We start from the raw sequence: 115,215 nt of genomic DNA, 5'->3' as shown, positions 1-115,215 counted from the left end.
GATGTAACTCCTTTGTGGAGCAGAAGCTTTGCCTGCAAATTTCCATAAAAATGCCTCGGTTGAAGACTGCAAACAGCTTACAGCATAGCTGCGAGTTGTTGAGTTACTGTATGTAAAACTGAATGAAGCCAAGAAGAGAAATTGAGCCCATACAGCAAGAAACGCAACAGTTTGTTGCGAAAGCTTGAATTTTGTGTGTATGTTTGTGCTTGTTTGTGTGTCTATCGACCTGCCAGCGCTTTTGTTCGGTAAGTCACCTCATCTTTGTTTTTATATATAATTTTTCCCACGTGGAATGTTTCCTTCCATTATATTGACACCTATGACAATTTTATACATATGTCCACTAAGACTTTGCTCGTCAATCAGTACTGTTAAGAAATACTGACTAGCTTTATTTTCAAGAATCTCAAGTTTAAGTTATACGTATTGTTATCCTCCAATAAGAATCATTGGCCGATTCTTCATCTTTGACAGGTTCATCATGCCTGCAATGCAAAACATTATCTTTTGTATTAACATATGAAATCCAACTTTTTAAATTTAATAAATGCTTATACAAACATAAATGATTAATGGAAAATCTCATATAAGATGTGAAACAAATACTAACAAAGAGATAGAGGGGCTGGCCAGTACTTACCTCAGCTCAGTACAGCCGATAGATACACATAAAACAGAACTGAAAATTTAAATTTCCTAGCTTTCGGAACTTTGTTCCTTCATCAGGGAGGAGAGAGGGGAAAAAAGGGAAGAAGGGAAAGTGGATTCAGTTACTCACAACCCAGGTAATGAAGCAACAGGGAAAGGGCGAAAGAACAGACTCGCGAAATTACAGACCAATTTCCGTAACATCAGTTTGCTGCAGAATTCATGAACATATTCTGGGTTTGAATCTAATCAGTTTCATAGAGACCAATAAGTTTATGTCCACAAATCAGTACAAAGCATCACTCATGGGCAACTCAGCATGTCCTTTTGTCATACGACGTCTGTTCAAAAAATTCCAGAACTTAGTCCACAAAATTTTCTATGCTTATCTTTTAGTTACTATGGATTGTCTCCTTCGAAATACTCTCCTCCACAATTGATACACTGCTCCCAATATCATTTCCACTTCCAGGAGCAGTCTTGACACACCTCTTGCTGGGTTGCATAAACTGCCATCTGCGAATTTTCTTTTATCTCATCTACCATTGCAAAACTTCATCCTTTTCAACTTTGGAAATAAAAAGAAGTCTGCAGGGGTCATACTATTCTCGCAAGGAACATCTCATTCTCATTTGTGAGATCCAAAAAGTTTTTTTGGTCTTGACTCATGAGCCGTGGAATGAACTTGGCGGCAACACAATGCATTCCAAGATGCTGTGTCATTTCATAAAATGATCCAATTGAAATGTTACATTCTTCTACAATCTCTCGGACAGTGAATCTTCGACTGGCACACACAATTTCGTTGACGTTCCTGACACAAGCGTCATCAGGGGACATCTAAGAGCGTCCTGAACAAGGATCATTTTTGACTTTTGTAAAGCCATTTTTAAAACGTGTGAATAATACGTAACACCAAGTATGGCTTAAGCACTCATCGCTATAGGCTCCCTGCATCATTTCGTGTGTCTCTGTAAAGGTTTTCTTGAGTTTCACGCAAAATTTAATGCAGATGCATTGCTCCTCTAACTTTGCCATCACAAAATTCACAAACCCAGATTCCATATTTCTTGATTTCCGAGAAGCATTTGACATAGTGCCTCACTGCAGACTCTTAAGAAAGGTACAAGCACATGGAATAGGTTCCAAGACATGTGAGTGGCTCAAAGACTTCTGAAGTAATAGAACCCACTACATTATCCTGACGGTGAGTGTCCATCAGTGACTAGGGTATCATTAGGATCGTTCCAGGGATGTGTGATAGGAGCGCTATTACTCATATTTTCTATGTGCATAACTGATCTGATGGACAAAGTGGACAGTAATCTGTGGTTGTTTGCTGATGATGTTGTGGTGTATGGAAGGTGTCATTGTTGAGTGATTTAGAAGGATAAAAGATGACTTGGACAAAGTTCCCAGTTGGTGTGATAAATGACAGCTAACCCTAAATGTAGAAAAATATAAGTTATTGCAGATGAGTTGGAAAAACAAATCCATAATGCCAGAATCCAGCATTAGTAGTGTCATGAATGAAGAAGTCATATTGTTTCAATATCTGGACATAACATTGCAATGTGATATGAAATGGAACAAACTTGTGAGGGTCATGGTAGGGAAGGCGAATAATCATCTTTCGTTTGTTGGGTGGATTTTACTGCAGTGTGGCTCAGCTGTGATGGACATCACATATAGGATGCTAGTGTGATCTCTTCTTGAGTACAGTTTGAGTGTCTGGGATCCACAAGGGGTCGAATTAAAGCAGACATTGAGGTAATTCAGAGGCAGGATACTAGATTTGTTAACAGTAGCTTGAAACAACAACATACAAGTATTATGGAGATGTTTCTGGAACTCAAATGGGAATCCCTGGAGGGATTTTGAGGAACACTGTGCTGACTGCAGAACAATTCTGCTTGTACCAACATACATTATGCATAAGGACCACGAAGATAAGAGACAACAAATTAGGACTCGTAGAGAGGCATATAGACATTCACTTTTTCCTCACTTGATTGGCAGATGGAACGGGAAAGGAACTGACTACAGTCGAATTAAAATTACTTGATAGTTGGCACTTCAAACGCCAATAAGAGTAGTCAGCGTCACACTTGAACTGTCTGCTGTTGCCAAACTGCACCAAAATTGGCCAGTCACTTCCAATTCCTGGTTCAGCATTCTTTCTTGATGTATTTGTATCCCGAATGATGAGCCCGACACTTTTATTATGTATTTCATGACACGCGATAACAACACCAAAAACAACACACATTAACAATGCTAATGAAAGACACACATTTCATTCATAGCACTAACCAAACACTACCGAATAACTCAGCACAAGGTGTAATTCAGTATCATACATATAGTTATCATATTCACAGAGATCATCTTACATCAGATAAGCTTTTCACTACACTGCGTGAAACTGAAATTTTTAAGGTTGCAATTCATAGTTGCAACTGGGTCACTACATTCACATATATAAATACTTCATGCAGTGCTGTGGCATAGCACAATGGTTGGCAGATTAATCTAATGTGTAGCATGTCATAGGTTTGAATCTCATCAATGTAGCAAAATTTTTATTTCTAAATCTAACCAAAAGAGTGTGATTATTATTTTCATTCAATTAATTGGTTTAAATGTATTTTTTTTTATTTTTAATACTTTGCTGCATCATTTTTCATCATTGTTTTGACTGTTCTATTTGGTCTTATTTTTCTTCCTGTCATTATTTCTTCATTTGGAATCTGCCTCAGTCATCTATAATCCACGAACAAGTGCCCACACGGGCTGTTCACTGGTTTCTAACATAGCCCTGAAATTGAGTTTTTGTTGTCTTGAGTTTACCCTTAAGGGTTAGCTTTAATCGCCATGAACAAAGCGATCACGATATTAGTACTGCTGCAGACTGTTGACCACAATTTTCTCGGCTGGGTTAGGACACAAGTTTACAGTCAGGGATACAAAACGGGTCGTCTGCCCCAGTTCAGTCACTGGTCACTTTAAATCAATAGTCAACAGAGTATCCAACATTTCTGACATACCTTGCACCAGCCACTAGAAAAATTGCTCTGTGTTAAACATTTAACATAATTTGTGAAGTGAGCCGTTTGTTTGTTGTCACCTGTAACCAAACGGTAGCTGGTAGCCAATGTGGCAACATTGTTGCAGCAAGTGATTGATGTCAACTATCAAGTAATTTTATTCAGACTATTGTAGTGAGACAGGGTACCTTCTGCCATGCACCATATGGTGGCTAGTGGAGTATGTATGTAGATGTGGAATCAGTCTCTCCTTCTCATCTCATCTGGAAAGTCTCCCCTGATCTGCAGTTCTGGGTAACTTTCTCAAAATCTACCCTTTTTCCTAGACCTATCCTTCACCCCTCTTCCTTCCACTTCAACCCTTCTGCCTCAAGAATGAGCTACTGGCTCTGAAAGCTCGCCTAATTATAATCTTCTTTTATGTGTGTGTTCTGCCGCCACTTAGCGAGTATATTGTTTATCTATCCAATTCAATTATCATGTAATCAAAAGCTGCACTTAACACACCAAGTCTCTTTTACCAATCATTTTTAATATGTCCTACAGAATGTACTGTCTATCCTGTCCTTTTTTGAGATTACTGTTTTGTTGTACTTTTCTACAGGCATCATCTTACTTATTAAGAGTCAGTTCCTTCATGTTGTTGTTGTTGTGGTCTTCAGTCCTGAGACTGGTTTGATGCAGCTCTCCATGCTACTCTATCCTGTGCAAGCTTCTTCATCTCCCAGTACCTACTGCAACCTACATCCTTCTGAATCTGCTTAGTGTATTCATCTCTTGGTCTCCCTCTACGATTTTTACCCTCCACACTGCTCTCCAATGCTAAATTGGTGATCCCTTGATGCCTCAAAACATGTCCTACCAACCGATCTCTTCTTCTAGTCAAGTTGTAGAGCTGCATGTACTCGGGAAAAATTACGGCTGTAGTTTCCCCTTGCTTTCAGCCGTTCGCAGAACCAGCACAGCAAGGCCATTTTGGTTAATGTTACAAGGCCAGATCAGTCAATCATCCAGACTGTTGCCCCTGCAACTACTGAAAAGGCTGCTGCCCCTCTTCAGGAAAAACTTGTTTGTCTGGCCTCTCAACAGATACCCCTCCGTTGTGGTTGCACCTACGGTACGGCCATCTGTATCGCTGAGGCACGCAAGCCTCCCCACCAACGGCAAGGTCCATGGTTCATGGGGGGAGTTCCTTCATAGTCAACAGTTAAGGAATGGGTGGCTGAATTCATATGTGGCATATGTCTCTGTAAGATGACTCATCAACAACTTCCTAGAATTACAATCACATATGAAAATGCTGAGAAAGAACACAGTGTGATATTGCAAGATCAGTAATTAAAAAGATGTGCAAAACAGTTGATGCCGTGGCCATACCAGAAAGTGAGTGGCATGTCTGTTGAAGCCTGACTACAACCTAATGTGAAAAACAATTTGGGACAATCTGACACACAACTGATTCTATGCACCAATCTGTTCCCGTGGATGAGAGATGACTGAAATGAAACAGCAGTTGCACAAAAATAGCCAAGGTGACTTCATCGGAGAGAAAGAGTGGTCATTGTTTTCTAGGATGCAAAAGGGATTTGTATTTTAGATTAGCTTGCAAGACTGAAACAATACCTCACAAATACTATGCAAGTATTCTGACTCAACTGGATGAAAAAATATGGAGCCAAGACCCAGGGGGGGAAAAAAAAGTTTATCGTCAGTGAAATGCATATGGTCACAAAGGCACTTTCACAATAGGAAAACTGGGAGTTTCAAGTGTGAAGTCTTCAAATATCTATTCCATTCTCCAATTTTTTCACATTCTGACTTTAGCTTCTTCTTCTTTTCTTTTTGTATGAATGATTCACTTAAGACTACATGCGTCACACCTCAAAACCGTTTTGTGAGTCAACAACTGGATATGTTTTCACTGCTTTGTCTCTTGTAACTCCGTTGGACATGGAGGTAGCAAATGAGGATGTAGGATGTCCATGACATACTGCTGTGCTGTCAGAGTGACCTGAAGTCATATCCGATGCTGCCCCACACGCCCTCTCCCTATGTCGTTGTCATACTCACTGACAACTGTCATCGTGGGTCTTGCAGAATGTGACTCACTGCTGATCACATGACAGGTGCAGGTGTGAAAGGGTTACAATGTGCTTGGCGTACATTACAGCAATTCTCCCATGGGCTTGTCAGACACGGTCAACCGGAAGCTTGCTGACAAGCACGCTGCCCTTACGTTCCCAAGCAGTCCAACATGGGGCCACTACCACATCTGAATATCTCACAAATCTGCATATTGCATAATTCAATCAGCCTGGCAAATGGAGACACACAATTAGGCCCCTTCAAATTTTGTTACGTGCTGATAATGCTGACTCACAGAAGTACAGGGCATCTGTGCCCTTCACAGGGATCACTCAACATCTTACACTCTTCACATCTCTTATAGCTCCTACCATTCATGGTAACAATCCGAGACACAAACAAAGCTAATGCAATCTGGTGGCCTTTGTATCCATTTCAGAGAGTTGCAACTCTCATAATTTACCACTGGTATGCACACTCGTGAAACTATGTTGCTTCAGGGAGCTTCCCTTTTTTTTTCTTCAAGCAGTTTAGTTCTTTGAATCCATTTTTCTTGTAGCTCAGAATAATTATTTTATTGTGTAGCAAACTTACAGACTAGCATTCTGGTCTGAGCTGTCAGAGTTGGCGGTCATGTGTGTGTGAGGTGTGCTTGCTTGTGTGAATGAATGGTGTGTATTTCTATTTCTTTTTCTGATGAAGGTTGTGGCCAAAAGCTTATGTGTAAGTGTCTTAACTGTGCCTGTCTGCATTTTAACGTGCCATCTTTATGGTAATTAGCTTCTTCTTCTTTTCCTACACTGCTGATATTCCAACCTAGAGTTTCCATTGTTTGAACTTACGGTCTACTGTTTTATGTTGCAGTGCACTTCTACAAGTGTAATACACAAATGTTGCCTTAGGAAAGAGTCACAATAACATCCATGTCTACCGTTTGCTATTTTTTACGAAATAGCATGTCACACTCGAAATTTAACTTAGCCAATGAAATAAGTTTGAAGAATTATTGTGTGTAAAAGACAAGAGGGCCCACTGTGTGGGAAATGTGTGAAGTTCTGTGCAGAGACGGAGTTATCCACAGACGCGGTAAGTCTGGGGAGCTATACGGGTGTTAAAACATCGCCACCTGCTGGGATGAGGGGCCACTTACTCTGTGGTGGCGCTGTGCCAGCAACGAGCTCAACCCATTGATTAGCACCACAGATGACAATGAGCAACCAGCTGCTTCTCTGTGCAGAGATATAAAATTTATCGATTTTGGACGTCGGGTGACAATCTGTCACATGGAGAACAATGTTTACTCTGGCAATTTTAACACTAATCTAGTGTTCTGCAACATATTAATGTGAAATGTTGTCTATGATGTTGAAGAGTGTAAGTTAAACTGATATCTGAGAATTTGTTGTTTTTGTGGCACTATCTGGAAAATGGCCTCTCTTGCAGCTCCAAGCATAAATGTCAAGTGAAGAAGAATAATTAGCACAGCACACTGGAACCGAGTAGGGATCCGGTTTACTGCTCAGCCACTAAATTAGCATATTGTGTGTACACCAGAAGAGACGCTGTACACACTTGCATATACTACACACACAAGTACAAGCATCGATCAAGCTACTGTGAAACTGCACTCTGTGTGACTCATCACTACATCAGAATACTGTAAATGTGGTGATTCCAATTTCTTAAGGTCTCTTCCTGTTTGTTTTCATCAGTTGGATCTTATTTTTCAAGTATGTGGGAATCCAATGAGCTGCCTGTTTGGATACATTCTTTCTGTATGTCCCACAAGTTGCATTCTTTGGAGACACATTGTAACAAGAGTTTTTAGGATTTTGCCTGGAGATTTCACACTGGGTTCTGTGTGATGTATTCCATCTTTTATTCTTGGACCTAAGATTTTTACTACAATTTTACATTCTTGCTGTTTTCATGTCTTGTGTTGGACAAAGAGTCTCTCTCATGCATAAAGAAATTCTAATTTGATCACTGTTGTACAATGTTAGATTGTAGAGTTCCAGGAAAAATACTTTTAGTTAACTGAGAGACAGTTTGTATTTTCTGAAGTCTGGATTCTATGGCTTTCTTTTCATTATGATGTTCAGTGGTCTTTTTCACCTAACTATTTAAACTCTTTAACACCGAATACTATGTCATTGCCTATATAAGTTCACCCAGTGCCATTTTGGTATCATCCAAGAATTTTTTCTCCAGGTGAAATTAGTAGTACAATTTTCCTAGCTTGCTCCCTTAATATTTCAAATTGCTTTAGCACATCAGTGATGTTTTTGTCAATTAGTATTATGTCATCGGTGTAGGTTACACAATATAATTCTATCTTTAAGTCAGTGTAATAGTGCACCTGCTCTTCTCCATTATCTTACAATTTTCTTAGGGGCATAGTTGAGTAGCAATGTGATATGCCATCCCATTTTCATATTCTTATGTCTGTCTTAAATTACACTGCTTGAAAAAAAGTGAGACACTCAGAAGGTGGGGAGAAAACAAATTGAAACATAGCGAATTTAGAGCGTATGTAATGTTATTTCAGTCATAACAAAACAGAGTCAAATTTACACAGAACTTATCAGTTTGAGCCCACTTATCAATACAGCAATGCACCCTGTCTGGTCTGGACAGTGCGGGAGGATGTCGTAAAGCTGCTGCATACCCTCCTCAGAAAGGTGATCCACAACTGTTGTAACTGGACATTTCAATCGTGGATACAGGCAGTGGGATGGAGTTGACGTCCATGTTGGTCCCATAATGTTCTATCGGGGACAGATATGGGGATTTTGCTGGCCACAGGAGTATATCAACATCACGCAGACAATTTAAAGAAACACATACTACATGTGGACAAGCACTGGCCTGTTGAAAAATAGCACCACAATACTATTACACACTGCTGTACCATCAGAGTTCCCTCGGCCATTACAAGCCGTGACCTGAAGTCATACCCAATGGCTCCCCACACCATGGGACTGCTTTGTGACCCCCCCCCCCCCCCCCCCCCCCCCCCCAAATGTGGAAGAATGGGACCTCTCCCCATCTCCCCTGGTCACTGTCAAACTTCTCCACGATAGTCATTTGGAGCAGTGCAGGACTGGGACTCATTAGTGAACATAATGTGACGCCATTCATTAGCAGTCCGTACTTCTCGATCGTGGCACCACTTCACATGCAGTCATTTGCTTGGGTGTTAATGGCAGCCTATGCGCAGGACGGCAATTCCATAGTCTGGCTGCTCCTAGCTGTATGACACAGCATGTTGCAAGGAGTCTATTACAGTGAACTCCTGTTTATCCGAAATGATCGGGACGGTGGCCGGTTCCAATAACGAAAATTTCAGATAAATCAAAGTCCCCCTTTTTTCACATGTGAACACTCCAAATTGCATCAATATTGCGAAATACAATCGTAAAACGTGCGTAGGGTATGTAAAACGTTACTGATATGGTTGCAAATAACCCTGCACTTTTTTACTGAAAAAATTGTGTTGACATGTTAAAAAGGCACCAAACTATGATTGAAAACTCAAAGTTTTTAAATGCTGTATAACAAAGCCCATTTATTTTGCATTCTTACAGAAAAAATCTCCCTTATTTGGCAGTAGGAAAAACAGGAGTTTTAATTTTATTACCTACTCTTTTGAATAAAAAATAAACTACTGAACAAAATTATGATTCAAATCTAGAGATTACTCAAAGGAACGAAAAGTCTGTCTAGAAGAACTTTCAAGAAAAGTAAAAAAAAAAACTTTTTAAGTTATGGACATAGAAGTTCTAGGATGCTTCATTAGAGTTTATTTTTTGGTAACGAAGTCACAAATGTCATTTTTTTTGTTTTTTTGCTTGAGAAACTATTTCTGCAACAATACATCTCCAACGTTGAAATCAAACTATTTCAGGATAAATCGTCTCCTCCTATTGGCTGATGTACTCCAGGGCAGTTTGGATCACTTCGTAACAGAATGTGTGAGGAATATTTTTCTCTGATTCATCATCAGAAACATAGTCTTCTGACACTTTATGATCGGTCACAATTTGGACGATTTCATCCTCAGGCACATGAAAAAATGCCATTTTCCATCCACTCTTCAATGTCTTCGAAGTGTGTGTCTTTACAACCAGCTTCTCCAGTAAATTCACCAAAATTATGTCAGCTTGAGTTTCAGTGTTGCCTCCTCCTTCCCACCACTTAGGTTGCCTTACGATCTAAGAGTTTTTTCCAAGACCTAACAAGAGGAAGTGGAGGAATTAGACTCCAAGCTTCAGCAATCAATGAATGACACTTAAAACATCGATTTTTTAAGAACTTCCACAAAATCATCTGCAGCATCAATCACACCTATTAAGTATTCGAGCATCTTGCGTCTGTAATGTTTTTCCATCGCCTCAAGAATACCTTGGTCCATCGGTTGACATAGAGATGTGACATTTTGTGGGAGAAATACAACTTTGATATCCCCATCTTGCAGATCACCTGGGTGATAAGGAGCATTGTCCACAAGAAGTCCACATTGTCAAGGAAGTCCATTTCCTGCCATGTAATTTACTACAGCTGGAACAAACTCTGCCTGTAACCACTCTCTCATGATGGCACTGTTCATACATGCCTTAAGACTGATTCGTGTACCTCAGTGGCAAAGATGGTTGGTTGGTGTCTAAATGCTCTTGGTGTTTTGGATATGCCAATTAAAGTAAGACACAGTTTACGATTGCCAGTGGCATTACTGCAAGCGAGGACAGTAAATCTTTCTTTGATATTTTTGTATCCGGAAGCCATTTCTTCTTCTTTAGAGGCAAGGGTTTTCGTTGGCAGCATTTTGTAATTCAACCCAGTTTCATCACATTTGTAAAGTTGATTGCCAGTATAACATCCTTTGTCAATGATTGTGTGCAGTTTCTTCTTAAAATCAGCATAGCAGCTTCATCCCCAGATAATGATTTGGCACTGATGGCAATTTCATGAATGCCATGCTGCTTCTTGAAATGATCCTGCCGGCCATTATTTCCGAGGAATTCTTGCTTCTTTCCTTCAATCAGCTCATCAGCTCATTTTGACAAAGTAGAGGACCTCAAACTGACACACCTTTGGCTCTTATTTATTCGTGCCACAAAAATAATGCCTCTTCTAACTGAGGATGTGCACCTTTTCTCACTGTTTTTCAAGATTTCACTGCACTGCCCAATGCTTGGATGGAACAAAATTTTTCAATTCCTGATCGATTTGTCTCCCGATCAGTAATTGTACTCCTACTCTGCAGCAACTTTTGTGGGTGGCTCACCAGCATCAATTCTCTGCAAAGTGTGAAGCTCTTTTTCCAACAAGATCACATTCGTTTTATGTTTCGTGCCCGTAGTCACGTTCAGTGTTCTTTTTACAGACACTCGACTGAGTCCTTTATGGTTTTTGGCCCCTTTTATCTCTGGACACTTTAAGGCACATAGTGGGAGCACAAAACCTCAAATCAGAAACACACAGATGCACAACTTGACAACACTCGAGATGCACTAGACAAACTTTTGACTTTTGAAACCAGGCTGTGGCAGCCATCAAATGAAAGCATTCGATACATCTATGCCATTTCCTCTGTTCTACCCAAGCCCACGTGGCAACACAACAGGGTGATGTACGTTCACTGTTAAACACTCAGCTTTGATGTACCGACAACAAGTGGAAAGTGTTAGGCGGCGCGCTCTAATTGTCAGTTTCGACAGGGCTATGTTGCGCTGCATAGAACAATACTGTATGTACTGTACTTACAAGGAGTTCCAATAGATGGCAGTGGCATGAAACCATGCAATACGAATAAGAAACACACTAGAGCTTCAACCAACACACGCACGAATTGACAATACTTGGACTTTTGACACGCACCAGTGCACTGATTAGCAGTAGATTGCCAAAAAAACACCAGCAGATGCTTGGCTCCAGGTGCACGCAAATTGAAACTTGTCAAGTGTCAATCTAGCTAGCCAAAAGTGTAGCTGCACGAGAGTTTACTGTACTTGTTCTCAGATGGCAGTCACAGACGTGAACAGGTTACAATGTACTCAGTACACTACACAGTGAAGCTCCCTTGTAGTGGTCTGATGTAGTCAACTGGAACATTGATTATGAGTATGCCCTTACTTTCCAACATCAGGCCACTGTCATATCCAAATACTCAAAAAATACAAATGTTGCAAGGTTTAACCAGGCGACCAAATGGACATCCACAATGAGGTTTCTTTCAAACTCTCATCAGATAATGCTGTCTACACCAATATGCAGCACCTTCATATCCTCCAGAGTGATATTCAACATCTGACGCTATTCACATCCCTTATATACCACACGATGCTTGCTAAACAGCAATAAAAACAAAGAACACTAATGAATAATGAAGGAAAAGACAGCCTGTTACTTACCATAAAGAAGATACCTTAGGCTGCAGATGGGCAGAATTAAAAGACATTTACATAAAGCTTTCAGCCACAGCCTTCATCAGTAAGTAGTAATCTGTCTTTTCCAACATTGTTGATATTCCTACTGGAGTTTCCATTGTTTCAAGGACACTGATGCTTTTCTGTGAGTGTTTCCTTTATGATGTTTTCTGCATTTTAGCTTTTTTTAAAAAAAAGAAAAAAAAAAGAAAGAAAGAAAGAAAGAAAGAAGGAAAGAAAAAGATTTGTTGCTGGAAAACTTCTGAAGTCCAATAAAGGAGTTACAACAGCCATATATGGTTATCTGGTGGACCTTGCAGAACCAAATTCTAGGGCTGAAATGTACTGTTGACCAATGGGCATTAATCAGAATGAATACTAAATAAAAAATTAAATCCAATTTTACACAAAAAACACAGGTTCTATCACTGTTGTTTTTCGTTCTATTTTGCTCTTATGTTTGCTATGACTTGTTAAGCAGAAATTTTCTTTCTATCTATAGAGTTACATTTGCTGTAATGTATCTTACCTGCATGTTGTTTCTTCTTTCTACTCACTCTTGCCCCAATCATGGCAAGCAAGTCATCCTCACTGCATTTGCTTCGTATTGCATCTCTGAAACAACAGTTAAAACACCCATTAAACAGTACCAGGCAATTACCACACAGTGAAATGTTGGTACACTAAAAAGGAAGAAAAACTTTGCAGAAATCTTCAACAGTAATCCTGTAGTTTGCAGTAGGCAACAGCAGGATAACAAACCCACTGGACAAGAATGGGAAAGTCATGATAGAAGTTACTTTTATTTTTATAAATAAACAGGTATCTTACACAAATGCTCAAGAGTATACATAGGATCTCGGGCTGAAGAGGTGGAGCAGAAACTGACATTAGTTTTGTTGAAGAGGGAGTAGTGGAACATAGCACAATTTCTTGCAAAATGAAGCCAAATTTATTGATAAACTGTTAATTAATTGCCAAGCTCACTAATGTGACCATTTTACAACAGGTACTTACTGCTTGGAGTATATGTGAATTTTCAGGCTTGCCTGATAGATCTGTTGCAAAAACACTTTGGGTTCCCCACCAGATAACATTATGCAAGTCCCTCCCTCAATATTTCAGTGACACAACATTTTGGCATCTTCAGGTGGTGGTGATTTCCACTATCACTGCTGCAAGATGCAACTGGCAATTTCCACGTGACAGCTTTGAAATTTATCATGTGGATGACTATGACCATCATATTTAGAATTCAGAGGATTTCATAGAATACCTGAAGATGCTTAAACTAGAACTTTCAGATCTTTTAGTTAGCTCAAATGTTATATCATTACTTACAAAAGTGCCCCTGCAGCCCTCATTAGAGGTTATTAGCAGCAAGTTTGAGAAAGAAATTGTGGTGCTGTTTAAACATGTGCATACCTCATCCTATTTCTTATGTAACACCAACTACTTTGATCAAGTGGACAGTGCTCCCATGGGAGATCCTCTATTTCCCTTAGTAAATATCCAACATTCCTCCTTCTGGCAGAATGATGAAGAGACATTTGTGGTGTGGCCCACATAATACAGACACTACCTATGTTCCTGCAGCATTTGCACTCGCTCCATCTGAATATTCAGTTCACTGTGGAAGTACAATAAGATAGCAGCTTACCATTCCTGGATGTCACGGTTAGAAGAAAAGCTGACAGAACACTGGGGCATAGTCTCTACTGCAAACTGATACATGCAGAGTTATATTTGCTGTCCAAAAGTTGCCATCACCCTGCACAATGTGGTAGTGTCTTACACTCCCTGGCACATAGACCACACGTGATCTCAGATACCGACAGTCTGCCTGGTGAACTGTAACACCTAAGAACAGTGTTCCAGCAGAATGTTTATTCTTGTAAACAGATTTGCAATGTGTTCTGAGCAAAGCAAGTTCAGTGTAGGGATGTAAATGAAGATACTTAGACAAGCACTGCAAATGGCTTTCTTGCCATATTTCAGTGGCATGTTTTCAAAAATAGAAAGAATCACTAAGAGAAACAGAATCAAGTGTGTTTTTCGTCTACCAGCAAAACTAAGGAATTGTTTGGGTTCAGTTAAAGACAATCTTGACCTTAGAAAACACAGATCATATATAAGATCTGATGCCATTATGGGAAATCTTATATAGGGCAGACACCTCACATTGTGCAAGAACACTGTGTTCAACAGCGCTGACAAAAATATCACCCAGTAAATAAGTGGTAGCAGAGCACTGCCTGAATACAGGGCACCACACGTTTCCCAAGAGGACTGAAATTTTATCCTCAGCATCATCACTCTAGGATTGTGTTTTTAAGAATGAGGCATGTATCCATACGGTGGACAATCTTACCAACAGGAATATGGAATTTTGACTAAGCACTGCCCAGAATCCAGCACTGACTGCTATGAAATTAACATAGTAGAAACCAGATCCTCCGATGTATGACCTGATGCAGCACCTTGCAGAGAGTTAATTCAGCTTTTAACCGCACGAGTGTCCAGAAGTGCAGTCATTGCCCACAACACATAAGCAGAAGGCTACTATGAATGGCATTTCCATCCAACTGGGAGTGCCTGTCCACACATTCGTACTCCTGCTTCTAGCCCGACAAATTTCAATTCTGCTGTGCGAATATCACCAGTCACATCTTGCAGCAGTGATGACAGGACCCACCACTACCTGAAGATGACGAACAGTTGTGTTGGTGACATATTGTGAGGCTTGCACAAAGTTATTCAGTGGCAAATCTGAGAAGATTTGTATACATTATTTTTCTGTGATCTGTGACGCAGGTAATGTGCAGCAAAATGTGATAACTTTCTGCATTTGCCTTTTTGTACATTTCAAAATACCCCAAAAATTGGTGAGAAACACTGAACATATGACGTAACCAGATGACATACCCCACAGCATGTACAGCAGTTGGGGCTGAGTGTAAAGGAATGATTGAGCAGTGCAATACTTTCATTTGAGCAAACAGAGCAAATTTCGAAAACATTTTGTAAATATGATCTGTTGTAAATGTAGATGTTACAAAATTATTGTCCCTGCTGTAATCAAGCAAAAGCAGTTCTGATTTTGTGTTTTTTGTTTCTGTCCCTTCTCTTTTTGTTTACAGACATTAGTTAGTAAAGAAAACATAGGTCATTTAATGGCGATGATGCTATTCTGAAGTTTATACTCATCTACTTGTTATGCAATATGGTAGGTTTTCATTGTACTGTACTTTGCAAGAAATCAAGGAAACTGCAAGGCCGGTAAATAAAATAATAAACTTCAATATAAATACATAATTGTTTAACACAATGAAAGAATACTGCCTGCCAGATGCAAGACTCAAATCCTGAATGCCATCACTAAAGTCGCACATGTGTGTCCGTAGCCACAATGATATGAATACTTGACTTGGGTTGGGATGATCAAGTGTGACAGGCCGAGAGGCTCAACCACTGCAAGCATGGCAAGGTACATCATCTGGTGACATTTGTCATTCGCTTTTGACACATTTCCCAACATTTGTATCGTATCCAACATTTGTGATCCCATGTGTCTTGTATTAAATTACTTGTCTCAGGGTCATATACAGTGCTTTGGAGGTTTTTAAATGTTAATACGCATCACCCTGTCTGTGTGTGTGTGTGTGTGTTTATATATACGAAACAAATACTAACAAAGAGATAGAGGGCCTGGCCAGTACTTACCTCAGCTCAGTACAGCCGATAGATACACAAAACAGAACAGAAAATTGACGTATCCTAGCTTTCGGAACTTCGTTTCTTCATCAGGGAGGAGAGAGGGGAAAAAAGGGGAAGAAGGGAAAGTGGATTCAGTTATTCACAATCCAGGTTATGAAGCAACAGGTGAAAGGTAAACAGGGAGGGTAGCAAAGATGGAGGCATGGATGTCAGAGGGAAGCCAAAGATATTCTACTGTAATTACTGTGCCAGCTTCAAACCAAGGAGGATGAATACAGAAGTAAAGAGGTACATAGTATAAAGATAAACGCAACTATGTTGGATGAAAAGATGCATGAATGGCTAAAGAGGAAAGGGAAAGAGGAGAAGACTAAAGAGTAAATGGGAGTGAGGTTGGTTAACATAGGTTCAGTCCAGGGGGATGGCTGGATGAAAGGATGTGTTGGAGTGCAAGTTCCCATCTCCGCAGTTCCGAGGTACTGGTGTTGGGTGGGAGAAGCCAAATGGCACATATGGTGTAGCAGGTTCCTAGGTCCCTCGAATTATGCTGGAGGGCATGCTCCGCTACTGGGTATTGGACATCTCCTAGGCGGACAGTTCGTCTGTGCCCATTCATGCGCTCAGCCAGTTTAGTTGTCGTCATACCAATGTAAAAGGCTGTGCAGTGCAGGCATGTCAGCTGATAAATGACGTGTTGTCTCACATGTGGGCCTGCCTTGAGTTGTGTATGTTTTACCAGTAGCGGGGCTGGAGTAGTTGGTTGTGGGGGGATGCATGGGGCAGGTTTTGCATCGGGGTCGGTTACAGGGGTAGGAACCGCTGGGTAGAGAAGGTGGTCTGGGAATATTGTAGGGTTTGACAAGGAAGTTACAGAGGATAGGGGGTCGGCAAAAGGCAACTCTGGGTGGTGTGGGGAGAATATTGTCAAGGGATGATCTCATTTCAGGGCTTGACTTGAAAATTCATATCTGTGGCGGAGTAATTAGTTGATGTATTTGGGCCAGGATAATATTGGGTGACAAGGGGGATGCTTCTGTGTGGTCTGGAGGTAGTAACATTGTTGTTGGGTGGGGAGGAATGTATTGCTTGGGAGATCTGTTTGTGGACAAGGTCTGCAGGATAGTTGTGGGAGAGGAAAGCACTGATATATAATGTAATACAGGGAAACATTCCAAATGGGAAAAACATATCTAAAAACAAAGATGATGTAACATACCAAACGAAAGCATTGGTATGTTGATAGACACACAAACAAACACACACACAAAATTCAAGCTTTCGCAACCCACAGTTGCTTCATCAGGAAAGAGGGAAGGAGAGGGAAAGATGAAAGGATGTTGGTTCTAAGAGAGAGGTTAAGGAGTCATTCCAATCCTGGGGGTGGAAAGACTTACATTAGGGGGGGGGGGGGGAAGGGGGGGGGGGGGAAGGACAGGTATACACTCGCACACACACACACACACACATATATCCATCCGCACATATACAGACACAAGCAGGGTGTGTATGTGTGTGTGTGTGTGTGTGTGTGTGTGTGTGTGTGTGTGTGTGTGTGTGTGGCATACTGATCTGAACTATGCAGCCTTCAAATGGAAGTTTTTTGATCACTCCTTATTTTGCACCCTGCCACCTTGTCAATTTGTAACTGCGACGAGCAGTGTGCAGATTGCATCTTTGTATCCCACAAAGAGGTGACAGATCCCAGTGGCATGAATGGTTACTGTTTATTGACTGTCACTGAGTTGGTGAGTCATTTGCTACATTGTGGCCCACCTGTTCACTGCTAAAGCCATGCTAGTCAGTGGTAACCCCTGTCAATGATATCCTGTTGCCCATAGCAGTTCACTCTGCTGACTGTGGTAGTATTTTCCTTGAATAAATCTGCTTACAGTACACCTTTGACAGTGTGGTACAAGAAAGCCCAATGACTACACACCCTTATAGAATAAGTGTCTCGAGCCATGGGTACCCAGGATATGGCAGTGATAAAATCACCCTGTGATCAACTGTCACACTGCAGCTGTAAGCTGCACCTCCTTTTTCAGAATACTCAGGTTTATTAACTTGAAGTAAATCAGATCTTTTGAAGGAAGATTTAACAAAAAGGGCACATCCAGGAAAGGATGAAACCAAGTCTAATTAACTGGCACACAAAATTAATAATTAGTGGTGACAAAGATCCTCTGCAATAAAAAATAATGTCCACTGACTTCATGTATTAGTCTTCAAGTGACAGAATATATGTAACTGTGACCTTCTTATTTACACTGATTAAACAATGGAAATTCCAGGTAGGAATATCAACAGTGCAGGGAAAGATAGATCACTATTTACCGTAAAGAAAACAAAGTTGCACACAGGCACAACACACAAGCAAGCACACCGCGTATGCACGCACGCATGCACACACACACAGAGAAAAAAAAACTGCCAAGTCCAGCAGCTAGAGGCAAGCTGCTGGAGTTGGCAGTCATATGTGTGTGACATGTGCTTGCCTGTGTGTATGAATGTGTGTGTTTCTCTGTATCTCTTTTGCTGATAAAGGCTGTGGCCGAAACCTTTGTGTAAGTGCCTTTTTAATTGTGCCTGTCTACAATGTAACATGTCTCCTCTACAGTAAGCAGCACTCTACCTTTTCCTATATTTTTCATTTACACAGATGTAATTAACAAATCAGAGTCTATTTATTCCAGAGAAGTGACAGTTTGTTCATGACAGTTCAGCACAAATCTGATTTTTTATATACAGCAAGGCTACCTATAAATTATTCTGTGTGCCAGTGTTCATGCTGACTATAGGGATTCACACTGATCATGTGTAATTTGACATCTGGTCCTGTAAACTTACTTCTGCTCAACGTGAAAAATTCTCCACTCCACATTCTGTAATTAACCTTAACATATCAAATAATGCACCCTTCGATATAACTGCTTATTGTCCACTTCCCATCACTCTATTCCCAATGTCAACCCAGCTGACCTCTACTTCTAATCCAAAAACCATGGTTGACTCAATGTTTGCTATTGCAAGCTATTGCAACACAAAAGTGTCAGAGGCACCAGTAATGATATATAATTAAAAATACTAGAAAGTAAGGCTCACCGGTTAGTTCATGCTAAGACAAACACTACAAGTGTCTAAGACACTGCGGTCTCACACAAGTACGAGGTCTGAATACATTCCAGTTACGATACACTAAACTATTTCATTCACGGTGGCAATATACATACTCTCTCCCCAATAAACAGAATAGTTATAACTCAATTGTTCACAAGTGTATATTATGATTCTTGCCACAGCTATGCAGTCAGTATGCCACAGGCATGCCATAGAAAGGGATCAGGTTCAATTCCTTGTAGAGCCGGGAAATTCTGCTCGGTGGACAGACTGGAATAGGGTACACACTGATTGTAGTTCCAGCTGAGGAGCTACTCAAGTGAGAAGTAGTGTCTTCAACTTCTGGAAGTTGATAACAGCCTGGAGAGTTGTATACTGACCCCTTAACTCTCCATAGATATATAGTAGAGAACATCTCTCGAAGAGCATTGCGTGGTCTTCTGGGCCCAATGCAGAGTTCCTTTATCAATGTATATTGTATATCACCACTTGTACACACTCATCAGCACAGTACCATATTGTCTCTTCACGTGGCAAATTTTTATTCCCTTGTTTCCAGATCAACATTTTTCCTCTTCTTCTTCTTCTTCTTTTTTTTTCTTACTATCATTTCTTGTACCACACATATTCCACACGGTTTATGCTCACTCCTTCAATGATACTGCCCATCCTTCTCTAGTGTGCGAGTTGTCCCTGCTTTCCTGCGTGTTTGTTGGTTTAAACACCCTTGTTTCAAAAGAGAGTGACAGCTTAGATACAGTCTTGTCAACATTTTGTATTTTTATTTAGCAATTATTGTTTGAGCCTTATAGGCGAATGTCACAAGATATTGTCAACCACTGCATTCACTAGATTGGAATGGGGTTCATGGTAACTTATCAATTCATTTTTTAAGTTGCTGTTATCTTTTTCATCCTATCTTGGACTAGCTTTTCCATACTCCCACTCTATTTTACGTAGTCAAACAGTTATCTGCCCTTGCAAACTTGCTCCTTTACTACCAAGTTAACTAATACTGGGCAGCCTAACAGAAGTTCCAATATCCAGTCTTTCACCACAATTCACCAACACACACTTTTCACTCACTGATTTTCTTTTTTCAATGTCATAAATATTTTGCTTTCACAGACTGCTGTGCTTTGAACATAAAATTGTAGGAACATCTGCCTCACATGTCAGTTTTTTTTTATTTATTAAAGAATATGTTCCTTGCTTATTCCTATCTGCTTCTGATACATTTCCATTCTCACTTTTATTTTGTTTTGATCCATTTCTTTTTTCTTTGATAGACAAGTCAAACAACAATGGCAATATGTTGCAGCCCCCTGTGTTTCACCCTACTTACTACGAACTTACTTTTCTTAGCTTTCAATTTTATTAGTCATTTGGTTTTTAAGATACTTAATTGTTTGACCCTGTATTTTTATATCTTATTTTACCTTGGGTTGATAAAGGATTTCTGTTATGCTCACAAAGAGAGAGCTGATTCTTCTCACCCCCACCCCTCGTACCTTGTCCTGAAACAAACTTATCGCCAAAGTATCTTGCAGTTTTTTTCCTATTATTAATCTCTTAGTCTAGTCATCAATTTAAAAGTGTCACTTGTTGGTCCCATTGTCTAATAATTTGTACATTTATACACAGGAAGTTCCAATTTTTATTTGGAACATATAGACTCTGATAATCATGAATCACAGTTCAAATGGCTCTGGGCACTATGGGACTTAACATCTGAGCCAAGGCAGGATTCAAACCTGCGACCGTAGTAGTCGCGCGGTTCTGGACTGAAGCGCCTAGAACCACTTGGCAACGGTGGCTGGCGAATCATAGTTACCATCACATGGACAGAAATACTGTGTTAACTTTATTACAACCTAGGGACATAGCTAAAAATGTCTTTACATAATTTCCAGTCCTGATTACTTTCCTTTAATTTAATCTCACAAATAGGTTAGTGTAACATGATGTTGACAGAGGCAAATTATATATACTCACAAATTATTTAGCTAGAGGTATCTGGTTTGTATGTCTGGGAGGGAGGAGGGTGCAAGCTGAAAACTTCAAGAAAAGATTACTCATTTCATACCTGCTGGATTTAACTGCAGTTTATCTCTTCCATATACCAACCACATACCTAATGTGCATGGCAAACAGTTTAAAAGTATTATTCTATACTCAGCATTTGGAACTATCAGTTTCTTCATGAGAGAGGAAAGAGGGATAAGTTTCTGAAGGTCTGAAAGGTCACTCGGACTCCACGATTAATGTGAGGACAAGAGGAACGAATGTGTCTATAAGAAGTTTTGGAATTTCACCTCCTGAAGGTAAAATACTGATCAGTCTGTCAGTCTTCTAGTAATTTTATGGTTTCCTCACACGAATTTTCACTTGGACACGATTATTCTATGTTTCATCACTCACCTGAGAGATATCTCTGAATTCCCAAAGAGACACACCTCCAAATTGCCATCAGCTGTTATCCGTAAACGGTTGCACGTGCCACAGAAGTGTTCACTCATTGAGGTAATAAATCCCACACATCCCTTAAAGCCCGGGACATGGTATGACGGCAAAAAGAAATTGTAAGAAAATAGCTACTGCTGTTGTGAAAATACTATAAATGTGTCGCTCACCAAGTGGAGGAAGGAGAAAACGTGCATTAAGGGGAGTTTGAACACCCTATCCTGACAATGTTAAATTTAGTGACTTAACTTCCCCGTATTTCAGGAACAACTGTAGCCATTGACAAGAAACTTTTACAGCACATTAAACTATATGTTCTGAGTCTTACAATAATTGCATTTCAGCCACTGCTTTTGGAAATACAATTTTTTAATTACACAGTTAAAATTTTGTGTACTTTTTTGTATGTTATTCTAAATAATTTTATTTATACATAACATTATGTTTTTCTTTTAGTTAAGAAGACTCAGGATACGTATGTTATTACTCCCTGAAAATTTGAATTCGCTACTCGAAGTAGTTTCTGAGATTTAGGGAAAAATGCAAGAGAAAATGTAAATTTTCAGGAAGAGTTTTTAAAGTTTTAATAGACTGTAACTCAATATATGCTTAACATTTTATTTTTAGTCACTCAGAAGCACCCTGCACCATACTGTATATCATCCTCTTGATCTTTTTTAAGTTTTTTCTTGTTTTCTTCTTTCTGGACTCCGTAGTGGCCAACTGTGCTGCATACTTTGCTTTACCAGTACAAACCTACATCCATACTCCTCAAGCCACCTGACGGTGTAGGGTACCTTGAGTACCTCTATTGGTTCTCCCTTCTATTCCAGTCTCGTATTGTTCGTGGAAAGAAGGATTGTCGGTATGCCTCTGTGCGGGCTCTAATCTCTCTCATTTTATCCTCATGGTCTCTTCGTGAGATATACGTAGGAGGGAGCAATATACTGCTTGACTCCTCGGTGAAGGTATGTTTTCAAAACTTCAACAAAAACCCGTACCGAGCTACTGAGCATCTCTCCTGCAGAGTCTTCCACTGGAGTTTACCTAACATCTCCGTAACACTTTCACGATTACTAAATGATCCTATAACGAAGCATGCTGCTCTCTGTTGAATCTTCTCTATCTCTTCTATCAACCCTATCTGGTATGGATCCCACACTGCTGACCAGTATTCAAACAGTGGGCGAACAAGTGTACTGTAACCTAATTCCTTTGTTTTCGGATTGCATTTCCTTAGAATTCTTCCACTGAATCTCAGTCTGGCATCTGATTTACCGACGATCAACTTTATATGATCATTCCATTTTAAATCACTCCTAATGCATACTCCCAGATAATTTATGGAATTAACTGCTTCCAATTGCTGACCTGCTATATTGTAGCTAAACAATATGGGATCTTTCTTTCTATGTATTCGCAGCACATTACACTTGTCTACATTGAGATTCAATTGCCATTCCCTGCACCATTCATCAATTCGCTGCAGATCATACTGCATTTCAGTACAATTTTTCACTGTTGCAACATCTCAATATACCACAGCATCATCCGCAAAAAGCCTCAGTGAACTTCCGATGTCATTCACAAGGTCATTTATGTATATTGTGAATAGCAACGGTCCTACGACAATCCCCCGCAGCACACCTGAAATCACTCTTACTTCGGAAGACTTCTCTCCCTTGAGAATGACATGATGCGTTCTGTTATCTAGCAACTCTTCAATCCAATCACATAATTGGTCTGATAGTCCATATGCTCTTACTTTGTTCATTAAACAATTGCGGGGAACTGTATCGAACGCCTTGCGGAAGTCAAGAAACACAGCATCTACCTGGGAACCCGTGTCTATGGCCCTCTGAGTCCCGTGGACGAATAGCACGAGCTGGGTTTCACCCGATCGTCTTTTTCGAAACCCATGCTGATTCCTACAGAGTAGATTTCTAGTTTACAGAAAAGTCATAATACTCGAACATAATACATGTTCTAAAATTCTACAACTGATCGACGTTAGAGATATAGGTCTATAGTTCTGCACATCTGTTCGACGTCCCTTCTTGAAAACGGGGATGACCTGTGCCCTTTTCCAATTCTTTGGAACGCTACACTCTTGTAGAGACCTACGGTACAGCTGCAAGAAGGGGGGCAAGTTCCTTCGCATACTCTGTGTAAAATTGAACTGGTATCCCATCAGGTCCAGCGGCCTTTCCTCTTTTGAGTGATTTTAATTGTTTCTCTATCCCTCTGTCATCTATTTCAATATCTACCATTTTGTCATCTGTGCGACAATCTAGAGAAGGAACTACAGTGCAGTCTTCGTCTGTGAAACAGCTTTGGAAAAAGACATTTAGTATTTCGGCCTTTAGTCCATCATCCTCTGTTTCAGTACCTTTTTGGTCACAGAGTGTCTGGACATTTTGTTTTGATCCACCTACCGCTTTGACATAAGAGCAAAATTTCTTAGGATTTTCTGCCAAGTCAGTACATAGAACTTTACTTTCGAATTCATTTAACACCTCTCGCATGGCCCTCCTCACATTACATTTCGCTTCGCGTAATTTTTGTTTGTCTGCAAGGTGTTGGCTATGTTTATGTTTGCTGTGAAGTTCCCTTTGCTTCCGCAGCAGTTTTCTAACTCGGTTGTTGTACCACGCTGGCTCTTTTCCATCTCTTACGATCTTGCTTGGCACATACTCATCTAACGCATATTGTACGATGATTTTGAACTTTGTCCACTGATCCTCAACACCATCTGTACTTAAAACAAAACTTTTGTGTTGAGCCGTCAGGTACTCTGAAATCTGATTTTTGTCACTTTTGCTAACCAGAAAAATCTTCGTACCTTTTTTAATATTTCTATTTACGGCTGAAATCATCGATGCAGTAACTGCTTTATGATCGCTGATTCCCTGTTCTGCATTAACTGTTTCAAATAGTTCAGGTCTGTTTGTCACTAGAAGGTCTAATATGTTATCACCACGAGTCGGTTCTCTGTTTAACTGCTCAAGGTAGTTTTCAGATAAAGCTCTTAAAAAATTCCACTGGATTCTTTACCCCTGCCACCCGTTATGAAAGTTTGAGTCTCCCAGTCTATATCCGGCAAATTAAAATCTCCACCCAGAACTATAACATAATGGGCAAATCTACTCGAAATATTTTCCAAATTATCCTTCAGGTGCTCAGCCACATCAGCTGCTGAGCCAGGGGGCCTATAGAGACATCCAATTACCATGTCTGAGCCTGCTTTAACCGTGACCTTCACCCAAATTATTTCACATTTCGAATCTCCATCAATTTCCTTCGATACTATTGCACTTCTTATCGCTTAAACATGCCTCCCCCTTCACTGTCCAGCCTGTCTCTGAGGTATACATTCCAATCTGAGTTTAGAATTTCATTACTGTTTACATTTGGTTTCAGCCAACTTTCTGTCCCTAGTACTATGTGGGCATTGTGACCGTTTATTAATCAGAGCAGTTCTGGGACCTTTCTATAGACGCTCCTGCAGTTTACTATTAGCACATTAATATTGTTATTCCCTGTTGCATTTTGTCTACTCCTACCTTTCCGCATCTCAGGAGGTGTCTTTTCGGGCCTAGGGAGGGAATTCTCTAACCTAAAAAACCCACATGTGCACTCCACACATACTCCGCTACACTTGTAGCTGCTTCCTGCATGTAGTGCACACGTGACCTATTCAGGGGGACCCTACATTTCTCCACCCGATAGCGGAGGTCGAGAAATTTGCACCCCAGATCTCCGCAGAGTGGTCTGAGCCCTTGGTTTAAGCCTTCTACTCGGCTCCAAACCAGAGGACCACTATCGTTTCTGAGAACGATACTGCAAATAGTTAGCTCAGATACTTAAATTAGCGTAGCTCGCTGCACAGCAGATGTGACGCAGACGGCAGTTACGATGACACTGACACTATAAGATTATTGAACGACTCGTTGGGATTTTGAGTCTGACAATGCAGACACTTCTTCAATAATTCAGGATTGCCAGGTCTCTGTAAACAGGTTTTATGATATCCACAACTGCTGCTGGGATAGAATGTTTATGGCTGTATGACCTGTTTGAGTACTGGGCATTGCGGTAATTGCACCATGAACCAGATCCAGGAGGGCAAAGATGGTGTACTGGTTTATCATCAGCTGACAGTCTCTGGAAGAAGGTAGCCCATACTGTCTGCTTCATTTTCAACAAATCCTCAGTATTATTTCTAATGGCAATCTCATAATACTGTTGTGGTTAATCAATCATGTTGTCTGTCAGCCTGCTTCTTATGATCTTACCACCTGAAAGTTTCTTGTCTCTCAAACTTTGTTTCAACTTCCTCAATCTGGTACCCATCCTCTTCTGGACATGACCAACACATTCCATTTCTGTGATAAGCTTCTCACCATAAGGCTGAGTGGCTACTACACTGTTATATGTATTTGAGTCTGTCTAACCTAAGAACTTAGTGTAACACACTCCCCTTTAGTTTACAGATCGATTATAAATTTCAACAGCTGCACAGGCCTCCATACGACTAGTTGTCCTTCATAATTTCTGTCACAGATATGCCCTTCTTCATTCCCTGGTTTATACTTATAACAATATTTGGTTAAAATTTGGAAATCTATTAGCTTTCCAGTATCCACACTGGTCACTGTAGCAACAGAATTCTTAGAACTGCAGCTGCACTTCTACCAAGTGCCCCAAAAGCTACTGATATGTCAATCATACCATCGTTTATTTCAGCAGCTTCATTTGCAGCACCCTTAATTGACTCACATGCAGCTGATTTCACAGCAGCTCCAATAAATCCTGCATACTTGTCCATTTTACAAAGTGGGCGTGGCATATACATCACGACACACATTGTTTCTGCTGCAGTGTGTCCTTTGCCAATAGCTCTCAATCCATAAGACCACCTAATATTTATTTTAAAATAATTATCTTTACACTTATCAGAACTCCAAAATGAATGAGTATATTTACAACTGGCATAATTAATGATAAGTTTCCTGGCTAGTCCATTTGATACCTCAATGTCTTCATGTAAACTAACTGGCCCTCCACATACATACAGCACACACATTCACATAACATCCCTATTAGGATGTGTAAATGTATCAGAATATAACCTAACCTACCGTTTACATGAGGTTTGTTTTGAGATAACTGTGTTATCACTATGTTTTATTTTAATCTTCGAAGCACTAATGGGTGTTTCTCTAGATACTCATGAGTTTGCCAGTATTTCATTGTCTGTAACTTCACACACCGCATGCTGAATACAATGTTTCTCTTTATTCAAAATTTTATTACCATGAAAACTACATTTCTTAAAAACACTTCATTTTGGAGTCATACTTTTTGAGAGATTTACCAGTCTATTCGTCACTTTTCCTCGGAAAAACGTTAGCACTTCGATATACAAAGCATGTTTATACTATGAAAAGATCCGATACTATTTTTGACACTGCTACCAATACAAACACATAATTTAACCTTTATAACACAGCAATCCACAGCTTTCTACAGGGTGGTCCATTGATAGTGACCGGGCCAAATATCTCACGAAATAAGCATCAAATGAAAAAACTACAAAGAACAAAATTCGTCTAGCTTGAAGGGAGAAACCAGATGGCGCTATGGTTGGCCTGCTAGATGGCGCTGCCATAGGTCAAACTCATATCAACTGCATTTTTTAAAAATAGGAACCCCCATTTTTTATTACATATTCATGTAGTACGTAAAGAAATATGAATGTTTTAGCTGGACCACTTTTTTCGCTTTGTGATAGATGGGGCTGTAATAGTCAAAAATGGTTCAAATGGCTCTGAGCACTATGGGACTTAACTTCTGAGGTCATCAGTCCCCTAGAACTTAGAAATACTTAAACCTAACTAACCTAAGGACATCACACACATCCATGCCCAAGGCAGGATTCGAACCTGCGACCGTAGCGGACGCGCGTTTCCAGACTGTAGTGCCTAGCACCGCTCGGCCACTCTGGCCAGCTGCTGTAATAGTCACAAACATATAAGTATGTGGTATCACATAACATTCCGCCAGTGCGGACGGTATTTGCTTCGTGATACATTACCCGTGTTAAAATGGACCGTTTACCAATTGCGGAAAAGGTCGATATCGTGTTGATGTATGGTTATTGTGATCAAATTCCCAAGGGGTGTGTGCTGTGTATGCTGCTCGGTATCCTGGACGACATCATCGAAGTGTCCGGACCATTCGCCGGATAGTTACATTATTTAAGGAAACAGGAAGTGTCCAGCCACATGTGAAATACCAACCACGACCTGCAACAAAAGATGATGATGCCCTAGTAGGTGTTTTATCTGCTGGGGCAGCTAATCCACACATCAGTAGCAGACAAATTGCGCGAGAATTGGGAATCTCAAAAACGTCGGTGTTGAGAATGCTACATCAACATCGATTGCACCCGTACCATATTTCTATGTACCAGGAATTGCATGGCGATGACATTGAACGTCATGTACAGTTCTGCCACAGGGCACAAGAGAAATTACAGAACGTTGAAAGATTTTTTGCATGCGTTCAATTTAGGGATGAAGCATCATTCACCAACAGCGGTAACCTAAACTGCCATAATATGCACTATTGGCCAACGGAATATCTACGATGGCAGTGACAAGTGGAACAGCAGCGACCTTGGCAGGTTAATGTATGGTGTGGCATTAGGGGAGGAAGGATAATTGGCCCCCATTTTATCGATGGCAATCTAAATGGTGCAATGTATGCTGATTGCCTGCGTAATGTTCTACCAATGTTACTACAAGATGTTTCACTGCATGACAGAATGGCGATGTACTTCCAACATGATGGATGTCCGGCACATAGATTGCGTGCGGTTGAAGCAGTATTGAATAGCATATTTCATGACAGGTGGATTGGTCGTCAAAGCACCATACCATGGCCCAAACGTTCACCGGATCTGACGTCCCCAGATTTCTTTCTGTGGGGAAAGTTGGAGGATATTTGCTATTGTGATCCACCAACAATGCCTGACAACATGCGTCAGTGCATTGTCAATGCATGTGCGAACATTACGGAAGGCGAACTACTCACTGTTGAGAGGAATTTCATTACACTTATTGCCAAAGGCATTGAGGTTGACAGACATCATTTTAAGCATTGATTGCATTAATGTGGTATTCACAGGTAATCACACCGTAACAGCATGCTTTCTTAGAAATGATAAGTTCACAAAGGTACATGTATCACATTGGAACAACCGAAATAAAATGTTCAAATGTACCTACGTTCTGTATTTTAATTTAAAAAACCTACCTGTTACCAACTGTTCGTCTAAAATTATGAGCCATATGTTTGTGACTATTACAGCGCCATCTATCACAAAGCGAAAAAAGTGGTCCAACTAAAACATTCCTATTTCTTTACATATTACACGAATATGTAATAAAAAATGGGGTTCCTATTTTAAAAAACACAGTTGATATCAGTTTGAGCTATGGCAGTGCCTTATAGCAGGCCAACCATTGCGCCAGCTGGTTTCTCCCTTCCAGCTAGACAAATTTCGTTCTTTGTAGTTTTTTCGTTTGACACTTATTTCGAGAGATATTTGGCCCGGTCATGATCAATGGACTACCCTGTATATAAAAAATTACCGATTTTATTAGGTCTTGAAATAATGCATGTAAAAATTTTAACATTTTCAACTGGTGTAGATTATATTTTAGAAAATAAAATAAAATGCTTCCCACGCAAGTTTATAAGTAATATACATATCATTTTATTTGGAAAATTGCAAATTTTATTATCAGATAAAAACCCGAAAAAGTGAAAAAGAATGTTTTCCCCTTCTAACTCCCCTTAAAGTTACGGAAATGAGCAAGCTTTCGGAGCCAGTGGCTTCTTCTTCTGGCAGAAACAATGAAGGGGAAGGAAAAGGGAAGAAAGAAAAGGCTTGTCAAGGTTTAGGAAATGGGGAGAGTTGCAGAAAAGCTACAGAGAAAGCCAGGCCAGGACAGACTTACTGAATGGGATGAGAAATATATAACTAAACCAGTCCATCTCTCATACCACCAGCAGATGTGAAGTATTCTTGTGATTGGTAGTAAGTCATAAACATTAAATTATTTTCAATGTATGTTCATATGTAATACTGCACGTACCTTTGAGGTATCATTGGGCCCATTGGGAAGAGGATCGAAATTAGGCCACTGCTTTCTAATTATTTGGAGCATTTCACTAAATGAGACCATCTTCCCATCATTCCATTTGTTGCCGCTGAAAGGCATGTACTCGATAAATCTTACGTCAACATTACTCTCTTTTGTTAACTACACAAAACTGCACACTTCATCTTCATTAAAACCTCGCATTACAACACAATTTATCTGTGGAAGAAAGACACCATTAAAAACTTGGTATCAGATAAAGCATGGTTTAAACAGAGTTTGAAAGACCCTATAGATGAATATCTTAACAGTGGCTGTTAGGCCAGCTTAAATAAGAATGTCTGTTAGATTTCAGTTCTGAGAGCACTTTGTCATAACAGTCAAAATTATGTACTTTTTGTTTGATAAATTTATTAATAGTGCATAACAATGTTTGAGTCTGACAGCGTATCAATTCTGAAAATATTAGCTGTTCCAGTTTGTATTGTATTCACCTAGTTTGACAATCTCCTGACAAACGATCAGGGTATTCAAATGTTTTATATTTTTTATGTTATACTTTCTGGCATGTTACTCACCCATGAGAATCATCTCATGTTTTGGGTCTTGGAACAAAAGCTGAATCTAATCTAATCTAACCTACAAAATAATGGTTCTACAAGTCTGTTGTTATATTTGTATACCTCACTGATTCTGTTAAATTAATCTTTTTCTCTTTTTTTAGAGAATGTCTGAATTTATCTTAGCATGCCAAGCTGTTAACCTTCTTAACAATTTACAAAAATTAAACTGCATACATCTCCAATCTTTTTCCCCACTCCAACGCACACATCTTTTGCTGAAGGTATTATTTTAACTATTACATTAAATTAAGAAGCTTTCTTGAAACTGTGCTGCCATTTGTGAAACAAAGTTAAAAGTGTTCTCAAGATAAAAGGTCTTCACAAAAGGAGCATTTAGTATCTGTGCAGGTGGTAACGCTGACAGCCTTCATATAAACAAGCCCAAATGGTAGAACATCCTGCTTTACACATACATGCAATGGCAGAAAAAAGGAAAAGAGCACACCTTTCATTCAAGCATTGAATATATAAACTGATGAGACAAAACACTATGACCTCCTGTTTGATAATGTGTTTGTCCACTGTTGGAAGCCGGCCGCGGTGGTCTCGCGGTTCTAGGGGCGCAGTCAGGAACCATGCGACTGCTACGGTCGCAGGTTCGAATCCTGCCTCGGGCATGGATGTGTGTGATGTCCTTAGGTTAGTTTGGTTTAAGTAGTTCTAAGTTCTAGGGGACTGATGACCACAGCAGTTGAGTCCCATAGTGCTCAGAGCCATTTGAACCATTTTTGACTATTACAGCCCCATCTATCACAAAGCGAAAAAAGTGGTCCAGCTAAAACATTCATATTTCTTTATGTACTACATGAATATGTAATAAAAAAATGGGGATTCCTATTTTTAAAAAATGCAGTTGATATGAGTTTGACCTATGGCAGTGCCATCTAGCAGGCCAACCATAGCGCCATCTGGTTTCTCCCTTCAAGCTAGACGAATTTCGTTCTTTGTAGTTTTTTCATTTGATGCCACTAAATGCTTCCCTCCAAACCCCTCCCATCTCTCTCCATCTCTCACATTGCCTCAACCCACCCCATCCTACCCCACTCTAAAGCCCCACCTCACTCCAGAACACTCACCGTGGGCCAGTAAAGAGCTGGCAGTTGAGCGACCACAACATAAGGAGACATGCGCGTGTGTTTTGTGTGTGTGTGTGTGTGTGTGTGTGTGTGTGTGTCTGTGTGTGTGTGTGTGTGTGCGCGCGCGCATGTTTTCCCTACAGCTAGAAAAAGAAAGTGCATTCTGGAAGCTCACCAAGCAACGTACCTTTGTTTGGAAGGTAGAAGGCGAGGTACTGGTGGAAGTAAAGCTGTGAGGACGGGTCGTGAGTCATGCATGGATAGCTCAGATGGTAGAGCACTTGCCCACGAATGGCAAAGGCCCCAAGTTCGACTCTTGGTCCGGCACACGGTGTTTATCTGCCAGGAAGTTTCATTTCAGTGCACACTCCACTGCACAGTGAAAATCTCATTCTACATACCTTTTGTTCGTGTGCCTATCGATGAGACAGTGCTTCTGCCTTTTGGTGAGCCATCTCCTTTATTCCTAAATAATTCGTAATTTTCAACAGAAACCTTCCATACGTTATTATTGCATCCTACATTACAGTATGCAATTTCCACAATATGTGGTCATCTGTGAATATAATGGGGGTAACAACTGTAGGAGACCAAAAACTGACTGCAGTAAGCAAGTTCAAGTTACTGTACGCTGCAGTAGTTATGCAGAGGTGAAGACGGTCACACAGGATAGGCTAGCATGGGCAACTCCATGAAACCAATCTCCAGATGGAAGATCACAACAATAAAAACATTTGATTCAGCATACACCAGACTCCAAACAGCGTACACAACCTGTATGCTCAGAAACACAGAAAATCATATTGGTTCCATCAGCAGTAAACTTCAGCCCGTAATTGTTATGGAACACTACGGCGATCTTGTTCATTAATATAACCCAAAACTGGGGAGTAATAAGAGAGTATTGTTGTAACTTCTTATCAACCTGGTTACCAAAATACATATTAAGAAGACTGGTAAAGTGTTATTTTAAAGGGGTCACTCCAAAGCACCACGAAAGTATTTGAGCAATGTATAACATTAGAGAATCAGTGCGCAATATTGAAAGCCTATCTACATTATCTATATCTGCATGACTAGTCTGTAATTCACAATTAAATGCTGGCAGAGGGTTCAGAGAACCACCCTCAACCTATTTATCTACCATTCCACTCCACTACAGCATTTGAGGAAAACCAAACACTTCAATATTTCCGTACAAGTTCTGATTTCTCTTATTTTATTACAAGATCATTTCTCTCTATATAAGAGGGCTCTAACAAAATATTTTCACATTCAGAGGAGAAAGTTGACGATTGAAATTTTAAGAACCTGCTCCAGCAAAATGCTTTTGCTTTAATGACTGCCACCCCAATTCACATGCGATATCTGTGGCATGCACTTTCCTGTTTCCCAATAAAACAAAATGAGCTGCCCTTCTTTGAACTTTTGAATAATGTCCTCTGTCAGTCCTATCTGGTAAGGATCCCACACCATGCAGAATACTCCAAAAGAGGACAGACAAGTATAGTTGTAGATAGTCTCTTTAGTAATCCTAATCTTCTAAATGTTTTACTATTAAATCACAGTCTTTTGTTTGCTTTCCCACCGCATTATCTATATGAGCATTCCAATTTAAGTTATTTGTAAATGTAATTCCTAAGTATTCAGTAGACTTCAAAGCCTTTAGATCTGCGTGAATTATCATGTAACCAAAATTTAGTAGATGCCTTTTACTACTCATGCAGATGACATAACAATTTTTATTATTTAAAGTCAGTTACCACTTTTTGCATCATATGGATAGGTAGCCTAAATCATTTTGCAGTTCATTTTGATCATCTGATCACTTTACAAGACAGTAAATGATTTGCAAGACTGTAAATGATAGCATCATCTAAGAGGACTGCTCCGATTCTCTCTTAAATTGTTAATGTAGATCAGCAACAGCAGGTGGTCTATAACACTTCCTTGAGGAATGTCAGATATCACTTCTGTTTTACTTGACGATTTTCCATCAATTACTATGAACTGTGACCTTTCTGACAGGAAACCACACATCCAGTTGCACAACTGAGACAATACGCCATATGATTAGAAAATGCTTGTGAGGAACTGTTTCAAAAAGTCTTCTGGAAATCTACAAATATGGAATCAATTTGAGATCCCCAGTCGACAGCACTTATTACTTTGTGTGACTAAAGAGCTAGCTGTGTTTTAAAAGGTCGATATTTCTTAATCTATCTTGGCTATTTATCAATGAATCATTATCTTTGAGATAATTCATAATATTCAAACACAATATATGCTCCAAAATCCTAATGCAAATCAACATTAGTGATATGAGTCTGTTATTTAGTAGATTACTCCTCTTTTCTTTCTTGAGCATTGGTGTGACTTGAGCAACTTTTCAGTCTCTAGGTATGGATGGATCTTTATCAAATGAGTGGCTATATATGATTTCTAATGGAGCTATTGTATCAGCATTCTCTGAAAGAAACATAACTGCTTTATGACACTGAGGAGAGCTACTACTAAGTTACTCACAGTTGCAGTTGTTCTTGATTTGAATACTGCAATATTTACTTTGTTGTCTTTGGTGAAGAAATTTCAGAAATCCGTGTTTAGTAACCCTGCTTTAGTAGCACTGTCATCAGTAACATTACCACAGCTATTGCGCAGTGAAGGTATTGGTTGCGTCTTGCCATTGGTGTACTACACATGCAACCAGAGCCTCTTTGGATTTTCTTCCAGATTTCAAAACGAAGTTTCACTATGGGAACTATTAAACACATCTTGCACTGAAACCCACCCTAAGTTTCGAGCTTCAGTAAAACATCGCTAATCTTGGAGATTTTGCATTCTTTTAAATTTTGACATGCGTTTTTTCATTGCTTCTGCAGCTGAGTTTTGACGTATTTTGTGCACCACCCTTTTAATTTATTTGGTATCCTTCCAATTTATTTGGTATATATCTCTTAATTGATGTCGATACTATTTCTCTGAATTTAAACCATGTCTGGTCTACTCTTACATAGTCAGACTTGAAGGAGTAGAGACTTAGTAGAGACCGTCTCCTTGGAAGGCATCAAGTTAATTTTTATCTGCTTTCTCATTAAATGCCCTATTGTGTAGGGCTGAAAATTAATAGAGATAAGGCAAACAGAATGTGCAAAGTAAGTGGAAATTACTCATCTCTTCCCTGATTACAGTGCAATAGAAGATACTACAAGATGTTGACAGATTTCCATATCTCGGTAGCTTTATATGTAATAATGAGGTCACAGATGCAGAAATCACCAGCAGAACTGGAAAATCAGTCCATATGGCAATTAGGTCTGTAATATGTCAACAAAGCTTTGACTGTACTCCTTTATCGTTTATATGTGTGAGACTTGGGAAATGTCAGTAAAATCAGCACACAGTCTCCATATTTTTCACCAACAATGCTAGAGATGAATTCTGAAGATGTTAACCCAACCAAGTTACAAACGATGAAGTGCTGAGAATACGACGTCTAGACAGCCTGCACAAAATTATTGTTGAAAGAAGACTGAAGATTGCAGGTTATGTTCTACGCATGTAAGGTGGAAGAATCCCAAAATCAACACTGTTGTGGAAATCAATGGACAGATACAGATGTACAGGAAGTCCTTCTAACACCTGGAACTTTTGCAATGAATCTTCAATGCATGGACTTGGAGGAAGGTGAGAACTTGGCAGCTGATCGAGTGAACTAGTGGAAACCAGTTCCTTGTATGGTACACAGCAAATCTGAGTAGGTTAGTAAGTAAGTAATTAAGTAAAGTAAGTACAACTGGGGATTTTGCAAAATTGTTGGATGATCGATATTATTGTCTAGATTTGACACTGTTGGACTTCTACCTTTTCCTTGATGTGTATTCTTCAAATTGTGAGTTTTATGAGAAAGCTGATAGGTACTTACCAATCAACATTCCCTCACACGAACTGACATTGTCTCTTTGTAAATTCTACTGTGCTAACAATTATCTACTGAGAATCCTCGACTAGGTCTCCGCAGCTCAAATGAGCCAGTTTCTTCCAAATTTCTGTCTTTGGCTATAATTGTCTTCCAAGTATGGTGACACAACATCCTGTCGTGAAACTTTTGCCTTTACACTTGTTTACTTTTCTGGACACTGCCTTTTTCTACACTGTGCACTAAATACATTATGTGAGTAACGCCCAATCTCCAACAACCAATCGTGAACTGTAAACAGTTGTAAACTCTATCAGGGCACATAACAAACAATTAACATTTGTGTTTTAGTGTTCTAAGCTGTGAGGTCATCAGCGGACAAATAATTTTAGTACCTATTCCTGGACAGCCGGAGTGGCCGTGCGGTTCTAGGTGCTACAGTCTGGAACCGAGTGACCGCTACGTTCACAGGTTCAAATCCTGCCTCCGGCATGGATGTGTGTGATGTCCTTAGGTTAGTTAGGTTTAATTAGTTCTAAGTTCTAGGCGACTGATGACCTCAGAAGTTAAGTCGCATAGTGCTCAGAGCCATTTTAACCTATTCCTGACGTGCTGTTGTTTGGAACAACAACTGACATGATCCAAAATATTACTTTCTTTTAGTATAGCTTCACTTTTATTTTGTCTAATGATTACTACTTTCAGTATCAAATTCCATCATCAAGCCACTATATGATCAGAAAGCATAGTGTTTTGTTAAAATATTGTTTAATAAACAGATTACCATTATATCATCATTCCTTAAAGTAATGTCCAAAGTGGAAGGACAGATGATTAATTTTGAGTGTATACAAAAGTCAGAGTGCTGAACTGGATATGAAAGAAGGAAAACCAGAAGGGCAGTGAGAGACGGGTGCCTTCTATCACCTTACTTCCATAATATGTTCATCAAGGAAGTAATAACAACAACAAAGAAAAGATGACAAGAATGAAAAGGTAATTTCTGGAATACTCCAAGGAAATGTGATAAGACCATTACATTTACAATGTATATAAATGATCCAGTAGAAAGTGTCAGAGGCTCCTTAATATTGTTCACAGGTACTACACTTGTCCATCAGAAAGTAGCAACAACAGAAGACAGTATCAATTTGCACAATGACCTGCAGAGGATTGGTGAATGATGCAGGCTCTGGCAGTTGACCCTGCACATAAATAAATGTAACATATCACACACACACACACACACAGGAAAAGAAATCCAATACTGTACAACTACACTATTAAAGACAAATTGCTGGAAACAGAATCTACCATAAAATATCTAGAAGTAACTATCCAGAGCAACCTTAAAGTGGAATGACCACATAAAACAGCAATAGAAAAGCAGATGCCAGACTAAGATTCACAGGAAGAATCTTAAGTGAATGTAAATTACCTCTGTGTCCTTACCCAGTAGGACTGACAGAAGAGAGAAAGAAGATCCAATGAAGTGCGGAGTGTTTTGTCACAGGATCATTTAGTCGCTGTGACATCATTACAGATATGCTCAGCAACTCCAGTGGTAGATGCCATAAGAGAGCACTTGTGCATCACGGAAAGATTTACTACCCAAATTTCGAGAGAGTAGTTTCCGAGAAGAGTCTGACAACATAATAGTTTCTCTCATATACAATTCACGAAATGATCACGAAAAGAAAATTTGAGAAGTTAGAGATAATACAGAAGTGGAACAAGGCAGAGGGGATCAGTTGGTGGCATGAGACGTACCCCCTGCCGCACACAGTTAGGTGGTTTTTGGAGCATGATGTCGATATGGAAACTTAATTGCATGCATATACACTGCAGATTGACAACATCGCAATAGTAAATCAGAGTAGGAACTAAATAAAATGTTTCAGGCCTTAAATCAAGAAGTGGTAAAACTAAAGCTAAAAATGAATACAAAGAAGACAAAAGTTATGGCTACAGACAAGAAAGGAGGTGGAGGTAGGACAGACACAAGAACAGGCAATGAGCAACTCAAGAAAGGAACTGAAATTCACTATCTCAGTAGCATTTTGCAAGAAAACTATCAATATTTCAAGGCATTCAAGAAAAGAAAAGCACAGGTGAAGAGTTCCTTCCAAAATAAGAAGAAGCTGCAACTGAATAAACATATCAGCTTCCACATTAAGAAAATATTTGTAAAGACCTTTGTGTGGAGTGTTCTGACACACAGATGCAAAATCTGTACATGTCTAGTTTGCAGTTGTACAGAAGCTTTTTATTTTGCAAAATGGTTCAAATGGCTCTAAGCAGTATGGGACTTAACGTCTGAGGTCATCAGTCCCCCAGACTTAGAACTACTTAAACCTAACTAACCTAAGGACATCCCTGCCTGAGACAGGATTCGAACCCGTGACCGTAGCAGCAGCACGGTTCCGGACTGAAGTGCCTAGAACCGCTTGGCCACAGTGGTCAGCTTTTATTCTGCAAAGAAATTTTTGATAATAAGATGAACTGATGCTGGTACTTGCTACTGAAACCAGTAGTACATAGACACAACAAAAGTGTGACTACAGAATTAAGAATAATTTTTCCAAACAATCGAGTATTTTTTCAAAACAACACCACAATAGAGGAAACTTATTTTAAACTAAAGACACAAAAGAAAAAAAGAGAAACTGTAAAGATCTTGAGTCTCATAAGACTCTCTTGGGAGGAAAATATAAGATATTTAACTGGTAAACTTGCAAGGCATACTTTTTTATGTTGTATAAACTATGAAACTGTTAGCATCGTCAGCTAAAATTTACTTCTTCTGTCTTAATATACCTTCCTTCACTTACAGCTGCAGTGTGGAGACAGGGGTGAGGGTGGGAGCGGTGATGGGGGCGAGGGTGAGGGCGTACTGCTTTAAAATGGTGATTCTTGTATTGATATTCTTAACAACAGATTTATATCTTTTGCTTATGAAAGTCTGCATGCGATGACATCTGCACTAGTAATACCTTCACAGGGTCGTATTCAAGTTGCAAGGCTAGATCTATGCCAGCCATGACACGCTCCCAGCCTTTCCTCCTCGTGATCTGGTTGAAGCGTTGGGACTGCAGGGTGTCTAAGCTGATGTTCAGACCGTCAAGCCCTGCCCTCTGTAAGGCAACCAGCTGTCTTGTCAACATGAGGCCATCGGTTGTCATTAAGACACTTTCGAGATCTTTTATTTTCTTCGAGGCACCTGTGAAACAGCAAATTATTCTAAAGAAACTGAAACAAATAATTTGTAACATTGCTGCTGCATATGAAACAAACCTCCAGTTGATAAATTGAAAATACGAATTCCTTAAAAGTTAACTGTACATTTGCCCTAATACAAAGAGATAAGAAGGGTTAATAAACTGAATTGAAGAATGCAAGTTAAGATAGCAATGAAAAAATAATTAGAGGCATGAGATCACCTACTGCAACAGGGAAATGGGAATTAATATGAACCATTACCCAGCTACTGTCAACTGATTCCATGTCTCCATGCACACTGTATAAACCACTGTGGGTTGTACGACAAAGTACATTGTTGTACCACACATTATGGTTTTTCCCCATTCAATGCTCATGTGGAGTGTGGGAAGAATGATTCTTTAAATGGTTCTGTGCATGCTGTAATTAATCTTGCCTTCATGGTCCCTATAGGAGTGATACATATGCGGTTATTGTAGAATCCCTAAATACCTCACTTAATACAGGTTCCTGAAATTTCATAAGTTGGGTTTTGTCATATATTTGGCGTCTATCTTCACTTGTCTGGCATTTCCAATTTTTAGTAGCTTCTTGATGCTCTCCCATGCATCAAATAAATCTATGATCAATCATGCTACACTATTTTGTATACATTCAATGTCTGCCATTAGCCTTATTTGTTATGGGTCATACTTAAGCAATATTCTAGAATGGGCCACACAAGTATTTTGTAAGCAATGTCCTCTATAGACTGATTACATTTTCCAGTATCTTACCAATGAATTGAAGTCTGCATTCTGCTTTGCCTACAAGTGAGTCTATGTCACCATTTCATTTCATCCAGATATTTGTATGAGTTGACCAATTAAAACTGTGATTATTTGATAATGTAGTCATACAATACTGTCTTTTATTTGTTTTGTGATGTGCTCCAATTTACATTTCTGAAAACTTAAACTCAGTTGCCTATCTTTGGACCAATTTGAAATGTTATGATCTGACTCAAATTTGTGCAGATTTTTTTCAGGCAATAATTCATTATAGACAACTCTATCATCCAGGAAAAGTATGAGGCTCCTTATAATATCGTCTTCCAGAACATTAAGGTACAACATTAATGTAATGGTATAAATTACTATAACTGTATAAATCAGTTTATAAGTGTGTAAAATACATTGAACTATTTGTTACAACAAAACATTGTACTGGTATACTCAGCAAGATGTTAAATCAGCAGATAGCTACATTTTATGTTCAACATTTTGTGTACAGCACATATGCTGGAAAGGATTTATACCCAAATTAAATAAATCTGAAGAAATGGTAGGGTGTCTCTGGAAAAAAAATCCATAAAAACTCATACAGTCCAATTTGCTATTATGTCACTGTTACTGAAATATAATACAAAGTAACTGAATTCGATGAACATTCTCAGAGTGCAATATGCCTCAGAGTGAATGCACAGTAATGTCAACATTATTTTTCAAGGCTATGTTTGTGAAAATGGATGAAAGCAAACCACACATTTTGTTCTCAATCTGCGGAAGCATTATGCACTGTGAAACACTGTACTGCTGTTCTAAATAAAAGCTGTCTCATTGCCAACATCTTGCCCCTGCTGGCTGTTCTACACTTCTCATCACTGATTCAACATGTTGTAAGATATTTTATGCTGTATGACCCCACAGTCCAATCTGGTTAGGATAGCATAAAAATAATATATGAATTTCAGTATTGAAACTGGAACAGCAGAACAGCTCTCATCACACTGGATATCAAATCGAGGTTGGATTACAGCCATGGGTACATCATTTCATGCTACTCAACTGTATGTCATATGTCAGAGTTCATCAACTGTAGTGGCTGGCGCCTGGTTGCTGGCGACTGGTGGCATAGCCATCTCTTGGCATCCAGTGAACAGACGTTCTACACAGGTGACAGATTTGAAGAAAATGCTGGATACGGCAACAGTGGAACACTCTCTGTATCGAGGTAGCTCAGTACAGCTCAGGTGATGTGTAGTCTTGCATTATCTTGTTAAAAGATAACATCACGGAGCCCTTGAGAATAGGGCACAGCGATAGGCCTTAACATCTACATCTACATCTACATCTACATTGATACTCCGCAAGCCACCCAACGGTGTGTGGCGGAGGGCACTTTACGTGCCACTGTCATTACCTCCCTTTCCTGTTCCAGTCGCGTATGGTTCGCGGGAAGAACGACTGTCTGAAAGCCTCCGTGCGCGCTCTAATCTCTCTAATTTTACATTCGTGATCTCCTCGGGAAGTATAAGTAGGGGGAAGCAATATATTCGATACCTCATCCAGAAACGCACCCTCTCGAAACCTGGCGAGCAAGCTACACCGCGATGCAGAGCGCCTCTCTTGCAGAGTCTGCCACTTGAGTTTATTAAACATCTCCGTAACGCTATCACGGTTACCAAATAACCCAGTGACGAAACGCGCCGCTCTTCTTTGGATCTTCTCTATCTCCTCCGTCAACCCGACCTGGTACGGATCCCACACTGATGAGCAATACTCAAGTATAGGTCGAACGAGTGTTTTGTAAGCCACCTCCTTTGTTGATGGACTACATTTTCTAAGCACTCTCCCAATGAATCTCAACCTGGTACCCGCCTTACCAACAATTAGTTTTATATGATCATTCCACTTCAAATCGTTCCGTACGCATACTCCCAGATATTTTACAGAAGTAACTGCTACCAGTGTTTGTTCCGCTATCACATAATCATACAATAAAGGATCCTTCTTTCTATGTATTCGCAATACATTACATTTGTCTATGTTAAGGGTCAGTTGCCACTCCCTGCACCAAGTGATTATCCGCTGCAGATCTTCCTGTATTTCGCTACAATTTTCTAATGCAGCAACTTCTCTGTATACTACAGCATCATCCGCGAAAAGCCGCATGGAACTTCCGACACTATCTACTAAGTCATTTATATATATTGTGAAAAGCAATGGTCCCATAACACTCCCCTGTGGCACGCCAGAGGTTACTTTAACGTCTGTAGACGTCTCTCCATTGATAACAACATGCTGTGTTCTGTTTGCTAAAAACTCTTCAATCCAGCCACACAGCTGGTCTGATATTCCGTAGGCTCTTACTTTGTTTATCAGGCGACAGTGCGGAACTGTATCGAACGCCTTCCGGAAGTCAAGAAAAATAGCATCTACCTGGGAGCCTGTATCTAATATTTTCTGGGTCTCATGAACAAATAAGGCGAGTTGGGTCTCACACGATCGCTGTTTCCGGAATCCATGTTGATTCCTACATAGTAGATTCTGGGTTTCCAGAAATGACATGATACGCGAGCAAAAAACATGTTCTAAAATTCTACAAGAGATCGACGTAAGAGATATAGGTCTATAGTTTTGCGCATCTGCTCGACGACCCTTCTTGAAGACTGGGACTATCTGTGCTCTTTTCCAATCATTTGGAACCCTCCGTTCCTCTAGAGACTTGCGGTACACGGCTGTTAGAAGGGGGGCTAGTTCTTTCGCGTACTCTGTGTAGAATCGAATTGGTATCCCGTCAGGTCCAGTGGACAAAACACAAATGCAATGGCTGCTGTCCAAATTACTGGCTATGTGAACCAGAGGTTGTGACATGTATCCAGTTGCACCCCATACCTTAACATCACATGCTGGACCTACATGGGAATGACAGGTACAATCTGGCCAGGTCTGTTGGCATCAGAGCCTCCACACACAAGTACATCAATTGTGACGATGTTGCGGAACCGAGACTCATCTGATACGATGACACAGTGCCATTCCTGTGTCTGGCATTGTTGTCAGTTGCACCGCTGTCAGTTCACCTCTCTCTAGAGCTGCATTAAGGGCTTGACAGTCTGTGCTGCTCCAGATGCCATCACATTGTCTGTGTGGATACTTGTCTCACTGTATACAAGCCCACTTCCTGACTAAATGTACACAACTTCACTGCAGGATCACGTACGCATGAGTGAACACTTGTCTGCCCTCTCAGGTGCTAGTTGGGTGGCACTACTGAGGCCCTGCAAGGCATTTAGCATGGTCCTCCTGAACCTATCAATTTTATGTTCGCACAAAATAAGATTCTGAGCAATGCAAGCAGCAATATAGTGAAACAATAAACCAGAGTCTCAGCAGACCATGAGCCTGCCACTGCCAAATCTGGAATGCTTATAAACATTTCTCCTTCTTCCATTATGCTTAACACGGTCTTCGTGTAAACAACCAACACTGAAATAGAATTTCTGAATGAGAAACCTGCTCCATAAGCTTTTCTTGCATACAGAATATGCATGGGAGTGCTGAAAAGTAATGCCTCTGAATTTTTTATTCTGTTCTCAATATCGGTCGAGGTATGACACGTCACGCATATTACTTGGTCAACTTTCCCACTTCACTGACTCGTGGCACACCCCCCTCCCGCAAACAGATGGAGTCGCAATAGGCAGCCCACTCTGACCAGAGATTGTGAATATGTTTACGGTGCAATTCGAGGAAGAGGCGCTGATGTCATCCAAATGGAAATCCATCTTCTTCTTCTTCTTCTTCTTCTGTTATGTGGATAACACACTTGTCATCTGGCCTCATGGAAGAGACAAACTTCTTGACTTCTTTGTACATCTGAACTCCACACGCCACAAAATCAAATTCACTATGGAGACCAAAGAAGAAGGAAGACTACCATTCCTGGACATCATAGTCAGGAGAATAATGGACAGCACCCTGTGCCACAGCGTGTATCTGACTCTATAAAACACATAAACTCAGTTCTCCCTATGGCACTGTGAATAATTTCAATAACAAAAAGTGAGATGAATGTTGCAGCGTACATTTAATTTCCACTTTGACTTTGCATTCAAGATCAGTCTTACCTGAGAGTGCAACATTACATCTTTGGTTAATTTAATTATATGTTCATTAGATTTTGGTTATAAGGCACGTTTTGCTGCCTAATGTTTCATCTCCAAATACTGGAAACAATCCATGGAGGAAGAGGAGTATGTAAGACATTGGTGGACCAGGTTGGAAGAATCTGTGAATTTCAATACTCTGTAGAAGAGCTCAATCATTTGAAAATAACTTTCAGACCTTGTGGCTATTCTAACAGATATACATAAGGCACTACATTCTAAAATATTTGCATCTTTCACTGAAAAACAAGCAACTAGAGGAAAAGTTCTCTTGCCATTTGTAAAAACAGTCGCAGATCGCGACCTCCAAGTGCTATGAAGAGAAGGTATTGACGCAGTGCTTAAACCAAACTGAAGACCACAACAGCAGCCATACTCAAGTAAATTGCTATGCAGTAGTTTCAGTGAATTTGACAATGATGTGGCTGCTTTCATGGTGGCCCAGTCATATTGTGGGGTAGGGAATGCCAGTGACAGGGCTGGAATTGTAGGTGACAGATGGATTTTTGGCAAAGCCTTGTATCAATACCTCCTTAATTATTGAGCTGAAAAACTGTAAAAAACATTCATACAGCAAAATCACACAAAAAAATTTCCTATTTCTGCAGGTATTGTGCCTTCTGTTTCTTTTTCATTACAAAAACATATTGATTCAAGTTTATAAAGTCACAACTATGTCACTGTGATTTGTGTAACACACATTCTGGAACATGTTCCAGGAATGTCATGAAACAGACAGCTTTAAATACTTACTCTAGCTCATCTTTCAAGACTTGCATGCCAACAACAACACCATCTATCCAATCTGTTTTTATTTCACTTTCATGTAAAGATTTCTCCACAAAGGATATCATCTGCCATGTAGGCAGTGCAAGAGGAAATTCCACACTCACATTTGGGTAATCAAGTGGATTCTGTGTCTTGTCAGAACCAAGTACAATCAACCCAATTTCATCTTTACCACTGGTAAATATCTGGAAACATAGTAAATGGTAAAAATAAGTTTTGTTTATAACAAGTTGTATACCAATAAAACATCACACACAGATACTCTTTATAAAATTATTTAATTGGATAGATAAAAAATCTACTCACCAAGCAGTGGCAGAACACACACATAAAAGACTGTTGTGATAGGCAAGCGTTTGGAGCCAGTGACTCCTTCTTCAGGCTGAAGGGTTGCAGGGGAAGCAAGAAGGGTGAAGGAAAAGGACTGGAGAGGTCTAAGAAAAGGGGTAGATTTTGAGAAAGTTACCCACAACCGTGGGTCATGAGTGACTTACCGTACAGGATGAGAAGGAAAGACTAATTGTTGGGGACTGCATTGGGCAAGATTCGGAAACCTGAGAGCTTAAAGGTGGAAGACAGGGTAATATGCAAGACAGAGATTACTACTAAAACTGTACATGAGTTAATAAGAGTGAGAAGCTAAGTGTATTGTATGCAACAGCTGTGGTAGGGGGCAGTGAAAATAGACGGAAAAGACAATGAAAGATGTAGAAAGCTAAAACGGAGTGAAGCAAAGAGTAATTACAGTGAAGAAAAGCTGAGACAGGAGAAATTAACGTAAATTAAGGCAAGGTGGGTGGTGAGAACCAAGGACACGTTGTAGTGCTATTTCCCACCTGCGGAGTTCTGAGAAACTGGTGTCTGGCGGAAGAATCCAGGTGGCATGTGTGGTGAAACAAGTGCCGAGGTCACGTATGCCATGTTGTAGAGCATGCTCTGCAACAGGATATTGCGAGTTTCCAGTATATACACTATGCCTATGCCCATTTATCCTAACTGATAATTTGGTGGTAGTCATGCAAATGTAGAAAGCTGAACAGTGTTTACATAATAGCTGGTATATGACATGTGTCGTTTCTATTTTTCGCCTGATCCGCAGTTCTGGGTGACTTTCCCAAAATCTACACCTTTTCCTGGAACTCTCCAGGCCTTTTCCTTTACCCTTCTTCCTTCCCCTTCAACGCTTCTGTCTGGAGGAGCCACAGGCTCCGAAAGCTTGCCAATCACAACAGTCTTTTATGTGTATGTTCTGCTGCCGCTTGGTGAGTAGATTTTTTATCTATTCAATTAAATAATTTTATCAATAATTTATTGTTTATGTTGTTATAGTTACTCTTTATAACCTACTTAAAATACATCACGTACCCTCCTCTCCACAATTCTTCGAACACATAGTTTTGCCTTTTGTAAAAAATCACTGCATTTCTGTATAACATACTTGGAGTCAAAGTGTCCAACATCTATTACAATTATAAACAGAAGAAAGAAAGTCATTGTATTTATTGGCAGTATTATGCAATCAAATATTTTGGAAAAGTTCCAGTGGTATAAATTACAATATCTTACAAATAAATATATACGTTTATTCTTTAAATCAGTTCTTAGCAATAACATAATAGTATAAATTGCAGAATCAATATAGCCAATTTTAATGTAATGACTGCAATACAAATACAAAATAACAGCGGTAAGTTATAACGAATGTGAGAGAGAGAGAGAGAGAGAGAGAGAGAGAGAGAGAGAGAGGGGCATTTAGACAATGTTTCATTACAGTGTGAAACTTATTAGAATTAAAATGAAGCCATAGTGAATTATTACATTCCAAAAATAATAATTATTGTGTTCTTTCACCCCAAAATAATACTTTCATTAGGTAATATATACTTTTAATTTCAGAAATTTTTACAACAGCTCTGGACTTCACTGCCTCGATGAATTTATTACATGTGTCAATGAATGAGGGTTGATAACACTGCTTTAGTCATTCAATTGTTCGTCATGTGATATTCGCAATGTTCTTAATAACTTCTTATGTAAAGTTCCATCATCAAAAAGATAATCTACGTAAGTTTTAAAAGTCGTGAATCTTTAAACAACAACTTGGAAATGGGTATATCAGTATTTTGTATACATTCTAGCATTGCTAGATCTACTTTTAAATTTTAAAGTATATGAGCAGATTGAGCGACTTTCCATCCAGAAAATTTGCTGTTGGCAAGGCCTCACTACAAAGATAAATGGTCTTTCCGGAGTCAAATGCTAAAAAATACATAAATACCAGCATTGTAAGTGATACAAACAGGTATTAAGCAACGGGCATAAATATCGTTCTGCTTGACGAGAAGAAAACTAGGTAGATGAAAGAGTAAATTGGGTGTTCACTTTTCAGTTGAGATCATGTCCCGCATATGTGAAGAAAATAGCCAATATGTAAAGAGAATTACAGATAAAGAGTTTTCTAGAATGAGATTTTCACTCTGCAGCGTAGTGTGCACTGATATGAAACTTCCTGGCAGATTAAAACTGTGTGCTGGACCAAGACTCAAACTTGGTGATCGTAACCCCAGACCTGTGTTGCCGTTTTGGGAGGTAGATCTCGTATCTGGAAAGAGGAGATGACAGTTAGGGTACTATGGGCGAGCAGCTGCCATCAATTTTTGATGGTGCAGAACCCACAATAGTGGAACTGCTGCCTAGTCCAAAGGCACCTGTTACCAGTCTTACCCCACAATAGTGTATCGAATCCAGACGTAATGTCGAAGCTGATAAAAAGTCATATGAGAGATTCCTGTAATCTAGGTGTGACTGCACCAATGCTGCATACAGCCATATCAAAGTAGAGTGGACCACACCGCGGTCGGTGTCGCTGAGGCATAGAAGAGCATTCAGGTGCGACCTACATGTCTGCTTTAGTTGACAAAGATGGGGAAGCCATGTCAACTAGGCATCAAAGTCCGGTCCTAAAAAACACAATGACAGAAATGCATAACGTAGGTCATGGCAGCCAAAAAATGGATGCTATGAGTGAAAGCCCAGGATTGTGCTTGGTGTATTGCTCCCTGCATTCTGCCTCCAGCAATAGCCGTCGCGGACGAACAAAAAAGATGGGGACACCATATGTCATGCAGCTGCCGCCAGATCATTGATAGCCACAAAAAGGAGAGCGACACTCAAAACAGAACCTTGTGCAAGCCCCTTCTCCTGCAGGGGGGGATGCTACAGGAGGCACCAACCTGTACCCAAAAAGTGTGACATGGAAGAAAGTTCTGGATAAAAATCAGGAGTGGGCCATGGAGGCCCCACTCCTTTAAGGTGGCAAGGATGTTATGGCACCATGTGGCATCATAAGATATATACGCAGATCAATGAAAACTGCAACAAGGAACTGATGCTGAGCAAAAGCTGTTCAGATAGCACACTTCAAGTGGACTAAAGTATCTTCAGTAGAGCGCCCTTGGCAAAAAGCACCCTGGATCGAAGCCAAAGATCCGGGGATTCAAGGACACAATACAGCCTTCGACTAACCATATGTTCAAGTAACTTGCAGGACACTGAGTAAACAATCTGGACGACAGCTGTCCATTTGAAGAGGCAATTTATCTGATTTCAAAATTGGAATAACGGCATTTTCTCGCTACTGGGAAGAGAATTCTGCATTGCACCAGGGATGGTTAAAGAAAGGCCAGGTACATTGACAGAAAAATTTGCAACACCAAAAAATAATTAATGTAGAGTAATGAAATACCAGGAATATATTTGTTGAGACAACGTATGTAAAGTGATTAATGTTGCAGGATCAGAGATCAATGTGAGTGTGAGATAAGCCACTGCAAATGTAAATGTAAATGCTGGTACGCTGTTGTACACGTGTCATGTGTCAGTTTGTGGGATGGAGTTCCATGCCTGTTGCACTTGGTTGGCCAATATAAGGACAGTTAATGATGTTTGTGGATGGGTTGAAGCTGTCATCAGATGATGTCCAATATGTGCTCGACTGGAGGTAGAGCTGGTTATCGAGCAAGCCAAGGCAATATGTTGACACACTATATGCATGTTGGCTTACAACAGCAGTATGTGAGCAAGTGTTATCCTGTAGGAAAACACCTCCTGGAATGCTGTTTGTGAATGGCAGCACAACAGGTCAAATAACCAGACGGACATACAAATTTGCAGTCAGCGTTCGTGGGATTCAGACAGACAGTTTTGTCAGTGGAAAAGCGAAAGCCATTGTCGATGCTCCAGGAGTAAGACAATCAAGACATTGCTGAAGATGCCACTAAGTGAGACAGGTTCATAGAGAACTGCAATAGATGGCAAAATCGTCAAAAAAAAGGGAGCCGGAGATGCCCAGTGGGAGACAGGCCATTATAGGGTTAATGGCGATAGCAAAGAGAATGACACTCAGAATGGAACCCTGAGACACACCATTTTCCTGGATAAAGGTGTCCGACAAGGCAGACCCTTCATGCACCTCGAAAACTCGGTCTTTTAAAAATGTCTGAAGGAAACAGGGTAGGTGGCCACGGAAGCCCCACATGTGAAGAGTATGGAGGGTACTAGCTCTCTAGCAGGTGTCATAGGCCTTCTCCAAATCGAAAAACACGGCGACAGTCTGGGATTTCTGCAGAAAACCATTCTTGACATGGGTGGGCAAAATAATGAGACGGTCAACTGCAGAATGCCGTGTTGAAAGCCACACTGTGCATCCATCAAAAATTGTGAGACTCGAGCCACCATATCATCTGGGCATGAATCATATGTCCCATCACCTTACGAACACACTGGTAAGAGAGATGGAGTGGTAGCTAGAAGGAAGAGTGTGTGTGTGTGTGTGTGTGTGTGTGTGTGTGTGTGTGTGTGTGTGTGTGTGTGTGTGTGCGTGTGTGTGTGTGTGTTTTTGTGTGTGTGGGTGTGTGTGGGTGTCAGAGAGAGAGAGAGAGAGAGAGAGAGAGAGAGAGAGAGCTAATTTCGGCAAGAGCTGGATTTCTCAGAATCGTGAGTGTTACTGTGCTGCCTTCACTATGAGGAAGCTAGGTCACGCTCTCACTTCTTCTCAATCCTCTGCCCTGGACCAGACACTGTTAACTTTCAAATGTTGCAGCACATTTCTCTTGTGGGCAAGCACTTTTTGCTTAATACGTACAACCGGACCTGGGCAGAGGGCATGTTTTCCTGCCACTGTCGTGAAGCCACTGTCATACCCACACCTAAGCCCGGTAAGGACAAACAACTTCCTTCTGGTTATCACCCACTTTGTTTACCCATGTCATGAATGGTTTTCTGTGGAAATCCCAGACTGGCTGTGTTTTTCAATTTGGAGAAAGCCTACAACATTTGTTGGAGGACTAGTATCATTTGTACTCTCTACACATGGGGCCAACTGCCCCATCTCCTTGAGGAATTTTTAAAAGACGAGTTTTCGAAGTACGTATGGGGTCTGCCTCCTCGGACACCTTTAGCCAGGAAAATGGTGTACCTCAGGGTTCTGTCCTGAGTGTCGTCGTCTTTGCTGTCGCCATTATCCCTACAATGGCCTGTCTCCTGCCGGGCATCTCCAGCTCTCTTTTTGTTGACAATTTTGCTATCTACTGCTGCTCTCCATGAACCTGTCTCATTGAGTGGTGTCTTCAGCAATGTCTCGATCGTCTTTACTCACGGAGTATCGACAGTGGCTTTCGTTTTTCTACTGACAAAAACTTTTGTATGAATTTCTGGCAGCACAGCTAGTTTCTCCCACCATTTTTACATCTTGGGCCTGTTGCTCTTCCATTCATTGACACTACAAAATTCCTGAGGCTCCTGCTTTATACAAAACTATCTTGGTCCTCCCACTTCATGCTCCCTGCAGCTTTTTCGATGGGTGTGAACCCTTCACAATCTTGGCTTTGTGCGGCAGCCCATCTTCACCTTGACCTTCATTCACTTTCTAAAGGCACTGCACCAGGCTCGGTCTATTGCCTTCAGTTTCATGACCTATGCATGGAATTTTGCAATAGTATCTTTGTGTACACTGGTGGCTCTTGGACTGACCATGGTGTCGGGTGTGCCTTCAACGTCAACCAACATTTTTTGGTACTGACTTCCAGCACATTGCTCAGTATTTACAGCAGAGCTCTTCACCCTGTATCAGATCATGGAGTACATCTGGTGACATACTCTTTTCAACTGTGTCACTGCTCAGACTCTCTCGGCACCCTTCAAAGCCTCTTTGCACTGTAGACTGTCCATCCCTTAGTGCACCGGTTCCAGGAAAGCTTCCACTTGCTCACTTTTTATGGAGCCACTGTGATGTTTATGTGGGTTCCAGGTCATATCGGTCCAAGAGGTTGCTGACACTGCTGCCAAAGCTGCATTCCTCGTACTTCAGCCCAATAATTCTTGCATTCCCTCTGATGATCTCTTGTTGCTTTCTGTCAGGAGGTGATGTCACTTTGGCATCGCCACTGGTCCTCCATTCATAGGAATAAGCTCTGGGTTATTAAGCCTCTCCCAGTGGCTTAGACAACCACCTCTCAGTCCTCCTGTGGCGAGGAGGTCATTTTAACTAGGTTGCATATTGGGCACTGCCTTTTTAGTCATCACCATTTGTTAAGTGGTGCTCCCCTACTACTTTGTGCACATTGCACCCAACTTTTAACTGTCTGCCGTTTCCTGAGGGGATGCCCTTTTTTTTTTACCGTTTACATTCCCGTTTGGGTTTGCCATCTGAGTTATTGGCCATTTTAGTGAACAATGTGTGGGCTGTCGACCGTGTTTTACTTTTTATCAGTTGTAGCAATATGGTGAAGGCCATTTAATTTTTAGTTCTGGGCCTCCATTTCCCTATTGCGTACTTCATAGACCTTTCTCCAGGTCCCTGTTTGTAGCTGTCCTCTCTTCTGTCATTAAACGTTGACATGTAATCATTTTTAACTCCTCTCTTCATCTTTGTGTTTCACAGTTTTGGCATGGACACATATGACCCTAGGTGTTTTTGCGCCCTAAAACAAAATGGGGGAGAAATACAAAGCCCTTACATTCTTTTGTCGACTTATGTCTTTACCTCCCCTTGAGACCTCAAAATTTGTTGGGGAAAAATTCTAAAACGTGTCTGTGGAATCAGAGAAACATCAGGGAATTTCACTTGGAGAAACTTGTGGCAACCCTGATTTTAGGTTTTTATATATGGAAATTATTTTTGCTTCTAGTATTGCAGTTCTGAATTGCTGAGTTCATCTTAAACTAACTCTTGTTATTAATCACAAATACCATTAGGGAATATAACTTCTATAGGCATGTAAGTGTGAGAATCCATGGGTCCCTGAAGAAGCTTTTTCAACATGTAGAATAAATATTTTTTTCCGCTTAGCTGAAGTACCTCAGAAGATTATGCCATATGAGTAAACTGAGTGAAAGTGTGTTAGCAATCCTTTGTCCAGTTTGATACAGTAAGAGATTTCTAAGCACAAAATGGGCGGAACTGAGCTTCTCGGTTAGCTGACTCACATGCTGGTCTCACACGTGAGTGGTATCTGCATACCCAGGAACTTAGAACACGGGAGCCTAACTGCCCATTTATCCCTACTTTTGATATTCGTATCTGTAAGTCACTTTTATTTCTTTAGAACTGCACAATACAAGTTTTTAGGCATTAAGCTGGTACCTGTGGATCAGTACAAGCCTGTTCTGTTATTCTCCTGGATGTTTCTGGTATGGATGAGTTTAGATCTTGCATCAATAAGTTTGTGACACTGCAAAACATTAGAGTTTTTCCAAAGCCCTCCAGTGCCCCAAGTAAATCATTTTTGTGGACTTGGCAGCAAACACTGTGTGCCACACCATATTTTATGTTCTCCCTTTTTGAGTTTAATCTTATTCCTGTCTTATCATTTGTTAATGTGACCTTCCATTTTCTGTAGTTAAAGTACAACTCAATCCATGCAAGGGGAAGACTTTTAATGCCATACTATTTTAGCTCCCCCTCACAGAATTTTTAATCTAAACAGTCAAAGGCTTTGGCAAGACAACAGAGGGGATAATTTCCACTATTTAATTCTACTGGAATTGAATTTGTGAGATATTATGTTGGATTCTCAGTATAGAAGCCCTTACAGAAGTCAAACTGTGTTGTTAAAAAGTTATTCTCTGAATGGTGGTTCACCATTCTAAGTGGATTTAGGTTGAAATACTATGCAGAGATGAAGAGGCTTACAAAGGCTGGAATAGGCTGGTGAGATGCACCAAAGCAGTAGTTGGATGAAGACCACAACAGCAGACTTCAACTCAGTTTATTGATGGAAATCCAGCTCTTGCCGAAATTAGCTCTCTCTCTCTCTCTCTCTCTCTCTCTCTCTCTCTCTCTCTGACACCCACACACACACACACACACACACACACACACACACACACAAAAACACACACACACACACGCGCACACACACACACACACACACACACACACACACACACACACACACACACACACACACTCTTCCTTCTAGCTACCACTCCATCTCTCTTACCAGTGTGTTCGCAAGGTGATGGGACATATGATTCATGCCCGGATGATATGGTGGCTCGAGTCTCACAATTTTTGATGGATGCACAGTGTGGCTTTCAAAATATTTGATTGCGTAATACTGCCAATAAATATAATGACTTTCTTTCTTCTGTTTATAATTGTAATAGATGTTGGACACTTTGACTCCAAGTATGTTATACAGAAACGCAGTGATTTTTTACAAAAGGCAAAACTATGTGTTCGAAGAATTGTGGAGAGGAGGGTACGTGATGTATTTTAAGTAGGTTATAAAGAGTAACTATAACAACATAAACAATAAATTATTGATAAAATTATTTAATTGAATAGATAAAAAATCTACTCACCAAGCGGCAGCAGAACATACACATAAAAGACTGTTGTGATTGGCAAGCTTTCGGAGCCTGTGGCTCCTCCAGACAGAAGCGTTGAAGGGGAAGGAAGAAGGGTAAAGGAAAAGGCCTGGAGAGTTCCAGGAAAAGGTGTAGATTTTGGGAAAGTCACCCAGAACTGCGGATCAGGTGAAAAATAGAAACGACACATGTCATATACCAGCTATTATGTAAACACTGTTCAGCTTTCTACATCTGCATGACTACCACCAAATTATCAGTTAGGATAAATGGGCACAGGCATAGTGTATATACTGGAAACTCGCAATATCCTGTTGCAGAGCATGCTCTACAACATGGCATACGTGACCTCGGCACTTGTCTCACCACACATGCCACCTGGATTCTTCCGCCAGACACCAGTTTCTCAGAACTCCGCAGGTGGGAACTAGCACTACAACCTGTCCATGGTTCTCACCACCCACCTTGCCTTAATTTACGTTAATTTCTCCTGTCTCAGCTTTTCTTCACTGTAATTACTCTTTGCTTCACTCCGTTTTAGCTTTCTACATCTTTCATTGTCTTTTCCATCTATTTTGACTGCCCCCTCCCACAGCTGTTGCATACAATACACTTAGCTTCTCACTCTTATTAACTCATGTACAGTTTTAGTAGTAATCTCTGTCTTGCATATTACCCTGTCTTCCACCTTTAAGCTCTCAGGTTTCCGAATCTTGCCCAATGCAGTCCCCAACAATTAGTCTTTCCTTCTCATCCTGTACGGTAAGTCACCCATGACCCACGGTTGTGGGTAACTTTCTCAAAATCTACCCCTTTTCTTAGACCTCTCCAGTCCTTTTCCTTCACCCTTCTTGCTTCCCCTGCAACCCTTCAGCCTGAAGAAGGAGTCACTGGCTCCAAACGCTTGCCTATCACAACAGTCTTTTATGTGTGTGTTCTGCCACTGCTTGGTGAGTAGATTTTTTATCTATCCAATTAAATAATTTTATAAAGAGTATCTGTGTGTGATGTTTTATTGGTATACAACTTGTTATAAACAAAACTTATTTTTACCATTTACTATGTTTCCAGATATTTACCAGTGGTAAAGATGAAATTGGGTTGATTGTACTTGGTTCTGACAAGACACAGAATCCACTTGATTACCCAAATGTGAGTGTGGAATTTCCTCTTGCACTGCCTACATGGCAGATGATATCCTTTGTGGAGAAATCTTTACATGAAAGTGAAATAAAAACAGATTGGATAGATGGTGTTGTTGTTGGCATGCAAGTCTTGAAAGATGAGCTAGAGTAAGTATTTAAAGCTGTCTGTTTCATGACATTCCTGGAACATGTTCCAGAATGTGTGTTACACAAATCACAGTGACATAGTTGTGACTTTATAAACTTGAATCAATATGTTTTTGTAATGAAAAAGAAACAGAAGGCACAATACCTGCAGAAATAGGAAATTTTTTTGTGTGATTTTGCTGTATGAATGTTTTTTACAGTTTTTCAGCTCAATAATTAAGGAGGTATTGATACAAGGCTTTGCCAAAAATCCATCTGTCACCTACAATTCCAGCCCTGTCACTGGCATTCCCTACCCCACAATATGACTGGGCCACCATGAAAGCAGCCACATCATTGTCAAATTCACTGAAACTACTGCATAGCAATTTACTTGAGTATGGCTGCTGTTGTGGTCTTCAGTTTGGTTTAAGCACTGCGTCAATACCTTCTCTTCATAGCACTTGGAGGTCGCGATCTGCGACTGTTTTTACAAATGGCAAGAGAACTTTTCCTCTAGTTGCTTGTTTTTCAGTGAAAGATGCAAATATTTTAGAATGTAGTGCCTTATGTACATCTGTTAGAATAGCCACAAGGTCTGAAAGTTATTTTCAAATGATTGAGCTCTTCTACAGAGTATTGAAATTCACAGATTCTTCCAACCTGGTCCACCAATGTCTTACATACTCCTCTTCCTCCATGGATTGTTTCCAGTATTTGGAGATGAAACATTAGGCAGCAAAACGTGCCTTATAACCAAAATCTAATGAACATATAATTAAATTAACCAAAGATGTAATGTTGCACTCTCAGGTAAGACTGATCTTGAATGCAAAGTCAAAGTGGAAATTAAATGTACGCTGCAACATTCATCTCACTTTTTGTTATTGAAATTATTCACAGTGCCATAGGGAGAACTGAGTTTATGTGTTTTATAGAGTCAGATACACGCTGTGGCACAGGGTGCTGTCCATTATTCTCCTGACTATGATGTCCAGGAATGGTAGTCTTCCTTCTTCTTTGGTCTCCATAGTGAATTTGATTTTGTGGCGTGTGGAGTTCAGATGTACAAAGAAGTCAAGAAGTTTGTCTCTTCCATGAGGCCAGATGACAAGTGTGTTATCCACATAACAGAAGAAGAAGAAGAAGAAGAAGAAGAAGATTGATTTCCATTTTGATGACATCAGGGCCTCTTCCTCAAAGTGCACCGTAAACATATTCACAATCTCTGGTCAGAGTGGGCTGCCTATTGTGACTCCATCTGTTTGCGGGAGGGGGGTGTGCCACGAGCCAGTGAAGTGGGAAAGTTGACCAAGTAATATGCGTGACGTGTCATACCTCGACCGATATTGAGAACAGAATAAAAAATTCAGAGGCATTACTTTTCAGCACTCCCATGCATATTCTGTATGCAAGAAAAGCTTATGGAGCAGGTTTCTCATTCAGAAATTCTATTTCAGTGTTGGTTGTTTACACGAAGACCGTGTTAAGCATAATGGAAGAAGGAGAAATGTTTATAAGCATTCCAGATTTGGCAGTGGCAGGCTCATGGTCTGCTGAGACTCTGGTTTATTGTTTCACTATATTGCTGCTTGCATTGCTCAGAATCTCATTTTGTGCGAACATAAAATTGGTAGGTTCAGGAGGGCCATGCTAAATGCCTTGCAGGGCCTCAGTAGTGCCACCCAACTAGCACCTGAGAGGGCAGACAAGTGTTCGCTCATGCATACGTGATCCTGCAGTGAAGTTGTGTACATTTAGTCAGGAAGTGGGCTTGTATACAGTGAGACAAGTATCCACACAGACAATGTGATGGCATCTGGAGCAGTACAGACTGTCAAGCCCTTAATGCAGCTCTAGAGAGAGGTGAACTGACAGCGGTGCAACTGACAACAATGCCAGACACAGGAATGGCACTGTGTCATCGTATCAGATGAGTCTCGGTTCTGCAACATCGTCACAATTGATGTACTCGTGTGTGGAGGCTCTGATGCCAACAGACCTGGCCAGATTGTACCTGTCATTCTCATGTGGGTCCAGCATGTGATGTGATGGTATGGGGTGCAACTGGATACATGTCACAACCTCTGGTTCACATAGCCAGTAATTTGGACAGCAGCCATTGCATTTGTGTTTTGTTAACGCCTATCGCTGTGCCCTATTCTCAAGGCTCCGTGATGTTATCTTTTAACAAGATAATGCAAGACTACACATCACCTGAGCTGTACTGAGCTACCTCGATACAGAGAGTGTTCCACTGTTGCCGTATCCAGCATTTTCTTCAAATCTGTCACCTGTGTAGAACGTCTGTTCACTGGATGCCTAGAGATGGCTATGCCACCAGTCGCCAGCAACCAGGCGCCAGCCACTACAGTTGATGAACTCTGACATATGACATACAGTTGAGTAGCATGAAATGATGTACCCATGGCTGTAATCCAACCTCGATTTGATATCCAGTGTGATGAGAGCTGTTCTGCTGTTCCAGTTTCAATACTGAAATTCATATATTATTTTTATGCTATCCTAACCAGATTGGACTGTGGTGTCATACAGCATAAAATATCTTACAACATGTTGAATCAGTGATGAGAAGTGTAGAACAGCCAGCAGGGGAAAGATGTTGGCAATGAGACAGCTTTTATGTAGAACAGCAGTACAGTGTTTCACAGTGCATAATGCTTCCGCAGATTGAGAACAAAATGTGTGGTTTGCTTTCATCCATTTTCACAAACATAGCCTTGAAAAATAATGTTGACATTACTGTGCATTTCACTCTGAGGCATATTGCATTCTGAGAATGTTCATCGAATTCAGTTACTTTGTATTATATTTCAGTAACAGTGACATAATAGCAAATTGGACTGTATGAGTTTTTATGGATTTTTTTTTTTCCAGAGACACCCTACCATTTCTTCAGATTTATTTAATTTGGGTATAAATCCTTTCCAGCATATATGCTGTACACAAAATGTTGAACATAAAATGTAGCTATCTGCTGATTTAACATCTTGCTGAGTATACCAGTACAATGTTTTGTTGTAACAAATAGTTCAATGTATTTTACACACTTATAAACTTATTTATACAGTTATAGTAATTTATACCATTACATTAATGTTGTACCTTAATGTTCTGGAAGACGATATTATAAGGAGCCTCATACTTTTCCTGGATGATAGAGTTGTCTATAATGAATTATTGCCTGAAAAAAATCTGCACAAATTTGAGTCAGATCATAACATTTCAAATTGGTCCAAAGATAGGCAACTGAGTTTAAGTTTTCAGAAATGTAAATTGGAGCACACCACAAAACAAATAAAAGACAGTATTGTATGACCACATTATCAAATAATCACAGTTTTAATTGGTCAACTCATACAAATATCTGGATGAAATGAAATGGTGACATAGACTCACTTGTAGGCAAAGCAGAATGCAGACTTCAATTCATTGGTAAGATACTGGAAATTGTAATCAGTCTATAGAGGACATTGCTTACAAAATACTTGTGTGGCCCATTCTAGAATATTGCTTAAGTATGACCCATAACAAATAAGGCTAATGGCAGACATTGAATGTATACAAAATAGTGTAGCATGATTGATCATAGATTTATTTGATGCATGGGAGAGCATCAAGAAGCTACTACAAATTGGAAATGCCAGACAAGTGAAGATAGATGCCAAATATATGACAAAACCCAACTTATGAAATTTCAGGAACCTGTATTAAGTGAGGTATTTAGGGATTATACAATAACCGCATATGTATCACTCCTATAGGGACCATGAAGGCAAGATTAATTACAGCATGCACAGAACCATTTAAAGAATCATTCTTCCCACACTCCACATGAGCATTGAATGGGGAAAAACCATAATGTGTGGTACAACAATGTACTTTGTCGTACAACCCACAGTGGTTTATACAGTGTGCATGGAGACATGGAATCAGTTGACAGTAGCTGGGTAATGGTTCATATTGATTCCCATTTCCCTGTTGCAGTAGGTGATCTCATGCCTCTAATTATTTTTTCATTGCTATCTTAACTTGCATTCTTCAATTCAGTTTATTAACCCTTCTTATCTCTTTGTATTAGGGCAAATGTACAGTTAACTTTTAAGGAATTTGTATTTTCAATTTATCAACTGGAGGTTTGTTTCATATGCAGCAGCAATGTTACAAATTATTTGTTTCAGTTTCTTTAGAATAATTTGCTGTTTCACAGGTGTCTCGAAGAAAATAAAAGATCTCGAAAGTGTCTTAATGACAACCGATGGCCTCATGTTGACAAGACAGCTGGTTGCCTTGCAGAGGGCAGGGCTTGACGGTCTGAACATCAGCTTAGACACCCTGCAGTCCCAACGCTACAACCAGATCACGAGGAGGAAAGGCTGGGAGCGTGTCATGGCTGGCATAGATCTAGCCTTGCAACTTGAATACGACCCTGTGAAGGTATTACTAGTGCAGCTGTCATCGCATGCAGACTTTCATAAGCAAAAGATATAAATCTGTTGTTAAGAATATCAATACAAGAATCACCATTTTAAAGCAGTACGCCCTCACCCTCGCCCCCATCACTGTTCCCACCCTCACCCCTGTCTCCACACTGCAGCTGTAAGTGAAGGAAGGTATATTAAGACAGAAGAAGTAAATTTTAGCTGACGATGCTAACAGTTTCATAGTTTATACAACATAAAAAAGTATGCCTTGCAAGTTTACCAATTAAATATCTTATATTTTCCTCCCAAGAGAGTCTTATGAGACTCAAGATCTTTACAGTTTCTCTTTTTTTCTTTTGTGTCTTTAGTTTAAAATAAGTTTCCTCTATTGTGGTGTTGTTTTGAAAAAATACTCGATTGTTTGGAAAAATTATTCTTAATTCTGTAGTCACACTTTTGTTGTGTCTAAGTACTACTGGTTTCAGTAGCAAGTACCAGCATCAGTTCATCTTATTATCAAAAATTTCTTTGCAGAATAAAAGCTGACCACTGTGGCCAAGCAGTTCTAGGCACTTCAGTCCGGAATCGTGCTGCTGCTACGGTCGCGGGTTCGAATCCTGTCTCAGGCAGGGATGTCCTTAGGTTAGTTAGGTTTAAGTAGTTCTAAGTCTGGGGGACTGATGACCTCAGACGTTAAGTCCCATACTGCTTAGAGCCATTTGAACCATTTTGCAAAATAAAAAGCTTCTGTACAACTGCAAACTAGACATACCATTTTCAGGGTGCAGTTCACATCTATTGAAAGCACAACAGTGACCTTTACTTTTAGTAGATAAGACACCTACTGGGGTAAGTGACTTGATGACTGCACACAAGAAGTTGTCATTTATTCCATATGTAGCTACCATGCAGACTCATATTTTGTATTAGTTTGTCCTTACTCTTCCAAAAGGTTAAACCTTGTCTCTGCAGCCACAGCTTCCTCTCTTCAGCAGTTGTCTTCATCTCCATGTGTGAAGAAAATCCCATTCATTGATCATATTGTTTAAGTAGGATGTTCTCAGTCATCCCCTTGTTTTCTTACCTACGATCTTGCCTTCAGAAATGTTTTTTAAAAGATTATCGTCTCCAGTTAAGTGTCCAGTGTATTTTGCTTTGCCCTGGCCTATAACTTTCAGTGGTTCTTTCTTCTCTCCTATTTCCTTTAATTTTTCTGTCAATGCAGCTAGTTCTTGTACTTCTCCTCCAGAACCACATTTCAGCAGGTTTGAGGTGAGCTTCCTTTGGCTTTTCTAATGTACAGATTTTGCATCTGTGTTTCAGAACACTCCACACAAAGGTCTTTACAAATATTTTCTTAATGTGGAAGCTGATATGTTTATTCAGTTGCAGCTTCTTCTTATTTTGGAAGGAACTCTTCACCTGTGCTTTTCTTTTCTTGAATGCCTTGAAATATTGATAGTTTTCTTGCAAAATGCTACTGAGATAGTGAATTTCAGTTCCTTTCTTGAGTTGCTCATTGCCTGTTCTTGTGTCAGTCCTACCTCCACCTCCTTTCTTGTCTGTAGCCATAACTTTTGTCTTCTTTGTATTCATTTTTAGCTTTAGTTTTACCACTTCTTGATTTAAGGCCTGAAACATTTTATTTAGTTCCTACTCTGATTTACTATTGTGATGTTGTCAATCTGCAGTGTATATGCATGCAATTAAGTTTCCATATCGACATCATACTCCAAAAACCACTTAACTGTGTGTGGCAGGAGGTACGTCTCATGCCACCAACTGATCCCCTCTGCCTTGTTCCACTTGTGAACAGTGCTTGGGAAGAATGACTGTCAGTACGCTTCTGTATTATCTCTTAACTTCTCAAATTTTCTTCTTGTGATCATTTCGTGAATTGTATATGAGAGAAACTATTATGTTGTCAGACTCTTCTCGGAAACTACTCTCTCGAAATTTGGGTAGTAAATCTTTCCGTGATGCACAACTGCTCTCTTATGGCATCTACCACTGGAGTTGCTGAGCATATCTGTAATGATGTCACAGCGACTAAATGATCCTGTGACAAAACACTCCGCACTTCATTGGATCTTCTTTCTCTCTTCTGTCAGTCCTACTGGGTAAGGACACAGAGGTAATTTACATTCACTTAAGATTCTTCCTGTGAATCTTAGTCTGGCATCTGCTTTTCTATTGCTGTTTTATGTGGTCATTCCTCTTTAAGGTTGCTCTGGACAGTTACTTCTAGATATTTTATGGTAGATTCTGTTTCCAGCAATTTGTCATTAATAGTGTAGTTGTACAGTATTGACAGTATTGGATTTCTTTTCTTGTGTGTGTGTGTGTGTGTGTGTGTGTGTGTGTGTGTGTGTGTGTGTGTGATATGTTACATTTATTTATGTGCAGGGTCAACTGCCAGAGCCTGCATCATTCACCAATCCTCTGCAGGTCATTGTGCAAATTGATACTGTCTTCTGTTGTTGCTACTTTCTGATGGACAAGTGTAGTACCTGTGAACAATATTAAGGAGCCTCTGACACTTTCTACTGGATCATTTATATACATTGTAAATGTAATGGTCCTATCGCATTTCCTTGGAGTATTCCAGAAATTACCTTTTCATTCTTGTCATCTTTTCTTTGTTGTTGTTATTACTTCCTTGATGAACATATTAAGGAAGTAAGGTGATAGAAGGCACCCGTCTCTCACTGCCCTTCTGGTTTTCCTTCTTTCATATCCGGTTCAGTACTCTGACTTTTGTATATACTCAAAATTAATCATCTGGCCTTCCACTTTGGACATTACTTTAAGGAATGACGATATAATGGTAATCTGTTTATTAAACAATATTTTAACGATACACTATGCTTTCTGATCATATAGTGGCTTGATGATGGAATTTGATACTGAAATTAGTAATCATTAGACAAAATAAAAGTGAAGCTATAATAAAAGAAAGTAATATTTTGGATCATGTCAGTTGTTGTTCCAAACAACAGCACGTCAGGAATAGGTTCAAATGGCTCTGAGCACTATGCGACTTAACTTCTGAGGTCATCAGTCGCCTAGAACTTAGAACTAATTAAACCTAACTAACCTAAGGACATCACACACATCCATGCCCGAGGCAGGATTCGAACCTGTGAACGTAGCGGTCATTCGGTTCCAGACTGTAGCGCCTAGAACCGCACGGCCACTCCGGCTGTCCAGGAATAGGTACTAAATTATTTGTCCGCTGATGACCTCACAGCTTAGAACACTAAAACACAAATGTTAATTGTTTGTTATGTGCCCTGGTAGAGTTTACAACTGTTTACAGTTCACGATTGGCTGTTGGAGATTGGGCGTTAATCACATAGTGTATTTAGTGCACAGTGCAGAAAAAGGCAGTGTCCAGAAAAGTAAACAAGTGTAAAGGCAATAGTTTCATGACATGATGTTGTGTCACCATACTTGGAAGACAATTATAGCCAAAGACAGAAATTTAAAAGAAACTGGCTCATTTGAGCTGCGGAGACCTAGTCGAGGATTCTCAGTAGATAATTGTTAGCACAGTAGAATTTACAAAGAGACAATGTCAGTTCGTGTGAGGGAATGCTGATTGGTAAGTACCTATCACCTTTCTCATAAAACTCACAATTTGAAGAATACACATCAAGGAAAAGGTAGAAGTCCAAGAGTGTCAAATATAGACAATAATATGGATCATCCAACAGTTTTGCAAAATCCCCAGTTGTACTTACTTTACTTACTTACTTACTTACTTACTAACTTACTCAGATTTGCTGTGTACCATACAAGGAACTGGTTTCCACTAGTTCACTCGATCAGCTGCCACGTTCTCACCTTCCTCCAAGTTTGTGTCCATGCATTGAAGATTCATTGCAAAAGTTCCAAGTGTTAAAAGGTCTTCCTGTACATCTGTATCTGTCCATTGATTTCCACAACAGTGTTGATTTTGGGATTCTTCCACCTTACATGTGTAGAACATAACCTGCAATCTTCAGTCTTCTTTCAACAATAATTTTGTGCAGGCTGTCTAGACGTCGTATTCTCAGCACTTCATCGTTTGTAACTTGGTTGGGTTAACATCTTCAGAATTCATCTCTAGCATTGTTGGTGAAAAATATGGAGACTGTGTGCTGATTTTACTGACATTTCCCAAGTCTCACACATATAAACGATAAAGGAGTACAGGCAAAGATTTGTTGACATATTACAGACCTAATTGCCATATGGACTGATTTTCCAGTTCTGCTGGTGATTTCTGCATCTGTGACCTCATTATTACATATAAAGCTATCGAGATATGGAAATCTGTCAACATCTTGTAGTATCTTCTATTGCACTGTAATCGGGGAAGAGACGAGTAATTTCCACTTACTTTGCACATTCTGTTTGCCTTATCTCTATTAATTTTCAGCCCTACACAATAGGGCATTTAATGAGAAAGCAGATAAAAATTAACTTGATGCCTTCCAAGGAGACGGTCTCTACTAAGTCTCTACTCCTTCAAGTCTGACTATGTAAGTGTAGACCAGACATGGTTTAAATTCAGAGAAATAGTATCAACATCAATTAAGAGATATATACCAAATAAATTGGAAGGATACCAAATAAATTAAAAGGCTGGTGCACAAAATATGTCAAAACTCAGCTGCAGAAGCAATGAAAAAAAGCATGTCAAAGTTTAAAAGAATGCAAAATCTCCAAGATTAGCGATGTTTTACTGAAGCTCGAAACTTAGGGTGGGTTTCAGTGCAAGATGTGTTTAATAGTTCCCATAGTGAAACTTCGTTTTGAAATCTGGAAGAAAATCCAAAGAGGCTCTGGTTGCATGTGTAGTACACCAATGGCAAGACACAACCAATACCTTCACTGCGCAATAGCTGTGGTAATGTTACTGATGACAGTGCTACTAAAGCAGGGTTACTAAACACGGATTTCTGAAATTTCTTCACCAAAGACAACAAAGTAAATATTGCAGTATTCAAATCAAGAACAACTGCAACTGTGAGTAACTTAGTAGTAGCTCTCCTCAGTGTCATAAAGCAGTTATGTTTCTTTCAGAGAATGCTGATACAATAGCTGCATTAGAAATCATATATAGCCACTCATTTGATAAAGATCCATACCTAGAGACTGAAAAGTTGCTCAGGTCACACCAATGCTCAAGAAAGAAAAGAGGAGTAATCTACTAAATAACAGACTCATATCACTAATGTTGATTTGCATTAGGATTTTGGAACATATATTGTGTTTGAATATTATGAATTATCTCAAAGATAATGATTCATTGATAAATAGCCAAGATAGATTCAGAAATATCGACCTTTTAAAACACAGCTAGCTCTTTAGTCACACAAAGTAATAAGTGCTGTCGACTGAGGGTCCCAAATTGATTCCATATTTGTAGATTTCCAGAAGACTTTTTGAAACAGTTCCTCACAAGCATTTTCTAATCATATTGTGTGCCTAGGGAGTATTGTCTCAGTTGTGCAACTGGATGTGTGGTTTCCTGTCAGAAAAATTGATGGAAAATCGTCAAGTAAAACAGAAGTGATATCTGACATTCCTCAAGGAAGTGTTACAGACCACCTGCTGTTGCCGATCTACATTAACAATTTAAGAGAGAATCTGAGCAGTCCTCTTAGATGATGCTATCATTTACAGTCTTGCAAATCATTTACTGTCTTGTAAAGTGATCAGATGATCAAAATGAACTGCAAAATGATTTAGGCTACCTATCCATATGATGCAAAAAGTGGTAACTGACCTTAAATAATAAAAATTGTTATGTCATCCGCTTGAGTAGTAAAAGGCATCTACTAAATTTTGGTTACATGATAATTCACGCAGATCTAAAGGCTGTGAAGTCTACTGAATACTTAGGAATTACATTTACAAATAACTTAAATTGGAATGCTCACATAGATAATGCGGTGGGAAAGCAAACAAAAGACTGTGATTTAATAGTAAAACATTTAGAAGATTAGGATTACTAAAGAGACTATCTACAACTATACTTGTCTGTCCTCTTTTGGAGTATTCTGCATGGTGTGGGATCCTTACCAGATAGGACTGACAGAGGACATTATTCAAAAGTTCAAAGAAGGGCAGCTCATTTTGTTTTATTGGGAAACAGGAAAGTGCATGCCACAGATATCGCATGTGTATTGGGGTGGCAGTCATTAAAGCAAAAGCATTTTGCTGGAGCAGGTTCTTAAAATTTCAATCATCAACTTTCTCCTCCGAATGTGAAAATATTTTGTTAGAGCCCTCCTACATAGGGGGAAATGATCATTGTAATAAAATAAGAGGAATCAGAGCTTGTACGGAAATATTGAAGTGTTTGGTTTTCCTCAAATGCTGTAGGGGGGTGGAATGGTAGATAAATAGGTTGAGGGTGGTTCTCTGAACCCTCTGCCAGCATTTAATTGTGAATTACAGACTAGTCATGCAGATATAGATAGTGTATATAGGCTTTCAATATTGTGCACTGATTCTCTAATTTTATACATTGGTCAAATACTTTCGTGGCGCTTTGGAGTGACCCCTTTAAAATAACACTTTACCAGTCTTCTTAATATGTATTTTGGTAACCAGGTTGATAAGAAGTTACAACAATACTCTCTTATTACTCCCCAGTTTTGGGTTATATTAATGAACAAGATCGCCGCAGTGTTCCATAACAATTACGGGCTGAAGTTCGCTGCTGATGGAACCAATATGATTTTCTGTGTTTCTGAGCATACAGGTTGTGTACGCTGTTTGGAGTCTGGTGTATGCTGAATCAAATGTTTTTATTGTTGTGATCTTCCATCTGAAGATTGGTTTCATGGAGTTGCCCATGCTAGCTTATCCTGTGTGAACCTCTTCACCTCTGCGTAACTACTGCAGTGTACAATAACTTGAACTTGCTTACTGCAGTCAGTTTTTGGTCACCTACAGTTGTTACCCCCATTATATTCACAGATGACCACATATTGTGGAAATTGCATATTGTAATGTAGGATGCAATAATAACGTACGGAAAGTTTCTGTTGAAAATTACGAATTGTTTAGGAATAAAGGAGATGGCTCACCAAAAGGCAGAAGCACTGTCTCATCGATAGGCACAAGAACAAAAGGTATGTAGAATGAGATTTTCACCGTGCAGTGGAGTGTGCACTGATATGAAACTTCCTGGCAGATTAAAACTGTGTGCCGGACCAAGAGTCAAACTTGGGACCTTTGCCTTTTGTGGGCAAGTGCTCTACCATCTGGGCTATCCATGCACGACTCACGACCCATCCTCACAGCTTTACTTCCACCAGTACCTCGCCTTCTACCTTCCAAACTAAAAGCTTCCAGAATGCACTTTCTTTTTCTAGCTGTAGGGAAAACATGCGCGCGCGCACACACACACACACACACACACACACACACACACACACACACACACACTCACATGCGCATGCATGTCTCCTTATGCTGTGGTCGCTCAACTGCCAGCTCTTTACTGGCCCACGGTGAGTGTTCTGGAGTGAGGTGGGGCTTTAGAGTAGGGTAGGATGGGGTGGGTTGAGGCAATGTGAGAGATGGAGAGAGATGGGAGGGGTTTGGAGGGAAGCATTTAGTGGCTCGTGGGAGAGTGGGGAGCCATCTGTGGGCTAGCTAGGGGTGCAGGTAGAGGGGTCAGGCAACAGACAGCTGGGCACTCATAGACTAGGGTGTGACGTGAGATAACAGCACACAACTAGCTGATTTGGGTGGGGGCGAGAGGGGGGGGGGGGAGCGGCGTGTGTGTGTGTGGGGGGGGGGGGGGGGGCAGGGGGGCTGGAGTTAACTTGGATTTAGGCCAGGAAGCAAAGGATGTGCTGTAAGTATGGCTACAAAAGTTGTGATGTATCGTGCTACTAGTACATGTCAGTGTGAGTGCACCGAGAGTGGTGTTGCCGTACATGCATCTTTAAATTGGTCACCGACTGATCATTGCAGGCTGGCTGCTGGATTCCGTCTCTGGGAGCCAAGTGTGCGGCGCGGTCCCTGCCGTGCCATCTGCTGATGACTCGCACATATATAAGTGTGGAACAGTGCTGACTGACTCTCTGTGTGATTCTAGTTTGTAATGTGCACATCAGTGTTCTGTGTCTTGTTGAGTCCTTAGAGGCATATTGTTTGGAGGTTATTATTAAAGCCATATTTGTGCGACTTGGATCACACTTCAGTATTTATTTATTTATTTAATTATTTATTTATTTATTTCTTGTTCCATAGATCCAGTTAGTGAGTCAATCACAAGGATATAGAACGTGTCAAATTGTACAGGTTTCAATTTAAACTTACAATAAATACAAGGGCAATTCAATGGCAAATTGTACATAGTTTAAGTAAGACATACTATAAATACAGTAACAGATACACTGTCAGCTAGACAACATAACAACCGTTTGACAGAAAAAGGAGTTTCAAATAAAGGTTAAAGATAAGAGCACAAAGTTAAATCAGATATTAGGCCTACAAGAGTAAATACATGTACAGCCAATCTGTTGTTGCAAAAAGTGTGCTAATGCCCAAATGCACAATAAAATCAATTGAACTACTTCTGGACACAATAAGTTTAGTGATGGTATACATTTTCTTTCAGGTATTCATCCACAGTATAATAAGATTTCTCTGTCAGGTAATCTTTGAGAACTAGTTTAAATTTTGATATGTAGTGGTAGAGCATTGAACAACTTAATGCTGGAGTAGTAAACTCCTTTTTGTACCAGAGTGAGACGTTTCATTTCTAAATGTAGATTGTTTTTGTTTCTGGTGTTATAACCATGGAATTTACTGTCTTGGTAGATGGAATAATTTTTGCACACAAAGGTCAGCAAGGAAAAAATAAACTGTGAGGCAGTTGTTAGGATACCTATCTTCTGAAACAAGTGCCTGCAAGAGTGTCTTTGATGGACCCCACACATTATTCTGATTGCTTTTTTTTGGATGGTGAAAACTTTTTTTGCAAGTGGTTGGTTCCCCCAGAATATGATAGCATATGACATCAATGAGTGGAAGTTGCCAAAGTAGGCAACCTTAATAGAGTCAACTTCAGCCACTGAAGAAATTACCCGTAATGAAAATGTTGCCGAGCTAAGTTTTTTACATAGATGAAGAATGTGAACTGACCAATTACATTTACTGTCTATGTAAGCACCCAGGAATTTTGTGTCTTCAACTTTCTGTATTGGTTGATCTCTACATTTTATGTCAATTTCATCGGGATTACTATGTGATGTATGGAACCTCATATAATGAGTTTTATCTGCATTGAGTGAGAGACCATTTGAGGAGAACCAATTTAAGATGTCATTAAAAACAGTATTTGCAGTTTTTTCAAGATCATCATCAATCAAATCGTCAATTAGAATTGTGGTATCATCGGCAAACAGGGTAAATTTGCTGTTTGTCTCAGAACAAAGAGGAAGATCATTAATAAAGATGAGGAAAAGCAGTGGGCCCAAAACGGAGCCTTGAGGCACACCACACGTTATCGTGCCCCATTCAGACGAGGCAGGTTCTCCAGAAGAGCCATTTAGCATTACAGTCTGCTTCCAATCCTGTAGATATGATTGTAGCCACAAGCCAACAGTACCACCTAAACCATAGTATTCTGCCTTTTTCCAAAGAATTTGGTGGTTTACACAGTCAAAGGCTTTCATAAGATCGCAAAAAATACCCACTGGAGACATTTTTTTGTTAATGGCTTCCAGAACTTGGTTGCTGAAAGAGAATATTGCCTGTTCAGTACAAAGACCGGCACGAAAACCAAACTGATTTTTGCTTAAGATACTATGGTAGTTGAGATGGTCTACAATCCTCCTGTGCATGAGTTTTTCTAGAATTTTCGAGAAGGTAGTTAATAGGGATATTGGGCGATAGTTTGTAACAATGCTTTTATCCCCTTTTTTAAAGAGAGGAATCACTACAGCCAACTTAAGTCTGTCAGGGACAATCCCATCTTGTAGGGATGCATTGTATATGTTGCATAAGACGGGACTAACAAATTTATAACAGTGTTTCAGTATTTTACTAGAAATATTGTCCACACCAGCAGAATTTTTATTTTTTAATGATCTAATTACTCTTATGACTTCGCTTACAGTAACTGGAGATAAGGATAACTGTGGGATTCTGTTGCTAATAGCTTTCTGTAGGAGGGACAATGATTCTTCCATGGAACCATTACAGCCTGTCTTCTCTGCTACTCTCAAAAAGTGGTTATTAAATATTTCTGCAACCAACTCAGGTTTCTTAATGATACTGTCCCCTGTTTTAATCTCTACCTGAGACATGTTCCCTGTTGTCCTGCCAGTTTCCCTCTTTATTACATTCCATATAGTTTTAATTTTATTTTCTGAGCTTTCAATTTCTGATTTTATGCACATATTTTTAGATTTATTTATAACCTTCTTGAGAATGCTACAGTAAAGTTTGTAGTGTTGTCGTTTCTTTGGATCATTACAAGTCCTGAGAGAACTTTATAACATCCTCTTTGTTCTACAAGATGTTATCCCTGTAGTGATCCAAGACTTCTTGGCATTGTCTATATGACTATTTCTAACTACTTTTTTGGGAAAGATGGACTCAAATACAGACATGAATTCATTTAAAAATGAATTGTACTTTTTGTTTACATCTGTTTCCCTATAAACTCGGCTCCAGTCTATCTATTTTAGGCTATCATTGAATTTTTTAAGGCCCTGTTCATTTATTATCCTAAAAGATTTCCAAGAATGCTCGGAACTGTTGCACACACTGATGTAATTGAGCCTAAGCAATTGACCACCATGATCAGAAAGGCCAAGGATTGGATGTACAGTGATCTCATTCCATGTAGACTTATCTATAAATATATTCTCTATCAGACTTTTACTGTTAACAGTAACCCGAGTTGGGGAATCTACTATTGCCATCAGATTATAAGACTCCATTAAATGTACTAAATCAGCTTTACTATTGCTCTCATTTAGGAAATCAACATTAAAGTCACCAGAAATTATCAAGTTCTTGGACTTTGAGTACAGTATGGATAATGAAGAATCTAAGTGCTTAAGAAATACATTCAAATTCCCTGAGGGAGATCTATACAGTGCTAACACTACAGCCGTGAAGTCATTTACAGTAATCTCAACACCACATACTTCAATTTGTTGCTCTATACAATGGCTCTTTAAATCTAATGCATTGTAAGATATGTTGTTTTTTACATAAATTACCACTCCACATTCTTCCATGATGGTTCTTGAGTAATGCGCTGCCTGACACACAGTATTACTTGGTTAGTACATCACCACAAACATATGCACCGGGAATGTACATCCTTTGACAGTTTGCTACGTCTCTCTCTTCTAGGACTGACATGGTAGCTGCCCTGCATTTCTTAATGACTCTGACCTTGTCAACCACAAACCGAATCTTAGTACAGTCATGATTTCCCTGAAGAGATTACATGACAGCAGAGACTTGTAAAATTGTGTTACCCATTTCTCTAGCCAGTGAAGATTCATTCTATACCTTCAGATACAGTGTCATGTAGGAGTAGAACAGCAAGAAATACGGAGCTCCTCTAACAGTAATGACAGTTTATCACCTCCCAACACTACATGTGCCAATGTTTCAGTGCATTTTTGAATATGTTTGTTAACAGATTCATCAACACAACAAAAATTTACGATCTCAGTAGCATCTTATTTCTTAACTCATACTTTACTATTCATCAGAATCTTCATTGCTGCTCTTTGATTCGTCAGAGCTCCCTGCTGTACTTTGTTTTATTTCATAGTTAGAATTAGTTGAAATACCACCTACCGTATTTACTCAAATCTAAGCCGCACTCAAACCTGAAAAATGAGACTCGAAATAAAGGAAGGAAAAAAAAAATTCCTGAATCTAAGCTGTACCTGAAATTTGAGACTCGAAGTTCAAGGGGAGAGAAAAGTTTCAGGCCGCACCTCCAAATCGAAACAAAGTCGGTCCATTGTAATATGAGACACAACTTAGGTCGAATGATTGACGATACAGCTACAGTAGTTTGGTTCGAGTCGTAAGCTTAGCAGTTAAGCTTTACCAGGTAGCCTTTGCTATGCGTCAGGCGCTCCGTCCGTATTTATACTGGTACCCTTCCTTTTTCACATGCATCGTCTGGTTTGAATCGATTGCTTATTTTGCTTTGATCTGATAAGTGCCGTTTTCCTTGTTATAGGCGTTTATGTCACTCTAAGCTGAAAATGCATTACTGTACTGTGTCATGCATTGTTTGTCGCATTCTGATAGTGCGTGTTTGCGGACTGTCATCGCTCGCGGCATGGCTTGCTTTTGTGCACGCTACCGCCGCCTACAATTAAAAAAAAAAAAAAAAAAAAAAGAGAGAGAGAGAGAGAAATCATCTCATTAGCAGAACAATGGCAAGAGACTACTATTTCTTGTTACTTACACTGCTGCTTTCTTTGATAATGATCAACAAGAACCAAATAATAGACTGCATATGATAGAACATGTTCTGAACGAGAGTTAGGCGAAAATTTTTCTCCATTTGAAAATCTTTGCGGCCGCTTCTTTAGTACATCAAATTCTGCACAGAAATTAGAGTCATCTTAGATTTAAAAATCTAGTCAGTTGCCGTGCTTCATTTCTGACGGTATCACTATTAGGCATAAGAATAATACGAATATAAACATGACATGATACGTATATTCTTCCGCGTTTGCTGTTGTCTCACTCTAGTTTCGTAGTTTATTAGGCAGACAGGATTTAAATAAGATAGCAGCAAACACGAAAGAATACGTGGCAAAATGTTTATATTCGTATTACTCTTATGATGAAGAGAATACTGCATGTGATTCACATTTCATCAGGTTCCTATTAGCAACCATCTCTTCTCACAGGTAGGAAAAAATTCAGAATGTAGAGTTGGCCATATTGACAAAAATCCCAAACAGTCTTGCCAGTCGGATTTTCGTAATACATTGAAGTTCTGCTACATTCGAAGATGAACAATACGGAATTTGTATTTACTTCGTTGGATAATGTATGAAAATTGTCTTCCACCTTTTTTTTTTATTTATTTACTGACGCAGAGGTTTTGGCGCCAGTATTTATCTTTGTGCCTACGAAGCATGCCTGTGTAGCGCTACAGAAGTTAGTTGTGGCAGCACCTACCGACATTTTTCAGAACTTCCACTTGCTTTGCACTCGAATCTAAGCCGCAGGTGGTTTTTTGGATTACAAAAACCGGAAAAAAAGTGCGGCTTAGATTTGAGTAAATACGGTACATCCTCTCCTTTGGATTCAACTTCTTAAGTATTATCTTTCAAGTCAACACCTGCTAATCTGTGAGACCGAAATGATGAGCCATACTACTCTATTTCACTGTGCCTGTTTGTTTCATTTGTATAACATTTTATTCCATCATAGATGCTGCACTTACAGTTTCATATATGCATTGCAGCAGCAGACACAATAAAAGTAGCAATCAGCAGTGCTTAGTTTGTTGAATGGGTAAAAAATATGCCATTGTCCCAGTTCCACATATCCCCAAAATTTGATTCTGCCAAATTCTGTACTCTCTGAAATCGAATGTTTAATCCAAAGATGAAAGTGAACAAGTTTGATGCAGTATTGCTAATATTGTTTATTACTCATCTTGCTGAATGAAATGCATACCATGTCCTTTCTGAAAGGTTTACAGAATTAATGCACATACCAGTTTTCTAAAAACTTACATTGAGATTGTGCTCTCCTCCCTCTTGTACAAATTAGTAGAGCCCTTTGGATTACTCCACAATATGCCTCTTGGCAAGGTGGTAACGACAGTATTATCAAATGATAGATTGGCACTCACTGTATAGTGTAGATGTTGTGTTGCAGGCAGGGGAAAAAAAAAAATACACCACCTATTAAACACGTAAGCTTTTGGTGCAACCCCCCCCCCTTCCCACACACACACACACACACACACACACACACACACACACACACACACACATGCGCGCAAATGCAGATCACACATACATGACCACTGTCTCTGGCTGCTAGGGCCAGACTGGGAGCAACTACGCATCATGGGAGAAACAACGGTCGTGTGTGTGTGTGTGTGTGTGTGTGTGTGTGTGTGTGTGTGTGTGTGTGTGTGTGTGTGTTTTGTCCACTTTGGAAGAAGACTTTCTGATCGAAAGCTTATGTGTTTAGTAGTCTTTTTTGTTGTGCTTGTCTGTGACCTAACATCTCCTGTATACAATGAATAGCAATGTATCTTTTTTATAATATGGTCATTATTCCAGCCTAGATTTTCTATTGTTTGTTTCCTTTTAAGACCTTATAAAGACAGTTACTGACAATTTCTTTTTTCTTATTGGAGAAAAGTAAAACCATATGGGGGCCAGACGTAGATTGTAAATGAATATGGAATAGAGTATTTTTATTTTCCCTGTATGCAGTGTCAATAACGTCACCTCACACACTTAATTTCTGGCAGCACCTCCTTCTCAACACATGACTGTCCCCCACCACCTCACCATAGTCTTCAAGTTATATCCTATAGCACTTCTGGGTGGACAAATAGATGAAGGATGTAGTTTAAAACAGTATAACTAAACTTAAAAGTCAAACTGCCCTTTTATAGAGACTGCCATCATTATTTAAACATAATAAACAACATCAACACAGTCAAAAGAATTTTTTTTTCAAAAGAGCAGAAAATTGTAGTGAAATTCATGAAAGGATTGTTTTAAATTGTTATATCTTAAATCAATAAGTATGTCAGCATTTCCCAGGATTTTCTGGCTTAATTAAGACTAGGTCATGCCACCACAGTGGTCAGACAGTGGACTTGCCTTCGAGAGGACAACGGACCCGAGTCCCATCGGGCCATCAAAATTTGGGTTTTCCTTGATTTCCCTAAATGATTTAAGACAAATGCTGGGATGGTTCCTTTGAAAAAGATGACATTCGGCTGAGGAAGCTAATTTCTGTGGCACGTCTGATGACACAGTGCTGGTGGAAGCACGAGTATTTCAGAGCACACCATTCATTGCACATTCTTAAACATAGGGCTCTGCTGCAGACAATCCCCGTATGTTCCCATGTTGACAACACTGCTGAATTACAATTTCTGTGGCTCAGGAGCATTGAGATTGGGCAGTGAATCAATAGAAATGTGTCATCTGGTTGAATCATTCGTGTTTCGCATTACACCTGCTTGATGGTTTTGTGCACATACACCGTCAACAGAGTGAATTGGTGCTTGAAAGGTGCACTTTGCTACAGACTTAGGCCAGTGGGAGCAATATTATGCTATGGAGGACATTCACCTGGTCTTCTGTGGGTCCTGTGGTAGTAACTGAAGGCTCCATAACAGCTTTGTTCTGTGTGAACATTATTGTGCACTGTCCACACACTGTCTCTAATGAAGGTGACATGTTTCAACAATATGACTTTCAGTGTCACGAGGCCAGAATCAAATTCACCCCTTCTGAATGTGATGGAATACATCTGTGATGCTATCAGATAACAGTTCTGCACCCAGAAACCACTGATCTCCAATTTATGGGAATTACATGACCTGTGCTTAGACATGCGGTGCTGCATAATGCTGGGAACATACCTCACATAATGCTGGGAACATACCTGAAATTTGTTGAACTTGTCCCACACAAAATCACTGCTGTATTGTGTTCCAACAGTGGACAAACACATTATCAAACAGGAGGTCATAGTGTTTTGTCTCATCAGTTTATATATTCAATGCTTGAATGAAAGGTGTGCTCTTTTCCTTTTTTCTGCCATTGCATGTATGTGTAAAGCAGGATGTTCTACCATTTGGGCTTGTTTATATGAAGGCTGTCAGCGTTACCACCTGCACAGATACTAAATGCTCCTTTTGTGAAGACCTTTTATCTTGAGAACACTTTTAACTTTGTTTCACAAATGGCAGCACAGTTTCAAGAAAGCTTCTTAATTTAATGTAATAGTTAAAATAATACCTTCAGCAAAAGATGTGTGCGTTGGAGTGGGGAAAAAGATTGGAGATGTATGCAGTTTAATTTTTGTAAATTGTTAAGAAGGTTAACAGCTTGGCATGCTAAGATAAATTCAGACATTCTCTAAAAAAAGAGAAAAAGATTAATTTAACAGAATCAGTGAGGTATACAAATATAACAACAGACTTGTAGAACCATTATTTTGTAGGTTAGATTAGATTAGATTCAGCTTTTGTTCCAAGACCCAAAACATGAGATGATTCTCATGGGTGAGTAACATGCCAGAAAGTATAACATAAAAAATATAAAACATTTGAATACCCTGATCGTTTGTCAGGAGATTGTCAAACTAGGTGAATACAATACAAACTGGAACAGCTAATATTTTCAGAATTGATACGCTGTCAGACTCAAACATTGTTATGCACTATTAATAAATTTATCAAACAAAAAGTACATAATTTTGACTGTTATGACAAAGTGCTCTCAGAACTGAAATCTAACAGACATTCTTATTTAAGCTGGCCTAACAGCCACTGTTAAGATATTCATCTATAGGGTCTTTCAAACTCTGTTTAAACCATGCTTTATCTGATACCAAGTTTTTAATGGTGTCTTTCTTCCACAGATAAATTGTGTTGTAATGCGAGGTTTTAATGAAGATGAAGTGTGCAGTTTTGTGTAGTTAACAAAAGAGAGTAATGTTGACGTAAGATTTATCGAGTACATGCCTTTCAGCGGCAACAAATGGAATGATGGGAAGATGGTCTCATTTAGTGAAATGCTCCAAATAATTAGAAAGCAGTGGCCTAATTTCGATCCTCTTCCCAATGGGCCCAATGATACCTCAAAGGTACGTGCAGTATTACATATGAACATACATTGAAAATAATTTAATGTTTATGGCTTACTACCAATCACAAGAATACTTCACATCTGCTGGTGGTATGAGAGATGGACTGGTTTAGTTACATATTTCTCATCCCATTCAGTAAGTCTGTCCTGGCCTGGGTTTCTCTGCAGCTTTTCTGCAACTCTCCCCATTTCCTAAACCTTGACAAGCCTTTTCTTTCTTCCCTTTTCCTTCCCCTTCATTGTTTCTGCCAGAAGAAGAAGCCACTGGCTCCGAAAGCTTGCACATTTCCATATCTTTAAGGGGAGTTAGAAGGGGAAAACATTCTTTTTCACTTTTTTGGGTTTTTATCTGATTATAAAATTTGCAATTTTCCAAATAAAATGATATGTATATTACTTATAAACTTGCGTGGGAAGTATTTTATTTTATTTTCTAAAATATAATCTACACTAGTTGAAAATGTTAAAATTTTTACATGCATTGCTTCAAGACCTAATAAAATCGGTAATTTTTTATATACAGGGTAGACCATTGATCGTGACCAGGCCAAATTTCTCACGAAATAAGTGTCAAACGAAAAAACTACAAAGAACGAAATTTGTCTAGCTCAAAGGGGGAAACCAGCTGGCGCAATGGTTGGCCTGCTATAAGGCACTGCCATAGCTCAAACTGATATCAACTGTGTTTTTTAAAATAGGAACCCCATTTTTTATTACATATTCGTGTAATACGTAATATCTTAGAAGAAAGATTAAGAAAAGGCAAACCTACGTTTCTAGCATTTGTAGACTTAGAGAAAGCTTTTGACAATGTTGACTGGAATACTTTCTTTCAAATTCTAAAGGTGGCAGGGGTAAAATACAGGGAGCGAAAGGCTATTTACAATTTGTACAGAAACCAGATAGCAGTTATAAGAGTCGAGGGACATGAAAGGGAAGCAGTGGTTGGGAAGGGAGTAAGACAGGGTTGTAGCCTCTCCCCGATGTTGTTCAATCTGTATATTGAGCAAGCAGTAAAGGAAACAAAAGAAAAATTTGGAGTATGTATTAAAATTCATGGAGAAGAAATAAAAACTTTGAGGTTCGTCGATGGCATTGTAATTCTGTCAGAGACAGCAAAGGACTTGGAAGAGCAGTTGAATGGAATGGACAGTGTCTTGAAAGGAGGATATAAGATGAACATCAACAAAAGCAAAACAAGGATAATGGAATGTAGTCTAATTAAGTCGGGTGATGCTGAGGGAATTAGATTAGGAAATGAGGCACTTAAAGTAGTAAAGGAGTTTTGCTATTTGGGAGCAAAATAACTGATGATGGTCGAAGTAGAGAGGATATAAAATGTAGGCTGGCAATGGCAAGGAAAGCGTTTCTGAAGAAGAGAAATTTGTTAACATCCAGTATTGATTTAAGTGTCAGGAAGTCATTTCTGAAAGTATTCGTATGGAGTGTAGCCATGTATGGAAGTGAAACATGGACGATAAATAGTTTGGACAAGAAGAGAATAGAAGCTTTCGAAATGTGGTGCTACAGAAGAATGCAGAAGATTAGATGGGTAGATCACATAACTAATGAGGAAGTATTGAATAGGATTGGGGAGAAAAGAAGTTTGTGGCACAACTTGACCAGAAGAAGGGATCGGTTGGTAGGACATGTTCTGAGGCATCAAGGGATCACCAATTTAGTATTGGAGGGCAGCGTGGAGGGTAAAAATCATAGAGGGAGACCAAGAGATGAATACACTAAGCAGATTCAGAAGGATGTAGGTTGCAGTAGGTACTGGGAGATGAAAAAGCTTGCACAGGATAGAGTAGCATGGAGAGCTGCATCAAACCAGTCTCAGGACTGAAGACCACAACAACAACAACGTAAAGAAATATGAATGTTTTAGTTGGACCACTTTTTTCGCTTTGTGATAGATGGCGCTGTAATAGTCACAAACATATGTCTCATAATTTTAGACGAACAGTTGGTAACAGGTAGGTTTTTTAAATTAAAATACAGAACGTAGGTACATTTGAACATTTTATTTCGGTTGTTCCAATGTGATACATGTACCTTTGTGAACTTATCATTTCTGAGAATGCATGTTGTTACGGCGTGATTACCTGTGAATACCACATTAATGCAATCAATGCTCAAAATGATGTCTGTCAACCTCAATGCCTTTGGCAATACGTGTAACAACATTCCTCTCAACAGTGAGTAGTTCGCCTTCCGTAATGTTCGCACATGCATTGACAATGCACTGACGCATGTTGTCAGGCATTGTCGGTGGATTACGATAGCAAATATCCTTCAACTTTCCCCACAGAAAGAAATCCGGGGACGTCAGATCCGGTGAACGTGCGGGCCATGGTATGGTGCTTTGACAACCAATCCACCTGTCATGAAATATGCTATTCAATACTGCTTCAACCGCACACAAACTATGTGCCGGACATTCATCATTTTGGAGGTACATCGCCATTCTGTCATGCAGTGAAACATCTAGTAGTAACATTGGTAGAACATTACGCAGGAAATCAGCATACATTGCACCATTTAAATTTCCATCAATAAAATGGGGGCCAATTATCCTTCCTCCCTTAATGCCACACCATACATTAACCTGCCAAGGTCGCTGCTGTTCCACTTGTCACTGCCATCGTAGCTTTTCCATTGCCCAATAGTGAATATTATGGCAGTTTAGGTTACCGCTGTTGGTTAATGATGCTTCATCGCTAAATAGAACGCATGCAAAAAATCTTTCATCGTCCCGTAATTTCTCTTATGCCCAGTGGCAGAACTGTACATGACATCCAAAGTCATCGCCATGCAATTCCTGGTGCATAGAAATATGGTACGGGTGCAATCGATGTTGATGTAGCATTCTCAACACCGACGTTTTTGAGATTCCCAATTCTCGCGCAATTTGTCTGCTACTGATGTGTGGATTAGCTGCCCCAGCAGCTAAAACACCTACTAGGGCATCATCATCTTTTGTTGCAGGTCGTGGTTGATGTTTCACATGTGGCTGGACACTTCCTGTTTCCTTAAATAATGTAACTATCCAGCAAATGGTCCGGACAATTCGATGATGTCGTCCATGATACCGAGCAGCATACATAGCACACGCCCCTTGGGCATTTTGATCACAACACGATATCGACCTTTTCCGCAATTGGTAAACGGTCCATTTTAACACGGGTAATGTATCACGAAGCAAATACCGTCCGCACTGGCGGAATGTTATGTGATACCACATACTTATATGTTTGTGACTATTACAGCAGCTGGCCGGAGTGGCCGAGCGGTGCTAGGTGCTACAGTCTGGAAACGCGCGACCGCTATGGTCGCAGGTTCGAATCCTGCCTCGGGCATGGATGTGTGTGATGTCCTTAGGTTAGTTAGGTTTAAGTAGTTCTAAGTTCTAGGGGACTGATGACCTTAGAAGTTAAGTCCCATAGTGCTCAGAGCCATTTGAACCATTTTTGACTATTACAGCCCCATCTATCACAAAGCGAAAAAAGTGGTCCAGCTAAAACATTCATATTTCTTTACGTACTACATGAATATGTAATAAAAAATGGGGGTTCCTATTTTTAAAAAATGCAGTTGATATGAGTTTGACCTATGGCAGCGCTATCTAGCAGGCCAACCATAGCGCTATCTGGTTTCTCCCTTCAAGCTAGACGAATTTCGTTCTTTGTAGTTTTTTCATTTGATGCTTATTTCGTGAGATATTTGGCCCGGTCACTATCAATGGACCATCCTGTAGAAAGCTGTGGATTGCTGTGTTATAAAGGTTAAATTATGTGTTTGTATTGGTAGCACTGTCAAAAATAGTATGGTATCTTTTCATAGTATAAACATGCTTTGTATATCGAAGTGCTAACGTTTTTCCGAGGAAAAGTGACGAATAGACTGGTAAATCTCTCAAAAAGTATGACTCCAAAATGAAGTGTTTTTAAGAAATTTGGGTTTCATGGTAATAAATTTTTGAATAAAGAGAAACATTGTGTTCAGCATGTGGTGTGTGAAGTTACAGACAATGAAATACTGGCAAACTCATGAGTATCTAGCGAAACACCCATTAGTGCTTCGAATATTAAAATGAAACATAGTGATAACACAGTTATCTCAAAACAAAACTCATGTAAACGGTAGGTTAGGTTATATTCTGCTACATTTACACATCCTAACAGGGGTGTTATGTGAATGTGTGTGCTGTATGTATGTGGAGGGCCAGTTAGTTTACATGAAGACATTGAGGTATCAAATGGACTAGCCAGGAAACTTATCATTAATTCTGCCAGTTGTAAATAAACTCATTCATTTTGGAGTTCTGATAAGTGTAAAGATAATTATTTTAAAATAAATATTAGGTAGTTTTATGGATTGAGAGCTATTGGCAAAGGACACACTGCAGCAGAAACAATGTGTGTCGTGATGTATATGCCACGCCCACATTGTAAAATGGACAAGTATGCAGGATTTATTGGAGCTGCTGTGAGATCTGCTGCATGTGAGTCAATTAAGGGTGCTGCAAATGAAGCTGCTGAAATAAACGATGGTATGATTGACATATCAGTAGCTTTTGGGGCACTTGGTAGAAGCGCAGCTGCAGTTCTAAGAATTCTGTTGCTACAGTGACCAGTGTGGATACTGGAAAGCTAATAGATTTCCAGATTTTAACCAAACATTGTTATAAGTATAAATCAGGGAATGAAGAAGGGCATATCTGTGACAGAAATTATGAAGGACAACTAGTCGTACGGAGGCCCGTGCAGCTGTTGAAATTTATAATCGATCTGTAAACTAAAGGGGAGTGTGTTACACTAAGTTCTTAAGTTATGCAGACTCAAATGCATATAACAGTGTAGTAGCCACTCAGCCTTATGGTAAGAAGCTTGTCACAGAAATGGAATGTGTTGGTCATGCCCAGAAGAGGATGGGTACCAGATTGAGGAAGTTGAAACAAAGTTTGAGAGACAAGACACTTTCAGGTGGTAAGACCATATGAAGCAGGCTGACAGACAACATGATTGATGAACTACAACAGTATTATGAGATTGCCATTAGAAATAATACTGAGGATTTGTTGAAAATGAAGCAGGCAGTATGGGCTACCTTCTTCCAGAGACTGTCAGCTGATGATAAACCAGTACACCATCTTTGCCCTCCTGGATCTGGTTCATGGTGCAATTACTGCAATGCCCAGTACTCAAACAGGTCATACAGCCATAAACATTCTATCCCAGCAGCAGTTGTGGATATCATAAAACCTGTTTACAGAGACCTGCCAATCCTGAATTATTGAAGAAGTGTCTGCATTGTCAGACTCAAAATCCCAATGAGTCGTTCAACAATCTTATAGTGTCAGTGTCATCGTAACTGCCGTCTGCGTCACATCTGCTGTGCAGCGAGCTACGCTAATTTAAGTATTAACTCTATTTTTCTTACTTGTCACTTCTTCTTCCGTGTGTTTTTGCTTTTAGGAAGCTTTAATTGTCGAGTGCTAGTAATAGTGTTCCATAGATTTTGTGTTTGTTTTGAATACAGTCAGAGAGAGTCCGTTTAGTCAGCCATAGTGCCAGTAGTGCTAGTGTTTGTTTTGAATACAATCCAGAGACAGGTAGTGCTATTTTCATTGTTTTCTACAGGAAGTGTCTAGTAACCACAGTTTAGTCAACTATCAGCCGCCTTTAGTGAATTAGCAGTCTAGTTATAAGTTGATTAACTCTCAACAGTAAATTGATTTCTTAGGATGGATAGGATGTGAGACTGCTGTGTACGGACACAGGAGGAGCTGGCCACTGTTCGCGAACAGCTGAACGTGTTGATGGCCGCGGTTAGCCGTCTTCAAGCAGTGGTGAGTCTGGTGCGTTGCATGGTACACCCCAGGTGTTACATGCTTCACCCACTGACCCTGCTGTCGACACATCTTTGCGGGTACCAGGCGCGATTGGGCCACCCTCTTCCCAAGGGGAGTGGCGGGTTCAGCGGTGTTCGCGGCGCACGAGGCGGAGGGTCAGTGTGGAGGCTGGCCGTGTGGCATCGCCCGTTCTGCCTGTGAGTGGACATGTGGCCACTCCTTCAGCAAGGTCCGAGCAGGCACATGGGGGGAGGGGTTTATTAGTTATTGGGAGCTCCAACGTTAGGCGGGTGATGGAGCCCCTTAGGGAAATAGCGAAAAGGTCGGGGAAGAAGGTCAGTGTTCACTCTGTCTGCTAGCCGGGGGTCTCATCTGAGATGTGGAGGAGGCCGTGCCGGCAGTGATAGAGAGCACTGGGTGCACCCGACTGCAAATTGTTGCTCATGTCGGCACCAATGACTCCTGCCGTCTGGGTTCAGAGGTCATCCTCAGTTCGTACAGGCGGTTAGCGGAGTTGTTGAAGGCGGAAAGCCTCGCGGGGTGGAATCTGAGCTAGCTACACTCCTGGAAATTGAAATAAGAACACCGTGAATTCATTGTCCCAGGAAGGGGAAACTTTATTGACACATTCCTGGGGTCAGATACATCACATGATCACACTGACAGAACCACAGGCACATAGACACAGGCAACAGAGCATGCACAATGTCAGCACTAGTACAGTGTATATTCACCTTTCGCAGCAATGCAGGCTGCTATTCTCCCATGGAGACGATCGTAGAGATGCTGGATGTAGTCCTGTGGAACGGCTTGCCATTGCATTTCGACCTGGCGCCTCAGTTGGACCAGCGTTCGTGCTGGACGTGCAGACCGCGTGAGACGACGCTTCATCCAGTCCCAAACATGCTCAATGGGGGACAGATCCGGAGATCTTGCTGGCCAGGGTAGTTGACTTACACCTTCTAGAGCACGTTGGGTGGCACGGGATACATGCGGATGTGCATTGTCCTGTTGGAACAGCAAGTTCCCTTGCCGGTCTAGGAATGGTAGAACGATGGGTTCGATGACGGTTTGGATGTACCGTGCACTATTCAGTGTCCCCTCGACGATCACCAGTGGTGTACGGCCAGTGTAGGAGATCGCTCCCCACACCATGATGCCGGGTGTTGGCCCTGTGTGCCTCGGTCGTATGCAGTCCTGATTGTGGCGCTCACCTGCACGGCGCCAAACACGCATACGACCATCATTGGCACCATGGCAGAAGCGACTCTCATCGCTGAAGACGACACGTCACCATTCGTCCCTCCATTCACGCCTGTCGCGACACCACTGGAGGCAGGCTGCACGATGTTGGGGCGTGAGCGGAAGACGGCCTAACGGTGTGCGGGACCGTAGCCCAACTTCATGGAGACGGTTGCGAATGGTCCTCGCCGATACCCCAGGAGCAACAGTGTCCCTAATTTGCTGGGAGGTGGCGGTGCGGTCCCCTACGGCACTGCGTAGGATCCTACGGTCTTGGCGTGCATCCGTGCGTCGCTGCGGTCCGGTCCCAGGTCGACGGGCACGTGCAGCTTCCGCCGACCACTGGCGACAACATCGATGTACTGTGGAGACCTCACGCCCCACGTGTTGAGCAATTCGGCGGTACGTCCACCCGGCCTCCCGCATGCCCACTATACGCCCTCGCTCAAAGTCCGTCAACTGCACATACGGTTCACGTCCACGCTGTCGCGGCATGCTACCAGTGTTAAAGACTGCGATGGAGCTCCGTATGCCACGGCAAACTGGCTGACACTGACGGCGGCGGTGCACAAATGCTGCGCAGCTAGCGCCATTCGACGGCCAACACCGCGGTTCCTGGTGTGTCCGCTGTGCCGTGCGTGTGATCATTGCTTGTACAGCCCTCTCGCAGTGTCCGGAGCAAGTATGGTGGGTCTGACACACCGGTGTCAGTGTGTTCTTTTTTCCATTTCCAGGAGTGTATTTGTAGTATCGACCTCCGCTATCGGGTGGCGAAATGTAGGGTCCCCCTGAATAGGTCACGCGTGCACTACATGCAGGAAGCGGCTACAAGGGTAGCAGAGTATATGTGGAGTGCACATGTGGGTTTTTTAGGTTAGAGAATTCCCTCCCTAGGCCCGACAAGACACCTCCTGAGATGTGGCAAGGTAGGAGTAGACAAAATGCAACAGGGAATAACAATACTAATGTGCTAATAGTAAACTGCAGGAGCGTCTATAGAAAGGTCCCAGAACTGCTCTCATTAATAAGCGGTCACAATGCCCACATAGTACTAGAGACAGAAAGTTGGCTGAAACCAGATGTAAACAGTATGAAATTCTAAACTCAGATTGGAATGTATACCGGAGAGACAGGCTGGACAGTGAAGGGGGAGGCATGTTTAAAGTGATAAGAAGTGCAATAGTATCGAAGGAAATTGACGGAGATCCGAAATGTGAAATAATTTGGGTGAAGGTCACGGTTAAAGCAGGCTCAGACATGGTAATTGGATGTCTCTATAGGCCCCCTGGCTCAGCAGCTGTTGTGGCTGAGCACCTGAAAGATAATTTGGAAATATTTCGAGTAGATTTGCCCAACATGTTATAGTTCTGGGTGGAAATTTTAATTTGCCGGATATAGACTGGGAGACTCAAACTTTCATAACGGGTGGCAGGGACAAAGAATCCAGTGAAATTTTTTAAGAGCTTTATCTGAAAACTACCTTGAGCAGTTAAACAGAGAACCGACTTGTGGCGATAACATATTAGACCTTCTAGTGACAAACAGACCCGAACTATTTGAAACAGTTAACGCAGAACAGGGAATCAGTGATCATAAAGCGGTTACTGCATCAATGATTTCAGCCGTAAATAGAAATATTAAAAAAGGTACGAAGATTTTTCTGGTTAGCAAAAGTGACAAAAATCAGATTTCAGAGTACCTGATGGCTCAACACAAAAGTTTTGTTTTAAGTACAGATGGTGTAGAGGATCAGTGGACAAAGTTCAAAACCATCGTACAATATGCGTTAGATGAGTATGTGCCAAGCAAGATCGTAAGAGATGGAAAAGAGCCAGCGTGGTACAACAACCGAGTTAGAAAACTGCTGCAGAAGCAAAGGGAACTTCACAGCAAACATAAACATAGCCAACACCTTGCAGACAAACAAAAATTACGCGAAGCGAAATGTAATGTGAGGAGGGCCATGCGAGAGGCGTTAAATGAATTCGAAAGTAAAGTTCTACGTACTGACTTGGCAGAAAATCCTAAGAAATTTTGCTCTTGTGTCAAAGCGGTAGGTGGATCAAAACAAAATGTCCAGACACTCTGTGTCCAAAAAGGTACTGAAACAGAGGATGATGGACTAAAGGCCGAAATACTAAATGTCTTTTTCCAAAGCTGTTTCACAGAGGAAGACTGCACTGTAGTTCCTTCTCTAGATTGTCGCACAGATGACAAAATGGTAGATATTGAAATAGATGACCGAGGGATAGATAAACAATTAAAATCACTCAAAAGAGGAAAGGCCGCTGGACCTGATGGGATACCAGTTCAATTTTACACAGAGTATGTGAAGGAACTTGCCCCCATTCTTGCAGCAGTGTACCGTAGGTCTCTACAAGAGCGTAGCATTCCAAAGAATTGGAAAAGGGCACAGGTCATCCCTGTTTTCAAGAAGGGACGTCGAACAGATGTGCAGAACTATAGACCTATATCTCTAACGTCGATCAGTAGTAGAATTTTAGAACATGTATTATGTTCGAGTATTATGACTTTTCTGTAAACTAGAAATCTACTCTGTAGGAATCAGCATGGGTTTCGGAAAGACCGTGTGAAACCCAGCTCACGCTATTCGTCCACGAGACTCAGAGGGCCATAGACACGGGTTCCCACGTAGATGCTGTGTTTCTTGACTTCCGCAAGGCGTTCGATACAGTTCCCTGCAATCGTTTAATGAACAAAGTAAGAGCATATGGACTATCAGACCAATTATGTGATTGGATTGAAGAGTTGCTAGTTAACAGAACGCAGCATGTCATTCTCAATGGAGAGAAGTCTTCCGAAGTAAGAGTGATTTCAGGTGTGCTGCAGGGGAGTGTCGTAGGACCGTTGCTATTCACAATATACATAAATGACCTCGTGAATGACATCGGAAGTTCACTGAGGCTTTTTGCGGATGATGCTGTGGTATATCGAGAGGTTGCAACAATGGAAAATTGTACTGATATGCAGGATGATCTGCACCGAATTGATGCATGGTGCAGGGAATGGCAATTGAATCTCAATGTAGACAAGTGTAATGTGCTGCGAATACATAGAAAGAAAGATCCCATATCATTTAGCTACAATATAGCAGGTCAGCAATTGGAAGCAGTTAATTCCATAAATTATCTGGGAGTATGCATTAGGAGTGATTTAAAATGGAATGATCATATAAAGTTGATCGTCGGTAAATCAGATGTCAGACTGAGATTCATTGAAAGAATCCTAAGGAAATGCAATCCAAAAACAAAGGAATTAGGTTACAGTACACTTGTTAGCCCACTGTTTGAATACTGCTCAGCAGTGTGGGGTCCGTATCAGATAGGGTTGATAGAAGAGATAGAGAAGATCCAACAGAGAGCAGCATGCTTCGTTATAGGATCATTTAGTAATCATGAAAGCATTACGGAGATGTTAGATAAACTCCAGTGGAAGACTCTGCGGGAGAGACGCTCAGTAGCTCGGTACGGGCTTTTGTTGAAGTTTCGAGAACATACCTTCACCGAGGAGTCAAGCAGTAGATTGCTCCCTCCTACGTATATCTCGCGAAGAGACCATGAGGATAAAATGAGAGAGATTAGAGCCCGCACAGAGGCATACCGACAATCCTTCTTTCCTCGAACAATACGAGACTGGAATAGAAGGGAGAACCAATAGAGGTACTCAAGGTACCCTACACCGTCAGGTGGCTTGAGGAGTATGGATGTAGGTTTGTACTGGTAAAGCAAAGTATGCAGCACAGTTGGCCACTACGGAGTCCAGAAAGAAGAAAACAAGAAAAAACTTAAAAAAGATCAAGAGGATGATATACAGTATGGTGCAGGGTGCTTCTGAGTGACTAAAAATAAAATGTTAAGCTTATATTGAGTTACAGTCTATTAAAACTTTAAAAACTCTTCCTGAAAATTTACATTTTCTCTTGCATTTTTCCCTAAATCTCAGAAACTACTTCGAGTAGCAAATTCAAATTTTCAGGGAGTAATAACATACGTATCCTGAGTCTTCTTAACTAAAAGAAAAACATAATGTTATGTATAAATAAAATTATTTAGAATAACATACAAAAAAGTACACAAAATTTTAACTGTGTAATTAAAAAATTGTATTTCCAAAAGCAGTGGCTGAAATGCAATTATTGTAAGACTCAGAACATATAGTTTAATGTCCTGTAAAAGTTTCTTGTCAATGGCTACAGTTGTTCCTGAAATACGGGGAAGTTAAGTCACTAAATTTAACATTGTCAGGATAGGGTGTTCAAACTCCCCTTAATGCACGTTTTCTCCTTCCTCCACTTGGTGAGCAACACATTTACAGTATTTTCACAACAGCAGTAGCTATTTTCTTACAATTTCTTTTTGCAGGCATACCATGTCCCGGGCTTCAAGGGATGCGTGGGATTTATTACCTCAATGAGTGAACACTTCTGTGGCACATGCAACCATTTACGGATAACAGCTGATGGCAATTTGGAGGTGTGTCTCTTTGGGAATTCAGAGATATCTCTCAGGTGAGTGATGAAACATAGAATAATCATGTCCAAGTGAAAATTCATGTGAGGAAACCATAAAATTACTAGAAGACTGACAGACTGATCAGTATTTTACCTTCAGGAGGTGAAATTCCAAAACTTCTTATAGACACATTCGTTCCTCTTGTCCTCACATTAGTTGTGGAGTCCGAGTGACCTTTCAGACCTTCAGGAACTTATCCCTCTTTCCTCTCTCATGAAGGAACTGATAGTTCCAAATACTGAGTATAGAATAATACTTTCAAACTGTTTGCCATGCACATTAGGTATGTGGTTGGTATATGGAAGAGATAAACTGCAGTTAAATCCAGCAGGTATGAAATGAGTTATCTTTTCTTGAAGCTTTCAGCTTGCACCCTCCTCCCTCCCAGACATACAAACCAGATACCTCTAGCTAAATAATTTGTGAGTATATATAATTTGCCTCTGTCAACATCATGTTACACTAACCTATTTGTGAGATTAAATTAAAGGAAAGTAATCAGAACTGGAAATTATGTAAAGACATTTTTAGCTATGTCCCTAGGTTTTAATAAAGTTAACACAGTATTTCTGTCCATGTGATGGTAACTATGATTTGCCAGCCACCGTTGCCAAGCGGTTCTAGGCACTTCAGTCCAGAACCGCGCGACTGCTACGGTCGCAGGTTTGAATCCTGCCTTGGCTCAGATGTTAAGTCCCATAGTGCCCAGAGCCATTTGAACTGTGATTCATGATTATCAGAGTCTATATGTTCCAAATAAAAATTGGAACTTCATGTGTATAAATGGACAAATTATTAGACAATGGGACCAACAACTGACACTTTTAAATTGATGACTAGACTAAGAGATTAATAATAGGAAAAATACTGCAAGATACTTGGCGATAAGTTTGTTTCAGGACAAGGTAAGGGGGGTGGGGGGTGGGAAGAATCAGCTCTCTCTTTGTGAGCATACCAGAAATCCTTTATCAACCCAAGGTAAAATAAGATATAAAAATACAGGGTCAAACAACTAATTTAAGTATCTTAAAAACCAAATGACTAATAAAATTGGAAGCTAAGAAAAGTAAGTTCGTAGTAAGTAGGGTGAAACACAGGGGGCTGCAACATATTGCCATTGTTGTTTGACTTGTCTATCAAAGAAAAAAGAAATGGATCAAAACAAAATAAAAATGAGAATGGAAATGTATCAGAAGCAGATAGGAATAAGCAAGGAACATATTCTTTAATAAATAATTAAAAAAAAAGAAACTGACATGTGAGGCAGATGTTCCTACAATTTTATGTTCAAAGCACAGCAGTCTGTGAAAGCAAAATATTTATGACATTGAAAAAAGAAAATCAGTGAGTGAAAAGTGTGTGTAGGTGAATTGTGGTGAAAGACTGGATATTGGAACTTCTGTTAGGCTGCCCAGTATTAGTTAACTTGGTAGTAAAGGAGCAAGTTTGCAAGGGCAGATAACTGTTTGGCTACGTAAAATAGAGTGGGAGTATGGAAAAGCTAGTCCAAGATAGGATGAAAAAGATAACAGCAACTTAAAAAATGAATTGATAAGTTACCATGAACCCCATTCCAATCTAGTGAATGCAGTGGTTGACAATATCTTGTGACATTCGCCTATAAGGCTCAAACAATAATTGCTAAATAAAAATACAAAATGTTGACAAGACTGTATCTAAGCTGTCACTCTCTTTTGAAACAAGGGTGTTTAAACCAACAAACACGCAGGAAAGCAGGGACAACTCGCACACTAGAGAAGGATGGGCAGTATCATTGAAGGAGTGAGCATAAACTGTGTGGAATATGTGTGGTACAAGAAATGATAGTAAGAAAAAAAAAAGAAGAAGAAGAAGAAGAGGAAAAATGTTGATCTGGAAACAAGGGAATAAAAATTTGCCACGTGAAGAGACAATATGGTACTGTGCTGATGAGTGTGTACAAGTGGTGATATACAATATACATTGATAAAGGAACTCTGCATTGGTCCCAGAAGACCACGCAATGCTCTTCGAGAGATGTCCTCTACTATATATCTATGGAGAGTTAGGGGATCAGTATACAACTCTCCAGGCTGTTATCAACTTCCAGAAGTTGAAGACACTACTTCTCACTTGAGTAGCTCCTCAGCTGGAACTACAAGCAGAGTGTACCCTATTCCAGTCTGTCCACCGAGCAGAATTTCCCAGCTCTACAAGGAATTGAACCTGATCCCTTTCTATGGCACGCCTGTGGCATACTGACTGCATAGCTGTGGCAAGAGTCATAATATACACTTGTGAACAATTGAGTTATAACTATTCTGTTTATTGGGGAGAGAGTATGTATATTTCCAACGTGAGTGAAATAGTTTAGTGTATCGTAACTGGAATGTATTCAGACCTCGTACTTGTTGTGTAAGAGCGCAGTGTCTTAGACACTTGTAGTGTTTGTCTTAGCATGAACTAACCGGTGAGCCTTACTTTCTAGTATTTTTAATTATATATCATTACTGGTGCCTCTGGCACTTATGTGTTGCAATAGCAATGCTTGCAATAGCAAACATTGAGTCAACCATGGTTTTTGGATTAGAAGTAGAGGTCAGCTGGGTTGACAGTGGGAATAGAGTGATGGGAAGTGGACAATAAGCAGTTATATTGAAGGGTGCATTATTTGATATGTTAAGGTTAATTACAAAACGTGGATTGGAGAATTTTTCACATTGAGCAGAAGTAAGTTTACAGGACCAGATGTCAAATTACACATGATCAGTGTGAATCCCTATAGTCAGCATGAACACTGGCACACAGAATAATTTATAGGTAGTCTTGCTGTATATAAAAAATCAGATTTGTGCTGAACTGTCATGAACAAACTGTCACTTCTCTGGAATAAATAGACTCTGATTTGTTAATTACATCTGTGTAAATGAAAAATATAGGAAAACATAGATTGCTGCTTACTGTAAAGGAGACATGTTACATTGTAGACAAGCACAATTAAAGAGGCACTTACATAAAGCTTTCGGCCACAGCCTTCATCAGCAAAAGAGATACAGAGAAACACACACATTCATACACACAGGCAAGCACATGTCACACACATATGACTGTCAACTCCAGCAGCTTGCCCCTAGCTGCTGGACTTGGCAGTTTTTTTTTTTCTCTGTGTGTGTGTGCGTGCATGCGTGCGCGCGCGGTAGGCTTGCTTGTGTGTTGTGCCTGTGTGCAACTTTGTTTTCTTTACGGTAAATAGTGATCTATCTTTCCCTGCACTGTTGATATTCCTACCTGGAATTTCCATTGTTTAATCAGTGTAAATAAGAAGGACACAGTTACATATATTCTGTCACTTCAAGACTAATACATGAAGTCAGTGGACATTATTTTTTATTGCAGAGGGTCTTTGTCACCACTAATAATTAATTTTGTGTTTCAGTTAATTAGACATGGTTTCATCCTTTCCTGGATGTGCTCTTTTTGTTAAATCTTCCTTCAAAAGATCTGATTTACTTCAAATTAATAAACCTGAGTATTCTGAAAAAGGAGGTGCAGCTTACAGCTGCAGTGTGACAGTTGATCACAGGGTGATTTTATCACTGCCATATCGTGGGTACCCATGGCTAGAGACACTTATTCTACAAGGGTGTGTAGTCATTGGGCTTTCTTGTACCACAGTGTCAAAGGTGTACTGTAAGCAGATTTATTCAAGGAAAATACTACCACAGTCAGCAGAGTGAACTGCTATGGGCAACAGGATATCATTGACAGGGGTTACCACTGACTAGCATGGCTTTAGCAGCGAACAGGTGGGCCACAATGTAGCAAATGACTCACCAACTCAGTGACAGTCAATAAACAGTAACCATTCATGCCACTGGGAACTGTCACCTCTTTGTGGGATACAAACATGCAATCTGCACACTGCTCGTCACACTTACAAAGATTAGCATTGGTTCGGAACAGCACCAGGGGATGCTCAAAGCATGCAGGAAGGTCGTCTGTCTGATGATTTGCGGTACATATTGCCAAGGTGGCAGGGAGCAAAATAAGGAGTGATCAAAAAAACTTCCATTTGAAGGCTGCATAGTTCAGATCAGTATGCCACACACACACACACACACACACACACACACACACACACACACACACATACACACATATCCATTCGCACATATACCCTGCTTGTGTCTGTATATGTGCGGATGGATATATGTGTGTGTGTGTGCGAGTGTATACCTGTCCTTTTTCCCCCCTAAGGTAAATCTTTCCACTCCCAGGATTGGAATGACTCCTTACCTCTCCCTTAAAACCCACATCCTTTCGTCTTTCTCTCTCCTTCCCTCTTTCCTGATGAAGCAACTGTGGGTTGCGAAAGCTTGAATTTTGTGTGTGTGTTTGTTTGTGTATCTATCAACATACCAACGCTTTCGTTTGGTAAGTTACATCATCTTTGTTTTTAGATATATTTTTCCCACTTGGAATGTTTCCCTGTATTATATTATATATCAGTGCTTTCCTCTCCCACCACTATCCTGCAGACCTTGTCCACAAACAGATCTCCCAAGCAATACATTCCTCCCCATCCAACAACAATGTTACTACCCCCAGACCACACAGAAGCATCCCCCTTGTCACCCAATATTATCCTGGCCTCGAATACATCAACTAATTACTCCGCCACGGATATGAATTTCTCAAGTCAAGCCCTGAAATGAGATCATCCCTTGACAATATTCTCCCCACACCACCCAGAGTTGCCTTTTGCCGACCCCTAACCTCCGTAACATCCTTGTCAAACCCTACAATATTCCCAGGCCACCTTCTCTACCCAGCGGTTCCTACCCCTGTAACCGACCACGATGCAAAACCTGCCCCATGCATCCCCCCACAACCAACTACTCCAGCCCCGCTACTGGTAAAACATACACAACTCAAGGCAGGGCCACATGTGAGACAACACGTCATTTATCAACTGACATGCCTGCACTGCACAGCCTTTTTCATTGGTATGTCGACAACTAAACTGGCTGAGCACATGAATGGGCACAGACGAACTGTCCGCCTAGGAGATGTCCAATACCCAGTAGCGGAGCATGCTCTCCAGCATAATTCTAGGGACCTAGGAACCTACTACACCATATGTGCCATTTGGCTTCTCCCGCCCAACACCAGTACCTCGGAACTGCGGAGATGGGAACTTGCACTCCAACACATCCTTTCATCCCGCCATCCCCCTGGACTGAACCTACGTTAACCAACCTCACTCCCATTTACTCTTTAGTCTTCTCCTCTTTCCTTTTCCTCTTTAGCCATTCATGCATCTTTTCATCCTACATAGTTGCGTTTATCTTTATACTATGTGCCTCTTTACTTCTGTATTCATCCTCCTTGGTTTGAAGCTGGCACAGTAATTACAGTAGAATTATCTTTGGCTTCCCTCTGACATCCATGCCTCCATCTTTGCCAACCTCCCTGTTTACCTTTCCCCTGTTGCTTCATAACCTGGGTTGTGAATAACTGAATCCACTTTCCCTTCTTCCCCTTTTTCCCCCTCTCTCCTCCCTGATGAAGGAACGAAGTTCCGAAAGCTAGGATACGTCAATTTTCTGTTCTGTTTTGTGTATCTATCGGCTGTACTGAGCTGAGGTAAGTACTGGTCAGGCCCTCTATCTCTTTGTTAGTATTTGTTTCGTATATATAAACACACACACACACAGACAGGGTGATGCGTATTAACATTTAAAAACCTCCAAAGCACTGTAGATGACCCTGAGACAAGTAATTTAATACAAGACACATGGGATCACAAATGTTGGATACGATACAAATGTTGGGAAATGTGTCAAAAGCGAATGACAAATGTCACCAGATGATGTACCTTGCCATGCTTGCAGTGGTTGAGCCTCTCGGTCTGTCACACTTGATCATCCCAACCCAAGTCAAGTATTCATATCATTGTGGCTACGGACACACATGTGCAACTTTAGTGATAGTGTTCAGGATTTGAGTCTTGCATCTGGCAGGCAGTATTTTTTCATTGTGTTAAACAATTATGTATTTATATTGAAGTTTATTATTTTATTTACCGGTCTTGCAGTTTCCTTGATTTCTTGCAAAGTACAGTACAATGAAAACCTACCATATTGCATAACAAGTAGATGAGTATAAACTTCAGAATAGCATCATCGCCATTAAATGACCTATGTTTTCTTTACTAACTAATGTCTGTAAACAAAAAGAGAAGGGACAGAAGCAAAAAACACAAAATCAGAACTGCTTTTGCTTGATTACAGCAGGGACAATAATTTTGTAACATCTACATTTACAACAGATCATATTTACAAAATGTTTTCAAAATTTGCTCTGTTTGCTCAAATGAAAGTATTGCACTGCTCAATCATTCCTTTACACTCAACCCCAACTGCTGCACATGCTGTGGGGTATGTCATCTGGTTATGTCATATGTTCAGTGTTTCTCACCAATTTTTGGGGTATTTTGAAATGTACAAAAAGGCAAATGCAGAAAGTTATCACATTTTGCTGCACATTACCTCCGTCACAGAAAAATAAAGTATACAAATCTTCTCAGATTTGCCACTGAATAATTTTGTGCAAGCCTCACAATATTTCACCAACACAACTGTTCATCATCTTCAGGTAGTGGTGGGTCCTGTCATCACTGCTGCAAGATGTGGCTGGTGATATTCGCACAGCAGAATTGAAATTTGTCAGGCTAGAAGCAGGAGTACGAATGTGTGGACAGGCACTCCCAGTTGGATGGAAATTCCGTTCATAGTAGCCTTCTGCTTATGTGTTGTGGGCAATGACTGCACTTCTGGACACTCGTGTGGTTAAAAGCTGAATTAACTCTCTGCAAGGTGCTGCATCAGGTCATACATTGGAGGATCTGGTTTCTACTGTTTTAATTTCATGGCAGTCAGTGCTGGATTCTGGGCAGTGCTTAATCAAAATTCCATATTCCTGTTGGTAAGATTGCCCATCGTATGGATACATGCCTCATTCTTAAAAACACAAGCCTAGAGTGATGATGCTGAGGATAAAATTTCAGTCCTCTTGGGAAACATGTGGTGCCCTGTATTCAGGCAGTGCTCTGCTACCACTAATTTACTGGGTGGCATTTTTGTCAGCGCTGTTGAACGCAGTGTTCTTGCACAATGTGAGGTGTCTGCCCTATATAAGATTTCCCATAATGGCATCAGATCTTATATATGACCTGTGTTTTCTAAGGTCAAGATTGTCTTTAACTGAACACAAACAATTCCTTAGTTTTGCTGGTAGACGAAAAACACACTTGATTCTGTTTCTCTTAGCGATTCTTCCTATTTTTGAAAACATGCCACTGAAATATGGCAAAAAAGCCATTTGCAGTGCTTGTCTTCATTTACATCCCTACACTGAACTTGCTTTGCTCAGAACACATTTCAAATCTGTTTGCAAGAATAAACATTCTGCTGGAACACTGTTCTTAGGTGTTACAGTTCACCAGGCAGACTGTCGGTATCTGAGATCACGTGTGCTCTATGTGCCAGGGAGTGTAAGGCACTACCACATTGTGCAGGGTGACGGCAACTTTTGGACCGCAAATATAACTCTGCATGTATCAGTTTTCAGTAGAGACTATGCCCCAGTGTTCTGTCAGCTTTTCTTCTAACCGTGACATCCAGGAATGGTAAGCTGCTATCTTTTTGTACTTCCACAGTGAACTGAATATTCAGATGGAGCGAGTGCAAATGCTGCAGGAACATAGGTAGTGTCTGTATTATGTGGGCCACACCACAAATGCCTCTTCAGCATTCTGCCAGAAGGAGGAATGTTGGATATTCACTAAGGGAAATAGAGGATCTCCCATGGGAACACTGTCCACTTGATCAAAGTAGTTGGTGTTACATAAGAAATAGGATGAGGTATGCACATGTTTAAACAGCACCACAATTTCTTTCTCAAACTTGCTGCTAATAACCTCTAATGAGGGCAGCAGGGGCACTTTTGTAAGTAATGATATAACATTTGAGCTAACTAAAAGATCTGAAAGTACTAGTTTAAGCATCTTCAGGTATTCTATGAAATCCTCTGAATTCTAAATATGATGGTCATAGTCATCCACATGATAAATTTCAAAGCTGTCACGTGGAAATTGCCAGTTGCATCTTGCAGCAGTGATGGTGGAAATCACCACCACCTGAAGATGCCAAAACGTTGTGTCACTGAAATATTGAGGGAGGGACTTGCATAATGTTATCTGGTGGGGAACCCAAAGTGTTTTTGCAACAGATCTATCAGGCAAGCCTGAAAATTCACATATACTCCAAGCAGTAAGTACCTGTTGTAAAATGGTCACATTAGTGAGCTTGGCAATTAATTAACAGTTTATCAATAAATTTGACTTCATTTTGCAAGAAATTGTGCTGTGTTCCACTACTCCCTCTTCAACAAAACTAATGTCACTTTCTGCTCCACCTCTTCAGCCCGAGATCTTATGTATACTCTTGAGCATTTGTGTAAGATACCTGTTTATTTATAAAAATAAAAGTAACTTCTATCATGACTTTCCCATTTTGTCCAGTGGGTTTGTTATCCTGCTGTTGCCTACTGCAGACTACAAGATTACTGTTGAAGATATCTGCAAAGTTTTTCTTCCTTTTTAGTGTACCAACATTTCACTGTGTGGTAATTGCCTGGTACTGTTTAACGGGTGTTTTATCTGTTGTTTCAGAGATGCAATACGAAGCAAATGCAGTGAGGATGACTTGCTTGCCATGATTGGGGCAGCAGTGAGAAGAAAGAAGAAACAACATGCAGGTAAGATACATTACAGCAAATGTAACTCTATAGATAGAAAGAAAATTTCTGCTTAACAAGTCATAGCAAACATAAGAGCAAAATAGAATGAAAAACAACAGTGATAGAACCTGTGTTTTTTGTGTAAAATTGGATTTAATTTTTTATTTAGTATTCATTCTGATTAATGCCCATTGGTCAACAGTACATTTCAGCCCTAGAATTTGGTTCTGCAAGGTCCACCAGATAACCATATATGGCTGTTGTAACTCCTTTATTGGACTTCAGAAGTTTTCCAGCAACAAATCTTTTTTTCTTTCTTTCTTTTTTAAAAAAAAGCTAAAATGCAGAAAACATCATAAAGGAAACACTAACAGAAAAGCATCAGTGTCCTTGAAACAATGGAAACTCCAGTAGGAATATCAACAATGTTGGAAAAGACAGATTACTACTTACTGATGAAGGCTGTGGCTGAAAGCTTTATGTAAGTGTCTTTTAATTCTGCCCATCTGCAGCCTAAGGTATCTTCTTTATGGTAAGTAACAGGCTGTCTTTTCCTTCATTATTCATTAGTGTTCTTTGTTTTTATTGCTGTTTAGCAAGCATTGTGTGGTATATAAGGGATGCGAATAGCGTCAGATGTTGAATCATCACTCTGGAGGATATGAAGGTGCTGCATATTGGTGTGAGACAGCATTATCTGATGAGAGTTTGAAAGAAACCTCATTGTGGATGTCCATTTGGTCGCCTGGTTAAACCTTGCAACATCTGTATTTTTGGAGTATTTGGATCTGACAGTGGCCTGATGTTGGAAAGTAAGGGCATACTCATCATCAATGTTCCAGTTGACTACATCAGACCACTACAAGGGAGCATCACTGTGTAGTGTACTGAGTACATTGTAACCTGTTCACGTCTGTGACTGCCATCTGAGAACAAGTACAGTAAACTCTCGTGCAGCTACACTTTTGGCTAGCTAGATTGACACTTGACAAGTTTTAATTTGCGTGCACCTGGAGCCAAGTATTTGCTGGTGTTTTTTGGCAATCTACTGCTAATCAGTGCACTGGTGCATGTCAAAAGTCCAAGTATCGTCAATTCGTGCGTGTGTTGGTTGAAGCTCTAGTGTGTTTCTTATTCGTATTGCATGGTTTCATGCCACTGCAATCTATTGGAACTCCTTGTAAGTACAGTACATACAGTATTGTTCTATGCAGCGCAACATAGCCCTGTCGAAACCGACAATTAGAGTGCGCCGCCTAACACTTTCCACTTGTTGTCGGTACATCAAAGCTGAGTGTTTAACAGTGAACGTACAACACTCTGTTGTGTTGACACGTGGGCTTGGGTAGAACAGAGGAAATGGCATAGATGTATTAAATGCTTTCATTTGATGGCTGCCACAGCCTGGTTTCAAAAGTCAAAAGTTTGTCTAGTGCATCTCGAGTGTTGTCAAGTTGTGCATCTGTGTGTTTCTGATTTGAGGTTTTGTGCTCCCACTATGTGCCTTAAAGTGTCCAGAGATAAAAGGGGCCAAAAACCATAAAGGACTCAGTCGAGTGTCTGTAAAAAGAACACTGAACGTGACTATGGGCATGAAACATAAAACGAATGTGATCTTGTTGGAAAAAGAGCTTCACTCTTTGCAGAGAATTGATGCTGGTGAGCCACCCACAGAAGTGGCTGCACAGTAGGAGTACAATTACTGATCGGAAGACAAATCGATCAGGAATTGAAAAATTTTGTTCCATCCAAACATTGGGCAGCGCAGTGAAATCTTGAAAAACAATGAGAAAAGGTGCACATCCTCAGTTAGAAGAGGTATTATTTTTGTGGCACGAATAAATAAGAGCCAAAGGTGTGTCAGTTTCAGGTCCTCTACTTTGTCAAAATGAGCTGATGGGCTGATTGAAGGAACGGAGTAAGAATTCCTCGGAAGTAATGGCCGGCAGGATCGTTTCAAGAAGCGGCATGGCATCCATGAAATTGCCATCAGTGCCAAATCATTATCTGGGGATGAAGCTGCTATGCTGATTTTAAGAAGAAACTGCACACAATCATTGACAAAGGAGGTTATACTGGCAATCAACTTTACAAATGTGATGAAATTGGGTTGAATTACAAAATCCTGCTAACGAAAACCCTTGCCTCTAAAGAAGAAGAAATGGCTTCCGGATCCAAAAAAATCAAAGATATATTTACTGTCCTTGCTTGCAGTAATGCCACTGGCAATCATAAACTGTGTCTTACTTTAATTGGCAAATCCAAAACACCAAGAGCATTTAGACACCAACCAACCAATTTGCCACTGAGGTACACGAATCAGTCTTAAGGCATGTATGAACAGTGCCATCTTCAGAGAGTGGTTCCAGGCAGAGTTTGTTCCAGCTGTAGTAAATTACATGGCAGGAAATGGACTTCCTTGAAAAGCGCTACTTCTTGTGGACAATGCTCCTTCTCACCCAGGTGATCTGCAAGATGGGGATATCAAAGTTGTATTTCTCCCACAAAATGTCACATCTCTATGTCAACCGATGGACCAAGGTATTCTTGAGGCGATGGAAAAACATTACAGACGCAAGATGCTGGAATACTTAATAGGTGTGATTGATGCTGCAGATGATTTTGTGGAAGCTCTTAAAAAATCGATGTTTTAAGTGTCATTCATTGATTGCTGAAGCTTGGAGTCTAATTCCTCCACTTCCTCTTGTTAGGTCTTGGAAAAAACTCTTAGATCGTAAGGCAACCTAAGTGGTGGGAAGGAGGAGGCAACACCGAACCTCAAGCTGACATAATTTTGGTGAATTTACTGGAGAAGCTGGTTGTAAAGACACACACTTCGGAGACATTGAAGAGTGGATGGAAAATGGCATTTTTTCATGTGACTGAGGATGAAATCGTCCAAATTGTGACTGATCATAAAGCGTCAGAAGACTATGTTTCTGATGATGAATCAGAGAAAAATATTCCTCACACATTCTGTTACAAAGTGATCCAAACTGCCCTGGAGTACATCAGCCAACAGGAGGAGACGATTTATCCTGAAATAGTTTGATTTCAACATTGGAGATGTATTGTTGCAGCAATAGTTTCTCAAGCAAAAAAACAAAAAAAAAAACATTTGTGACTTCGTTACCAAAAAATAAACTCTAATGAAGCATCCTAGAACTTCTATGTCCATAACTTAAAAAGTTTTTTTTTTTTACTTTTCTTGAAAGTTCCTCTAGACAGACTTTTCGTTCCTTTGAGTAATCTCTAGATTTGTTTCATAATTTTGTTCAGTAGTTTATTTTTTATTAAAAAGAGTAGGTAATAAAATTAAAACTCCTGTTTTTTTCCCGCTGCCAAATAAGGGAGATTTTTTCTGTAAGAATGCAAAATAAACGAGCTTTGTTATACAGCATTTAAAAACTTTGAGTTTTCAATCACAGTTGGGTGCCTTTTCAACATGTCAACACAATTTTTTCAGTAAAAAAGTGCAGGGTTAATTGCAACCGTATCAGTAACGTTTTACATACCCTACGCACGTGTTACGATCGTATTTCACAATATTGACGCAATTTGGAGTGTTCACATATGAAAACAGGGGGACTTTGATTTATCTGAAATTTTCGTTATCAGAACCGGCCACCGTCCCAATCATTTCGGATAAACAGGAGTTCACTGTAACAGACTCCTTGCAACATGCTGTGTCATGCAGCTAGGAGCAGCCAGACTATGGAATTGCCGTCCTGCGCATAGGCTGCCATTAACACCCAAACAAATGACTGCATGTGAAGTGGTACCATGATCGAGAAGTACGGACTGCTAATGAATGGCGTCACATTATGTTCACTAATGAGTCCCAGTCCTGCACTGCTCCAAATGACTATCGTGGAGAAGTTTGACAGTGACCCGGGGAGATGGGGAGAGGTCCCATTCTTCCACATTTTGGGGGCGGGGGGGGGGGGGGGGGTCACAAAGGAGTCCCATGGTGTGGGGAGCCATTGGGTATGACTTCAGGTCACGGCTTGTAATGGCCGAGGGAACTCTGATGGTACAGCAGTGTGTAATAGTATTGTGGTGCTATTTTTCAACAGGCCAGTGCTTGTCCACATGTAGTATGTGTCTCTTTAAATTGTCTGCGTATGTTGATATACTCCTGTGGCCAGCAAAATCCCCATATCTGTCCCCGATAGAACATTATGGGACCAACATGGACGTCAACTCCATCCCACTGCCTGTATCCATGATTGCAATGTCCAGTTACAACAGTTGTGGATCACCTTTCTCAGGAGGGTATGCAGCAGCTTTACGACATCCTCCCGCACTGTCCAGGCCAGACAGGGTGCATTGCTGTATTGATAAGTGGGCTCAAACTGATAAGTTCCGTGTAAATTTGAATCTGTTTTGTTATCACTGAAATAACATCACATACCCTCTAAATTCGCTATGTTTCAATTTGTTTTCTCCCCACCTTCTGAGTGTCTCACTTTTTTTCAAGCAGTGTAATTTAAGACAGACATAAGAATATGAAAATGGGATGGCATACCACATTGCTATTCAACTATACCCCTAAGAAAATTGTAAGATAATGGAGAAGAGGAGGTGCACTATTACACTGACTAGAACGTAAACTTAAAGATAGAATTATATTGTGTAACCTATACCGATGACATATTACTAATTGACAAAAACATCACTGATGTGCTAAAGCAATTTGAAATATTAAGGGAGCAAGCTAGGAAAATTGGACTACTAATTTCACCTGGAGAAAAAATTCTTGGCTGATACCAAAATGGCACTGGGTGAACTTATATAGGAAATGACATAGTATTCGGTGTTAAAGAGTTTAAATAGTTAGGTGAAAAAGACCACTGAACATCATAATGAAAAGAAGGCCATAGAATCCAGACTTCAGAAAATACAAACTGTCTCTTAGTTAACTAAAAGTATTTTTCCTGGAACTCTAAAATCTAACATTGTACAACTGTGATCAAATTAGAATTTCTTTATGCATGAGAGAGACTCTTTGTCCAACACAAGACATGAAAACAGCAAGAATGTAAAATTGTAGTAAAAATCTTAGGTCCAAGAATAAAAGATGGAATACATCACACAGAAACCAGTGTGAAACCTCCAGGCAAAATCCTAAAAACTCTTGTTACAATGTGTCTCCAAAGAATCAAACTTACGGGACATACAGAAAGAATGTATCCAAACAGGCAGCTCATTGGATTCCCACATACTTGAAAAATAAGATCCAACTGATGAAAACAAACAGGAAGAGACCTTAAGAAATTGGAATCACCACATTTACAGTATTCTGATGTAGTGATGAGTCACACAGAGTGCAGTTTCACAGTAGCTTGATCGATGCTTGTACTTGTGTGTGTAGTATATGCAAGTGTGTACAGCGTCTCTTCAGGTGCACTCACGATATGCTAATTTAGTGGCCGAGCAGTAAACCGGATCCCTACTTGGTTCCAGTGTGCTGTGCTAATTATTCTTCTTCACTTGACATTTATGCTTGGAGCTGCAAGAGAGGCCATTTTCCAGATAATGCCACAAAAACAACAAATTCTCAGATATCAGTTTAACTTACACTCTTCAACATCATAGACAACATTTCAAATTTAATATGTTGCAGAACACTTATTTCATTGGCTAAGTTAAATTTCGAGTGTGACATGCTATTTCGTAAAAAATAGCAAACGGTAGACATGGATGTTGTTGTGACTCTTTCCTAAGGCAACATTTGTGTATTACACTTGTAGAAGTGCACTGCAACATAAAACAGTAGACCGTAAGTTCAAACAATGGAAACTCCAGGTTGGAATATCAGTAGTGTAGGAAACGATAGAGTGCTAATTACCATAAAGATGGCACGTTAAAATACAGACAGGCACAGTTAAGACACTTACACATAAGCTTTTGGCCACAACCTTTATCAGAAAAAGAAATAGAAATACACACCATTCATTCACACAAGCAAGCACACCTCACACACACATGACCGCCAACTCTGACAGCTCAGACCAGAATGCTAGTCTGTAAGTTTGCTACACAATAAAATAATTATTCTGAGCTACAAGAAAAATGGATTCAAAGAACTAAACTGCTTGAAGAAAAAAAAGGGAAGCTCCCTAAAGCAACGTAGTTTCACGAGTGTGCATACCAGTGGTAAATTATGAGAGTTGCAACTCTCTGAAATGGATACAAAGGCCACCAGATTGCATTAGCTTTGTTTGTGTCTCGGATTGTTACCATGAATGGTAGGAGCTATAAGAGATGTGAAGAGTGTAATATGTTGAGTGATCCCTGTGAAGGGCACAGATGCCCTGTACTTCCGTGAGTCAGCATTATCAGCACGTAACAAAATTTGAAGGGGCCTAATTGTGTGTCTCCATTTGCCAGGATGATTGAATTATGCAATATGCAGATTTGTGAGACATTCAGATGTGGTAGTGTCCCCATGTTGGACTGCTTGGGAACGTAAGGGCAGCATGCTTGTCAGCAAGCTTCCGGTTGACCGTGTCTGACGAGCCCATGGGAGAATTGCTGTAATGTACGCCGAGCACATTGTAACCCTTTCACACCTGCACCTGTCATGTGATCAGCAGTGAGTCACATTCTGCAAGACCCGCGATGACAGTTGTCAGTGAGTATGACAACGACATAGGGACAGGGCATCTGGGGCAGCATTGGATATGACTTCAGGTCACTCTGACAGCACAGCAGTATGTCATGGACATCCTGCATCCTCATTTGCTACCTCCATGTCCAACGGAGTTACAAGAGACAGAGCAGTGAAAACATATCCAGTTGTTGACTCACAAAACGGTTTTGAGCTGTGACGCATGTAGTCTTAAGTGAACCATTCATACAAAAAGAAAAGAAGAAGAAGCTAAAGTCAGAATGTGAAAAAATTGGAGAATAAAATAGATATTTGAAGACTTCACACTTGAAACTCCCAGTTTTCCTATTGTGAAAGTGCCTTTATGACCATATGCATTTCACTGACGATAAACTTTTTTTTTCCCTCTGGGTCTTGGCTCCATATTTTTTCATCCAGTTGAGTCAGAATACTTGCATAGTATTTGTGAGGTATTGTTTCAGTCTTGCAAGCTAATCTAAAATACAAATCCCTTTTGCATCCTAGAAAACAATGACCACTCTTTCTCTCCGATGAAGTCACCTTGGCTATTTTTGTGTGACTGCTATTTCATTTCGGTCGTCTCTCTTCCAAGGGAACAGATTGGTGCATAGAATCAATTGTGTGTCAGATTGTCCCAAATTGTTTTTCACATTGGGTTGTAGTCAGGCTTCAACAGACATGCCACTCGCTTTCTGGTACGGCCACGGCATCAACTGTTTTGCACATCTTTTTAATTACTGATCTTGCAATATCACACTGTGTTCTTTCTCAGCATTTTCATATTTGATTGTAATTCTAGGAAGTTGTTCATGAGTCATCTTACAGAGACATATGCCACATATCAATTCAGCCACCCATTCCTTAACTGTTGACTACGAAGGAACTCCCCCCATGAACCATGGACCTTGCCATTGGTGGGGAGGCTTGCGTGCCTCAGCGATACAGATGGCCGTACCGTAGGTGCAACCACAACGGAGGGATATCTGTTGAGAGGCCAGACAAACATGTGGTTCCTGAAGAGGGGCAGCAGCCTTTTCAGTAGTTGCAGGGGCAACAGTCTGGATGATTGACTGATCTGGCCTTGTAACATTAACCAAAATGGCCTTGCTGTGCTGGTACTGCGAACGGCTGAAAGCAAGGGGAAACTACAGCCGTAATTTTTCCTGAGGACATGTAGCTCTACAACTTGACTAGAAGAAGAGATCGGTTGCTAGGACATGTTTTGAGGCATCAAGGGATCACAAATTTACCATTGGAGGGCAGCATGGAGGGTAAAAATCGTAGAGGGAGACCAAGAGATGAATACACTAAGCAGATACAGAAGGATGTAGGTTGCAGTAGGTACTGGGAGATGAAGAAGCTTGCACAGGATAGTGTAGCATGGAGAGTTGCATCAAACCAGTCTCAGGACTGAAGACCACAACAACAACAACAACATGAAGGAACTGACTCCTAATAAGTAAGATGATGCCTGTAGAAAAGTACAACAAAACAGTAATCTCAAAAAGGTTCAGGATAGACAGTACATTCTGTAGGACATATTAAAAATTATTGGTAAAAGAGACTTGGTGTATTAAATGCAGCTTTTGATTACATGATAATTGAATCGGATAGATAAACAATCTACTTGCTAAGTGGCGGCAGAACACACACATAAAAGAAGATTATAATTAAGCAAGCTTTCAGAGCCAGTAGCTCATTCTTCAGGCAGAAGGGTTGAAGTGGAAGGAAGAGGGGTGAAGGATAGGTCTAGGAAAAAGGGTAGATTTTGAGAAAGTTACCCAGAACCGCAGATCAGGGGAGACTTTCCAGATGGGATGAGAAGGAAAGACTGATTCCACATCTACATACATACTCCACTAGCCACCATATGGTGCATGGCAGAAGGTACCCTGTCTCACTACAATAGTCTGAATAAAATTACTTGATAGTTGACATCAATCACTTGCTGCAACAATGTTGCCACATTGGCTACCAGCTACCGTTTGGTTACAGGTGACAACAAACAAGCGGTTCACTTCACAAATTATGTTAAATGTTTAACACAGAGCAATTTTTCTAGTGGCTGGTGCAAGGTATGTCAGAAATGTTGGATACTCTGTCGACTATTGATTTAAAGTGACCAGTGACTGAACTGGGGCAGACGACCCGTTTTGTATCCCTGACTGTAAACTTGTGTCCTAACCCAGCCGAGAAAATTGTGGTCAACAGTCTGCAGCAGTACTAATATCATGATCGCTTTGTTCATGGCGATTAAAGCTAACCCTTAAGGGTAAACTCAAGACAACAAAAACTCAATTTCAGGGCTGAAAGCAAATTGAAATTTCTCCATGTCATTTGTTACCTGTAACTATCCTTACACTAGCTGCACATGCTGACATGTTAGAAACCAGTGAACAGCCCGTGTGGGCACTTGTTCGTGGATTATAGATGACTGAGGCAGATTCCAAATGAAGAAATAATGACAGGAAGACAAATAAGACCAAATAGAACAGTCAAAACAATGATGAAAAATGATGCAGCAAAGTATTAAAAATAAAAAAATACATTTAAACCAATTAATTGATTGAAAATAATAATCACACTCTTTTGGTTAGATTTAGAAATAAAAATTTTGCTACATTGATGAGATTCAAACCTATGACATGCTACACGTTAGATTAATCTGCCAACCATTGTGCTATGCCACAGCACTGCATGAAGTATTTATATATGTGAATATAGTGACCCAGTTGCAACTATAAATTGTAACCTTAAAAATTTCAGTTTCACACAGTGTAGTGAAAAGCTTATCTAATGTAAGATGATCTCTGTGAATATGATAACTATATGTATGATACTGAATTACACCTTGTGCTGAGTTATTCGGTAGTGTTTGGTTATTGCTATGAATGAAATGTGTGTCTTTCATTAGCATTGTTAATGTGTGTTGTTTTTGGTGTAGTTATCGTGTGTCATGAAATACATAATAAAAGTGTCGGGCTTGTAATTCGGGATACAAATACATCAAGAAAGAATGCTGAACCAGGAATTGGAAGTGACTGGCCAATTTTGGTGGAATTTGGCAACAGCAGACAGTTCAAGTGTGACGCTGACTACTCTTATTGGCGTTTGAAGTGCCAACTATCAAGTAATTTTAATTCGACTGTAGTCAGTTCCTTTCCCGTTCCATCTGCCAATCGAGTGAGGAGAAAGTGAATGTCTATATGCCTCTCTACGAGTCCTAATTTGTCGTCTCTTATCTTCGTGGTCCTTATGCGTAATGTATGTTGGTGCAAGCAGAATTGTTCTGCAGTCAGCACAGTGTTCCTCAACATCCCTCCAGGGATTCCCATTTGAGTTCCAGAAACATCTCCATAATACTTGTATGTTGTGGTTTCAACCTACTGTTAATAAATCTAGTATCCTGCCTCTGAATTACCTCAAAGTCTGCTTTAATTTGACCCCTTGCGGATCCCAGACACTCAAACTGTACTCAAGAAGAGATCACACTAGCACCCTATATGTGATGTCCATCACAGCTGAGCCACACTGTTGTAAAATCCACCCAACAAACGAAAGATGATTATTCGCCTTCCCTACCATGACCCTCACAAGTTTGTTCCATTTCATATCACATTGCAACATTATGTCCAGATATTGAAACAATGTGACTTCTTCATTCATGACACTACTAATGCTGGATTCTGGCATTATGGATTTGTTTTTCCAACTCATCTGCAGTAACTTATATTTTTCTACATTTAGGTTAGCTGTCATTTATCACACCAACTGGGAACTTTGTCCAAGTCATCTTTTATCCTCCTAAATCACTCAACGATGACACCTTCCATACACCACAACATCATCAGCAAACAACCACAGATTACTGTCCACTTCATCCATCAGATCAGTTATGCACATAGAAAATATGAGTAATAGCGCTCCTATCACGCATCTCTGGAACGATCCTAATGATACCCTAGTCACTGATGGACACTCACCGTCAGGATAATGTAGTGGGTTCTATTACTTCAGAAGTCTTTGAGTCACTCACATGTCTGGGAACCTATTCCATGTGCTTGTACCTTTGTTAAGAATCTGCAGTGAGGCACTATGTCAAATGCTTCTCGGAAATCAAGAAATATGGAATCTGGGTTTGTGAATTTTGTGATGGCAAAGTTAGAGGAGCAATGCATCTGCATTAAATTTTGTGTGAAACTCAAGAAAACCTTTACAGAGACACACCAAATGATGCAGGGAGCCTATAGCGATGAGTGCTTAAGCCATACTCGGTGTTACGTATTATTCACACGTTTTAAAAATGGCTTTACAAAAGTCAAAAATGATCCTCATTCAGGACGCTCTTAGATGTCCCCTGATGACGCTTGTGTCAGGAACGTCAACGAAATTGTGTGTGCCAGTCGAAGATTCACTGTCCAAGAGATTGTAGAAGAATGTAACATTTCAATTGGATCATGTTATGAAATGACACAGCATCTTGGAATGCATTGTGTTGCCGCCAAGTTCATTCCACGGCTCATGAGTCAAGACCAAAAAAACTTTTTGGATCTCACAAATGAGAATGAGATGTTCCTTGCGAGAATAGTATGACCCCTGCAGACTTCTTTTTATTTCCAAAGTTGAAAAGGATGAAGTTTTGCAATGGTAGATGAGATAAAAGAAAATTCGCAGACGGCACTTTATGCGACCCAGCAAGAGGTGTGTCAAGACTGCTCCTGGAAGTGGAAATGATATTGGGAGAAGTGTATCAATTGTGGAGGAGAGTATTTCAAAGGAGACAATCCATAGTAACTAAAAGATAAGCATAGAAAATTTTGTGGACAAAGTTCTTGAATTTTTTGAACAGACGTCGTATGACAAAAGAGCATGCTGAGTTGCCCATGAGCGATGCTTTGTACTGATTTGTGGACATAAACTTATTGGTCTCTATGAAACTGATTAGATTCAAACCCAGAATATGTTCAAGAATTCTGCAGCAAACTGATGTTACGGGTATTGGTCTGTAATTTCGCGGGTCTGTTCTTTCGCCCTTCGTATATACAGGAGACGCCTCTGTATTTTTTTCCCGTTGCTTAGGTCTTTCTGCTGGGTGTGAGATTCACAATAAATACAAGCTAAGTAAGGGTCCAGTGCCATATAGCACCACGTCCTTGTGTATTCAACACAGTTGACCTATGGAACACGAAATAAATCAAATCAAATCAAATCAATTTGTAAAACCAAATTGAGATTCCATCTGCAACTGGCGACTTATTTGTTTTTAATTATTTCAGGTGTCAGGGATGCTTACGAGGGTGGTTTGAAAAGTTCTTGAAACAGAATAGAAAAAAAGTACTTATGTCACTGAAACTTTTTTGTTTTTCTATGTACCCTGCTTGTAGATTAATTCACTTGGTCCAACAGTGTTCCAATACCTTGATCCCATCTCAACAATGATTTTCCTCCAGGCCTACAAAATAGTTGTCAACTCAGGCTATCAATTCTTCATTTAAGTGAATCTTCATCCACAAAGAAAAATTTTCAGTTTAGGGAAGAGGCACGTATGGCAACAATTCATACCTTAGTTTGTGTAAGTTTACCATGGCGTTGGCACATGCGTGCGAGCGTGCATTGGCTTGATGCTAGATGACGTTCTTCCTTATTAAACCTGTCCTTTTTTGCATATCTTTTGTTGCAATTTGTCCAGAAGGTTAGCATAGTATTCTCCACTAATTGTTTGCCCAGTGGGGAGATAATGTACAAACAGAATCCCCTTCTCATCCCAGAACACTGATGCCATGATCTTCCCCGCTGAAGGAATTTGGTGGTGCATCCCAGAACACTGACGTCATGTCCTTCCCCGCTGAAGGAGTTTGGCGGCGGAGATTCAGCATGTTTCCACTGCTTTGATTGTTGCTTTGTCTCTGGGGAATAGTAGTAAACCAAAGTTTCCTCGTGGTCACAAACCAGCACAAAAGATCTTGTTTGTTTCTCCTAAAACAGGCCAAACATTGTTGTGATATGTCCATTCTCATGCGTTTTTGACCCAGCGTCAAGAGTTGCGGCACCCATCTTGTGAATACCTTTCAGATGACATCTGGCAAGCGAGAGCAATTTCATGCACTCTAAATTGGTGATCCTCCTTGATCATTATGCGCACTTTTGCAATGATTTCTAGAGTAGTGACACATCTTGGCTGACCTATTCATGGATGATCATCATCTAAGCTCTCCTGACCAAATTTAAATTCATTTACCCACTTGGCAACAGTTGAAGACAAAGGAGCAGAGTCCCCTGGTGTATTCTGGAAATCGGCATGAATGTCCTTCGCTTTCATACCTTTCTTTATGAAGTACTTAATCACTGCTTGAATCTCGACCCGACCCCCCCCCCCCCCTCCCACCTGTCACGTACCGTCCCGTCTTTGCAGATCACTACACAGGAACAACAACAGAGCCGTGTCACTGCCACAGCTCTCTTCCAAGAGCACTGACATGGCACGTGTTTACAGGTAACAGTCCAACGAATATCATGTGAACAACTTGTGCTAGCGCTGGCCTCTTGTGGTGATTGTTGTTAGGTGTCTTTGTGCTATTGTTAAATGACGGTATGTTTATATGATTCTCTTGCATGAATGATTTCTTAAATGCAAAATTTAAAACATTTATCTCCTACTGCCACACCAGACTGGTCAAGTGACTTGATGGAAACCTTTGACTCACTTAGTGATTTTACATAGGACAATAATTTCCCCTGCTTCTCAGCCAGATCTTTTGCTGAGGTATGACAGTGGTAGTAACCTTTCCTTGTTGCCATTTGGCATTCTCTTTTGAACCAAGAGTGCAGTAGCTTTTCCTTCCTCAGTATTTTCCGAATTTCATTGTTAAACCACAGTGGCTCTTTTGCATCCTTAATTCGTTTACTAGGTACAGACTTGTTGAGAGTGCAATTCACGATCTGTTTAAGCTTTGACCATAATCTCTCTACGTCCATCTTAATGGAAGTAAGTGATGTCAGTTCTGTCTAAGTGAGATGCTAACATCTGCTTATCTGCTCTTTCTGGCATGAACATTTTCCTAGCCTTCTTCACTGATTTATTAATTTGTGTAACCTTAGTTGTTATGATGTTATCATGATTATTAATCCCCATCTCTATGCTGAAGTCATTGATGATATCTGGCCTGTTTGTAACTACAAGGTCTAAGATATTTCCATTGCATGTGGCATGCCAAACTAGGTGCTCAAGACAATTTTCGAAAACCACATTCAAAAGTGCTTCACAAAATTGACTGCACCCTTTGCAATGAAGCCATAGGCTACCATCTATACTCAGTAGGCTAAATTCACCTCCAAATAGTATTGCAAGATCTAGGTATTTACGTGCTACTGTCTTTAGACTTTCTTTGAATGGCTCCAAAACTGTCATAGCAGAACCGGGTGGCTGATTAAAACATCCATTAATTAACGTGATTTCACGTAGACTTGTTATACGCAACCAGATAACTTCACTGTCACAATCAGCTTTGACCTCAATAGAGACAATGGACACTCCCTCTCCTACAGTGTCTAACCTGCCTTTCCGATATATATTCCATTAATCACTAAATATGTCAGAGATTTCTACTCTGGGTTTCAGCCAGCTCTCAGTCTCTGAGAATAATTTGAGTGCGAGACTTTCCTGGATGGCTGTAAATTCGGAAACTGTGTTACAAGTACTTTGACAACTGATAAAATTTTGACAATCTACACTGGAGTGAATTCAAAAGATGAACCTCAACCAACATTGAATGTATCTTGGTGATAAAGAGCCCAAATAAATAAATTGATGATTTTATTCCATTTCATCTGATTGAATGAAACACACACAGCATAACTACTCAGAAAACAACTATAGTGCTGATTACATTTACTATCACACATGTAGCACTCTGAGAACATTTCACCTTGTCATAGTAGTCCTGTGTTTTGGAACTAGGCAGTGCTTCATTTCACAAAGCGAAAGGAATGGCTTGTGTGTGTGTAAAAAAAAAAAAAAAAAAAAAAAAAAAAAAAAAAAAAAAAAAAAGGAAATAGTGGTTGCTGGTGTTTTTAACACTATCATTCAATTTAGTTCCTACTGTGAAATTTGCAGCTAGGATATGTAAATGTTCTGAGACTGCTATTGATAATATCTTTATGAACAAATCTAGGGGAAAAAAGTCATATCACAAAACCAATAGTAAATGGACTATCTGATCACGACGTGCAGCATCTTGTGTTAAATGTTGAAACTTGTCAGGATAAAAAAATATTAAATCTGAGTACAGGAGGATAATAAATAAGCCAGAAATTGAGGAATTCAGGAAATTCCTCAAAGACATGAACTGGAGAGATGTTTACCTGACTCAAATGGAAAATACAAAGCATTTATTAATAAAGTTACCTCCTCATTCGAAAATTGTTTTCCTCTAAAGGTAACTCAAATCACACAGAAGTCAAAAGATAAACCATGGATTACACAAGGAATAAAGATATCATGTGGTGCAAAAAGGAGACTGTATCTACTATCTAGGAACATTTCTGATATTAGCATTGTAATGCATTACAAAGAATACTGCAAAATATTGAAGCAAGTAATCCAGAAATCGAAGTAGCTTTGTTAAGAGAAAAAGATAATTGTATCGGGCAACAAAATAAGAACTGTATGGGATATAGTGAAGACAGAGATAAGTGGGGCCAAAAAGGAAGTGGAACAGATAGCTCTAAAAGTAAATGAGACTTTGGTAACAAGTGCATGTAGTGTTGTAAATCTCTTAAGCAAGACTTAATTTTTGTTACTGACGGCTCGGGGTTATCAGGTTCGGTGAATGGTGCAATGGAGTATCTGGGACCAGTCTTTGAAGAACATCGTGTAGAACCTATTCGAGGAACTTTGAATTCCAACCATTGCTTCTCAGTATACTTACTCCTTAATGAAATTTGTTGCAAGTTATATATCTATATTTCCAACATATAGCTCAATACATATTATCAATACTAGGAATAAGAACAATCTACATAAAGACCTAAAATCACTTATGTTGGTCCAAAAGGGGGTCCAATATTAAGGAACACACATTTTCAATAAATTACCAGCAACCATTAAAAACTTGGTTTCAGATAAAGCACAGTTTAAACAGAGTTTGAATGACTTTTTGATAGGCAATGCCTTCTACTCTATAGATGAATATCCTAACAGAGACTGTTAGGCCAGCGTAAGTAAAAATATGTTAGATTTAAGTTTTGACAGCACTTGGTTGCAACAGTCAATATTAGGTATTTTGTGTATGATAAATTTATTAATAGTGCATAACAATGTTTCATTCTGACAGCGTATTAATTCTGTAAATATTAGCTTTTCCAGTTTACTGTATTGTATTCACCTATTTTGACACTCTCGTGACAAATGATCAGGGTAGTATTGATTATATTAAAATGTTTTGTGTTATACATTCTGACATGTTCCACACCCTCGAGAATCATCTCATTTTTTCGGTGTATGTAACGAAAACTGAATCAAATCAAATTCAATCACCATCTCTCGTCATGTAATAACTTCACTTCTTCTTCTTCCCTTGTCGTCTCCTGTTTTTCCAGTACTCGTCCATCTCCTACTCATGTTTTTCCCCCTTTATTCTATTCGTGTTGTTCTCAATCCCCTATTTCTTCTGCATCGAAAGCCTTTTATTTTTATTTATTTATTTTTTATATCGAAGTGAGTCTCTACGGACTGCATGGTAATAGCCGACTTCACTCTAGTGTCCAGGTCTTGTTCTTGCTCCAGCTTTGAATTCCTGCCAGTATCTTCTGAGCCCCTCCAAGAAGTGCCTTTTTATGCTCTTCAGATAATGGTCCTCACTGTCTTTCGGATGTTGATGCCATGTTAAAACCTTGGTAGTTGGTCACCAATCTTCTAAATTTGTTCCTTTCAGGAATTTCTCTCTGAGATACCAATCTGCTTAAGATCTTTTTCACATTCTTTGAACCATCTCAGCCTCATTTTCTTAGATAGGATGAAACTCCGTATTCTTTTTGTTAGTCGATCACCATCCATTTTCATGAGATGACCATAAAATAACAATCATTTCTTCGTAATGGATGCTGTGATACGTTCTGTCTTGCTGCACGAGTCCTCATTTGCTCTCATTCGCCATTGTCCATCGACCCATCTATTACCTTAGGATTTTCCTTAATATCCTACACTCACGCTTTTCCAGCCGCTCAGCTTGACCTTGTCTATTCGTGGTCAAAGTTTTGGATGCCCTCAGGTTTTACAACTGTATTATAATGTTGTAACTTGGCCCATATACTCATAGACTTTTTGTTGTAAGTATTCTTTGTCAGTTGGTATGCTTGGTCTAACTTCCTCATCCCGACAGTTGCTTCTTCTTTTAATCCATTCTCCTGGTGGATGACTTCACCGAGATACCTGAAATTCTTAACTCATCCGATTTTTTCCCAGGTTGGTTATCATCCATTCAGGTCCATCACAGATGTTCGTCATATATTTTGTCTTTTGAATAGAGATCTGGAGTCTAACTTTTTTCAGCAATTTCTGACAGCCTATTTATCTTGTTGACTGCTGACTCTATGTTGTTAGCAAAAATGGCCAGGTCAGCCGCAAAACCTAAGCAGTCAATGCACACCCCTTTGTTCTTAGGACCAAGTTTGAACCACTCTTCATTTGTTTCTTCTTGGGCTAATAACTTTCTCCACTCTCGAATGACCTTTTCCAAGACACAATTGAAAAGGAGAGGGATAGTCCATCTCCTCATCATATGTCCATTCTGATTGTAAAGGGTTCAGATACCTCACCCATAAATTTAATTTTTGACACTGTGTTAGTAAGAGTTTGTTTGATCAGCTTTCTTGATGTATTATCCACCCCAAACTTTTCCAAAATATTCATTAATGCCTGTCAGTCGAAGGAGTCATATACTTTCTGAAAATCAACAAACATGACCACATAGTTATTTCTTCCATTTTTTTGTACCTGATGATGTTCTTCAGGTTAAAGATCTGTTCTGCGCAAGAATCGCCCTTTCGGAAACCAGCTTGATAGTCCCCAATCAGTTGGTTACAATAATCTTCTATTCTATTCTGTATCACTTTGGAGAGAATCTTATATGGAACAGATACTAATGAGGTACCCCTATAGTTATTGACATTCTATTTATCACCTTTTTTGTGTAGACAATGGATTAAAACTGACCGCCATTCAGTTGGTATCATCCCAGCTCTCCAGATCTCCTCAAAAAGTTGGACTAGTATATCTAGAGTTTCATTATTTGCCAGCTTCAGTAGTTCCACCACTATTGAATCCTCTCCAGCTGCCTTATTATTCTTAAAGTTGTTGATGATATCTTTGGTCTCCTCTTCACTAGATGGAGATGAGGGGTAGTTTGTGGATTGGGGCACATACAGGGAATCTTTCTTTCGGTTCATCACAATTAAGTAGGTTTTCAAAGTAACGAGACATGATCTTGCAGTTTTCTTTGTTGGTCAGGCCGAGTGTGGTGTGCATACTGTAAGACCTTCAGTACACACACCATCAGATTATTTGACTTGTTGCTATAATGAAGTAAGCGAGTGTCAGCAATATGTCTCGTGGTCTTATCATGGCATGTTTATCTTCTGCCATTAGGTCAGACGATAGAAATGCCACTTGCATGCTTAGAGTTGCAGATTGACGGTGACCAACTTTAAACAGAACTTGATTAATTTTCACACACATTTATTAAAATAATAACAAATATAAAAATTACTTAACTTGGTTCTGGATGCTATTTATAATTGACAATCTGAAGTTCCTTTGGTATTGGTACGTTAATCTTATTCTCACATATATCTCGGATACTTGACAAAAGTGTCTATACATTTATCTTCATGGCTATGTACAGGAATATGGTAATCTTATTAGGCGCAGACTGAATCTTGACTGTGGACTGGTATAGACAATTGTAGAACTCGTACAGACTGGTACATACTAATGCAGACTGGTACAGACTAATGCAGACTGGTGCAGACAAATGCAGACTGACTGATCGAAGGTCTTTACACTCGTTATAATACCTCGCACGTTCATGTATCACTGCGCGAGTGTGATGCATGAGAAGAAAGTGTTCTATGTTAGCAGCAATCTCATTGGCTGCGTTACATATTAATACGTGGATTAGTGGAAGCAGAATTTGGTCCGTCTCTATGGCAGCGCCATCTCGTCGTGCGGAGATGGACGAGCACTGCGCCTGCGCTGTTGTGCCTAGCGGGGCGCACTCTAGTGGGAAATTTGTGTACGCGCTGAATACGCGGAACTATGTACACAACACTGAGCTTTTCATTTTCGCCTCTAAAACAAAAACTAGGGGCTTGGTATCCTTTCAAATTCGATTTGAACGTCTGATAGAAGTCTCTGACATTGTTTATCTGGAAATGTTGATCGATCTGTTCTAACTGCTGTTTCTCATGCAATTGCTTAGCCCTTCATAGAG

General features: G+C 40.1%; 2 pseudogenes; one reads left to right on the top strand and one right to left on the bottom strand.

Annotated features, from left to right (window-relative positions):
- Positions 1 to 432: 432 nt before the first annotated feature.
- LOC124776170 lies at positions 433 to 45,729 on the bottom strand (annotated as a pseudogene).
- A 903-nt stretch (positions 45,730 to 46,632) lies between these two features.
- Positions 46,633 to 98,747, top strand: LOC124776168 (annotated as a pseudogene).
- The last annotated feature ends 16,468 nt before the right edge of the window (positions 98,748 to 115,215 follow it).

Source organism: Schistocerca piceifrons, chromosome 2 (genome assembly GCF_021461385.2).
Source record: "Schistocerca piceifrons isolate TAMUIC-IGC-003096 chromosome 2, iqSchPice1.1, whole genome shotgun sequence".
Classification (NCBI taxonomy): Eukaryota; Metazoa; Arthropoda; class Insecta; order Orthoptera; family Acrididae; genus Schistocerca; species Schistocerca piceifrons.
The sequence above is the reverse complement of the archived record's forward strand: the minus strand, read 5'-3'. Positions and strand labels throughout refer to the sequence as shown.